Genomic DNA, 104629 nt, shown 5'->3' with positions numbered 1-104629 from the left:
AACAGTTGCCATGTTCCTCCGATACCCTCTTACCTGTAGTTCTTCTAACAGTTGCCATGTTCCTCCGATACCCTCTTCATATATGGGAATATATAATAACCAATTAGGAATAAACAAGTTGTAGCCAATAGGAGGGCCTGGATTTACCCAGATGCCAATCAAGTTTGTTGTGTCACGAAGTGCCCATTATCTGACGATGTAGATGTTAAACATCATGTTATTTTGCACATGCCAATGAATCAACCTGTTCAAATGAGTGTTGTGAACTGGGTACTTTTGACAGATTGAAAAACGGCTCATTTTATGTCAAATGTCTTTGCAGGCCATCTGGTTAGGTAGGTAGCATGGTCATTTTTCTCTCCTTTTAGCTTCTGGCTGCCTCGTACCAGTGGTGTTTACACATGAATGTAAATCTAATAATATTGATTTAATAAAGAACTTTCATATCCCTGGAGGCTTGATGTCATAATTTATTTATATAAGATTACCCTTTTCCTAATTAAAGAATTTTACACATGCACACACATGTATATATGTATTGTTTTGCTTGGAACTGTTGCATTAAGGAAATAAGTTGACTTTAATAATTAACCTATTAATGAATTAGACAACAGTCTTATATATATGCATAGCCTAAAACTAAGTCACGTTTGAATGGGTTAAAGCATGTGGTGGCACATAAAGCTGCTTGTCCTCTTTATCCTAGTCTTGACCCTATAAACACACACACACACACACACACACACACACACACACACACACACACACACACACACACACATTCACTTCAAGGATAAGGCAAAACTGATTTGCACGTCGTGCTCTATGAAGACTATTAAAATAAATTAAGTTTAAAATCCCAGGAGGCTTTAGTTCAGGTAATGTAGTCCTGATATATAGCAATCCTTATACCTCTCTTTTTGTTCTATACTAGCCCTGCATTTAACAGAAAAGTGCTAGAGCAAAAAAGGATGTTAACTTACTTTCTGACTTATCTCAGAGTACCTAGAGCATAGCCCTTTATACTGTATCTCATAGAGCCTTATTTTACATTTAAAAAGAGGAATGTGTGAAAACGGACTGTGCGTGTGTATGTTTTATTTTTTATTTTTTAATAACAGCTTTCCCACAGTGTTTGATAATCACCACAAATCATTCAGACAGCAGTTTAGAAAGACACGTCTTCCCGGAGGATTACGGTTACACAGAGGGACAGCACATTTACATATTCTGACAAACAGGTATAAAAACATTCAAACAGAAAAAAAAATACAAACAAGGTGCTGAGTCATTGGTTTAATTATGCTAACGGACCGATGGAGGAGGAATTACTATTCATGTTAGAGAGCATGTGGGAAAGACCACAGTCTGGAGAAATTAGTTAGAAAGCAAAGTAGGCCATAAAGCAGAGATCACAGAAAATATAAGCTCTGATCTTTTCAAGTCAACATGACATGAAAATGAACTAGCCTATTATTTATTTCCTAATACACAACTTACCGTGCCGCTATACATTTCACTTGTTGAATGTTCTGTTTCACTCAGAAACACACCACACTATCGAAACTGAGTCGGTTGCGAATGCAACTTAATGCTGATTTTAAGCAACTGTATGTAGTTTAAGTGCAGTTAAGTGAAATGTATTGTCGTAAATATAACACTTGCTGCCGTAAAGCAATCCGCCCTTTTTACGGATTTTCGTAACCGCTCACAAAACTTCTTCTTCTTCTTCTTCTTCTTCTTCTTGGTTTTTAATGGCAGCTGGCACCAACGCAAATAGGTGCATTACCACCACCTTCTGCTCCGGAGTGTGGAACAGATTTCTAAATTCTATATAACAACCCCGTCTATCTTATAAAATCACAGAATACTTTACTATTTATTTCACTTGCCCATTTTATTGAAACCTTAAAATGAAGATCCTGAATTCCATTCCAATTCTTATTTCTACTATAATTTTTCCTCTTTCTCATTCATGCTTACTACATTCAAGTAATACATGAGGTATTGTTTCTTCAACATGACATTGTTCACATAACCCATTTGGATGTTTCCCTATTATTTTAAGAGTGCTATTTAAATTTGAGTGCCCTAGCAATATTCTGTTAAAGATAACCACTTCTTTCCTTCGCTCACCAAACTTGGAACTCTCAGAACGTTTTGGCAGGAGCTAATGAAAGAAAGTGAAGCCATTCACTTTATTAAAAGTAAGTCTACCATCAGAATGATTTTGAAACTTATATTTCAAGGGGGGAACTTAAATTCAGTTGTTTAAAGGCCTGAAATGATAAATACTCCTAAAGATCAACTTTTAGAATGTCTACACTTACCTTTTATGATTCTAGAAACATTCTTGGTCTTTTCTATCAGTATAATGGTACAACATGATTTTTCAGGTTATTGTTGTGATTATCGGAGTAGCCTACATTTTACAAACAAACAAAATTTCTTACATGTTGTCATTTCTTTGTAATTATGTGTGAAATCTTCTGGCAGTTTCTGAGTGAAAATTGTCCATACACCAATTTTTGTCAGTGTTGTTTGTTTTTATCTGTTTCTATTGACAGACTCTGCTTCACAACACAGCTGCTGCTTACATTATGAGTTTCATCAGTATTGCATTGATATATTGATATATATATCTCAAGGATCATAATAGAGTAGACTTAAGTTCTTCATTGATTACTGGGGATAAATGTGCATGAGGCAAACAAGGAAATATGAAGCAATCAAAAGCAATCACAACTGCTTCCTCCAGTGTAGAGTTTTATTACAAAATCATTTCCTCTCATCACCCAGTAATACGGATGGGTATTTGTTTTTTGAATGAGTGTGCAGCACGCAGGCAGACGGCTGTGAACTTCTGGGTGATGTCAAATGAATACTTTATTTAGTTTGCCCACAGCACTTCTGATTTAATATGCACTGATGCCTTTACGTGTGTGTGAGTGTGTTGGACTCATAGTCATGCATCACAGCACCAAGTACACACTGAGCGGAGGGGAGTGTACCAGGTGCCGGATGTGGGGTCTATGCATCCACTCCCACACACTTTCTTAATCGCTGTGCCCACCCAGACTTTGCCAGCCCCTCCCAACAGGACAGGGAGACCCCTTTCTGCCTGTGTGTGGATAAAATCCAAAGAAATCAGGCTCTCTGCAAGACACGTCTCAGTCTAGCACAGACAACAGTGTTTGCTGCTAGCATTGGCTTAGAGTCTTTTCCTCGCGGACTGAACTACTTGGGGTGAACATCTTATGGAGGTAAAAGAGTATATGGATATTTGACAAAGTGGATAAAAATGCAAGATAGGAGGTTTGTTTCAGAGGGTCCAGTGATGAAGGCTCTACCCGAAACGGGGTTCTTCTCCACGCCTCTCACCCGGCAGGGTAACAGCATCTTCGGCGCCGTTCAGCAGCAGGACTACTCTGCTATGATCTGGCTTAGAAGAAGAGATAGAATGGAACGGGTAAGGCTGACCGCTGATATTGACAGTAACTGCTGACTGCTGCCCTTTTCCCCTCAGCACAGAAACCCTCCACCTGTAAACACGTAGGCACAAACAGCACACAGGGTAAAGTGGGAAGGTCTATGTGGAGAATATATTGTTTTTTGACACTGTGCAACTGCAATTCATTCACTAACATTTTCAGTTTTAATGTTATCTGAAGTATTTGAGGCTATATGTTGGTCTATCTATCTATCTATCTATCTATCTATCTATCTATCTAGAACATTATGTATACACAACCTTTTACTGTAACCCAGGATTTGCTAAGGGTTTGTGTATGATGGAATAATAGGAGGTTCAAACTATTAGCATAGAAATGTTACTTACACAAAAAAATGCAAAACATACGCCACTATAATTTACTATTTAAATACAACAAATTTAGAAATGACTTGTACAGGATGATGTAAATATATACAATGTAAACATACATCTAATATCATAATTGATTGATTTATTTAAAGGTTGCATTGTATAATTTAGCATTTTATTTATTTTGACAATTTTATCATGTACCTGTCAAAATAAAATAGATCTGAAAGATATGAATATCAATATAGGCAAATATGTTAATTAAAATGATGTCTTAATGTTATTGTAACAAACAATCAATTTAGATCGAATGATTCCACTCAGTTATGGAAAATAATGAAAATGTCTGTAATGTAATTTGGAATTATTCAATAAAATTAAATAACACTTACTGTACACCAGCAAACATGCAAAACCACATACCACTGAGGACATGTCTTCCCTAATCCAGAGCGGATCATTAAACCTCAAAGGTCTGACCATTTTACTTTAATGTACAAACAATATTTTTTATGCTACAATTATAAATATGTAACTGTGCCCACAAATCTTCATTGACAACTATCTCTCTGTGACAACATACATACTATCTTTTAATGTTCAACATGAAATATATGCAATGTCAAAATATTATTTTATTATATAGATTCTGATTCTTGACTATTTTTTATTAGTTTTAATTGTTTATATTATAATTATTTTATTATTATCATTATAAATAGGCTGCAATTTTAAAATAGACCATTTAACATCAAAACTGGTTTGTTGAAACAAATCTCACACATGTTGATGTTTAGATGAAACAGCTGTTCAGTAAATGTGCTTAAATGAGATTTTGCGTCAAAAGAGAAAGAAGGAGGATCTTGTGCTTGGTTCCATTCACTTGTAACATGACTTCAAGTCAATATCTATAATTATCCACCAAAGAGCAAAAAACTTTTACTATGTGTGTCAAGATACTAGCATTCTTCTTTATTCTTATAAAGTGCAAAAAAGTGCTCAGTGCATGTTAAAATCAACAGAAGATTCGGTCACGCGGGACCTTCCTAAGTGTTCACATTCTATTGAAAAAAAATCATTTTTATATTAAATTCCTCTCATATCAACACTAACCCTAACGAGTATCAGTTCAATTAATGAATCGGTGACAGAACAGTTACTTCATTGGCAATGTCCAAATATTTCCAGAGGAGATACAGAAGAAGATGTAAAAGAAAATGTAATTCAACATCTCCATACAGTCAGTCACAATAATCGCCAACATGGAATACATATGGGGAAAAAAAGGAACTGAATATAAAATTGAACCTTTTCAACAGAATGTGAACACTGAGGAAGGTCCCACGTGACCGAATCTTCTGTTGATTTTAACATGCACTGAGCACTTTTTTGTACTTTGTAAGAACAAAGAAGATTGCTAGTATCTCGGCATGTAATCTTTTTCATCTATGGTCAATATGAGAAAGAATTGGTAGATCTTACCTATTGTTCCCCATTTTACAACATGTAAAATTTCAAAATACAGTCAAAATATTATACTTGTATACAAAATAAGTAATTAAATGCATTATTCATTATATTTAAGGAATGTTTAAAACATTACTTCAAAACATATGGTAAATCATTTAGGTGACAGGGCTTAAGCAGTCAAAAATGTTATACTTGCAAAAAAAGGGTAAAATATGCAATACAGTACATATATAAACATGAGTGTGATACTGTATGGATCTAGAAAGAATCAATAACAATGATGAGAATTACTATCAAAAAAAGAGAAGCAAAACTTTCATTACTGAGAATTTGATAATATAAAAAATCAGAATGGTCTTAAAATAGGCTTCATTTTCTTTTTCTTTTTTTTATTTCTTTTGAATTTGGGGTGATATGTGGCCTGAGCAAGTTTTGGGAGGTTGAGATACTGTATATCTGGATGATGCTAGCACGCTGCAGTAAACCAGAGCATTTCTTCATGTTCTCTGTTAACTGTGTTCTGTAGCAGGCACTCTCACTTGGCTTGCCGGGTCGGTCTCTATATGTCTTTCTCTCTCTTAGTGGAATGAGCCACTCGGGAGTTGTGTGGAGGGAAGTGTGCTGTGCCTTCCCCGATAAGAAGAGATTACCTTCTCTGCTTTTTTGTCCCTGTATTTCTTTGATATAAATATAAATCATGCTCAGTTCCTAATATTTGACTTCTCCTTCAACCTAAAACCCAATTACATAACCAGGCCACTATACCTGTGAATGTAGCACCTTTGGCTGTTGTAAAAGTGTAGTGCTTGATCAAAGCAGAGGTTTCATTCCTGGCTCTATAGATCTTGCTGTTTAAATGAGCTCTGTTTAGCCTTTGGGTTCAGACTGAAATCTTTGAGATAAAGCTTCGGATGCTTTAAGTATTCTGTTCAGGAGGGACATCTTGTCCTTAGACAGCCCAATAGTATTTATAGATTGTTCTCTAATTTTAATCTCCATATATAACAGTAACAGTTCATTAACATAAACTTGCAATTGGATTATTTGCAATTTACAATGGCTTCATATGAGATTATTCAATCAGATTTTACAATCTAAATATTATAATAAGGGTTTAAAAGCAGCAACCGATGAGACATTATAATTAATGCATGCTGATTATCCTCCTTTCTGTGGTTCTTAAAAGCAAAAACATGATACATTATAAGAAAGAAAAAGAAAAGCATTTTCCAGAATAAGATGCAATAAGCATACTTTATTGCCATCTCCAGCTGTTTTTTTAGATAAAAATAATGAGACCTTGTTCAGCGGGGCCTGCTTTTTCAATACAGGCACAGCGATTTTATGAGTCTCTCATGTGGACACCCCCATTTATATCAATTTTTGCTCATTCAAGATCTTCCTGAGCAACTTACCGGGTGAATTCTGCCCTTTCATCAAAGTCAGCCTGACCGTTTGCTGTTTCCCGGGGTTTAAAAAGCCACATCCTGCAGACAGGAGCACAGCATACACACTATACACTGATGTGACCCTCAGTATGTGTGACGCCCACACACATTCGCTGACCTTAAAACACACACACACACACACAGCAGGGGCAAATGAGTCAGGCATTACAACGGCAATATTTCTGACATCCCAGAAAAGGCTCTCATGAAAACAGCCAATGTTCATATTGGTTAATAATGCATGGAAGCTTGTGTTGTTACACTCTGATTGGGTTTCGGAACACTATGTATCATGCAGTGGGATCTCTCAACCTACAGTGGACAGGGAGGTCAGGTAAAGCGGTCCTAATGAGTCTTGTGGGAGAAAGACTGTCTCAGTTCTGTCCCCTAATGGTGCTCTTCTGCCAAAGTGTTGCTGAGCATCAGATGCTTCAGCTCCCAGCTTTTGTCATGGATAAATTCTGTAAGGATGCTGAGGATGTGACCTGCCTGGATTTTGACAGCTGTTGGGAAAGATGGAGTCTTGAAACTGGTCTCTGGTCAGTAAACTAGACGACTGTGTGATGTATTGGGTTAAAGCTCAGAGCTGCTAATTGGTTTATTTCAGGTGGACTGTTCCTATAATCAGGCCCAGCAGACTCTATATATTATTTCAACTTTTCAGTCAGCAGCATTTGTGGAAATTGTGCACTTAATTGTACTTAATGTACACTTGTACTTCAAATTGTATAACTGTATATATAGATATATATATAGAAAAATTAAATACGCTTTTAAAAAGTGCACTTTGTAACAATTTAAAATTAAAAGTTTTACTTTAAAGTACAAGTAAAATCTGTGTTTTAATAATATTTTGTAGTGAAAGTACAGTTATTTTGATCTGTTGACTAGCATTCTAAAGTGCAAGTACTTGATTATAATTTGAACTGTAGTGTGTTATTCAATATTACAACTGAATAGACTAACTTTTAACATCATGATTACAAATGTGAAATTACAAATATATAAAAAAACATGTAATACAAGATTCAATAGAAATGACATTAAACTATAATTTAGTTTACCATACAGTATATTTAACATTAACCTTACTATAAACCTATTTAACCAAGACCTGAAATATATTCTAAAATTATATATAGAAATGTACTACTTTAGCATTAAGCCCACCAAACTAATTTGTTACCTTACTTTTGTGGTTACTGAGAATGCTCTAGAACCATGTATTTTATATTTTAAATATGTTTCAGTGACTTTTTATGCAGGTTACATTGTTTCACCAGTAGGTGGCGACAAACAACCGTCTTTATGCATGAGATTGAATGATCTATTCAACCAATTCGTTCAAAAACACTGATCTGTTCAGCATTGAAAGTGACTGCATTTGAGTGAGACTGGATCACTCAGGAATTGAATACCACCTACTGTGTAACTTTAAAATGCGTGACGGTTCTGCTATTACTTGGTAAGTACCTATTTGTGTTTCAACAGCATTTTCAAAGCACAAAGAAGTACCACCTTCATCTTCTTGCTAGCATCACATTCATGTTTTAAATGCAGAGCAGACACATCTGCTACTACAGGCAGCACATCGTATTAATACACACTTACATTATTTATTGCACTTTGTAGGACAGAAACAACTAAACATGGTGCTAGGCAGTCGTTTACATGTGTAAAACAGTGAATTTAAAGAAACAGTGCACCCAAAAACAATTTACTCACTCTCTGGCATTTCAAGATGTAGATGAGTTTGTTTCTTCATCAGAATAGATATATAGAAATGTAGCATTACATCACTTTGAACTTTTTTTTGTACTGTTTTCTCTTGTAAACAGTACTTGATCTGTGCATATTTCTCTCCTGATTCAGACAAGGTGACTTTTGCACTGGAGCAAGCAATATTATGAATAGAGGACTCCTATTTTAGCTGGAAGCAACAGTTTTAAGTTAAAAAACATCATAATGATGGAGCTGTGGATGAACTATTCCTTTAATGCTTTATTCACTCACTTTATTTTGTGGCTTTTCTTAGTAAATATTGATATATTTGATTCATTGCATTTAATTCAATTAATTTGATTATAATTTTGGACAGAGCTAGCTAAAATATTTATTAAACTGAAGCGAGTGACTGGCGTTTCAGTTCTGCTGACATGTGTGGATCTTTCTGCTAGGTTCTAAACCATAAGAGTAATAGATGATTGTTTTTGTGTACCATTTCAGCATGTACAGTGCCAAGGCCTAAAATAAGTTTTCCTCGTGGCTATATAGGGTCCTCTGTCAGAGAAGGACACAGTCAAGTTTGCTTTCCTCATTTGTATTTTATATATTGCACCCTGTCTGCTTCACCTCTCCCTGGAGAAATGACTCACCTGGCATTGTCTGGGCCATCAGCCTCTTTTTCTCTCTCTCTTTTTCACCCTCTCAGTTTTTAATTCAGTACATTTTATTGCTTTAACACTTTTTTGCAAGTATTTAATCAACACAGAACTCATAGGAACAGCCATAAAATATATTTTTACATTTTCTGTAGACATCATGAGTGCTGCTGGCTTGTGCAAAACTCTTTGCCATGATACTAAAGTGTTGTTGGTGGTTCCATGCCTGTGCTGTGCAGCTGCTAAGGTGTTTGCACTTTTTTTAATCATCATCCATATAATCATCCATCCGTAACATATAATAAATAAACACTTTACTCCTGCGCTCTACTGTATGTACAAAGTGCATCTGTTCAGTGATGGAGTGCTTGGCGTTTTAAGGTGAGAGGCTCAGCTGTAACTAATGGATGTCACACTGACAGTGACCTCTATTCTGACTTGTGGTTATATGGACAGGGTCATTCCCGCTTCGTTTTGCTCTCGTTTCCTTCGATGAAAAGTTACGCAACGAATGTCCCAAAACACAGGTGCATATATCTCCTGTCTAACGTCCTGCCAGCTCTCCTCAATGCATCATAAGTGCAATCAAGTCTTGCGGTCTGTCAATGTCTAGTTTTATCAGACAGCTTTTGCTAACTCTAAAGTGGTCAAGAATGGGAATTAGTTGCTTTAAATACGCTTACTCCACAAACTTGTAATCACAGAACTGAGAAGAGTATATGCACTGATTTAAGAAGGTGATATCTCGTTAAGCAAAGATACAAATCCCAGTGAAGGAGGTTGTCTGTATCTCGTGAGTATAGGCAGTAATTAACAGTCTGTAAGTGAGGTGAGATTCAGCAGGAGTCTCCTGGTGTAGGCAGCATATGCTCCATTCCATTACGACAGTGTGCCAGGAACATCTGCGGAATGATTCCAGTGAAAACTTCAATCTCTTGTCCTTTTTTTTGCATCTATCATGCTTCACAGCAGCTAACTGTTTTTGAGACATAACAACACTCTTTTCCTTTTCTCTAATGCAGAGGTTCTCAACCTTTTTGACTCAACGGTCCCCCACTGTCCAACACAATATAATATCCACTGAACAATATAGATATTAGTGTCGATATAGGTTACTGGTATTGATATACAATAAATTAATTAATCACAATTCATGTTATGTTGTGGCTAACTGTGGGGTAATTAAATATTTTCATATATGTTACAGTTTTTTTTATTTAGTTTTTTAGCATTGTAATTATTATTAATTATTGTAATCATTATTTTATTGTATTAATTATATATATATATATATATATATATATATATATATATATATATATATATATATATATATATATATATATATATATATATATATAGTTTATTATTATATATTATTGATATTATTTTATGTCACTTAGACTAAAGTAGAAACTGAAATAAAGTTGATGGAGCAAAATGACTAAAACTTAAATAAAAATAAATTAAAGCAAATTAGAAACATAAAAACTAATAAAAATAACAAAAGCACAATTACTAAAACTTCAAAAAATCAAAAAAAAAAATCAAAATATAAAAAAAATTAAATCAAAATGTTAATAAATATTCACCTTCACCAATAATCTAATGGGGAGCACACCGACATACTCATCCCGACTCGAGGACCTTTCAGGATGAGTGCAAAAATGAGACATTACAGCATGAGTGCAGAGCTATTAAATTGAACTAGAATGCTTAGTCTGGATAATTGGTCTTTGATGAAAAGTATGTGAGCTCTCTGACCTTTGCAGACTTTTGTGTTTTCCCAGTAAGCTCAGTTTGAGACATCTATTCTGGAACACTTTTTCTCTTGAGAACAATCTGATAATCAGGAGACTTCAACAAAAGTCTCAGTTTGCTTTCCATTGAATGTAATTTGTTGTCTGAGAGAAGACAGGTATTAATAAGATTTCCTCTGGGGTTTTTCCTTCCTATGGGAAGGTACTTCAGACTCTGAGATTGCCTGAGTTGCATACCGGAGACTCTAATAAACAACTTATGGTCTGGCCTGCCAGTTCTAACGATGCTGAATTATTTATAGGGTGAACGCGTCAAGCTCATTTATGCTTGCGCTGAACTTCCCTCTGCCATGCTGGAACGAAAAGAGACAATAGATGCTTGGAGTCAGAAGGTTGCATTTTATAACATGTTTTTTCCCCCTTGTCTTTCTTCTGCTGAAGCCAAATCCATTTGCACTCTTCCGGGAGAGTTTTGCTTCACAGGGCAGGTGAGAAAGATGCAGAAGGGAGGGGGATTGTTCTGTGTTAGCCCAGCATTGGATGTTTCGAGAGAGGGAGTGGACCGTGTCTTTCTCTCTCTCCTCCTCTCTCTTTCTCTGTCTCCATCACTATGGAGTTAAGGCGAGGAAACCACACAGCCAGAGGAAGCATGCATGAGCTCAGGGTGCTAAAACAAAAGGCACACTATCTATCACCCACTATATCATTCCGTGGACTTGCACATCCATTACAGTGATGAGCGTAAGAGAGAGGCTGAGCGGGACATGTTACCAAGGAGACGACAATGATGAAATGCACTAGCGTCTCGTTTTCCCTGTTTCCTGAAGTCTGAAGGAACTTAAAAGCTGTTATGCCAGGCTCTGCCACTCAGGAGAACATCATGAAGGTGAGGCTTAACTTTCTTTTCAGCCCCATCAGAATATTTCTGCAGAAAGTCTGCATTTCAATTGAAATGAATTGATTTTTTGCTCGGCTGCACCGAATGGGATTTGGATATTGGGTGACTCATAAAATTCCCAAGAAATGATTGGGTCGAATTTAAAAAAAAAACCCCAAAAAAAAAAAAAAAAAAAAAAAAAAGTAAATTACAATTTGCAGAAATAAACTTATTTTAGCACTTATTTTATGTATATATGCAAGTTGGTGTGTGTGTGTGTGTATAATGTACATATATGTATGTATATATAATATTTTTTTTAAAAAAATAACAATAAAAAGATTTTTATTCAAAAAAAAGATAAAAAAAATGTCTCTATATTAAAACAAAAATCCATTTTTTTTCTCACAAATCCAGAAAAAATCCCAATATTTTTAAATGCATTTTGTTTTTATAATATATAATATAATATAATATAATAAATATAATATAATATAATAATGAGAAATATGGCCTGAAAATATATAAGTGAGAATTTAAGTGAGGTTTTTTTGTTTGTTTGTTTGTTTTTATTATTTTCAGTGGTGTCTGCAGTTGTGTATGTTGTATATGCAATTTATTTTATTTAATACAAGCACACATATGAAAATGCTATGTGTGTAATTAAATTTTGTCAGTTTCTCTGGTTTATTTTGTTTTGTTAAATAAGATTAAGCCTGAGAGGAGAATGTGGTTTAAATTAATTTTTCTCTCACACGTTTATTCACAAGTACAGCATGGTGGTTTACAGTCTGACTAAGCTGCATGTCAGGCCTTTTTTGATTGTATGTTAGAACGCTTAACTCGGCAAGACTGAACTCTGAAAAGTAACATATAAGGTTGTAAGGAGCAGCACATCGTCTTGTCAGTCAAATCCGTCAGCACAGACAGCTCGATGCAAACACAGCATTTATTTGACATATTTCCCTTCAGGCGGAGAAAGTCTCTGTTTACAGACAACTTTAATCCGTCCTTTGCCCCTGGCAAGACACAGATTAAATTTTTATTTCAGTGGAAGAAATCTGACATATCGTGCAGTGTATGCTTTTAGCTTCTAGAACAAAAAAATACTGAAACACTAATGGATTCAAAATATCACATTCTCTTAAAGGTCGGAAACACCCCAATAACTTGTAATGGCTGAAATAAACATAGATGCTTTAGTGCAATTGTATTCAATGATATTCCCCAGTGCTACTAAACTGATTTTAAACCAAACCAAGCTTCAAAAATCCTTTCTAAATAAAAAGGAAACACCTTCAATAATATCTTGAATGTCAAACTTAACATAATGTAAAAATCCAAACATAAAGTAAAGTAATTTATGACTGTACTGTACATGAGTGTGTAAGGGTAATAGAGGGGCACTAATTGACCAAATCCATTTGAACTATAAGAAGGTTAATGCCGTGCATTAATCTGCTTGCGTCGTGTACTCCCTGCTCTTTAATTAAACTTCACTTTGCATGTCTCCTTCAGAGGAAAATGATATAGGATGTATATGTCACTCGGCAGACAGCTGTAAAGCTGGGACTCTGATTGAGGCCAGCAGATGTGATGGCAGACGATCTCTCTCAGGGGAGATATGTTCAGGGAAGTGCAGCGCTAAGCAAAAATCAAGTCACTAGTGTTTTTTTTTGGAGGGAAAATCAAAAGTTCTGAGTTGATTACAGTGCTTGTTCTCAAGTAGTATTGCCTCAGGACCCATATTGGTCATCAAATGATGACAAAACACCATACGTTTTCATTTTACAAATGTAAACAAAATCTCCTTAATAGACACTATAGATATGTATTTATTTCCATAAATTGAATATGCCTGTTTTATAGGTTCTGTATTTGTGTAGTAGAGGTCTTTTTTCTTTTACATTGTGTAGACTTGTTTGTTTGTTTTTGAGGACAAGGCCTCTGATGCCAACAAAAATATGATATGTATTTTTTTGTGATATATATTTTAAATTCTTTAAAAAATAGAAAGTAAAAGAACAGCAAATGTCTTTACTGACACATTTAATTAACTTAATGCACCCATCCCGAACATTTCTAATCATAAACTTTTGAACAGTAGTGCATAATTATTTGATATATTATTCACATTTAGCATTGTTTTTTCCCAGCTGTCTATGACCCTATTAGCGACCCACCATGTGAGAACTACTGCCCTGCAGCACACACCACATTTTATCCATTGACCACATTAATATTTATAGACACATTCTTCAGTTCCGTGCTGATGCTTGTTTACAGCAGTGGATTGGAAAGAATGCTGCATAGTGAGAACACTCACCAACAACAGATTTATCTACCTTAAAACCTTGGAAAAAAACACCAAGCATATAAGGAAAGCTCTTTTTAAAAAAAAAAATCCATCCCTCTGTATAATAGAATTCAGGCAGAAGTTTGACAGAGATGCTCTATCATTCTCTCAGTCGTAAAATGAAATTATAGCTCCAGAGCAGAGAAGTACAATTTTGAATACAATGAATCTTGACCCTGCATATTTAAACTGTCACCAAAGTCAGAACCCCTATATTAATAATTTAAACAAATAAGTCAAGACAAAGTTATCTAAAACCTGGCATATGTAACTGGCAGAGCTCTCTTTGTACTGTATGTCTTATGCAGTCCCAGCAGAAATGTATTGCTGTGTTTGCACTGGTTTGCTGCTTTGCTGTCCTGGTGGCTCTGATTTTCTCTGCTGTGGATGTCTGGGGAGAGGATGAGGATGGTGTCACTGAGGAGAACTGCAGCAAAAATTGTCGGTAAGAAGCAGTTTTCATAGATCATACCCTGGTAATGATATTTTCTACAGCACATATTGTATACAGTATAACGAACCAAAAAGTACACCAGGGAGCACTGCATAATTATTCAGCTCTGTGTTTTCTACCTTTAGCCAACATGAGCTTGCTAATTGTATCTTGGCAGTTTATCATCTTGATTAGGAATAGTTTTAGACTTCATGGCTGACTTAAAAGGATAGTTGACTGAAAAATGAGAGTTGTGTTATTATCTCATCCAAGCTAAATGACTTTTTTATTTTTATTGTTTTGTAGAACAATAAGAAAATTCTGAATAACAGGTCAACTCGACTCAACTTAATTTTTTTATTTTTTTATTTTTTTATCAAATTACAATAAATAGGGGACTGGAGCTTTCATACTTAAAATTACACAGTGTTTCAAAAATTATCATTGCTGTGTTCCTAAAGCCATACAATACCGTAGCTTTTTGTGAAGAACATACTGAAATTTAATCAAAAATAAGTTCCCTAGTGAGCTGTTAACTGCTCATTCATTCTGTCAGAGAGCTGAACTCTTTAACAAATCATTCAGAACTGAAGTGACTGACTGAAAGAAAAGATCTGACTTAAAGCAATAATTCCCTCATGAACATCCCAAGGTGAAATGATTAATTCAGTCATTTAATCAATTAAAATTCATTCTGTTCCTCACACAGGACTTGAAATAAATTGCATTGTTTCAGGATATTCATTTTGGAACATTCATTTGATTTTCTGTACTGTAAAATAAAAAGAGTGGCCAGATTCACCTTTCTTGTTCTATAAAGAAAATAATCCATATGGCAACATATCTACTAGATGAATAATTGTAGCATAATGTAAACAAGTAAAAAATACCATTTTCTTTAAGACTTAACTGCTTGCCCAACGGTTTTTAAGAATAATATGCAACAGTGAATCATCTTACATCAATGTGCTCTTAGCATTGTCCTTGTGGAGAAAATCCCAATATAATGTTGACTTCAATATAACTGTCGTACATAAAACTATGAACATAAACCACAAACTAAAACAACCAAACTTACATCAATGTGCTCTTAGCATTGTCCTTGTGGAGAACGTCCCAGGAGAGCTGTCTTTCAACCCTAATAGTTCAGCCCATCTCCCACTTGCCATGGGTCTCAACCACCTTTTGGACCAAGCAAAACTGTCAGTTGAGATAGTGTCGCCATTCTGGGCTCTGACCTCCACCGATCAGGGGTCACGGCTTTATTCTTCCTATCAGGTTAGTTGGCATATTGTTACCCGTCAAATATGCACTGTCAACACTTAAAGTGATTTTTTATTATTATTATTGATATGCTGCATTAAACAACATTCTGTCATGATTCAACACTAGATGGCAAAAGTCGATAGGTTCTAACTCAGTCTGATATAATCACATCATTACTGGCATGGTGCAACTGATTGGTTTCTTTTTGCATCATCAGCCAATAAGCTTGCTGCTCAACATTCAGCTAATTGGCTAGTGCAACCCTTCACCTCCCCCAGCTCCACCTGTATAAATCTTCTACAGGGCAATGTCATTTATGCAGACCTGCCAACCTGTACACATTTTGCGTAGCGGCTGCACATTTTGACCGCAGAGTACGCTGGTACGATTTGTCACTCTAACTACGCAAAAGTCTAGTGACACCTCTGTCCACGCGCAGTATTCAAAACAAGCAACAGAAAAAGATGAAGAGTCCAACCAATCAGAGCATTGTTTGTTTGTTTTGCATTTTAATAATGTCTGCATTTTATTTCTCTCTTAGTAGCCTATACTTTATAGTTTCAGTCCAAAGTGGCTCACACTCGCCCCGTAAGATGCTCTGACAGAAAGGCTGCATGTGAGGCTGACAGAAATGCACTGTTTAATGTGTTTGAGATGTGCTATTTTCCTTGATGCATAACTTACATTTCACAGGTAAATTCTCCATCTGTAAATGTAAAAAAAAAGCCATTGAAATATTTCAATTTTTCTGTCAGAAGTGCATGAGCTTTTGCTTTGCGATTCTCCGCTAAACTCCACAGACTTCATTTAGAACGAGCACTGCTGTCCAAACAGACAGAGCTCAATGAAATAGGAGCACAATAACTAAACTATACATTTTGCTGAAATATTTGTAGTTGGACAATAAATGTGACATATGTAGGATTTTTAAACCTACAAGTAAGTGTATTTGTATGATAGCACTAACTGTAAAGTAATGTTGGAATGCAATGTTAGAATGTTACAATGTAATGTGATTTTAACCCTTTTTTGCACATAATATATGCCTACATGCTTACATTCACTTTATTTGTTTAATCCAAATACAAAATATAGAGATATATAGGCTACCGTATACTGCAAATCAGCCAAAAAATACAGAGATGTGAATTTTTGCTCATATGGCCCGGCCCTATAGAGACGTGTACTGGAGTTTTCATTAAAGTGAAAAAAATAAATAAATAAATAAATAGCAAAAATTAACTAAACAGTTATGGTAAAAAAAAAAAACAAAAAAAAAAACAAACCGTAAAACAGTAGGCAATCAACTGGTGTACGTATATATTGTTCATACCTACTTCCTACTTATGATTTTGTACTAATACATCTAAAATTGATTTATTGCCACTGGCATATATTGCATATGGAATTAATATTCTACAATCATTTTCTATTTTCTAGGGTCAGTATTTGTTTCAGAGATTGTTAAGCCTGAAGTCTCGAGGTGTCAAATTAAAGATCGTCAGTGACCAACCCAACTCCACTGAGCTGAAGAGCATGTCTGACCGCTGTAAGTGAACTCTAATCTCTCTCGTTAATGTTAAGAGATGCATTGATTTGTGTCTGCTGAGGTGCTGAATACAGTACTAAAGCAGTTCTCTCGAGGCAAACAGTGTAATATCACACACACAGGCATCCGTCTGTCATAAACTGGCATAACTCTTTGGGCTTTTCGCTGCTCCAATCCCTCAGGGCTACACACAAGGTCAAAACATCACGAATGTGCAATATTATTTATGCCAGAGTTGAATGACAGACAGATCTCTCGTCAAGGTTGAGTGCTTAACAGTTCCCCAACCATTGCCCACATGGGTTGGTCTCTCCCAGATGCAGAAGTGCACTACGTCAACATGACAGCCCTCACCAAAGGAAGACTGCTTTCCTCATTTTGGGTGGTGGACAGGAAGCACGTTTACATTGGCAGTGCTGGCATGAACTGGAAAGCGCTTTCCAAGGTAAAGAATTTTGACCATTTACTGTGGCCTAGAAATGTACTTGGATGATATATGAGAGTTATTGTAAAAGTTATCAAAATGAATGAAACCTGGGAGCATTTACGGGCCGGTCACAGTAAATTCTTTGTTCAAGTGACTTCCATTCATAGAAGTCATCCATGACCAAAGTAGATAACGTATTTTTCAAGTAAAACTTTTCACAGTTCATATTGAGAAATTGTGATTCTTGTTCCTGTTTTTTTCCAGCTGAAGGAGCTCGGAGTAATAGTGTATGACTGTAGTTGTTTGGCTCTGGACCTGCACAGGATCTTTTCTTTCTACTGGCAGCTTCAGTACAGGGACTACATCCCTTCAATCTGGTCCAAGAGAGTCACGGCCGTGTTCAGCAGAGACAAGCCGCTTCAACTCAGACTCAACAATACAGATGCTTCTGCCTATGTGTCGGTGAGATCAATACATATATCTCTCTAGTCTTTGCCTGACTCTGGTGATCTGCCAGTGCACATCTATTTTTAAAATAAAAAGAGAAGACAGGGGATAGTTGCCACACATTTTCCTCTGTTATCTTCCGTATCCTGCTACCCACTTCTCAGGGCAGATTAATTTTTAATGCTGACTATACAGTAAATCTTTTAGTTACTGAGACACAGTCCTTGTGACAACTTCCCTGTGTGACAACTAGCCCCTAAATGGCATTATGCCTGCAAAATGAAATATAGATTTCAAGGCTATACAATTGAACATTTTAAGGTTAATATTTATTTAAAAAGAAATTAGTACTTCTATGACCGTCAAGACATCTATGGTGCAGAAATGTTTCTTAAGCAGCAAATCAGCAAATTAGAATGATTTCTGAAGGATCATGTGACACTGAAGACTGTAGTAATGATGCTTTGCATCACAGGAGTTAATTACATTTTAAAATGTATTAAAATAGAAAACAGTCATTTTCAAAGGTTTCTGTAAATTTTTATGTTTTTCCTGTATTTTTGAGCAAATAAATGCAGCCTGTGCGAGCTTAAGAGACTTTTTAAAAATACATTACAAATTCCTACAGACCCCAAACCTTTGATGGTGTGTGTGTGTACTTGTTTATGCTACTTTGTGGGGTGCCACAAAAATTGTAAAACCTGAAATTTTTGACATTGTGGGAAGATAAAATTCTATATATTATAAGTAAAAACAGTAAATGATGTTTATCTGAAAGTTTAACAATGCAAACAGATTTTCTAAATGGGGTAGGTTTAGGTTAGGGGATGAAAAATATTGTTTGGTCAGTATAAAATTAATAGAAGTCTATGGAAAGTCCCCACAATTCACAGAAACAAACGTGTGTGTGTGTGTGTGTGTGTAAAAGTATTTCATTACAGTACTTAATAATACATTTGACATTTTATTGCATAAACATGTCATGATCGATTATCCAGTTCCATGCACATTGAAATGTGTTTACATCTATGTCTGTTCCTATTACAAAGATTTTTTTATGTTATTTGCTTTTTCATTGGTTCCCATGGGATATAATTTGATTAAGGTAAATTCACTCACTCGGCAGGTAATTTATCCCAGTGACTCTGTTCCACGTCAAGCTGCATCACATGTGAAGACACTGGCCATCGGATTCTAATTTGAGTGTAATGAATCTTGATTCCCTTCCAGCAACAGGATGTTTACTCGACACATCTGAGACATCCATTATCCCATTCAAATGAATTGTGCTGTAATGTTATAAGCTGCTGGGAGACATTTCTAGCTCAGTGATAAAATTCTTCTCCTGACAATGATGTATGTACACAGACGGCCATCTCATTACCTCGCTCTGGTGTACTGGCAATGTGAATTGAAGCTGAAAAAAAAAACGTTAAAAAGGAAACTGCTGATTTAAATTTTGTTCCCCAACATTTCTTCATAGACATCACCAGAGCTGTTTTGCCCCAAGGGTAGAAGTAGAGATTTAGATGCCATACGACATGTGATCCGAGAAGCCAAGAGATTCATCTACATTTCTGTAACTGATTACCTGCCCTTAGTCAACCGCAGCTTCAGAGGATCACCAATCGTACGGTAATACTGGTTTTCACAGGCACAGGGTCATTTGTATGTTTCAGCATTGAAAAATGGCTGTTAATATAGGAATTAATCAATTTAGCGAAAAAAGGGGAAAAAACATAAACAGATTTACACATTTCAAAATAAAATACATTGAAATTATTTGAAAAATCACCAAAACTTGAAAGCTCTGTAACACATTTTGTGTAGTGTTAAGATTTTTTTTTTTTGCTATATTTTATGCTTTTATTGTTCTATTTTTGTGTATTATTTAATATTAACTAACTTGATTTTTTGGTTATATTTTCAAAATAATTTTAATTTGCTTTTAAAAAATAATTGAATCTCAAAATGTTCTATTATGTAAAATGTATGTATAATGTGTTTTAGCCATCTTAAGACAATTGGGTGATTTATTTATTTCAGTTTGATATACAATAAAACATTTTAATCAAGTTTACCCATTTTTACAAGTTTCCTCAATCGAGTCTTGCTCTTGTTATCAAGATGTTCACTGAATTATTTGTGAAACATATATATGTTCCTTATGCATCTAAATATTCAACTTAAAAAGGTCTTATTTTTGCTTCTCAAGTTAATTTGTCTTAAAAGACAGATATTTTCACTGGAAAACAAGACAAAGAGATTAAAAATAGTTTTTTTGATATTTATAAATGGACAAATTTTCCTTTTTTGAAGATTTATGACTTCTCTGTATGCTACTTCCTTACATCAACACTCATTTGGCTTGTTATATTTTTTGGTTCAGGTACTGGTCGCCAATAGACGAGATGCTCCGAGAGGCTGCAGTACTCCGAGAGGTCAAAGTTCGTCTCTTAATCAGTCTGTGGACACGCACACATCCACTGATCTTTAACTTTATGACATCAATGCAGGCCCTATGCACAGGACTGCCATTCTGCTCTATAGAAGCGGTGCGGAAAGAATCTATTTGATTGATCTGTTTATATACACACACATTTATATATTTTACAATAAAGGTTATATTTTAAATATGTGTTTCTGTTTTGAATCAGAGATTTTACAGAGGAAAGGATCAGATGGAAGGATTTCAGCACAGAATAAATGAGAATAAATTTATGGTGACAGACAACGCAGCATACATCGGTAAGACTCTCTCTCTTGCACACACACACTTAAATGTAGTGTGGTTCGTTGCCCTGACAAAAACTGTATATTTGTATTGCCGAAGCAGTACAAAATAAGTTTTAAAAAGCTAATAATAGTAGTGCAAATGTGTAAAAGGAAAAGTATTAACAAATCAAATGAACTCAATATTTAATTGCATTTTTTTTTAATTAAAAGGGATAGCAGTAAACAAAACATAAATATAAAATAAACCTAAATATGCAATAATTCTAAAATGAAATATACACAATGAGGCTAATTTGTCTTTCTTTGTCATTTGTATTATATTAATTTGCGTACAATTTATCATATCGCACATTACTATTCTAATTTTCTGTCACTTAGGGAATCTGGACTGGGTTGGCAGTGAGCTGGCTTTCAATGCAGGAGCAGGGCTGGTGATTCAAGAATCGGAGAACCAGCGGGAAGGGCAAGACTCGATTGTAGAGCAGCTGACTGCTGCTTTTGAAAGAGACTGGTTTTCACCCTACACAATAAGCCTGCTCTCTGGCAGCACGACCCTACAGGAGAGCCAACATGGGAGGCAGAAACTGCAAGCTCTAAAGACAAAAGCAGAGAGCAGAGAGCATGAGTGAGCGGCTTGAATTTCTCTCTGAAGCGGGACCAATAAGCCAAGGACTTTGTGCCTCAGAACATCTGCGCCATGACTCTTACCATTTGAATTTTCAAATGCTGTCAATGGAACTGAATAATAATCTCTGAAGGACTTCTGTGAAGGAAACGATTTTTGTGTATGCTTTCTTTTTAAAAATGACAGTACAGCACTTTCGAAGAAATACTCATAACCATTATATAATGCATGCTTGTTTGGATAAGAAACACTCAGTACCATTAACTGAGAACTGTGGAAATCATTTACTCCAATATTTAGACTTTTTTCATTTTCAACCAAATTATTCAGAGACTCTGCTCATGGAAAAATTTCGAGAAAGGACATTGCCAAAAATTTTATAATCATTGTGTAAATTACTTTTCTCAAGATGTTCATTAGTCATCCTTTTTTAAAATCAAGCACATTTTTACTGAAAGACATTTTGGGAAATTTGCATAAACACACCAACAAACTTGCTTATTACATATGCGGCCTCATATTGTAGCTATCATTACTTTCTGAATGACTAGATATTATGGCACATCTGACACTGTGTATATATATAAAATGTTTACATGATGCAGCATGCACAGCCTTGAAGTAATGTACAATCGTACACACAAGAACAGACTGTTTTTCTTATCGAACACTCACTTAAGCTTACACCCTTTAAATGTAGCTTTAAAGAGTAGCTTATATATATATAAAACTGACCGTTTTAATGGAACAATCATTGCTGATTGCTGATCTTATAATACAGGCCACATACAGTATGTTGCATTTATCAGTAGTTTGTGGCCTGATGCTTAAGCATGTTTTGCCTTACATATGCTGCCATTAACTGTAGCTGCTGTTGCTTTCTGGATGACTACCTCCTATGATACAATGCATCTATGATATGCTGTATACATATAATCATATATAATAAAACTGCTTGCTGCTGCATGGGTCATATATTGAACTGAGTTATAGCCCCATGTACATAAATACTGATTTTCTTACATGGAATGCACAATTTATGATGTGATTAAATGTATAGCACCTTAACCTACTGTTATAATTAAATATTAAAGAGTTCATTAAAAACTGACTACCAGTCGTAAATAGGCAACATATGTCCCATTGATTTCTCACTGCTGTTGTTCAGTAATTTGTGTCAGACTGTCAGTAAACATCTCTCAAAACCCAATCAGTTTAAAGCCTCTCTTGGGGGAGCAATTTATTTGGCACATGCAAAGCAATAGCTAACAAATTGCCTGATTTCCTTCATTCTTCTCATCCATCTCAGTGAACACATCAAAATCCATTAGACAAGCGGACTAAACATCTACAAAAATACACAAATCTGTATATATATTACTTAACCAGTATATATATATAACCAGTATACTTTTGGGGCGCCTGTCAATCATTTTGCGCGTTCACAACAGGCAGTCCATATATGGTAAACCGGAAGCTAAGCGCACGATAGATTAATTATTTAAATTTGTTTTAGTGATTTTAGTGAGGAGGGTGCCAATGTGAAATGTTCACGATTTCTTATCAGTCAGTTAGTTAAGATGTCCTAAAAAGAATAGGACAGATGAGAATAAAGAGACTAAAAAAAAAAAAAAGCAAAAAGAAAAAGAAAAAGAAAACTTAAAGAAGCTAAGCAAATTAGACAAAAAAACGAACTAAAGGGACGCGGAACTGAAGTCTTGTGTTCCGTGACAAGAAGAGAAGAAGAAGAAGAAGAAGAAGAAGAGAAAGAAAAGAAGAGAAGAAGAAGAAGAAAGAAGAAGAAAGAAGAACAAGAAGAAGAAGAAGAAGAAGAAGAAGAAGAAGAAGAAGAAGAAGAAGAAGAAGAAGAAGAACAAGAAGAAGAACAAGAACAAGAAGAAGAACAAGAACAAGAAGAAGAAAAACAAAAAACCATATTACCGCTGGGGGGAGTTGAGAGAAAAGCGCTCGAAAACAAATTATTTCTAATTCTTAACTCTTCCGCAAGGTGGCGCCAAAGCCTTACATTACATGTTAAGGGAGCGTGTCAAATAATATATATACATACATATACATATACATATATATATATATATATATACATATATATACATATATATACATATACATACATATATAATACATATACATACATATATATACATATACATACATATATATATATATATATATATAATATATATATATATATATATATATGTATGTATGTATGTATGTAGAGATATTAACAACACAATTTATCTATATAATGAGATATTAACATCACTGACTAACTAACCCCCCCACCCCCTTACACGAATAGCTCTGCCAGTACAGTTTAATGTTGGCCACCCCTCAGCAGAAGGATAATAGATATGGTCATTATTCTACTCATCCCTCATTGGTGACGATGTAAAGCCCAGACCGGGGCAGATTACACTCAATAAGCCTGCTATGATATTTTAACTGCTGATTTAGGGGGTTGACGGCTGTTGTTATGGTAACAGATTAAGGTCAGAGATGTACTAAACCACAGTTGCCATGGAATTACTGCTGTCCAGATCGGGCGGATGCTGTGGGACGGAAAATACATAAATACCTACTAAAACTTTTTCAATTAGGCCTTACATCTTTTTGGGATATTTAGCCTTGCTTTGATGAAGGAAGCACGAAAGTGCGCTAAATGTTTCGAGTTTACATTTAGTTATTAAAATCCCGTGTTATTTGGGTTCTAATGGCTGGTGGTTTTACTTTAAAACTTCACATGCACTAGTAAGTGAGGATGGCTCTCCAGTAGTGAACACCCTGCACGCGCACTGCAGTTTCGGCGTGATGTGTGAGCGGCACCGGAGGATGCTGCAGTACTGATGGAACATTTAAAAGGCAACATTCTGCGTTTATTTTCAATCTAATAACAGATAACAGTTTGTTGACGAGAAACGAGCTACGTGAATGTGAAATCCTGCATCGCCGTGAACTGCAGATTTTTCCCTTGTGCAATGATGCAGCTAGATGTCCTCTGCTCAGCTGCTTATGGAGAAGGGTAAACCTCCAGTGCTGGATTTATATGGATTTTATGTGTTTCTTCCAAGCGTGTTTCTTTCTATCGCTCTGATCGTGGAATATTAATATGGAGGGTGAGATTCCAGTCATATTAGAGCAGTTCATCAGCAGCCCTCTTGTCACCTGGGTAAGTTGCAGTTTTTAACATTGTGTTTTAAGCAAACATCAGATTCTGTTTGTATGTATAAGTCAAAGAACAAAAGCTATCATGACAATAATCTCTGTGGAAGATCAAGCTGTGTTTGTCATGACAACTGACAAACTCTAATGGATGCGAACAAATATTGTGTGTTTGTGTAGGTCAAATATGAAAAGGGGTTGTCAAACATTAAAATAATAATAATAATAATTTTTTTCATAAATATGTCTGTTATGCCAGATGACGATGAAACATTATTTTACCTATATTTTGACATTTTATTTTCACAAAAGTTATTTGGAACATCAAAGTAGACACTTTACTTTCATTTTATAAGCTTTCCATGAATATAAAATCACTTTTTTTAGTAAATTTAATTTGATGTGGGATGTCCCATATATATAACAATATAATGAAGATAATATATAACTCAAGTGATATCTCAATATTTATCTAAAAAGCTTATAATAATCTGTTCAGTGGAAGGTTCCATTCTGACAGCTTACTCCATTTACTGTAACAGCTTTCCCCATGATTGGGGCATGTTGTCACAAGAAAGTATAAACTATATAATGGTGAGCATATTTATGTAGCCAAGACTTTAAAGTATGTCTCTACCACTGATCTCTTTATTAGAAGTCATAAACCTGCCACAAGAAATATTCACACAAATGAAGTGTGGCGACCAGCCCAGACTTCACTGATAATTATATTTGTGCACTGTCCTTAAATCACCCTACATTGTGACTAATGAGTGCTTAAAAGTATGAACATTCCATGTAGTTTCTCAATATGATATATCTCAGTCTCACAAATGCCACAAAACTGCTTGTTTAATTGGGAAATTGTTGTTTAAAGAGCATGTCACACTGCTGTCACTTCATGACATGCCATTTTATTGTATCTGTGTTCCAAAGGTGAAGACATTCGGTCAGCTAGGTGACAAAGAGGGGAACATGCTCTCTGAATACACTGAATTAGTGGATGGCATATTCTTGAACAAGGTCATGAATCAAATGTAAGTATCCATTTGCACAGTTATATTATCCAAACACTCAGAATAGTAAGCATTTGATTAGCTGTTGAGCCTAAATTATTCATCCAAAGCAATTTAACACTAGTTGAGTGCTTTGCGTAAGGGCATATTGTTGAAAGGGTTCTCTCAGTGACTGTTCAGTTCACAGGTTGTCTCTACATGCGATCAAATTTGTGTGCCCCCATTCCAGACCCCATACTGTGAAGTTACCACCACCCTTCGGTGTCGTTTGCATGCAATATCGTGCAGTGTTGTAGACAGCATGTGTTTCAGCTTTTAAATGACTCATTCCATGCAGGAGACCCAAAACACTGTATGCTTTTTTCATGGTCATGAAGGAACACTTTGTAGTCGGTCCGTCAAACTGTTCGGCTGGACAGAATTTGGATGGGTGCATATGGATGGGTTGTTTCTGCCCCAAATTCTGTTTCCATCTCAGACAAAAATCCATAGCTGTATTTAAATGTTAAAACCTAAACATGCATTTCGTTGCCATTTAAAGGATAGTTAATGTCCAGAACATGTATTTTCAAAAACAAAATAATCTGTAGAGATGCAGAGGGAGTAAACCGTATAGTATCAAGCTGGCCACAGTAATCCCACAGATTCAGGGAGGCTGATGGATTAGAGCTTGATTGTAGACTATTTTTTGATGGTGGCATGGACAACATCCAAGACTGGAGTTTATTAAGGGAGAGCAGCGTTTAAGGTCACTGTGTCAAGACTCGGACCTTGAGCTGCTGAACTAGAAGAGTTAAAGTCTCAAGACTTGACCTGAACTGAATTCTGCTGCTTTTGCCTCTCTCTGTGTCTGCCTTAGTGTTGGCTCTCTGAGGAATGAAGTCATGTGGAAAAAAAAAGGGAATGAATGAACGGATTGTGTTTTGTTGCTATTATTACTCGTGCCCCTTAGTCCAGGTTAATGTACTAAACAGGTCTTCAGAAACAAGACGTCTCAGTTGCTTCTTGCTGAGTTGATTTTATATTGCAGGAATAAGTTCATGTCTTTTTTTCACAGAAATCCCAAAGGGACTGTTCAAGGTTTAAACAAAGTGAACAATGACGTCAGCCAGAGAGCGCAAAACCTCTCTGTTCTCATTTACCACATCAAATCATACTACCAGGTAAGGCACAGAGAAAATTAATAGTTCAATAAATAATAATAAAGTAAATAAATATAAAAACATTAAAAACGTTTATTAATAAATAAAATAAAATATAATTAATATAATAAAATAATAAGAACTAAAATATATATTTTTAAAAATAAAAAATAATTCCGGTTTAAGAACTGCTCTACCCATAATTCCTGAAAAGAAATCAGATAGTTAACATTATAGTAGAAAAAAATGTTAGGTCTGTAATTGTTTGAATATTTTGCAATAAACATCAAACATAATGTCTACTTGTAATTAATACTTACAGCTAATAGAGATAAAGAGATAAATACAGTATTTTTATTTTTTGTACATTGTTTCCCCATTTGTGATTCATCTCTGAGATTTGTTTAAAGGATATATACTGAAGAATCTTTGGAAATGAATGAAAGAGAGAAACACTACCAAAACCAAGACCACTTAAAATGGACTGTATTGCTCTCTGTACCCTATATACATTAAAAAAGTTGTATCTTTCAAATACGTTTTTTGCTACATGCAAGTTCAATGTCAAGTTCCCTTTTTACTATACTGGCTTCTGCATATTCCCAAATGGAGGCCATCCGGGTGGAAGGGCAGGATTTGAAGTCATACCCTAAAGTTCCTGCTACCAACCCTGCATCCTGCACATCTGTCCTTGTGGAAATAGCCTCGCCACCAGACCTACAAGCTCCCCTCAGAGAGGCTGGCCTAGATATCAGTGCGCCAAGCCAACATCTGTGTAATCAGTAGCTAGGAAACAGCAATGGCCCGGAGCAAAGCTGGAAAATGACCCATTTTACATCCCATGAGACCTGTCTCTCATGGTGCCGGCTAAAGCGGTCAAAGTTATGAAAGTACCCTAAAAAACAGACAAGCCAAATAATGGCCAAATAATTTTTTTTTTTTACTAGTTTAATTGGTGGAAATTATGGCATTGTAATTTGTCACATTTTCAAAATGCAAATCTAAATTCAAAGCAAAGGTGGGAAAATAAATACAAATACTTTTAAGATAATGTAAAATAGTGTGACAGAGTTGTTTGTGCTCAGCATCTTGAATCTTCAGAATTGACTTTATCTTCCCTTGAGTTTTGTTAGCCTGAGGAAATTCAGAGCATTCAATCACTGATCTAGCTTATTCAGCAAAACTGAAAACGATTTTGCCCAAGAAGAATCAGCATTAACCAATTCCCATATGGAAAAGGAACAGGCAAAGTAAGCCCACCCATACCCTTGTTGATTTGTCTTAGCATAACTTACACATTGAAAAGCCCTGGACATTCTGGGACATCTGCCTTCCACAAGGGGACGTTATTAAATAATGCTGTTTAATAATTACAGTAATAGTACTGTACACATTGTCATACTGATTTAGTCTGAAATGCTCTGTAATGAATTCTCTCAAACACTGTGGTTGTCTGGTTATGTGGCTTTTTAAGAAGGACTAATAAATCTTTTAGTGAGTGCAGTGTAATCTAACTTCTTGAATTACCTCTGCATTGGTCCTTTAATGTGTGTGTTTTTTTTAGAAATTAATAAGATTGCAGATGACGGTGACCACAACATTTGAGTTCATCTGAAGTACCACTTCAAAGTTTAAGAATTATCTTGATTTAAACCATCCCCCAAGTTTCCTGAAGTCTTTAAGACGTCTCTGAACAATTACCCCAGTCCCTGGCCCTGCCTGTAATTTACAGCTTAAAACGGTTGAATGCAAAGAAACTGATGGCAGCTGTGGTTGTTTTTGTTCTTGAATGAAACTCAGAGATGTGGATTTTTGGACAAGATTCTGCATATTTCCTCTCTCTTATCTCCTATTTACTGTAGGACACCCTGCATCAGCTGATTATGACGCCTCCTCCCAGTGTTCTGCTGCTGGGCAGGAACCCGCTCTGTGGTACGTCAGCTCTTTAAAAAAACAAATTCAGTGAAGAATAGTTCAAGACGCTTGAATCTAATGACCTGCACATAAGCAATCCATCAGGAGCTCTTACAGAAATCATAAAGCTGCTGTGTACATTTTTATTTTACCTTCGACTTTTAAAATACTTCCCTATCCCTCCCAATACCCAAGAGGTTTGCGCTTATAGATTCAGTTGTAATTGATATCTGTGATATCTTTCTTCAGCATAAAAAGTGTGCATATTGATAAACATTTATTTTGAATGACAGTATTTCCCTCATCTAAGTATGCTACCATGCAAAAGTCTGGAGTCACAAAATATTTTTTTTGTCTTTGCGAAAACCTTTATTTAGCAAAATTGATCAAAAGCGACAGTAAAGACATTTATTACAACAGATTTCTATTTTAAATAAATGCTTTTTGTTCATTAAAGAATCCATAAAAATATAAAAATATATCCACAAATATATATATGTATATATATATATATATATATATATATATATATATATATATATATATATATATCTTTTTTTTTTTTAAGTTTTCCAAATTAATAATAAGAAAAAATGTTTCATGAATAGAAATCTGCATATTAGAATGATTTCTGAAGGATCATGTGATACTGAATGCTGGAGTAATGGTGTTAAAATTCAGCTTTGCATCTCAGAAATAAATTACATTTCAAAATATATTCAAATACAAAACAGTTATTTTAAATTATAATAATATTTCACAATATTGCTGTTTTTACTGTATTTTTGATCAAATAAATGCAGACTTAGTAAGCATAAGAAAAACATCTTGGAGTGAACCAGATAATTGTGATCAAGCAGATTCAGGATAATTTCTATTCCATTGTAAAGCACTTGTTTTGACGAATGAAACTTTTTTTTTCTAGAGGAAGGTCTAGAAGAGATCAGGAAGTTGCTGCTACTGTTGCTTGGCTGTTCAGTGCAGGTAATATGTCACTGTGTGCACATCAATTCTATTAAAACGAGCACTTGACAATACATTTAACTTTTCTTTTCTTTTTTTTTCATTGTGCATTTTCAACAAAATGAAGAAGTGCCACTTTTAATATGCAGACCTAAAACTCTCTGTTGCTGTTTTCAGTGTGAAAGAAAAGAGGAGTATATTGAGAAGATACAAAGTCTTGATTTTGACACAAAAGCAGCAATCGCATCTCATATCCAAGAGGTACTGGAATAGACTACAAGAGACATAATTGCTTGGCAAATATGACACATATGGGCTGGCTGATTATCTGTATAGTCAGTTAGTAATTATATTTGATTGGACTTCTCAGGGAGAACTGATTAAAATCATGTCTGCCTGAAAGAAGCCACCTACAGGCATAATGAGTGTCTTAATACCTTAACAAGATAATACATCAGAAGCCCTTTTGTTTGCAGATTGTCATGTAACTTCTATGATCTTTTATGTACTTTCTTGCCAGGAGGTGTTTTGAATTGAGCAGTAGGTAGATGACACAAAATGCTGCACTTTTATAAACCTATACAAAATGATGGTTGAGACATGTTTTTGCACTCCAGGTGACTCATTGTCAGGAGAACGTGTTTGATCTGCATTGGTTGGAGATGGAGGGTCTGTGTCCAGAGGATTGGGAAAATCTCTGCAGAAGCATGAGCATTAACCTCAAAATGGTAGTGGACCAGCGAGACCGCCAATTTGAGGTATCTTCAAAAGTCATTTAGAAATTCTATTCCCCACTTTTCTAGGAGATGGTCATTCAGTTTCAAATTTTTTTATTGTGCTTGGCTGCAGTATGAAGGAAAAGAAGTATTAGCTGGTGTATGAAATGATAAACAGCCAGTGCATTCAACTTTAAATGGCTATTAGGTGAAGCCAAAACCGTTTAGTTGGCTAACTAATTGATTCTCTTGTCTGACCCCTCTCTCGCTCTCTCTGCTGGTAGGCCATCGTGGAGCTGATGCAGGGGAAAGAGACAATAAAGTCTGTAGTGTTTGGTGATGACTCCTCCCTCACAGAGTCCACCAGCAGCCGGCTCCCTTTATCCCAGCAGCATCTGGCACTAGAGCTGACGGATGCTAAAGCCAAGATCAAACGCCTCAGACAGGAGCTGTGAGCAAATGCGCACACACTAAAATGACCTACACATGCACAGATATGATGTATGATCAAACTGTTTATATGGGTAGTATATGATTGCAATCATTTTAGCAAGCAGAAAATCATGGTTCATGACAGTGTCTTCCTGTTTCAATAGAAAATATGTCAACACGGGAAAGAAAACTGCACTTTTATCAAGACATTTCCTGGGGTCTATAACAGTTAGTGATAGACAATATATTGGCAGCCATATCTGCATTCGTCAACATTCATGACTGAGCATTTTTATTATATTTTATTTTAAATTTTTAAATTAATATTGAAAGCTTATAATATTGGTGTCCAAAACAATATATATACAATATATAACTTCAACATTCTTCATGCAATTAATAATCATTCGCACTACACCAGAGTTCAAATAAATGTCATCTTGTACATTATCTTATTTTGCATTGATTTGCTTCACTGATTAATCTGTAATAGCTGGTTCTCTGGTTACGATAAAATGTTTGTAGGAAGCTTGCCCCAGATTAAATAGACCCTGGCACAGTACAGTCCACACCCATACTCCTCACACACTACTATCATCTTAGTGTAATAATACAAAAAACAAACAACCCCCCTCGTTTCCACCCATCCAGCCTTCTATCCATCTATTTTTTTCCATCCATCCACAAACCCACTGTACAGTACTGCTCACACTGCTGCATTCTTCAGCTTCTATTTCAAATGTATTCTCGAGCAGCAATTGAGTGTTAATGTCTGAACAAAAACAGCACAGCTTTCTCAATGTTTCAAAGTGAATATGTGATGTTTCGATCATCATTTATAAAAATAAGAATTCAGTTTAGTCAAAAGTCAGTTTCATTTGGGGATAAAGCATCTTTTGCAGTGAAAATTCTAGGCATACTGAGCTATGAAATAACTGAGTTTGGAAAATCAACGATCCGATAATTTTTTTTTTAGGTGATCATACTAACTTTCTGGTTTAAGTTTACAATAACATAAAATCTTAATTTATTAAAACATTATTTAATATTTTAATAAATGTGATATACTGATGTTATGTGTAAAATGCAATTGACTTTTGTTGTAATCTAACAAAAACACAGAGCACTATGCAGAAAACAGATCACAATGATTTTAAAATAACTTTCTGATTTTTGTGTAGCTAGTAAAAGCACATATGCACTGTAAAATGTATAGCGTGTGACATTATTATATGGATTAGACAAGAGCATGTGCACCTACTGTTTGACAATGGGAAATGCTCTTTATTAATGAACCAGCATTTATGAGGGCTATAATTTCTAGTGAGAATGCAAATGCATTTGCATTGTGCAGTTTTTTCATGTCAAAGTTGCAGGTTCGGTTCATCAATATTTTTTTTATCTTTGGGTATCAATAGGTGCCTCTTGTTTGGCTTGTGTGTGCTTGTAGTAGTTGTGCATTTGTGTACACACTTGCATTGGTTATATTTACATGTACGTACTTATGCTTATGTGCACACATATTTAGGTGTGCAGTTTTGTACTTGCCTGTTCTTCTCTGATTGAGTGACTGCATGTTAATCACTCTTCTGAACCTGTGTGATTATTGAATCTTTAAATCTTCCAAACATCTGTTTCCTGTCTTGCAACAGAGAGGAGAAAAGTGAACAGCTCTTAGACTGCAGGCAGGACCTGGACAATGTGGAGGCGGAGCTTAAAAGACTTCAGCAAGAGGTACTAAAAATAAAATATTTTAATATGTCTGATCTAAAGCTCCAACAATGAACTTTCACTTTTGTTGGAATTTATATTTTGCTACATGCACAACTTCAGAGCATTAACTTTCAAAAGATAAAGTCATATTTCTTAATAAATAGCTAATTTTTTTTAAAGTTTGTTTTTTTCTTTCTTGCTCTTTCTATCCCGTCTACTTTTGTCCGTGGTCAGAACATGCAGCTGTTGACAGATGCACGAGCAGCCAGGATGTACCGTGATGAGCTGGATTCAATGAAAGAAAGAGCCATAAGAGCAGACAAACTGGAGAGTGAAGTGGCTCGTTTCCGAGATAAACTTCACAACATGAACTTTTATAAAGTCAAACTGGAGGTGTGTATAGAACGATCTTTATGTGTGCATACAGTACCATTTAGAAGGTCGGGGTTGGTAAGATTTTTTTTAATGTTTTTGAAAGAAGTCACTTTGGTTCACCAAGGCTGCAGTTATCTGATCAAAAACTGTGAAAACACTAATACTGTGAAATATTACAATTTAAAATAAAATCATAATTTGTGATAGCAAAGTTGAAATTTTTACTCCAGTTATCAGCATCACATGATCCTTCAGAATTTGGTGCTTAAAAAATATAATTATTTGAAAAATATGAATTCTTTGATGAATGTAAAGTTCTAAAAAAGAGCATTTATTTAAAGTTTTGCTGATAAAAAGCTGTCCCCAAGCTTCTAGTGTATGTGCATATGCGTATGTTTTCTTCTTTTTGCTGTTGACAGGAGCTGAAGGAGGATAATCAGGTGTTGATGGAAAGTAAGGCCATGCTGGAGGAAGAGCTTCAGAGCGTCAAAGCACGATCTGACAAACTGCATCATCTGGAGAAACAAAACCTCCTACTAGACTCAAAACTTCATGACATGGAAGAGGTGAGGAAGAAGAAATGATTTCCATGAAAAGGGTCTGCCACAGTATTACTATGTATCATTTTCTGTTCTTGCCATTCCAAATTATTATTTTTTTCTGCTTGACTTGGTTGTCTAATGTGTTTTAGGAAAGAACTGTGGACAGAAGACGAATAGAGGAGCTGCTGGAAAGGAACGTCATCCTGGAGCTCTCTCAGAAAAGGAGTATGGAAGAATCACAACGTTTGGGCTGGGAGCTAGAACTTGCCAAGAACCCTCAACAGAATTCAGGTATATATAAACATTAGCTCTGGCAATTTGACAAGGCATCTTAAAAATGTGATGCTCGTGGACCATTGTGCCATTAAATAAGACCATATGCTACTCCATGAAACCAAGATCTTGCTATTACATAGAAGCACACAGTAGCTTGCAAAAAACTGTAAACTTGAATAAACCAAAAATGTGTCTATGGTTGTAGAGCTGAAGTCTTTGGGCCAAGAGGTAACTGAAAAGACGTGTAGCAGGTTGCTAAAACTGGAGAAAGAAAACCAGAAGTTGTTGAAGACCCTGGAAGAACTTCAAGGAACCAGTCATCCATTGGATGAGTTCATCTCTGAATCTAAACATATTGAGGAAAAATGTACTCCAGCATTTGCCAACATGCACAACAACCGAGTTATCATTAATACCAGCAATCAGTCCTTTGACACAGAACACCTGCATGCATCTTTGGAAAGTACAAATGGCAATCTTCATGGCCTTGAAGTAGAGCTCCATGAATTGGAGACTGAGAACCAGAGGCCTCAAGTCAATTTCAACCAAAACCAAGGACAAGGAAACATAGAAAACCAAGTTCATGAGAACGGACAACTGGAGCAAGATAAGAGTTGTCTGGTGAAGGAAAATCGGAGATTGCGGCAGCAAGTGAAGATCCAGGAGGCCTCATTGGATAGTAGCAACCTGAAGTTGGTGGTTCTTGAGAAGGAGAACCGTACCCTGGCTAAAAAGACTAACTATCTTAGTGAATCCTGTGCTAAGAACAAAGAGCTTGAGAAGGAAAACCAGGAGCTGATTCATCAGGCTGGAGCGGACAAGAGGATGTTGATGACATTAAGAGAGGTTACCACTACAGCGAATGCTTTGTAGATTATTACACTTTCTCAATATTCTCTTATTTTTTTCTCAAATTTACTGTTTTTCGCTCCAGGAGCTGCTGGACCAGAGGTTGAAATTGCAACAGAAAGAATCTGATCTTGAGAAATTGACTTATGAACTAGAGAGGATGAGGTTAAACCAGGAGACACGAATGGGAGATCACGAGGCTGGAGACCAGAGGTATGCAGACATTCACTTATACATTCAGAGAAGCCCAAGGTGATGCTTTTAAATGTCAGATTCCTTAGAAATGTCGAATGAGCACCTTTGTCTCTGTCTCCGTCACTCTCTCTCCCAGTCTCAGTCACTGTAAGCAGTTGGAGTCAGAGCTGGAGTCTTCTCTAATGAAATCCCTGAAGGTTAAGAAAGAGAGAATGGCTGCCCTCGAGGCTCGTCTGCAAGAATCGGCCAAGATAAACCAGCAATTGCGACATGATCTTAAAACTGTGAGTAGAAGCCAAGTCCAAAGCAAGATAGTTTACTTGGTAGTCATACTTGAATAGGGAAAGACCAAAACAGTCTAAATGTAGACTGTTATGTGATTTTTTGCAGGTCAAACAAAACTATGAGGCATTGCTTCAGAGGGATGAGGAGGAAAGGGCAGAGGCAGGACAGTGCTCTCCACCAGAGAGGACATTGCACCGAGAGAGTCAGGAGGCCACGTGGGCATTGCTTAAGCTCAAGGATCGTCTCATTGAGGTGGAGAGAAATGTGAGTCTCATGAAGGAGCCAGTGACAACAATCTGTTTAAATACTTAAGGAGGGATTTTAGCATGAAATAATGTTTTATTCCTGCTAAGCACCTTCATAATTTAAGCTGTGTTAAAGGGATAGTTCACCCAAAAATGAAAATTTGATGTTTATCTGCTTACCCCCAGGGCATCCAAGATGAAGGTGACTTTGTTTTTTCAGTAGAACACAAATTATGATTTTTAGCTTCAGGCGTTGCAGTCTCTCAGTCGTATAATGCATGGAAAATGGTAACAAAATCTATGCGAGTAAAAAAAAAAACATGCACAGACAAATCCAAATTAAACCCTGCAGCTCGTGACGATACACTGATGTCTAAAAAGACACAAAACTATCGGTGTGTGAAAGAAACTGAACAGTATTTATATTGTTTTTTTACCTCTGATTCACGTAATGTCCAAACTGTTAGAACTCTTGTGAACGCGCTTCACAGCAGCAAGCTGTAAATATGGCAGATCTCAGACTTATAAGTGCATTACTGCCACCTATCTCTCAAGTGGACCACTGACACTCTATCTACAATCTCAGTTAGGAGTGTCAGTGGTCCACTTGAGAGATAGGTGGCTGCCGGTAATGTACTTATAAGTCTGCGATCTGTCATAAAGCAAGAAGAAGAAGATGATGCCTCAGGCACCTGCTGCTGTGAGTTCTAGCAGTTTGGACATTGTGTGAATCAGAGGTAAAAAAACGATGTAAATACTGTTCAGTTTCTTGCACAGACCAATCGTTTTGTGTCTTTACACATCAATGTATTGTCACGAGCCGCAGGGTTTAATTTGGATTTGTCTGTGCATGTTTTTTTTACTCGCATAGATTTCGTTACCATTTGCAATGCATTATACGACTGAGAGACTGCAACGCTTGAAGCTAAAAATCATAATTTGTGTTCTACTGAAGAAACAAAGTCACCTACATCTTGGATGCCCTGGGGGTAAGCAGATAAACATCAAATTTTCATTTGTGGGTGAACTATCCCTTTAAAGATCTACATTTTTTGTCAGTAAATGAACGTTTGGGAGTCAAACTCACAACATTAGTGTTGTAAGCATCATGCTGTACTAGTTGAGCTACAGAAATCAGACATAGATGCCTTTGGTTTTTCTTATGCAGAATGCAACTTTGCAGGCCGAGAAACAGTCACTGCAAACACAACTGCAGACACTGCAGGTGCAGTCAGATGGGTTGCAGGCACAAATAATTGCATTACAGCAGCAGACGGCTTCGTTGCAGGAAAGCAATACAGCACTGCAGACACACAATGCACAACTGCAGGTAAGTCACATTAAACTTAAAGCTATCACCTTAATTGCACTGCTAATATTGCACATATTGGTATTATAAAATATGATAAAAGTTGCATATACACTACCGTTCAAAAGTTTTGGTGTGGATTGAGAAAGTTTCTTAGGTTTACTAATGCTGCATTTATTTGACCAAAAATACAGTAGAAGACAAATTGTGAAATATTATTAAATAACTGTTTCCTATTTAAATATATTATAAAATGTAAGTTATTCCTACACATATTCAAATAAAAATAAATACAATTAAAAACAATAATAAACACAATTTCTAAAAAATACTTTCTCTTAAACAATTCTAAATTAAACCATTAAAAATTCTATAATAAACATATGCGTTAAATAAAAGTATTAATTTCTTTTTTTCTCTTAGGTAGAGAAATCCACTGTAACTTCCCAGAATTCCTCTCTGATGGCTCATAATGCACAGCTACAGCGGGAACGGCAGAGTTCGGAGGCTGAAAGGGAGGCCGCGATACGGGAGAGAGAAGATCTGCGCACGGTTAATGAGCTTCTTCTCCGGGACCATGAGAGACTGAGCGTCCTGCATGAGAGACAGGCAGCAGAGTTGGAGGTGCTCTCTCACAGGTACTCCACGATGGAGAACAGTCACCGAACCCTGGAGATAGAGCACAGATCACTGGAGGACAGGTTAGTACATACACCATAAGATTAGTTTTTACAAGATGATGATTCCAAGTTCTGTGTAGAGATATAATACCACATATGTGTTTTATATATGTGCTGCTTTAGACAAGCACTATTAAACCACGACACTGTTCATGTCTGCCTGATTCCAGGTATAACACGCTACTTCAGCAGCGCGCTCAGCTGGAGGGGTTACAGAGAGCTCTCAGAGAAGAACAGCAGAAGATGCAGAATGAGATATGCACAAGCAGGAGCACAACAGCAGAGTGCCAAAGACTCCGAGATGAGAAAGACTGGTCAGTGTTGTGTGTCTTCAAATATGTTTGTTTGATTCCTTGGTGTAGAGTACAGACAACAGTACAGAAAACAGCTGTCACACTGAGGGTAAAGGGGATTGATTATGTTTTAACCCCTTATGGTCATGGCCTGCAGAGGAATTTCTTTTTCACTAAAATGCTAGTTAATGTTATCGCATTGGACTAAAACTTACTGACTTTGCTTATACAGGTTAAAACAATTTCCTTCCTAAAACTGGATAATTTTTATAATTTTGTATTTTTGTGATTTTTTCCCCCCAACTTGTTACACTTTTACTGGTGTTACCAGACTAGTCTACAAAATATTGCTTATAAATCTTTTATCATGCTATATTATTTTCAAATATTGAATTTAGTCTTTTTATCAACTTGTTTTCTTTCAATTTGCACAGTTTTACTATTTCTTTTTGGAACTGATTGATTGTAGGCCTCATTAATCTTAGCTTATGCACATCCATTTTCGAGTGAACATTATCCACAAATAATGTTTTTTAATTTTTTTACTAAAATAAATAAATAAAAGAGGTGCATAGCTCTTCAGTCAGTTCCAAAAAGAATCACAAAACCTGTACTGACTGAAAGAAAACAAGTTGACAAAAAGATAGAATCCAAGAATTGGTGATAATATAGCATAATGAGAAATTTACAAGCAGTTGTTAAAAAGGCAGTCATTTTTTAAAAGGGAACACCAACGTACATAGAGGATTTTCAGTGTAAAAATTGCAAACATTCTATTTTAGAGCTAGTGTTAATCTACAGTAATATAATCGCCTTAATATATAAATATAAATATTAGGTTGTATAATATATGAATAGAAAAAAGGGTTCCACATCTTTGAAGCACTGTGCTTTATCCTCATCCCAGGCTGAATCAAACCTACCAGAAGCTGCTGGCAGAGAATGGGGAACTTCAAGTTGAGCACAAGAGCATAAAGAGCCAGTTGAACTCCTGCAAACTGGAGCAGACACAGCTGGAGTCAGAGCTGTCCAAACTCAAGGAGCAGAACCAGCAGCTGGAAATCACCAGCATTAAACTGGTCAACCAGTGTGAGGTGCGTAGCAGTTCACTCAACCAGAGCAGAATGTCCTTGGAAGACTTTACTTCCATCTTTTACACACCTGCAGATCATGTCATCATCCATGCTGGTTTATGCTGGTTGATACTGATAGGAACAGGACAAAGTCTTGCCATCTGAACTTTGTTGCATTTCAAACAAAACTACTGATTAAATAAGTTCATGATGAATCGTCTTCTTTTGTGCATCCGTTCAGTTGCTGACCCAGCTGAAGGCAAACTTGGAGGAAGAGAACCGTCACTTGCTGGACCAGATCCAGAGCCTGATGCTGCAGAACCGAACCCTGCTAGATCAGACCATAGAGAGCAAGGACCTGTTCCATGTGGAGCAGAGACAATATATGTGAGAGACATTTGTTTTGTCTGTGCAGCATAGAAAGCAGTTAAAGACAGCTTATTAATATTCTGAAAAATCTGCATAGCAGTGGTTCTCACATTATGATTTATCACCCAAGTTATTTATGCATAGTTAGGATAACACAACAAATAAATTATTAAAGGGAAGACAAAACAATTCCCATATCTTTAGTTGTTGACATCAATGCCTGTGCAGAAATTTAGCACAAATTTATCTGCTGCTTGGTTGAAGCCAATCAAATTACGTAGATGCCAACATGGGCAGGTTCTTCGACATTCCTTTAATCCTCGAAAACCATAAACAAAACTATGCAAGGTCAAAAAACATAACCCAGACGACAATAAATATGGGTTGACTTGCAGATAAACATGGTGTGTGCTGACCACCATTTGTTTTGTGCAGCGAATTAATAAGAGCATGAACTTTTTAGGAGCATGACATTTTTGTATATTTTTCTATAATAAGTAACATAACTGAATGCAAAATCTGAGAAAGAAAGAAAAAGCGGTCTCTTAACTAGTGAACTGGGGCTTCAAGATGACTTAAAATGAGACAAAACAAGCATTAAAATTAAGCTAAAACAACTTAAAATCAATAGAGTTCCCCTTCAACAAACTTTTTTGTCTTTGAAAAATCAGTATTTTTAACTAAAACTAAAACCATAAAAAAAATCTGTTACATGAAATAAAATAAACTTTCAATGAAATTTAATATTAAACAAGTAAACTTATTTTCAGCTAGTTGCCAAACCAGAATAACTAAAATTAAAATGTAAATAAAAAATGTATAAAAACTATATAGATATACAAATCTATAGATAATATAGATTAAATAATAATAATAATTATAAAAAAACGAAAACATAAATTTTAATTGAAATGAATTAAAACTGAAAAAATAAAAATGTAAAAAACTAAATATATATAAAAAAACAGCTTAACAATATTTTATTGGGTAGAAAATGCAAGTAAAAATATCTGTAAAAAGTAAATCGTTATCAGCTGGAAAATTTAAATTCAATCAAAAAGACTGAAAACTTTTGATGGCACATTATGGCATGTAAGCTCTAGATTAACTGTAATGTTTTTTTTTTGACAGAGACAAACTGAATGAACTCAGAAGGCAGAAGGAAAAGCTGGAAGAGAAAATCATGGATCAGTACAAGTTCTATGACCCATCACCACCACGCAGGTACCATCTCATGAAGATAAGTAAACAGAAGAATACTACAAAAAAAAAACACAAACAATATTTCCATCTTTAAACACTTAATCAATGTAGACGGGGCAACTGGATAACGCTGAAGATGAGGAAGCTGATGAAGACGAGGACTCGAGATCAGGAGCATGTTCGTTCCTCAACTCCGCAGCTCCGCTCCGAGTCATGCGAGGGTCTGGATGACCTGCGCTGCAACGACAACGGCTCCTCTGTGGGTTCCCAGGGCTCTGAGGAATCTGCTTCCAACTCCCTTAATGGTGACACCGTGTCCCCTAAGAGGAGCAGCAGTGAGTATAACCTCAGTTACATGAAACTGTCAGAGTCCAGCCATTCCAGCCAGGAACATCCAGATACAAGCCACTCGGTCAGCAGCAAACCCTTCATCCCAACATCCCAAGGTCAGGAGAAGGAGAAAGGAACAATTTGTGGCAGACGACTGTCATGGGGTGGCCAAGCAAAGGATAGATACCATAGTAATTCACCTCTGCTGATTCAAAAACTCCTCAAATTCTGCCCTAAGCAAACCTCCCACAGAAAACTAAAAGAAGAGTTCAGTTCTTCAAAATAAACACTTATTTTACCTGATTTTCCTGATTTATGTGAAGTCTGTGTGTCTATTATCTGCTTTGGTCCTCCATTCTTTTCCACACAATATTTCGGTAACACTTTATTTTAAGGTGTCCTTGTTACACGTTACATGTACTTACAATTATAATTGCAATAAATTATGCATAATTACATGCAAGTAACCCTAACATGTACTACATGGTCCTACATGTACTTAATTAATATTACTCAGTACTTAAATGTACAATTACACTCTGATGTACAAGGACACCTTAAAAAGTGTAACCAATATTTATTGTTTTTAAAGGGGTCATATCATGAGGAATCAAATGTTGCTTGAGATAAAAGAGCTTTATGAAAACATACTGTACTTTAATTTTTCAGAACTCTGAACTCTGATGTCAGAAATTCAGTCAAGCAATGCAAGTCAATAGGGTTTAAAGCACAAAAACAAACAAATCATATTAAATATATATATATATATATATATATATATATATATATATATATATATATATATATATATATATATATATATATATATATTTTTAATGAAGTGGCCTCTTTAAAACAAGAAATACATGTGTAATAAAATCATAGAATTTAGCAAAATGTCTTAAAATTCCAAGTAGGTATCAAAAAAGATGAATGATGTATGTGTCTGTGGTTGTTTTGTGATTTTTTCATGTTTTTTTCCTTCAAAAGTATTTCCTTCTTTTACAAACTTTCTTATTGTCATGTTTTTCCTCCTTCATTTCCTGTCTTCGTATTTTCCATTGTGGTGATAGTCAGCACCCTGAAAATGTTTCATGTTAAGCGTAACAAACCAAAGGATAAAGACAAAGTCAAGTCTCTCTTCCGCCGATCTCTGTGTAAGACCTCACATCCTGTCTTTCCTGTAACAGCTGTGCCTTCACTCTCAGTGCTTTTTATTTGAATACATGATAAGATTAATAATCATCAGCCATTAGAGCTTAAATATTAGCAAAACTGTTTTTATCATTTTAGAAGTAAATCAACGCCTTTTATTCTTCAGTGAAGAGAAAATGCCTCAAGACAAATGAGCCCCTTAAAACTCATCTCATGTCATCTTCATGTCTTGTCATGTTCCATCTCAGCCATGAATGACCTGCTGCAGTCGGAGGGATGTTTGGATGAGGACTCTGGGAAGCAGGGAGATCAGCCAGAAGAGCAAATAATGCTGCACGCCATTGCCATTTCAAAAAAACACTCCACATCATCATCATTATTTCATCACTACTCTTCCATAGACAATCATTCAATAATCTGTAATCAAGGTACAAGGTCAAAATGCACATTATTCATTTATCTGTCCTATTTTTGGATCCTGCCATCCACAGCACCTTAGAAACATGCCAAAAACCATACTAAACACCTTAATTGCAATGAAACATTTTGACAACCCAGAAAACTATAGCAACTATAAATCAATATACTGTAGGACAAAAACCACTCAGAACACTGCATAGCAACACCTTGGCAATCCAGAACACAATAACAACAGGCTAAGAAACACTAAAGTTGTGTCCCAAATGACACACTATATACTATGTACTTACGCACTCAACCTTGTAGGGCATAGAATAGTGCACAATTATGTGAATTGAGATGCACCTTTTAGCAACTCCATAGAAATGCCCTGGCAACCACTAAAAGTACCCTAGCAACATCCTAAAAGCCACTCACCTTAACAACAGCAAAGAAACATTCTGCCAACCAATAACGTTGTATTGCAGCCACAACTTTCGCATGGGCAAGCACCATTTCATCGCTTTGGTGCTTCGCTGCTTATTAGTAATTATCCACCTTTGATACGTCTGTCTTAAAGAATAACTGGAATACAGTTTATATCAAGATTATCTAACTACCTGTCTACACATCTTTTCTTTTAGGTAAAGATTTTCAAGGAGACACAATTCCACCAAGGAACGCAAATGGCACTGAAGGCCAAGATAATGGTAAGAATTTGTTGGTAGACTACACTTTCCGAGTTATGCATGATCCCGTTGAACTTAAAGGATAAGTTCACTTCCAGAATGGAAATTTCCTGATAATTTACTCACCCCCATGTCATCCAAGATGCACTCTGATCCAAGTCATTTTTCTTCAGTCGCAAAGAAAATAGTTTTTTTTTTTTTTTTTTTTTTTTTTTTTAACATTCCAGGAATTTTCTCCATATAGTGGACTTCAATGGTGGCCAACAACTTGAAGGTCTAAACTGCAGTTTCAATGCAGCTTCAAAGCTTCATTGCGTAATCACGCTGCAAAGTTCATGCATGGTTAGTTCTACTTCTGTGTACCTTGGTTCAAAAAGGTAGGGTAGGGTGAAAAATCTCATTTTCTACTCCAACTACTAAACTGTCCTTCATTGTCATTTTACTTTTTTTTTTGTAAAGGCCGTTTGACTTTCTTTGCACGTTCCCTATGTAAACACTAGTTGGTACTTCTGCCTATGCGTCACGCGTGCATGATTTTCATGATTCATGAGGTCAAGCTAGTGCAATACAAGCATTTGTGGTTAAAAAGTATATAAAGTATTTTTCTTAGAAAGTGACCAATCGTTTTGCTAGATAAGACCATTATTCCTCGGCTGGGATCGTGTGGAGCCCTTTGAAGCTGCACTGAAACTGCAATTTGGACCTTCAACCCATTGACCGCCATTGAAGTCCACTACATAGAGAAAAATATTTTCCTCAAAAAAGTTTATTTTCGACTGAAGAAAGAAAGACTTGGATCTTGGATGACATGGGGGTGAGTAAATTACCAGGAAATTGTCATTCTGGAAATGAATTTCTCCTTTAAACTTCCTCTAATTTACATTTTCACCAGGCCTGAATGGCAAATCGAGTCGTGCCCCAAGCGTGAGCAGTGGCGAGTTCAACATTAGCCTGGAGAACGAGGCCTGGTCCAGTGATAGCAGCCCCCTTCCGGATCCACTCTCGTCCAGACGGCAACGATTCAGTGACTCCCCTTCCCCAGCCCGACCCAACCATGAGGATCTCAGGCAGAGCTACAGCTCCTCAGCGAGTGGAGTACGCAGAACCAGCAGTGGGAGATCCGCTGGAGAACGTTCAGCCCAAAAGATGGACAAAGCAAGCATTGGACTGTATAAAACTCAAAGTGTGCAAAGTACAGAGTCTAAACCTGCTCTTGAGATGCAGGGGAAGTCCTCCTCCGTATCGGGCTGTTTGAACTGCTTTGCCACACCGATGCGAAGCCCTAAAACAGGCCAGGCTCTGTCCACTCTCCCCCGCGCCAGTTGTGTCATCTCAACATCAGAGGGCAACAGTCGACGTGCCAGTGTCCATAGCACTATGTCAGTGAAGTCAGTGGGATCGGTGTCAAGTAAGACCGGTGCTGAACCTCAACCTGACCCCAGTGATGAGGTATTAAAAGAAAGCCCTGACTTGGAGGAGGAAGAACCCAAACCAGAACAGCTTTTTGATTCCCCATTCACCATTGATTCGGTCTTCACAAACACAATTTTCAGTGAGTGAAGATGAAATGATTCCAGTTAGAAAGGCTTCTATGTAAACCTCTTTACTGAAATCATACCAGAATCATATAAATACAAACATCTTATTCTGACCATGTGAAAGGCAACTATGCACTATGATTATGCCATCTGTCAGGAAGCCAGGAAACAATCCTCGTCCTTGAACAATCCTCAACTACGGTCCTTTTTTTTCTTGGTTAGGACACATGTATATTTTTTCCCCTATCACTCCATATTTTGTCTCCTAATCTTTTTTGTTTGCATTTTAACTATGTGTTAACTGATCCTATGTTTTTATTATTATTATTATTATTATTATTATTATTATTACATGCATGAAGGTTAAATCTGAAAAATGAAAATTAAATACAAGTGTCCCTCTGAGCATGTAGCATCAAAACTACTGTGGTTAATTTGTTCCGAATACTGTATATTACAGTCATTTTCCTTTTCGCAGTATAGAAGAGCAGTATTTTTAGCTGAAATGCACCTTGTGTTTGTTAAAAACCAGTAAATTTCTCAAGAGTACCTGTGTATCTTGCTTCATCATGTTTTCCTTCTAACGTAATAAAACCTTCTAGTTGTGCTGGTTTGTGCTCATGTTTCCTATTTGTAAGCAGGTTTGAAATATAAATAAAAAGACCACGATTTTGATTAATAATAAAGGCTCACTATAGACAATGTGGTTTTTGGTGACTTTGGTTGCTCAGTAAGTTGAAATTTTCATTCAGTGAAATACCAGGACGTTTTCTGACATATAGGAGACATTTGAACACTAAAAGGTAATCGTTTAAAGGTATAAATGTAACATTTTAATTGGATCTTAAGTACAAATAGAAATCCACCCCAGCAACCAATGTTTTTCCTCCACTAAGCGCAAACAACTGTGATTGGTTCATCCTGACAAGAGCTGAGAAAAGTAACAGGTACCATGCGTCTTCATATTTACAGCCATTTTTAAACAATTTAAAAAATAATGTTTCATAAAATAACAAAAACACATAAAACGCAAGCAAAAACTACACAATAAAGCATGCTTGCACAAACAAGAGCTTCGTCTTTGTGAAGCTTCCAGTACACAGAAGAAATACTAGACATTACGCATATGCACAATAGACAAGATATGCATGCACATATAGTTAATTAAAAATACAATTATAAATAATCTATTAGGCACTGCATTTTTTACCCAAATATTTCTAAATGTTAATTTTACTCGTTCAATTTCACAATATTTTAGAGCTCTATGGACTTTGTGATTATGTCGCCACCGCGTGTTTGTGTTTTGAACTGCATTCTGCGCAATACATCGTGGGATACACTGTCATGGCGGCGCCCTTACAACAGAAATGACATCTAACTTCAGATATTATTTGCTTAAGTTGATTTTGTCTTCACACCTTATCTTTCAAAGTTTGTATACTGAATGAATTCAGCGGTGTTGAGTACACTTCCTCTTATTTAGTAAGTAGAAACGTCACATGAAGGGAAATAATCATGCTGTAATCTGCCTTGAGCTGCTGTAATGTAATATAACGCACTGTAACATAACGTCAGCTTTATAGATGTATGTAAAGACACAAGTGCCTTGGTATTAGCGTGTGTTTTATGATTATTTATTACATTTATCATGGTAATACCACTGTATATAAACATCTACTGTGGTAATACAAAGTCTTTTGGCATGTACCATGGTAATACCAGGGTGTTCTTTGAACTGGCTGGAGTACCATGTGAATACAATGGCACATACAGTAATCATTCAGTGCCATTGCATTTATTAAATTATCATGGTGTTAGCATTTGATACCATCCATGTACAGGTACATAGGGACCAAATATCTTTAGTAATAGGTTAATTTGTGCCAAATCAAAACATTTGCATAAAATAAGCCATTTAAATATTGATATTCATGATACCTGTAACTGTCATTTTAAAGTAATTTGTCTTCTAAGTTGAGCTGTATGTGTATTGATTGTCCTGGATTAATGCACATTATCTGTATGTAAACTGTAGCTTAATTATTCTTTTTAAATTAGAAAATCTGCAATGAAGCGGATTGCAGCTTTGATTGGCAGGACTGCAGTGTCCTGTTGGCATCATGGGAGCCCACATCTTCCCCCTCTACCGGCCTGGACCCCTGGACCTCCTTACACCTGTCCGCAGATCCGACACCTGGCTGCAAAACAGGTCAGTCTCAAAATGCCAAACCCTTCGCTAATGCTTATCAGAAGAGTTTGAATGCCTTGTGTGCGTGTGCTGAGCACAGAATGTGCTTTGTTTGTCCTGCTGTAGAATAAGGGCCAGTTCAAAGGTCAGAAGATCAAATCCAAACCAGTGAAACTAGAGAAGCAACAGAAGCAGGAGGTGGAGATCAAACAGAGGATGACTGTGTCAGAACTCGCCAAGGCCATGAATAAAGACATTGGTGAGTGTTACGAGGATATGGCCAAATGCTCACCAAGGCTGCATTTATTTCAATAAAACAGGATTAAAAACAGTAATATTGTGAAATGTTATTAAAATTCAAAATAGCTTTTAGTTTTCAATTTCAATATATTTTAAAATGTAATTTTTTTCTGTGATCAAAGCTGAATTTTCAGCATCATTACCCCAGTTTTCAGAGTCACATGATCCTTCAGAAATCATTCTAATATGCTAATTTGCTGCACAAGAAAAATTTCACATCAATGTTGAAAAGAGTTGTGCTGCTTCATATTTTTATGGAAACTGCAATGCTTTTTTCAGGAGTCTTTGATGACAAAATAACAGCATTTATTTAAAAATAGCAATCTTTTGTAGCACTGTTATTCACTTTTAATCAATTTCATCCACACATGCTGAATAAAACTGATTTCTGCAGAATAAAATATCTTACAGGCCACAAATGGTAATAACAGTAGTGTATATCTGTGTTATCCCATCTTTAGATCACGTCTATGAGGCCCTGCTCAACACAGATGTCATTCTGGACGAGATGGAGCCCGACACAATGCTGGAGGAGAAATGGATAAAGGAAGCAGTAAAGAGATCGGGAATGAAACACAAATGGGCCAAACTTGTAGAAACCAAAGTCCGAGAAAACAAAGACATCCAGAGACAGTGAGAACAATTTTAATAATGAGTTTATGTATGTATCATTCGACCCTTTCTGTAATTTCTGTTTGAATTGTTGTCAGACCTCCCCCAGATCCGGCTCAGTTAGTTCCTCGAGCTCCTGTGGTGACCATCATGGGTCACGTAGATCATGGGAAGACCACCCTGCTGGACAGTCTGAGGAAGAGTCAGATCGCTGCTCAGGAGGCCGGGGGAATCACTCAACACATCGGAGCGTTTCGGGGTACTGAACATCTCAACATACCTCAACATACATTTACAGATTTTCTTTATCCTCAGAGACCCGGTGTAGCAGAATTGTAGAATATAATTGGTTTGAAGCTAACATAATTTTCACTAAACATTAGGAAAAAACTCACATTGCAGTAGCGGACACTGAATTTTATCAAGCAAAAGTTTTGGTTGTAAAAAATGTGTATGTCATTGCCACTGCTTGCTGAAGTGACACAAAATGGTGATGGCACATGGCACGGACCCAATTTTCAATGCTTTTGGAACAAATTGATCTATTTATAAAGTAGGTACAAGTGTAGCAAAAATGCAACGCTGGAGATCAGTACTCAAATCTGTTACTGCTGTCACACAATGGAGCTTATTCAATTAATGATACAAGTTTCGGCATTATTGTCTCATTAATATATATTTTTAAATGAAGTAGTATTCAATGATTATTTTGTTATATGCTTTGATATAAATTTGTATTATAGTATTTAAACGGCCATAAAATGTAATCACTGTATCCTTACTGGCTGAAATGTATTATTTTTCAAATGCATTTGTGTGTTAAATTGTGTTGTGAATTCACATTTTACCAAATTATACCCCTATGCAAATTTAGATTTTTATAATTCATAAAGGGATCATCGGATGCCCATATTCCAAGTTCATATAATTCAATAGGGTCTTAATGAAAAGTCTGTAATTTAATCTGTTGGTTACAATTTCTCAATGGTAGTGTAAAAAAAACACCTTTTTTACACTGTCGAAAACAGCTCTTTTCAGAGCAGGCAGTTTTGTAGCATTTTCCTTTAAATGTTAATGAGCTCTGCTGACCCCGCCCCTCTCTTCCGAGCTGCTCTCTGAGGGACTGTTTACTTCAGCCGCATTCATCGTGAAACTGGCTAACTAGCACATTATCAGGAAAGGCGATTTGCAGAGATTTACTAAAAAACCTTATATTCACTTCTTCTGTTGATGAAGCTGGACCACAAATGATTTGCGCGAAGATAGACGCATTTAGGCAAATCTAACTCTCACACCCAACAAAAAAAAAACTAATCCACTGCGTCTTCAGCGGCTCAGATGTCGGGAGTAAATGACGACTGCTATGTTCATTATTACATCCAACAACAAAACACCTCAGTTGCTTAGGAGTCATTCATGTCTACATCTGCTCCGGCGTGGAAGCAATGGCAGACTGATGACAGCTCACTCGGGGCAGGACTGTCAATCAAACTATCGCAGGAGGGGCCTGTCTGTGTGACGTCACAAAGACAGGCATCTGACATCGGCTTGATTTGAGAAAGGGGTAAAGATTTTAGTAGATTAAAAAAAAAAAAAAAAAACACTGGGTGGATTTTTCTCATTATAGGGCGGTTGTGTACACACACTGCCAACACACATTTCAGTACAAACAACTCATAAAAGTGCATGTAGCATCCAATGACCCCTTTAAAAATATTTTGAAATATGAGTGAAAAGAAAAGAGTACATCATGAATATCAAAGCTTTGCTCTCTGAGGGTTAAACTTAAGACAAATAGTAGATTTCCTGAAAGCAAGAAATAATTTCCCAGTAATATCTGCTGTTCTTTTTGGCATCCTCTGTGCTAAGTAAGTAAATTTTGTGATCAAACAAGCCTGTTTCCTGTTCAGTTGAGCTGCCCTCAGGTGAGAAGATCACTTTTCTGGACACACCTGGTCATGCAGCGTTTTCTGCCATGCGTGCGCGTGGAGCCATGGTCACTGATATAGTCATCCTGGTGGTTGCAGCTGATGACGGTGTGATGAATCAAACTACCGAGTCCATACAGCATGCCAAAAAAGCCAAAGGTAATATGCAGTTTATAAATTATGATTAAAATTACAATTGTAATGAATGCAATCCTATTTTATAAAAATGTTTTTATATTGATTTTATTGTTTTTACATATATATATATGACATGACAAATTGTTATCATTACATTATTGTATCAGTTTTGTGTATTTATCATAATTCTGTGTTTGATCTACAGTGCCGATTATCGTTGCTGTGAATAAATGTGATAAACCTCAAGCCGACCCCCAACGCGTGAAAGAGGAGCTTGTAGGCCATGATGTCATCTGTGAGGAGTTCGGTGGGGAAATACAGGCCATCCATGTGTCTGCATTAAAGGTACCACGGTCCCGCTCAATATTTAGACTCTTATGCCACCCTTAAACAGTAATCAATAATCACATAATAACGAAAAAACAGGGTGACAGGGATTTGTCAGTGTTAATATTTGTTAGTAATAGTGTATGTAGTTTTTTTGACCGTGGTACCGCACCACATGACATTGGAATTATTATATATGAATATGGCAGCTATTAGCGAGTAATTTCTCTGCAGGGGGACAATTTATTAGAGCTGGCTGAAGCCACGGTGACGCTGGCAGAGGTCCTGGAGCTGAAGGGTGACCCCACAGGCCTGGTGGAGGGGACGGTCATCGAGAGCCGCTCAGACAAAGGCAAAGGGTGAGTGTAAACAAGACCATAAGAACTACATGTTATATTATATCAGAAGTGTTTTCCCATCAGCTGTTGTGTTTCCACAGGCCGGTTACCACAGCCATCATTCAGCGTGGCACTCTGAGGAAGGGCTGTACGCTGGTGGCAGGAAAGTGCTGGGCTAAAGTGCGCTTCATGTTTGATGAGTATAATCAGACCGTGAGCGAGGCCGGACCCAGCATCCCTGTGGAGATCGTGGGCTGGAAGGATCTTCCCTCTGCTGGAGAGGAGATCCTGGAGGTGGAATCAGAGGTATATAAAAACTTTTTCAGAGAGCCATATTCTACATTTTTGTAGCATTTTGTGTGATACTATTGGTCAAAAGTTTGAAATCAGTAAGATTTTTAAATGTTTTTGAAAATTCTCTTATGCTCACAACCAAGGCTGCATTTATTTGATCCAAAATACAGTAATATTGTGAAATATGATTACTATTTAAAACAACTATTTTCTGTTTCATTCTAAAATATCTTAAATGTCATTTATTCCTGATGCAAAGCTGAATTTTTAGCATCATTACTCCAGTCTTTAGTGTCACATTATCCTTCAGAAATTTAAGTCAATTCAGAAGTTTAATTCTGCTTAATTCTTTTAAACCATTATACTTTTTTCAGAATTCTTTTATGAATAGAACTTGAAATAGGAATCTTTTTTAGAATTATAAATCTTTTTAGTGTTACATTTGATCAATTAAATTTTTTAAATCTTACACCAAACTTTTGAACAGCAGTTTGACAGTTTCTACAAAAATATTAAGCAGCAAAAATTATTTTTGCTATTAATAAAAAATGTTTCTTGAGCAGTAAATCAGCATATTAGTGTCACTAAACAATAATCGTGTGACACTGAAGACTGGAGTAATGATGCTGAAAATTCAGCTTTGCATCACAATAATAAATTACATTTTAAAATATATTCACATAGAAAACAGTTATTTTAAATTGTAATAATATTTCACAATATTACTGTTTTTACTGTATTTTTATTTTTTTATTTTTTTTGTGAGCATATGAGACTACTTTCAGAAGCATTAAGAAATCTTACTGATTCTAATCTTTTGACCAGTAGTGTGATATGTTATGACAGATTTTCACATAGATTTTTTTTTTCTCAGCAAAGGGCCCGTGAGGTGGTGGAGTGGCGCAGCTACATGGAAGAGCAGGACAAGATGAAAGAAGACCTGCAGGCCATCGAAGCCAAGCAGAAGCAGCATCAGGAGAGCTATAAGAAGGACAGGGAGAGCATGGCCCATCTCTCCTGGAGACAGAGGAGGGCGGCCCTGTACCGGGCCAACAAACACAAACTCTCCCACAGACTCAGTGAGAAAACCGAGACAGAGGAACTCACACTGCCCATCATCGTCAAAGGTCAGATGTGATTCATCTCAGCAAAACATTCAAGCCAAAATGAAATGCACGATTAATTATTTACAATGATATCAATAACATGCATTTAATATATAGATAAAGATGATTTTACCTTTTCATGGTTGACCACTTATATATCATGATGGGCAAAATGAAGCTCCACACTATATTATTTTAATCAGAATGAGTGCTAAGTGTGTATTGTGTGACTGGCTGCACTTTTTTTAGGTGATGTTGACGGCTCAGTAGAGGCTATTTTGAACATCCTGGAAAGTTACGATGCTGATGACCAGTGTGAGTTGGATGTGGTACATTTCGGTGTGGGCGACATCTCAGAAAGAGACATTAACTTGGCAGAGACGTTCTCAGGTAGGAATCCACAACAGCCAATGGAAAAGAAATCACTGCTTTAAGTCATTCAGATCAGTGCTTCTCAACCAGAGACCCCCCTGGGGGACTTCCACACACTTCCAAGAGCCGTAAAATGGCATAAAATAATTTGAAATAAGCTAAGACAGCTAAGATAAAAGCGTCATCATATTTATTATTTAATTCAACAACTGCATTTTATTTAGGCACCAGGGTTCAAACTTAAGAAAAGCTGGATATATGATGAAATGTTTAATGTATTATTTCTGGAATATTAATGCAATTTTAAAGAGTAATGGAAATTTGCATAATGAATATAAATTGTTCTAGTTGCAAGCTCCTTGCAAAAAAATAAACAAAAAAAGCAATTACAAATGACTAGAAAAGTTATAAATCTTACTATAAAAAGACTTTTATAGTTATAGAAATGTGAAAATATATTAGTAATAAAATGCATGAAACAAGAGCAGTTACTTCTAGAGTTATGGAATTTTTTATATATATGCTGCCACTTATAGTTTCTGCAAGTATGAAAGTTTGAAAATGAGCAGCTTTGTAATTACAGCAAAATTACCAGAAATATCTTCAAATATCATCCTTGATTACCACTGATGTAGAGCCCTTAGTGAACTATTGTTTTAATTTTCAGTTTGCTTTATCAAAGTGTCAGACTTTCTGCCATTTTCTTGAATTCTGTCTTGATCCCCCTCATTGTTCAGGAACCATATATGGGTTCAATGTCGCTGCAAATAAATCGGTTCAGCAGATGGCTGCTAAGAAGGGCATTCCCTTAAGATTACACCGAGTCATCTACAAACTCATAGACGAACTCAAAGACGAGCTGAGCAGCAAACTGACCCCGAGCACAGAGGAAAATATAATTGGTGAGTTTAACTTTAATATCACATATTGTTGATTTTAAACTCTATTTGTTCTATTAAAAGTTGATTCTTTAGCCTCACCAGTCGTGCTTCCCTTACAACCAGGCCTAGATATAATATATACAGACTCTCCTGCACTGATTTTGATCTGCAGATTGAAACATAAACATAGTAGAATGTGTTAAGTGGAGCTGAGAGTGCTACAGACAACATTGGTAACTGAAAACATGACCAATTAGTCAAAATACTTCTGTGAAATGAAGTGGAGATTCCAGTCACTGACTCTAACTTTAGTGCTGTGTAAATGTAAGAATAAGGTTGGCTGTCGTTCTTGCCCTTTAACGTTGTTTTCTCCCTAACGCTTCAGGTGAGGCCTCGGTTCTGGCCACGTTTGATGTGACGGTTGGGAAAAAGAAGATCCCAGTGGCTGGCTGTAGAGTTCAGAAGGGCCAACTGGACAAAAAGATGAAATTCAGACTTATTCGAGGGAGAAACATTCTCTGGGAAGGTAAACCTATGCCAGTTAGCCATGTTAAATACATGCTAATATATTGTAATTTCTTTTTTTTTTCATGCATTTGTTTCCTCCTTCAGGATCCGTGACCACACTGAAACATCTGAAGGATGATGTTCTGACAGTGAAGACAGGCATCGAATGTGGCCTTTCTCTAGATAACGAAGAACTTGAATACAAACCTGGGGATGAAATTATTTGTTACAGTGAATCTGAGATAAAACAGAAAATTTCTTGGGATCCAGGATTTTAAGGGACTGCATTTGGCGCATCAGTATACTATGCTATACAAGATTAGCTGTAGCAAACATACACAGTCACCAACAGATAATTAAAAAAAAAAAAAATTATAAAATTTGATTGTCTTCATTTTGACTCTAGATATCAGGATTGAAATAAGTGTACATATAATGTATCTTGTAATGTAAATAAAAATGAGGAAGAGTCATTTTCAAAAATTGTTCTTTTGAAAAGTATCATGATTTTCATCCTACTTCATACATTGTATATACTTAAACTTATCGCACAATATAGCTTTTGTAATACATTGACAAATACATTATATTTTTCTAGTCAAGTCTAGACAGAAGTTATAAAAACGTATAGAATCTTAATTCATGTGCATTTTATAATAAATATAATTTATTTTTCTAGTTATGTCAAGCTCGAAAATGTTTTATTGGGTAGAAATAGCTACTCTGAGGTGGAAAAAAATGACAAGACTAGAAAATTTGACTTACAGCAGTCTACATTCATTGGTAATTAAAGGTGTACACCTTGAAAAACAAACACTTCAGCTATAAAAATAGGAACATTTAAAAAAAAATGCATAAATTATATTTAAGGTTAAAAAAAAAAAAACTATTCCAGTGCAAAATTAAAAAGAAAACCCATCTAAAATAGACTTTGTATTCTGCATGTCCTGTTACCAAGAATCATGAGTGTTTGTTTTTTAACATGATCATTTACCATCAATTTTAATCAACTTCTCACTTTAGCATTTGAGTTTGAATGCCTAATACAGTTAAAACCCCAAAAAGTGATAATCAAGACTCAAGAGATTGATTTTCAATGTGGCAGGCCAATTTTATTTACAAAGTACAAATTCAGAACAGACAATCTCCTGTATTACACAGAGCATGTTGTCAGGACTGTACTTCACTTGTCCTCTGGTTTGTTGAAGCAGTAAGTCAGGCAGCACTTCCCGCAGTAGTGACGGTCAAAGTGGCTGGCCATGAACACCCCGGCTCCGCACTCATCTGCAGGACACTCGCGGCGCAGGCGGTGGATCTTGCCGTTCTCATCAACCTGCGGATCAAGACAGATGAATGAAATCATACTAGCAACTCCCAAAGCAGAATCCAGAACACACGCAGCTTTTCACTGTTAAAACCGACCTTGTAATATTTCAGCACAGCGAGCTTGACCTTCTTTCTCTTGTGCTTGTTCTTCTTGGGGGTGGTGTAGGACTTCTTCTTCCTCTTCTTAGCACCACCACGCAGTCTCAGCACAAGATGCAGTGTGGACTCCTGAATGCATGATCACAATGAAGTTAGCTGAAGTATATTACATGATAAGAAAAGCAATAAACCAGAAATTCTATTTGACTGTGCCATTATTCACTAACCTTCTGAATGTTGTAGTCAGACAGGGTGCGTCCATCCTCCAGCTGTTTGCCAGCAAAGATCAACCTCTGCTGATCAGGAGGGATTCCTGCATTCAATACATGCAGCAGTCAGCCTTTTGTAATAATGTGTGCAATGCTGTTAAGTGTGTGTGTGTATATATATATATATATATATAATATATATATATATATATATATATATATATACACATACATATACATATATATATATATATATACACACACCCACTAGTCAACATTTGAAGTGAATCAAAACCTTTCATCAAAGTTGTCCCAAAGCCAAAATGTGTTCTTGTCTTAGGGCAATTCTGATTAAATATTTATAAATAAATGTTCATATATATATATATATATATATATATATATATATATATATATATATATATATATATATATATATATATATTATATGATATATATATATATATAGAGAGAGAGAGAGAGAGAGAGAGAGATAGATAGATAGATAGATAGATAGATAGAAGGAAGGGAACTTACCTTCCTTGTCTTGAATCTTAGCCTTGACATTTTCAATAGTATCAGAGGGCTCAACCTATAAAACATGTAGAAGAGATAAATATTTGTCTTAAATAACAGTAAACTGCATCTAAACCAATAGCTATTTATCAGGAGACCAGGGGAAAGCTAACTTTAATTTTCCAAATCACAAACCTAATCCTGATATATTTGGTGGTTTTCTTTTGTTGAACATTTTGAATTTAAAATATCGTTGACGCGTCTTTGAAAATATGAATCTGATATCTTTTTTTTTTTTTTTTTTTTACATGTAACTTAGATGAACAATTCTTACACTGTAACTGACACCTATTAATAATAATGAGTCTGGGAACTTAACGAAATTCAGTTAAAACTGCACAATCAAAAAAAAATGTATATTAAGCATTCAATTGTTGTATGAACATGTTACATACACTTCACGTTTATTTCCAATCTCTTCTCTGCACGCACGTAACGTTAGCGGAGCCACATGACTTCTCGCTAGCATTATTTAGGGCTTCCGTATAACTATAAAAATACAGCATTTACTTACGTTATAACTCTACCTATCATTTACAGTTATACTTATAGATTAACATAATGCAATATAATTAGCCCCGCATTGCAATAAAATAGAAGATTAAAGTGTCGAAGTGTCTCGTGCGGCTCGTCTGCGCCTCACCTCGAGGGTGATGGTTTTCCCCGTTAGGGTTTTCACGAAGATCTGCATGTTTATGTTCAATCCACCTGTGTATAAGACAGAAGTAAGTGTTTCTAGGTCATTTGAAAGCATTTATATTTGCAAATATCATATTTATTTCGCCATTATTCGGTCGTTACCGTCACTCACCACCAGCTCTTAGATGGCGGAAATCGAAAAGGGTCCTTCAAACGGTACAGCGTGCTCTTCAGCGCTGTAAGGCTGCCCGACGAACTGCCTGAAGAGAAAAAAAAATCCACAAAAAGTGAGTTATTGTAAGTATTTAACAGCGTTAAAATACATAATTTCAGTTTTTAACTGGTAGTATATACGCCGTTATTTTAACCATTAACATATATATGTTAACTATAGCATTTTGTATTTACATTGTATTAATGTGTTAAAATCGATTATTTTAATGATACTGAAAACATTAGAGTGTCTGCAGATTCAAACATTATGTCGACTGATAAATGTGTATCTCTACAGCTAAAACTTCACATTAAGTCTATTTCCTCAAAAACACATTTGCCTCATAGAATAAATAAAATATCATATTATATGATAAATATAATATACAATAAAAAATATACTATATTATATATATAATTTTTTGTTGTTGTTGTTTTAAATAGTATTTTAAAACGGTGCGGCCCAAGTGTTGTACTGCTTCGATTATATTTTGGAATTCATATCTTGTGATTATGATGAACGGCAGAAATGTACATCCGGCACCAGGGGCGCTATAACAGGTGGCACTCCGTTTTTATACAGTCTATGGTGACACTACATAAATGTTGAAGAAAAAAGAGGATTTGAGAGTTTCGCACCAGAAATGAAAAATGGATTCAGTTGACTCACTGTGGTCACTTCTTTCATATTGCTCTTTCATATGCATGCAGTGTCCTACAAAGTCTTCCTGTCTTTCTTCCTCTTTAATGTAGGCCTATTACATGATACATCATTTGCAGTCCTTGATGAACCATATGGTCTTTGGCCAATATACCCAGTTAACTGCACACACCTCTTATGTGAATATTGTGTAATCTTGGTTTTGTAACCAGAGGCAACATCCTGTGCATAACATAGCTCCTGTTTCATCTCTCATTGCTAAAAATCGAATATTTCGCTCTGCAGAAGCAGAATGAGGAAATTGAGCGCTTTGTAGTTGTGCAAACAGAGCTGAATGACATGAGTTTCTGAACAGCATGTTCCCATATAGACGTCAGCCCACCATTTAAAAGAATGTAGCACTTTAATACTCTATTTACACATGAATATGCATGGCCTTTAAATACAAAACAAGTGACCCAGCAGGCATGAGTGCTACATGGTGTTATAGAGTTGCTCCATGAAGAAAGCAGCCAGTGCAAGCCTGCAAACTGTGTGTGCCATGACACGTAGTGTTCCAAAAACAGGACGGTCTCCGCCTGCCCTGTGATAAATGCTCAGGGGGAAGGAGCAAGCAAAACAGAACACAGTTGAGAAACAAGGGTGGAGTTCAGATCTAAACAGCAGTGTAGTTGTAGATGTGACATGAGAGAGCAGAGGGCATGCACTATTTCCTCATCTATAAATACTCACAGACAAAGGATAGTTTGCAAAGGATAATATATATGGAGTGACATGAAGAGTCAGAAACTGAGACAGACTAAGATGTTAAGAAACCTGCAAAGCTACAGTACTGTGAAAAGTTTTTGCCCTCTGTATAAAACAGATTTTGTCTTTGGTGCACTTGTGCATAGTTTTTCAGGAAGCTTTGCAGGTCTCTTCATGTCATTCCAGACAGACTGATGATGATGAGATCAGATCTTTGTGTGGAGCACTGGCTGTTGTCAATCTCACTGGATTATTACAATTGATGGCAAAAATAATATCTGACACACTAGGGATTTTTATTTCAGTTTTTGTCGTTTTCAGTGCTTTAACGTAGTTTTAACAATAACAAAATGAATGAGGGTGAGTAAATAATAACATAATTTTCAATATTCTTTCACTTATAACACACTGTTTACTTTTCATTGGGAGCTTCATGCATCATATCCTAAATCTTCAATTTAGGATATGATGCATGAACATTCAGTGTAGTAACATCTCAGCAATTATAATGAGTCTGATTTCTATCAACAAGCAAGTTCCTGGTGAAATCCCCTAAGCCATTACTAATGTTAGGATTGGGTTGTTTGAATCTTATATAGAATTAAATAACTGAAGATAAGCTTGTGCAGTGTGATAATAGGGGATTGTTTGCTTATGTGAATGCTGTGCATTGCCAAGTGAAGCCACACCCCTGCTGTAAGTCAGTTTTGATGAGTTTTAAGTGAAGATCACAGTTCATTGCCCTGCAAATTCCACTGTTAAATACCAGCCAGATTCTTCTTCCAAATTTGGAACAACAAACCCACAAAACACCCGAACAGAAGAAGACTAATGTTACTCTCAAAGATACCTCCTGAAATATCTTGAGCACAAAAAAAGTTATTTTGAAGAATGTTGCTAACTGAACAGTTGACGGTAGCCATTGACTTCTAAAGTATGGGAGGGGGGGGGTACTACAGAAGTCAATGGCTACCGTCAACTGTTTGGTTAGCAACATTCTTCAAAATATCTTTTTTTTGTGTGTTCAGCAGAAGAAGAAAAAACTGCTGAGTTAATGATGACAGAATTTAGGTGAACTATCCCTTTAATAGGCCTATTTTTATTTTCCATTCTAATCACCGATGTAAACAGCGATCGGCTGCTTAAAGCCATGCTACAGTATGTTGGGAATCTAAGCACTAAATCAAGGATATGTTGGCTTCATTGCTTAATTAGAACATAACACATAACAATTACAATGAACCTTAGATCATCAAAGATCATGATGATTGTGAATGTTTAAGAAGGGAAGGTCTGGGAGACTCCCTTTCCCCCCACTTAGTATGACTAAGATGATAGCACTCTGTTTTCTGGGAAATAAGTACTGCACTACATTGACTCAATGCCATGAATTTCAAGATTACTGCTACATGAATCAGCAACTTGAATAAGGTGATTAAAACTATCTTTTCACTGTAAAATGGTTTTATTCTGAGATTTAAAATTATATTCCTGCATCCTTTCTTTTGCAGAAGAGGGACTATGAATTGACTTTTGCACAAGCCAAAAAAAAGATAAGATCAGAAATAACTAACTAGCAGGCCAGATTAGAAGATGTGCATCAAACATCTCTACTATTAATCAATCAGTAGAAGCAAAGGGCGGGTTATCAGTCAGCCTGTCTGGCATGACTCCAGTGCAGCACAAAGACCCTGCAGAACCGGTTTGGTACTTTGCTTCCCCATTGGCGTCTGGATGACAATGGAGACTGCAGTATCTGGAGAGGAAAACTATCCCTCAAATCTGCCTTTGTCTCCTTTTCACAGCACAGAGGACAGACAATGACATCTGCCCAGCAGACATGCACTGACTCACCACAATCTGCAATAAAACAAGATAACAAGAAGACTTCAAAGATTAACTTAATGTATTAAAACAGCTAATGGTAGCTCATAAGATGTGCTATTTTTGACCATAATTATAGTAATGGATGTTAAGACTTGCATCTTAAGTGCACTACACATTTTTCAAGTGATCAGACTTACAGTTAAAGGAGAGACCCAAGACATATCTACATATAATGATGAGGGTATAAAGGAATTTGACTAGATGTCTCATCACAATCTGGATCCACCTGGATTCCTTTGTTGATTGGTCTTTGAGCTGCATGTGTGACAAGGAAAACATTTACATTACATACAGTATGTGCTCCAAGTACACAATGTTCAGAATTTCCTGGAGCATAGCAGAACAGCCGTAACCTACAAAGCCTGAGAAGAAATATGAAATAATAGTCAATAAATAAATAATAATAAAAATAATATAATTTATTGAATCTTTAGATGAAATCTAAAAAACATGTTTTTGATTTGTTTTGTATTTTGCATTTCATAGCCTTGTGCGATAAAAGCCCATATGATATTGTGAGAATATGGAGCTCATGCTTGAGGAGGGGGGGGGGGGGAGGAATCTCCATTTTATTAAGAAATATTTAATTTGCCACAGTTTCTGTTATTTATATGGCCAGAAGTAATGTAAATGTATTTCTGATAATGTGATCCTTATAACAATATAACAGTTTCCACTCTGTATCTCTTCATCTACTGTAGTAAGATTATATTTAAATACTTAATTTTATAATCAAATCCCTGTAGTTTTTTTATTTTGGGAGGGCGAAACATATAATGCAATGCAGTGATGATGGAGAAAAAACAGATGAAAGTTCCACAACTGCCTGTTGTGTCATATTAGATATTGACATTTTAAGACTTTGACATTTTATTTACTTATTTTGAATGTTGAATCAATTAACCTAAGTTGCTTCAGTCTACCAAATGTTTATTAGGGCCATATTTGGGCCTCCTAAGAATGTTAAAAATTATTCTTATGTTTATTTAGATAAAAATCATCAGAGATTTCACAGTAAAAAGACCTGTGTACCGTGTTCTGAATGGGGACATTTCATTAAAATTATAAAAGGGCTTTTACTTGCTAAAAAAGTATGAAATACCAATAACAGGGCAGAAAGCACAGAAAATTCTGTGAAATAAGTTTTTCAGCAAAGTATATCATATAAAACCGATATGGTACAAAACACTTATTGTGACTCAGATTGATTTGATCACACGAGTCTGTTTAGTTTATGTTGTAATACACCGACAAACAATGAATCATCTGAATAAATGTATTCGCAACAATATTCAATGATTTCACAATGAACGCACAAGATGTTATGCTACATTATGAATATGGTCAAGGTTAGAGAGTGTTGCTTGCATGGCATCAAATGTCTAGTTGATTTCATTAAACAATGGCTACATCTTGCAAATATTAAGAACATATAACTATTATTTATATATAAAAACAAAGCCAATCTACCAGAGCATTTTCAAACCACTGTGAATTTTAAAACATCACTCAGCCATTTTCCACATTTCTGCTCAGGAAGAGAAAGCATTTGGGAGCGGCTGCCCCGCCCCCTTTCTCCACTCACCCAATGAAATACCCACAAACTTCCATACTCCAACCAAAATCAAAACCTTAAACACAAACACAACCATGTGCTTCACCGCCACCCTCCACTCTTCACCCAACAAAAAATAAAAGAAAATTTGCATATACTTTTGCATATACTTCCCCTAACAAAGCGCTTAGTCAAACAGTTGCGTGGTTTTCTGTGTTTTTAGGCCGTGTTTAACCTGACTCACAGTCGCTGGAGTGCTGGTGAAGTTTTGCAAATATATTTTCTCAGACATTCAAATCGAAAAGACTGTTTTTTTGAAAAAGTTAGATTATATAACGGTGTGAAATTATTCCTAACAATGGATGATCAGATGGATATAAGCTCCACGACACCCTCGTATGGTTTTCAGCATGAAGAAGAAGAATTATACCGAGCAGACAAACACAAGAACTCGTTGATGGATGAAGGAACTGATTTCTTGGAAAGAGAGGCAGATGCTAATATTCTGGACGACGATGATATCTTAGATCTGGTCGGAGGAGCGAAAGATGCGCTGGAGAGGCACAGCTCCACACTGCCACGTACCGAAGAGCCTCTGCTGAACTTACCAGAACCAGAACCAGAACCCTCATCCACCTCTAAACCAGAGCCAGAAGCCGTCAAACCAGCACCGAGCAGTGCGTTTGGAGACGCAACAACAAAAACGACGAAATCAGAAGAAAAAGACGAGAAAACAAGAGTCACATCCAAATCCAACTCTTGTTGTTCATGTAAGTACATTATGCATTTCTAATTTTATCATTTTAGATTTGAATCGAGGATCTGTAAGTATTATCACTAAGTATAATAAGTATAATCAACTTTTTTCTTTTTAATCCACCCACCACCATGTTACACCAGGAACAATCAGATCCATTTGAATTCTTAACGTTGCATGTATTCATCAAGTCTGACTTACTTTTTACCTAACGTTACCTTTTCAATCGCAGTAATACAGTTTGAGGTTTCTGATTTATATTGAAGTCTCCGATTCATATTTATTGGGCTTATCTCAACAAGTGTTTTAACTGATGCTAATGTAGCGTGAGTTAAAAGAAAAGGTTTATGCACTGGTTACAGTGTAGAAATGAACGGATGATACTTACTCATCTAATGTGATTACAAATAATGTTTGTTATTGCATACTTTGAACAGCATGTTGAATTTAAACTATGATCATTTGGGAATTTTCAAAAATGTCAAAGTCTTCTTGATGGCTTCCCTTTACTGCCATCTTGTGGAGAATTTGTTACTGACACGAAAAATACTCAAACACGAAATTGTGCTAGTTGTCAAACTGTTTATTAGATTTTTTTTTTAACATGTTTTTTTTTTTTTTTTATATTTATGTCCATTTGTATAAATCTCTTTTTAATTCAGCTCCACATACTTAATGGTCACGTCCTTATTGTAAATAAAGTCTGGACAAAGGTCAGTTGAGTTGAGTGACCGAGTTTACTCAGAAGTGTCGTTGACCGTGAGGAAAACAATGACCCATATTCACAATGGATGACTTCATAAATGATTCATAAGACATTTATACTTCAGTGAAAGCCTGTCATAATCATTACAGATTGTGTCTGAACACTAACCTGTTACCTAAAGCAGAAAAATGCCCATTTTTCTTAATGTCATACTAAACCAAGACTTTGCACACACCAGCTTCATAAGTGAACTGTAGGTAGGTCATGATGAAAGGTGCATTTTCCATTTTGATAAGGTATTTTCTTTTACATTTTATTTATTTAACATTTAATTTTTTTCCCCCAGATAAGTAATGTTAAAGTATTAATAAATAGCATTGTGTCATTTTGATTTTTAAAATGTTCACTTTTCATAATTTGCACCAACAAAGTTAATGGTAACTGTGTTATTAACATTTAAAATGACCTTTTAGTTTTTTTTTTTTTTTTTTACTTTTAAGACAAATTAACTACACAATTAAGACAAATTCAGTTTGAGTTAATCATAATAAGAATCTTGGTGCTTATTGCTTCTGTAAAGAAAACCTAAAAAAATTCTCACTTTTATTTCCATTTACTCAGAATGTGCGCAATTGCTCCTAAGAACACTGAGGATAGGCCAAAGGGCATCCACATCAAGTTATTTTTGATAATGCATTTAGAAGAATTAACTGTAACGGCATCCGGATTGTAGAGCGACCCAGCTGACGTTGTGCTAAAACCTCATGTTACTAGTACACGGCGTTCAGCACCTTTGAATGTGGTCAGCTGACCTCAGCAGTGCTGGCCTTTGCAGAACGTGATCAGGCAGCTCTGCTAGGAGAGCCCTAGCGTCTCTCTCTAGCCTTCAGTCCTGTCCTGCCCCAGCCAGAGACTCGTGCCTCCTTCCTCACCCCCGACCACCTCTTCTGCAGACCTTTGACTGGAATGTATGACGATGCACGCCAATTCAGATAACACACCTTCAACCTCAGGGATGGAAATAAAGCACTGGAAAGAACAGGGTACATGCTTGTTTTGCCCTAAAAAGCCTGACGTTTTTCTGCTTGCTTTGTCCATAAATGTTATTGGGTAAAGTGAGTAAGTTTTGCTCAGTTTTGAGGTCTTGCTAGCGAAGGTGCTTGTGGGAGAGAATGTTCTAGTTGTGCTGAGTAAATGTTCTGGGGTGTCTTGATTACAAAGCATATTGCCACGGCAAGCATTTATCCCTCTGCCAGAGAATTCTCTTGGCCAGCTGCCTGTTTGCGGCACAGAATGTTGTACTGACTGCTTATTCTGCATTCAGCGCATTCTTGAAAGACGTTAAAGGATATATATGATGCAGTGTGTCATGTATAGCGTGGAGGTTTAGACGCTCCGGACTTAAAGGGTGTGGAAGTGAATGTGTCTTTATCATAGCTGAAGGGAACAACAGTATGATTGCAGATGAACAAACAAGCGAACATGACACACGAGCATATTCAAGCAGAAGATGGCATATATTAGTTCTGTGAAACACAGCAAAATCAATGTTATTCCCCTATCGAGAAGAAACGAAGCAACCTCGGCGTCCGATCGCAGGCCTTCCCGCTCCTTGAGTTCTCTCCAGTGCTGGAAAGCTGATCCGATATTTACACGCGTCCAACTTCTTGCCTTATCGTAAGCCTTCTTTTGTTCCGCAGATGTTTTCCTCTCTTTCCTATCTTTCTGTCATCGCTCAGCTAATGTCCGTCCTGTGCTCTGAGTGCTCTCTCGTCCCCATCATGAGTAGACACTCCCGTTACTGCTAATTGGCTAATAGTTTGTTTAGGTACTCGGCCCGACTCAGTTTTCTGAACCGTTTTTCAAAAAATACATACCCCGCCTTTAAACTTGTTCAAATTTGACAAAGACAAAGTGTTACTTTTTACTTCAAATAAATGTTCTTTTGACTGATGTTCTTCATCACTGAATCTTGGGGGGAAAACAATCAAAATTTCTACAAAAATATTAAGCAGCACAACTTTTTTTTTTTTTATATATATATTTTTTTTGGCAATAAGAAATATTTCTTGAGCACCAAATCAGCTTATCATAATGATTTCAAAAATACCATGTGACAGACTGCAAGTAATAATGCTGAAAATTTAGCAATGCCATCACAGGAATAAATTAAATTTTAAAATGTTAAAATAGAAGACGGGTATTTTAAATTCTAATAATACTTCACAATATTAGTTATTTTTAAACAAATAAATGCAGAGACTTTTTTTCAAAAGCGTAAAAAAAAATCTGGCCAACTGATGGCTGTCTAGCAATCCGCATTGGACATAAAATAAATACAAATAAATAAATACATTTTTAGTTTAAAAAAAAAAAAAGGTCAGCTGGCCAAACGGTTTTTCTGATAGATGCACGGTCACCGATATTTTGTGGACTTTTATTTTGTATCTGATCTGCTCAGTGCGCTTGATCTGAAATGTGCTGGATAACGCAGGGACTTTTGTTTTGAAATGAACAAATTTGACCGGAACTGGTATTTGTCATTTCTGCTGCATGCTTCTCGTGTGTTCTTGGTCCTGTCTGTCTGATCGCAGATGAGCGAGATGGATTCCAAACAAGGTTAGTTGGTGAATTAGACCGTTAAACGCTCCGCAATTGCGTCCCTCCTCCAAGCATCACACTTGATTTATGCGCATTTACACTTTAATTCGTGTGTACACGCACTGTCGATGATTTAGAATGAAATCATGATGATTAAATGCAGTTTTTATAGCCGGGGTCTTGATGAGGCCGCAGGACTTAACGTGTTTTCAGGCGTGCATTATAACAGTACACATTAACATGAATATTTATGAGCATGTATGTATGCATCATGCCTTGGTTTTCGAAAATGTGATGCGTTAATACTTTGTGAACTGTTCAGTTTCGATAAGCTTATGCAACGGTCTGTTGGCAAGAGTACAAGATGAAGGGCAGCATGTTCTTCTGAACGAACCCAAGTGTTTCTTAATTATTGATTTAATACATCGTGTTTTTGGATGGATGATGTTTGTCTTTAGAAATGCAGTGAGAGAAGATACCGCATGCTTGTTTGCCATGAACTCTGATCAGACATATTGGCACATTTTGTAGATAAGGTTTAATTATTGAAGGGTCCTTGACTGACTGTGAGGTTTCTGTCCTATTTTTATCCTTCCTCAGCACGAACAGACTAGATTTGCTGGAAAGTCAGCATTCAGCATGATGGTGTCCTTGTTTAGTGTGTGCATGAGTTATTTTCTGTTTTTGGAAGGAGTTTTGATGTTCACTGTGGTCACAAATAATTTGTTTATTGAAATGATCTGTTCCATATGCTCATCTGGGAAGCCACCAGCACATCTATAGCAGATTTCCACACGTTTCTCCTGTTTCCAGCTCTGCAGCTACTTAAAAACGGAGCGTGTTTTTACATGCACATCACTTTCTGATGAAAATCTGTATTCTGTCTAAGCCTCTGTTAAGAAAAATAGTGTTTTAATGCTCGGCAGCTGTTAAGGTATTCCTGCGCAAACAACATATTTAGAAATAAAAAAGGCCATGTATTCATAAAGCATTATTTTGGCCAATCTGATTCAACGGTTAATATAGGCAATTTTGAGATGATCCGACTTGGTTAATAACTGCCTGATTGGACAATTAACTGAAGTACCTAAAAAAAAAAAAACTATATTTCTGCTTACAATGAATATTACAATGAAGTTATTTTATGAATTAAATACTTTATAAGAATTAAAAAATACTGTTTAAATTCAGCAATGTTGTATATATTAAGTGATGTTTTTAGAGAATTTGTGTGTGTGTGTGTGTGTGTATATATATATATATATATATATATATATATATATATATATATATATATATATATATATATATATATATATATATATATGAAATACAATTCAATGACAAGTGTTTAAATAAATAAAAAAAAATATATATATTACAAAATTTCTGAATTTAAGCAATATTTAAACATTGGTTTGTGTGTATAAAATATATTTTATAGAACTGTTGAATTTAAACACTAAGCAAAATTTACAAAATATTTTTTACGTGTGTTTTTGTGTAAAATATTTTTTTTTTCACAAAATTGCTGAATTAAAACACTTCAAGCAATATGTAAAAAAAAAAAAAAAAAAAAAGCTATATTATAGTTCTGTTGTAGTAATTTTACACCGTAATGTAACTCAATTCTCGTTCACACACAATTTGAAAAATAAGTCATGAGACCATTTACTGTTAACATGATTTTAAGAATGTTTATGTGCATGCAAAAAGTGTTCATTCTTTTTTGCATTAAAGCAGAAAGTTGCATCATCTGACTGTTTGGGGCTGACGTAACTCTTTTCTGTCACAGTGGTGGACCTGCTGTATTGGCGAGATCTGCAGAGGACGGGGGTGGTGTTTGGAGCCAGTCTGTTCCTGCTGCTGTCCCTCAGCGTGTGCAGTATTATCAGTGTGATCTCCTACGTGGCCCTTGCCCTGCTGTCTGTCACCATCTCCTTCAGGATATTCAAAGGCATTTTACAGGCTGTTCAGAAGTCAGAGGATGGACACCCCTTCAAGTGAGGACCCACACATGTCGCATGCATGTTGTAGTGGCATCAGTCTCGCGTATTTCCACACCATGTTTAGTTCACTTTGCATTGCCTTGAGTGTAAAACGGTTAGGATAATCCTGCTTTGATCAGTTTGTGTTCCAGTTTCTGTAAGGAAGCAGATCTGTGGAGCTTAGCTTCTGGGCTTACATGAGGTGCTTGGTTTTGATTCCCTGCCAAAATTTTAAGCCTCGCTTGTTGAATGGAAAAAAATCCAGCCACTTAAAGAATCTTAAAGTTGTTTTGAAAGTAAAGTGGTTGCAGTATCTTTTGTATCTCTCAGAAAGCCTGTTTTAGGCTCTGTTCCAAACCTGCTGAGCTGATTTGCTGTCTACTGCATAGTCAGCTACCTTCAAAGGCAACATCTTAATTGAAATGAAACCTCTTAAGTAGTACACTGGAAATGCTCTACATTGGCAGCAACTTTCTTGCTCTACACAAAAGAAGCTTCTTAAGTAAAGCGCACAGGAGTCCTGACTCACAGTTTGATGTTAGCTTGTTTATTTGAAAAAGCATGTGACTAATTGTTTTGATATGGCCAAAACATAGACTGTGTTTGTTTAATGTGTAATAGTAAAAATCTAATTGTAACTAATTCATGTTTTCTACAGCTTTTCTCTAAATGACAAAAAGAGAGAATTATAAACATTCACATTCACTTCAACTAAATGATAGTAGCGGTTATAAAAAGCCATTTTACAGCAATTTGTATTTAAATGTTTTAAATGGGTATAAATAATCACTAGGCAAAGAATCGTAAAACTAGGTAAATGGTGTGGTCTTAAAAAAAACTTTATGGCTTAAAAAAAAGTGCAAAACTTGGAATTGAATCAGTTGCTTAACAAAATGATTGGCTGATTCGACGTGGTCAGAATGGTGTCAGTACTCAGGCCAAACATACATCATAACTCCTTTGACAAACCAATTAAAAACGTTTTATTGAAAGTGTAATCTATTAAATGCCATTAACAAATAATTTAATAGTCAGTTTAACGTGTTAACTTAATTAATTATGAAAAAATAAGGCAATTAAAATATTTTAATGCAGTTAATGCACTGGCCCCACCCCCAGACCTGTACAGTTGACTGTTGACAGATATGATGCAGGGCAACAACTCCCTAATGCCATAGAATTCGAGACATTGGGGCAAAAATTGCCCAGTGTGAGTTTTTTAAAATTTATTTATATCATACACGAGTGGTGTTTTTGTCACAGAGAACACACAGAGTGCAAATATGATTTTATACATTTCACTAAATAAGAAGTTTATTATCGTGCTATATTTTAAACACAATATTCTGTTTTTGTTCAGTTTTGCCAAGGAAAATATGACCTAAAAAGCCACAGCAGAACTGTTGTGCTTCTCCGAGCAACACAGCGGTGTTTCGTTTCTGAATGAATCCGTGTTTTGAATGAATCATGTGAATCAGTGATTCCGTAGCCCTTAGAGAGAGCCGTTTACTGAATTCCTGAATGAATCAGTCTTTTGAACGAATAGACTCGAACGAAAAGACATTTGCCGCCATCTGCTGGTAGTTTTAGTTTCTTTCGTCAAATTATCATTTTGTTTATTAAAAATAAATAAATGAATAAACAAAAACATTAACTGTATAGTTCACCAAAAATAAATACATTGTCATTTACAGAATTCAACCCTCATGTTGTTTCAAACCTGAATGACTCACTTTCTTTTGCACAACATAAAAGAAGGTATTTTGAATAGCCTACTGTTGGTAACTAATCTGTTTTGGTCACTAGTGACTTTCATTGCATGAACAAAAAATACTGCAATGTTTCTCAAATTATCTTCTTTTATGTTCCATACTTTGTAAGGCCATTGTAACCTAAACATTTAACATGATAATAGCTTTAAATGAGCTTTCGGGGGTATTTTCACAGCCACATTAATTTGTGATTAATTAAAACGCAGCACACTGTAATTTAATTAGATTTAAAAGTTTTAATTGACTGACAGCCCTACTCCAAACATAGTGTCTGTATAATTGTAGGGGCTTGTTTTGTTTTGTTGGATAAATAAGCCAATAAGAGAAAAAAAACTAATACAAATATTACAATTAAAAAAATTATTATTTTTATTATTATTATTATTATTACTGTTATACAAATGTGTCATTTAAAGAATGTCAGATACAAAACCATATAGACACTAGTTCACGTGTCCAGTGATCGCTCTCTAGCAGTGAATCATTGAAATTTTGCAATAAAAAGGTTGTTTACTGAAGCCTTGTAATAAACGTAATGAAGCCATGTTTACTAAATCATGCAATTTTGGCAGTTTGGCACATGCTTGATCGCTGGTTTAGAACAAATGTTTCACAAAGTTTTATAAAGCAGTGAATTCAAAAGCACCCATCACCCAGTTGCTAAATCGCTAGGTTCTAGAACAGGGCTCTGGTCTCATGCTAAACCCTCTTTCTCTCTCTACAGGATGTATCTGGATAAAGATATCGGGATCTCTTCGGAGTTGGTTCATAAGTACAGTGACACGACTCTGGCACACATCAACTGTGTGATTAAGGAGCTGCGACGACTCTTCCTGGTGGAGGACCTGGTGGACTCGCTCAAGGTTTGTTCTTCCAGGAGACCAGAGGAAATGAAAACCTGGACCTGCTGTTTTCAGCTTAGCCTCTTTTATTTGATTTGGGGCTCCATAACTGCTCTCAGGGTGAAGATTGGAAAATAAATCTTGTTGTTTTGATGTTTTTCCTGAGGCTGGTGAACGGTAATGCCTCTGTAAGCTGTACAGTTCATGCTAAATTTGATAAAAAGAGTTTTCTGAAGAAGTGGGCTAGGAATTGGCCTCTAGTGTCCAAAACAAAGAACTCAATACACATGTATATGTAAACAGTTCTGCTCATGACATGTTGGATTGACAGATATGCATTTATATTACAGTCCGGCCAATATTGTGATATTTTAAAATGAATGAGCTAGCTTTAATTTAATGGACTGTTCAAAATCTGACATCCACTTAATTCCTTAATGCACACTTCTAGTTTCAGAGTAATTGAGTTACAATTAAGTTTTTAGAGAGAAATGTATTCTTTTATGCTACAAGGATGCATAAATGTGATAGTTAAAGGGTTACTCCACCCCAAAATGGAAATTTTGTCATTAATCACTTACCACATTGTCATTTCAGACCCGTAAAAGCCTCGTTCGTCTTCGGAACACAATTTAAGATATTTTGGATGAAAAACGGGAGGCTTGTCACTGTCCCATTAACTTCCAAGTAAATTACACTGTCAAGGTCCAGGAAAGTATGAAAAGCATCGTCAGAATAGTCCATCTACCATCAGTGATTCAACTGTAATGTTATGAAGCGACAAGAATACTTTTTGTACATGAAGAAAACAAAATTAATGACTTTATTAAACAATTTGTCTCCTCTGTGTCTCTCCGCATCACTGTAGTGCCATCCTGGAGAATATGAGCTGAACACAGGCAGAGTACGCTCTTCTGTGTCAGCCGCGCCACAAAGTGATACGGTGATGCACAGACACAGAGGAGACAAATTGTTTAATGAAGTCGTTATTTTGGTTTTCTTCGCGTACAAAAAGTATTCTTGTCACTTCATAATGTTACGGTTGAATCACTGATGGCAGATGGAGTATTCTGACGATGTCTTTCATACTTTTCTGGACCTTGACACTGTTATTTACTTGCCAGTTTATGGGACAGTCACAAGCCTTACGGTTTTTCATCCAGAATATCTTAAATTGTGTTCCGAAGATGAACGAAGCTTTTACGGGTTTGAAATGACAATGTGGTAAGTGATTAATGACAAAATTTTCATTTTGGGGCGAAGTAACCCTTTTAAGACATTTATGTTACAAAAGATTCCTATTTTAAATAACCGCTGTTCTTTTTTTACTTTCTATTAATCAAAGAATCCTGAAAAAATGTATCTCAGTTTCTGCAAAATATTAAGCAGAACAGCTGTTTTCAACGTTGCTAAAAGTAAGAAACGTTTCTTCAGAAAGAATGATTTCTGAAGGATCATGTGACACTGAAGACTGGAGTAATGATGCCGAAGATTCAGCTTTGCCATGACCGGAATAAATTATATTTTAAAATATATTACTATAGAAAATAGTCATTTTAAATGTAAATAGTATTTTCAGTATTACTGCTTTCAATTGCATTTTTGATCAAATAAATGCAACCTTGATAAGCATAGGAGACTTTTAACGACCTCACTGTCTCCAAACATTAGCAAACGTTACTTCATATTATCAACTGTGTCTTCTCCCATTGTGCATACTGAGTTTTGTCCTTAATACACTGAATAAGAAACGGGGCTTCCCATTTGTTTTTAGTAGGCAGGGTTGGTGGTCAGGTTTGGGGTGTTTGGTCACGTGTTGCAGAAGCGGGTCATGAACGCCTCCACAAAGAAGCCTTTGTTGATCAGGCCGAGAGGATTTGGACTGAGCTCTGATGGGATAGAAATGGTGCCATAGAGCCCCCCACCCCTCGCCACAGCCAGCAACTCTTTTTATTGGAGGTGGCGGGGTTAAAGTATCAGCTGTGATATAGCATTGAGGAATGCCAGTCATGTGATGCTCTCTGTTTTTAATGCCGTCACATGACAAGGTTAGCTGCAAGGCTGAATGATGGTGAATGAATAGCTGGACTACACTTTCCAAATGCCCATGTTGCTATGCTGAGGGCATTCCTAGTTCTGATGAGTTGGACAAAAACAAGACATTTAAATATAAAAAAAAAAAAAAAAAAATGAAAATGAATAAATATACATTTAAAAAAAAAAACATTAAAAATACTACTTCTGAAAATTCACTCTGGGCCTGTAAGCCTGAAATTGTTGACAGTAGCAGAACTAGAGGTCACAAGTCATCTGGTTTACTAAAATAAATGTTTGGATCCAGGGATAAGTGCTTCTTAATCATGCGTCAAAGCGGCTGACATTTTAAGGAGTCGCCGTGTTCTAAGCACAGTTTGTGGCGTAATGGAAAAGCGCCACTAACATTAATGTTAAATCAGCACCTCATGGCTTTTCTTGGCGCTGCATTGACCCACGTCTCAAACACTCGGGGGCCCGGTGGATGCAGGCATCCGTGTAAGGAGATTTACTGCCCTGTGAGGGGGGCGGTGGTTATGGGCTGTGGATAGAGTTATAGCCAGGCCCCGCTGCCCTTTCAGAGCTCTGGAGGTCTTCCGCAGCTGGACGGATAGATTCCAGCATTCAGTCTCTCTGTGGTCAGGCGGCTATATTGAGTGACGTGTCCAGTTACGAGTGACAGTTTATGTGCCGGTGGGTTTTTAACAGTCTTCGCCATTTGTTGGGTCGGCTTGCAAAAAAGGGGTCAGCTTTCTATTTCGAGTTCAAGTGAAACATTTTTGAGCATACAATGACAATTTATGAAAATGATCAGTCATTAGGCATTTAAAAATACTCTTTCAAAACGCTAATGATAAATTTTTATCAATTATAATTGAGCTTTCATTACAATTTTGACCATCTTTCTGACTCTTGAGAGTTAAGGAAATTGTTCAACCAAACAGAAAAATTGTAGTTTAATAGTCTTTTTCCCTAAGGCTGTATTTAAATATAAAAACAAACAAGCAAATAATTAAAAATATATTAATAAAAAAAAACAATTTACAAAAAAACTTGTTCAGCATTTAATATTTATGATCATACAGAAATCATTCTGAGCAAAAGCTGATTTGGTCATAACATTTCTTTTCACAGATTATAAAAATAATAATAAAAGAAGCTTCTTTATTTACTTGATTGATTGAAACTGATACTATTTTTTTTTTTTCAGATTTTTTTATTAGTAAGAGCAGAACATTTATTTATTTTTTATTTTTTGTAACAGTCACTTTTTATCAATTTAATGCATCCTTGATGAATAGCTTATTTTTTAATACTGATAAACCTTGCATAAGTTTTGAAATGTTTCTCACAGTGTTTCCTCTGGCCTGTTGTACTGTGGTTGTATGTTGACATGGTTTCCTCTCTTCTTCCAGTTTGCAGTTCTCATGTGGATCCTGACCTATGTTGGTGCCTTGTTCAATGGTCTGACCCTTCTTATTTTGGGTAAGTCCATTTGGGACTGCATTTCTATTAATTTAAATCGATACATCATTTTTAGTAGTTAATTGGCACTTGTCAGAATTATAAGAATATGCTGTAATTTTCAAAATGTTCTTTTTCTTTAGGTCTCATCGGTACTTTCAGTTGGCCAGTGATCTATGAGAAGCATCAGGTATGTTTGGCATGTGTATGCATTAATAACTTCTGGCTCAGGCAGCTGTCGTGGTTGATTTAAGTATTTATCAGAGTCTTCAGTTTCAATAAACACTGTAATAAACCTATAATGTATACCTGAATGCCGTAATTATTCATTTTCACTCCTAATGCAGGCACAAATCGACCATTACTATGGACTGGTGAACAAGCAAATCAAAGATGTTTTGGGAAAGTAAGTCTGTTTACATTGCGAAATATATGACTGGTGTTTTCTTCAATAAACCAGATGCAAAAATTGTGTTTTAGTAATCTTGGGTGGTTGTCACATTTATTTATTTATTTATTTATTTATTTATTTATTTATTTATTTATTGTTTATCTGTATGAAGTAGTTTTTAAATTTGAAGTTGAAGAATTTTTTTTTTTTTTTATCAATATATGGTTTCTATTAATATTTAACAAAGTTAAATTAAATAAAAATAAGAAAATGGCACATATATATATATATATTATAAATACATAAACCGTACAGTGTATATATGCTGTAGCCTATATGCAAACACATGCACAAGGTATGTTGTTTTATGTTTTTGACCGTAGTATAAATTTACTACATAAATTGCTAAACTAAACTAATGCTAAGTAAATTAGTTGCATAAATGGATGTTTTTCCTGTTCCTTATGGACTGTAATCATATTCTTTTGTTTATGTGTCATTACAGGATCCAGGCCAAGATTCCCGGAGCAAAGCCAAAGACCGAGTGAAGAAAGTCAGCTAGTGTGTTATTTCCGTGCACGAGAAGTGATGGTGGAACAAGCGAAGATGGACAGAATTGTGTTTGGTTTGGAAAAAGGCCTTAGACGATGCAATGTAAACTTTACCCACCCCCCCACCCCCCAGCAAGTGTTTGAATTGTTAGCGTAACTGCGAATTAAATCTTTTTAAACCTCTTATCAGTTTCTCTCGCAAGCAGAGTCATCCCTCTCTCACAGTAGATGTAGTTCTCCATGTTTGAAGTAAACGCAGCTACGTAACACCACTACAGAATGTAGTCTGAGGAACTGATGTCGGCAGAAGCAGGAATCGATGAGGTTTTTTTCGTTTACTATTCGGTCATTTTGATTAATTTCAGTATGATAAAGGGAGTGAATTGTTTTGGGTACGAAGTCTTTTGTTTTTAGCCGTTTTTTCCCTTTTTGTTTGTACTTGGCGTGCTAGAACACAGTGGTGTTGTGGTGTAACTGTGTTAAAGTTGATGCAATTCAGTTGTGTTAGAGGTGAAGAGGCTTCTAGTCTTCTGTAGCAGAGTTTAAGAACAGTTTTATTTCGTACTTGTCTTCAAAGGGATCTGTTACAGCATATTGCACCCAACTATTCATTGTTTTTAGCTGTTTGGTTAAACACTTAAAAAAGAAAAAAAAAAAACTAGAATGTATGCTGTGTTGGCCTATTACCTTCCTGTCATGTCAAAATAAACATGTTTGCAGAATTTGCCGTCTCCATCGTGGATCGAATACCTGAAACGGCACACGCTCTAAAAACTCGCAAACTTCAAGCACTGTTTCTTCATGCAGGTCATTTGTGAATGATAATTCAGTTTTGATGAAAATATGCTGAAGACTGTCTGTGAAATGCATTGTGAATATAAGCCAATAAAGTACCAATAAAGCTTGTAGACAAACTGTTTGTGGTTTGTGCCTAATTTGAAGCTTTGTTTTGAGACTTACAATGCAGTTTGTCACATGCACTTTGGCGCCATCCAGTGGTGCTGTGTGGAAATGTAGAATTTGATCTGATTTTGTCATTTTGCATCGGTCTTATTCCTAACAAGAATTTTGATGTTTCAGATCTCAGATGTACTGTAAATGACATTCACCTTGTAAAGTCTCTATGGTGTGAGATATTTACATGAGAGAAAGTAAGCTGGTTATTCTGGGAACAAAAATCAGCATTGTTCTACCCTTATAATAGAGTGTAACAGTCAGGCTCTTTAACTGAAAATCACAATAATTTGCTCATACTTATTTCTTCTCAACAAACTATCTTTGGATAAAGGTGCTTTCAGAAGCTGCAGAAAAGTAAGAAAATTGATGGTATATTTAAATTATGTGTGTGTATGCGCGCATATATATATATATATATATATATATATATATATATATACACACACACACACACACACACACACACACACACACACACACACACATATAATGCCATGTCTAATTGCTTTGGAAAAAAAAAGTCATTTAAAAGTTATGTAATATATTTGTATATAATATGTAAATATAAAAGCCATAACAGCATTGTATGGTTTAGTTGAATTAAAACAATTATTTTCTGTCTTTCTCCACTCAGAAATATATATATATAAATAAACATATGCATACTTAAGTGTATATGTGTGTATATATATATATATATATATATATATATATATATACACACTTATGTATGTGATACAGTATATATATATATGTATACGTGTGTGTGTGTGTGTGTATTTATATATACAGTATATATATATATATATATATATATATACTTATGTATGTGTGTATGAATGTTTGTTTTTGAAAGAAACGTGTCCGACATAAGCTAAGCATTTGTGTTTAATGACCTTTTTGTTATGATTCATAGTATGACGTTATGTTCCTAAAAAAATTGATTTTATGTAATACTTAGAATGAATTTCACCAATTTTTACTAGATAACTAGATAATAAAAGAAATAACCCCTGCAACAACCAGTTTAAGCACTGATAAACAGCATAGGCCTATTTTTATTAGTTCCCATTTTCTACCTCAAAAAAGTCCTGTTGTTAAACTGCCGTTAACTCGCTGAACTCAGATAAGTCTTCCACTGGCCTTCATGCCTCCAATCACTCTGTGTGTGCAAGAGAGAGAGTGATAAAGTATTGTCCGTGTTGTGCAGCCATTCATTTGAATGAAGATTAGGTCATCCTGTTGTGCTAGAAAGATCATTAGGGACAGGTGCGTGTGCAGCCAAACAGATTACCAGACCGCCTTTCTGGAATGAACTTTCTATTGATTGCTGGCCTTTTTTAGGGAGCAGGAGAGGAGAGGTAAGCCTTGTTTTTCTCTCGTCTTGGCTGAGCACAGATGCTTCCGTGCTGGGAAGATAATTTGCTGCACGGAGGGCCGCTTTCCTCTCATTGGCACTCGTCTCATGCCTGCTCTTCATTCCATTCACATTATGACTGCTATTTACTCAGGGATAAATTAGAAAGTTACATCAAATGAAAAATACCAGGGGGCTAAAGGAGTACATTCATATGGCACTAATAAGAACGGGACGCAATCTTGTATTCTGGCTTTTCTAGTGTTTTTCCTGAAATGTTTTCATGACCTGAGGCAAGAAATCAGAGAGAGAAAAAGAAAAAAAGGAAATAAACCAAAAGAAAGACAAAAATAGGACGCAAGCAATGTGCTGTCAAAGTTGATTTTGATAGAGAATTGTCAAAATGATGGTGAATAATTTTTCCATAGTGTTTTTCCAAATACGTGACCTTATGGACCCCTTGTATGTGCCCCTGTCAGAGCTGGTTAGCGTCTCTCCAAATATGATAAAACGAATACAGACAGCAGCCGACCGACTTTGCACCCCCCCCCCCCCCCCCAAAAAAAAAAAAAAATTCAAACACACTCTCGCAGTGTATGCCTGCAAAACTATGACGTTACTGAAGATTTCTGAAGAGTCACGCCACTAACCCATAATTCTTGTAATAACAGTGTCTACATATGTGTCCAAAACTAGTAACTTGAAGCCATAAATTAAATGAATTTGTGTCACAGGCTTCAGAAACCATGCAAATTTTAACACTAGTTTTGGTCTTGGCTCACACTTTCAAAAAGGCTTCCTTCATGTAATAAGCGTGAGAAGAGAAGTCTATAACATCACATTACTGCTCTGTGGATGTGTGGGCTTCAGACAGGCGCGGAGAGAGGAGTAGATTAAGGCTGTGCATTTGGAGCGGAAATTGGGTTCTTTTAATTTCCCTCTGACAATGCTGACAGATAATTGAAAATGATGCTAAAGTAATAGGCTCACACACACATACACACTTTGTGTCATGTCGAACCTCTGCTTTCAGGATAAAGGTGTCTTACTTGAGTGTTTTGTGTGTGTGTGTGTGTGTGTGTGTGTGTGTATTTCGAAAAAGCATACTAGCATACTATTTCTGCAGTAGGCTGAGATAAGTACACTATGCATTTTTTTGAAATTTTAGTTACATTTTCTGCCATTAGATGGTGACAAGAGTTTTTATGAGTGAGTCAGCAGTAAAGATTTTTATGTTGAAAGAGACTAAAACGGGGTTGTAAACAAGGAAGTTAGTTTTACTTTCAACAACACCTTGTAAGTAGCAGCCAACAAATGCACTGAGCAGCGCTGTCATCAGAAATCACCAATAACAGATGAGAAGATAGTACAACAAAGATATTGCTGATATACAGCCATATCAAAAGCCACCAGTTTATTTTTTAATGACTGTGTATAGTGCCTCTATCAGCATGCTGAGGCTATGATTAGTACAATTAAAGAAGCATTAAAATAATATTTAATTTGAGATTTTTGGGATAAAAATGCATCTGTCCAGCAGGTGGCAATATAGACTGTCTGAGAGGCAGTTGGCATGACCCTCTCAGGATTGGACCTCAGGTGAAAACACCTCACTGGCTAAAGAGAGCGTGTCTGCTTCATCGCTCTGGTCCACCCTGTCATTTCAGATCTGTGCAGTGGTGAGAGGACAGACAAAAGGAAAAGAGAAATACATTCTGGTACTCTGATGGATGAGTGTATTATCTGTAGTGATTGTACTTATATTTGAACTGAAAATAGAAATGGTGGAAATAGAAAGGATTAAAAAAATGTCCATGGTAAACATTTGTCCACTGCTGCTAATACATTTATTGCTACAGTTAAACAATTTGCATCTCCTTCTCATCACCTCAATGAAACGAGCCTGTGCTTTTGTTAACATATACTCACCTTTATATTGTGATTACACAGTGCTGACATTTTACTTCTTAAACTTTTATTTTATGACATATTTCACCAGCCTGTGTGATGTTTGTTTGTCTCGCTAAATAGCCAATCCCCACAGTGTCCAAGTCATTTTCTCATTTATTAAAAATAGACATCATGTTTTTTCCCATTTCTGTTTTTTTTTTTTTTTTTTTAGCCTCTCCTTCCATGGGAAATTAAAATGTGGATTAATGGTTGACTCTGTAATCCAGGGGAGACTTGTAGGAAGTGTCACTTGGCAGGAGTTAATTAGGAGACCACCTCTGGGGTACAGTTACTAATACCACCCTGCAATGTAATAACAGGCAGGAAATTCATTTGTACTCTCTTCCTGTCACAGATTCCCAACAAGAGAGAGAGAGCTGTCTCTGACTATCTCTGTGGTGTCATGGGGGTTGAATTTATTCTTAAATAGAATTTCAAAAGTTGCCTGTAAGTATCCAGAAATGACCAAGGTTTGTTTGATTTGCTAAAGAGGATATTGAGATGGCAGATGGTATTTTATTCAAGTTCTTTTTGGGAGAGGGACAGAGCAAACAGGCTTAAAAGAATGAATGGAGATTGACTTGAACAATCTGGAGTTTAAACTCAATTATCCTGTTGGAAAACAATGGAAGAGGTCATTGATTATGTCTCACCCAGGAGCTGGGTAACACTAAAAAACTACCGCCCCCCAACCCCCCCCCCAAAAAAAAATAACCCTGGATTTTTTAGAGTGTACCTAAGAAACATGTCAAAGTAAAACAGAAAAATGGTCTTGCCAGCATGAAATGAGTCAAAACTGTTATTAAGAACTGCAACACAAGAACTCTTTATTATGTCTGGAACATAATGAAATGTTGCTCTATCCATAGGGAAATGTCTTATTCTTATTAATTTAGCTTTTTCGGTTCTAAGACACACTGCAAAATTAAATAAATATTCCGGATCAGTACAAGTTAAGCTCAAAATTTTACCTTAAAATTTACTGATAACCACCATAATAATATAGGTGGCACAGTAGAGTTCATCATAAGAGGCCCTGTCCATAAAACATGTCCAATGTACATATACTGTATAAACAGTGCATAGTCCATACACACAGACAAAAGAGCATCTGGGTAACACACATAAAATAATGCAATAAAAATCGACTAAATAACATCAAATGTAAAACAAAACCCTTTAATGTATGTTACTGATGACAAAAAAGTATATCAAATAGGTGCATTGACTTCTGAGAATGTCCTTTTACAGTTTTTCACCAAAAATGATAGAATAATTCATAGTTTTTACCAGCAAATCCATGAATTTGATAGCACTTTAAATGAAAAAATTACATATAATGTGATGTTAAACCATTTAAAAATGTGCAATGCGGTAAGGTAACTTACAGTTAACCAGCATTTTTTAGCAAAAGTATTTAACAATTCCACAGCAGTTTTTCATTTCCATGATGATGCAACATTGTATAAAATGACTGTTAACCTTACATCTCAAATAATACAGTCTTGTCACACAAATTAATATGCTAAATATAAAATGAATATGCTTTTATAAAATTATAAGCTTCAAATTTTGGCATAGTCCAAAATTGCCCATCCCCTTCTCTCTCTCTCTCTCTCTCTCTCTCTCTCTCTCTCTCTCTCTCTCCCTTTTTTTTAAGAAAAAGGAGTCAAAGCAATTTTGTTTTCTCTTCTCATGTGCTCTCATCTCTCCTCTCTTAGATCTACAGCAAGACTGTTCTCTGCATTTAACCTTATGTGCAAGGTTGTTTATAGGTCACACACACAGTCCTTTCAGGGCTGTCCATTAATGTTAGAACTGGCAGCCTGCCTGTGAGCATGAATGTGCGTGTATGAGTTTTCGTTGATCCCTTATGTGTGTGTTTATGTGGTCTGAATGCATTCCCATCACAGCCTCTGAGTGGGTCTGGTGTATGACACATTTCTCATCTGCTCCTGCTTGTCTGCCCGCCTCTGCTGCAGTCCAGGGAGTGACCGGCTCTCTGGTAAATAAGCAACTCTCGTCTGCGTGACCTTTCTAAGTCCATCCAGTGTGGAGCAAGGAGAACAGAGCGGATAAATGGAGAGAGACAGAGTCAAGCCAGCACTACGGTGACACCACTAAGAGGACAGGACAGAGGGGACACTGGCACAACAATGGAGAGAAAGAGAGAGAGAGAGAGACAGAGCACGCTCAGAACAAGAAAGAGGGAAAGGGAGGGTCTCTCTTATAATATCTCCCTCCTCCCTCGCTGTGTCTAGTCCATCTGAAATACGATACTAATTACATTTATTGCCTCCACAAACTCCATCTGAAATTACAGAGCAGGGAAAGGGGAGGGAGGGTGACGGAGGAAGATCACGGAAGAAGAGAGCGAAGGAGGAAGAAAGGTCAACAGGACGGGGTCTAAAATAGAAGGCGAGGCTTCCATTAAAAAGGCATAAAAACAAAATCCATACTTCTAAAGCCCTGAAATTAAAACGCAGTGACTCCTGTCAAAACAAGGTCAACACACGTCTTTTGAGAAATAGACTAACGCATTCAAGGTCGTGCCTTTCTTTCATTTTTTTTTCCTCTCCCAAATGCTTTTGAACATTTGTTCCTCTCTTCTGGTTCAGTAAAAAGATGATTCATATGCTTTTCCCACAAGGAGGAGAAAAGGAGAAAATAAATCAAATGCCTGAGATAAGTAAGAAGACAAAAAGTCCAAAAGTTGAAGCTTTTGTTTGGTCGAGCTTTTGTTAGCAGATTATGTCTTTTCTCTTCCTCCTTAGTCTTCTAGCCTTGTCCCATCCCTTTGTTTCATTTTGGATACTTTCTTTCAGTTCTTTCTTTTCCTCCTCTCATATTCTCCTCTTTCTCATTTTCTTGTTCTTGTCTTAATTTTTATTTTATATCATCCCTTCCATCATCTCTTATTCTGCATCTTCTCATCTTTTTTCATCCTTGTCTCATTACATCTCTCTTACCATCGCTTCATTTCTTTTCTTTTCATATTTTCCTCTGTCTTCTCTTGTGGTCCCATCCCTGTCTCATTTTGTCTAGTTTATTTCAATCTATCTTTTCCTTGTCTCCCCTGATCTTCCATTCCATATTATCCCTTCCATCATCTTTCTCTGCATCTTGTCTTATCCATTTACCTCATTACATCTTTCTTCACTTCCTTTTTTCTCTTCTTTTCTAGTTGTCTCTTCTCTTTGACATTTGTCTCATCTTTTCTCTTAGATTCTCTTCGTCTTCCTGTCTTTCCATCTTATCTTGTCTAGTCTCATTCCTTCACCTCTTCTTTTCAACATTTTCCTCATCCCATCTCATCTCACTCCCTTCTTCTGTCTTGTCTCATCCCATTCCTACACCTTTTGTCTCATCTTTACCCTTTTTCTTCTCAAGTTTTGTTGATGCTCATCTGGTCCTCATCTCTTCTTTTTCTTGTTTTTGTCTTCTTATCTTACCTTTGTATCATCTCCTCCTCTGCTCTTCCTGTCTTTCTTTTAATCTCATTTTGTCTCTTCCTTGTTCTTCATCTTGTCTCTTCTCTTTGCTTCTCCTCCTTTGTCTTCACTTCTTGTCCCATTTTTCTTGCATTTTATGTAGTGTCTTTTCAGTCTTTCTCTCCCTCATCTTCCCTTTCCAGTATCTTATTTATTCTGTCTTCTGCTGCATCTTCTCATTGTAGTCTCATCTTCCTCTCTCCTCTTCCTCATTTCACTGTTCCTTCCACCTCTTGTCTTGTCTCTTCCTTGTCTTTGTGAAACTCTTTTCTGTTTTTTAAATATATAACTCTCCAGGAAATTAGGCTTTCATTTTATGGTCTTTGAAATATGGCTTCACAGAAGATTAACCGAGCTTGATTTACACAGATACAGCGAGCACGATTATTCATATGACTTTATTTAGTGTGAGGCCTAACCTTTTGGGATCGCCTGTTGAAGGTCGCTTTTGATCAAATTACCGTGGACCCTCACTGAGAGTGTGTTTGTGAGTGTGTGGGCGCTCGTGTTAAATAAAAAAGCACTGTCCCTCATGTGGCCGGCATACCAAGCAGCGTGTGTGTCACGTTAAGATGCATCCTGCATCTCTTCAACCTCCCCTAATGACCTAGCTTCTCTCTCCTCCACTCCTGTTGCACCAGAAGGATGATTAACTGAGTGTGTGTGCACCCCCTCTTAGAGCAAAGTCATGAGAAGCCTAGTTTGATTGAAGGATTTTTGTATAAAATGTGCAAGATGAGGCCTTGAGCCGTGGTACCTTGCCCTAAATGTCCCATATGAGCAAAAAACCCGTTGCAGAACTTCAAAAACGAAGCAAGCTTGTAACTTTGTTTAGGTTACTTCAGTGAAACATGCCTGAGGCCTTTCTTGTTGGGTTCCTGCTTGCTTTTATCTCAAGTGATACATTTATTTAGCCTTGTGGTATTTCAGCGCCTACCTATTCTGTCAAGAGGGAAAGGACCCATTAACATAACATATCTGTCTCAGACTTTGAGTTTTTAAGAGCCTCTTATGCTCTGAAATTCTTACAGGCTTTGTTCAGAATGGAATATAGCGTAAAGTGTATAGAGTGCGTACTGTTGTATGTACTGTTGTTTACAAATAGTATGTGCAACAGAATGTAGTACACTACTATAAATGTTTTAAATCATTTCTATGCAGTTTTGCAAGCAAAAGCAAGATCATTTGAATATATTTTGTCCTCCTATCTCATATTTTTCCCTTAGGGGCTCCGCACTTGACATGGAATATTTGTGAGCATTAATGACATTTCAAAGCTACTGCAGAGAGGAACATTAGTGAATAACAACTTCTATTTTGGCCTGTTCCTCACAGAACATCATATGACCTCAAAGGACTTGGAATATCGCATGTTAGTTGTGCAGACTACTTCTAAGATGCCTTTATGTTCCTTTATTGTTCTTTTTAGAGCTTGACTGTCCTGGTCCCCATTCATTTTTACTGAGTAGTCAAAACATTGTACAACACTTTTCTTTTTTGGTATGGGTTTGGTATTGCAGAAGGATGAATAGATTATGATAAAATATTAAATTTCGAGTGAACCACCACTTTAATACCAGTGCTATTTGCAGCAGTAAAATATTATTTGCATTTACATTATTGTTCAAAAAGATTTTTAATTTTTTTTTTATTGGGTACCATTTTTACCTTCTTACTTTTTTTTTTAAATTATAGTTTTAACTGTTTCCAGCATTTATAATAAGAATAAATATTTTCTTGAGCCCTAAATCAGCATATTGGAATGATTTCTGAAGGAAATTTGTAATAATATTTCCAATATTATTGTTTTTACTGTATTTTTGATCACAAGACACAAAACAAGCAAAAAAAAAATAAAATAAATAATAATAATAATAATCATAAAAAAATAATAAAAAAAATAATATATGACTCCAAACTTTTAAATGGTGATATATAATCCAATTTTGTGTAAAGATGTCTTAAGGTTTGGCAAAAAATAACGTAAGTCATCAAAATCGTGGTTAAAATTCCTTAATTTGTTACAATGGAAATTGAAGATGGAGTGCATTGTGGTATAATGTATTCTGTGCAGTGCTCATATTTTGTGTAGGCACACTGTTCACAGTATACATACTGCATACTACTATCTTACTAAAATAGTAGGTAAGTAGATCATATGCATTGGGAGTGTTCTCATTTTGTTGCATCTCAGTGTGTTTTGCATAAGCATCTGCCTGTTTGGCCACTCCAGAAACAGTTTGTCTTTGTTTGAGGGCTCCCCTATTGCTCGTGACAGGTGTGTGTGTGTGTGTGTGTGTGTGTGTGTGTGTGAGTGTGACCCTAACTCATTCTTTCACAGGTACTGCTCATTACTGTCTGCGTGTGCAGAGCTTGATGTATCAGCTGAAGAAGCGTGCGAAGAGTTATGAGCTCTAACTCCATCTCCTCTCCTCCTCTTGGCTGTCTTTATCACCCATCACTACCGTAGCACCCGCAAAGAGTGTGTGTGTCTGTGGGCATATGTGTGTGTGTGTGTATGTGCATTTTAAGCCACACCTGACAAGTGGGCCATCCAGTCCCATGGGTGTGCGGCACACCTGTCATTGAGCCTGTATGCTTTTTCTTTATCGTCTGTGACCTTCAGAAGGTCACAGCTGCCGGGCAGACGGCGTCTCACGCCAAACCCTCCCTCATGCCCTTTGCGTTCACCTGACCTGTGGTGATCTGTTCTGTTCAGTCTTTAGATAATCAATACAAATGAACTGAACACAAGGCATTCATAAACATAAACCTGAGCTACAAAACCAGACCTCATCTATAATGATTTTGTGTGTGTGTGTGACAGTGACCTCTGGGTTCTTGTCCTTTGGGGTCTGATTGAAAGCGAAGCAATCAACAGACCCCTCCGGCCTTATCTAATATTTTGTTATGTTGTCAGTAGGGGACAGTGTTAAAAAGTCAAGCCTGTTAGCATTTTGTACAATAGACAACTGATCATTAAAAACTGGATATTTGTAAAAAAAATATCAGCATTCCATTTAAAAGACACCTGTAGTGCCATGACCTTTAGCACAAGGTTTGTAATTTCAATTTAAACTATAACATTTGCAAACCTGTTACTTTTTAAGGCATAGCTATGTATAGATGAAGATCACACAAATGCAATTTATGAACACTTATAGACATTCTTTGTCTAAAGGCTGTGTGATTTGGGGAAGAAAAATCATATCACAGTTTTTTTTTTCTGATAACATTTTTGCATTTTTTTTTTACTAAATGTATGTTATTATTGCATATATAAAAAAATACATATTAGAAATATTAATCATATGTAAATTAATATTTCACTGTAAAATAACAAATGAGTATTTAAGAAAAAAAATAGAATAATAATAATTATTATTATATTTTACAGTAGTCAGTAACTGTAAAATGACAATACTAATATTAATGGCAGTCTTTTTTCATTTTAAAATGTTAAGCCATTAAACTTTTATTTTGGTAGAAAACTGCAGAAGACACAGTACCATGCTTCACTCTGAAACATAGCATGTATATTTATTTTATTAAATTTCAGCCTTTGCAATTTGTTATCACAGGTTTTGTTTAATATTGATTAATTATGCAGTCCTGCTTTGTCTGATAAAATATTTTTATTAAACTCATATAGGACTAGACATTTATTTTTAAAAACTTTGCATTTATTTATTAATTTCAAAATGCAAAATGTATGTTTCATGGAATAACTTTTCGTTTAATTATAGTAGGCCCTACAGCTAAATTTAGAATTAAGGAATCAGTTGGGGAACCAATAAAAGCAAACTTTAAAATTTAAGGGGAATAAATAATAATAAAATACATAAATAAATAAATACAAGCAAACATGGAATAGTAAATATTGTACAATATTTGTGAGAACATTTTTTTTCCCCCATAGACAACTCCCCCCCCCACTTTTCATCCATCACTACTAATTCTGACTCACAACTTATTTTAAGTTACTATTTTAACCACTGTTTTTAGTTTTTTTGTTGTCTGATTACATAGCAGTAATTGCTTTATGTTAGTTACTATTATTGTTTTGGTGTACAGTAATAACCCTGACTCCATCAACTGTATTACATTCCTTTCTCTGCTTCTGTTGTTTTGCATTCTGCTGTTTAATGTGACAGTACGCGTGCATGTTTTGCGATTGTCTGCTCCATTGCTTCTCAGCGTATTTCTGGCCTCTGTTAATTTACTCAGTCTCCTCTTTTTTCTTTCTGTCTATATGTGGTTTCTTTCAATCATCCTTTCTTCTTTCTCTCCAGCTGCTGAAACCACCTGTCTCATTATAACTGTGACACCCCGTCTTTTATTTTTCGCTTATATTAATTTACATCCAGTCCCTTGGGTACCACAAGCACCCAGTTTCTCCAGTCTCTCTGTTTCTCTCTCTCTCTCTCTCTCTACATGATTGCATGTTGAATGTACAGTCGTAATTCTGGTCTGGGATGTAATAGGCTGTGTTAAACACTCATAATCGGTCTCACTTACGAGGCACTGAAGCAGCTCTGAAAAGGGTCGTGCTCGGATCTCTACCTCTCATGACCACACCACACACACACACACACACACACACACAAACACACTCACACAGAGGCCGTGCCACACACACATTTTGTTGGAATTCACTCAAGTGTACGTTATACACTGTAGGCTGCAGTGGGCCTTGGGTATTGCTTTAGCAACCTGTCAGTGCTGATTTATAGAGACGGGAACGCACAGCTGGAAGTCACGATCGCTTGGGTGCAAAACAGAAATTAGATCAGGAGTCCGTACGAACCTCTATAAGACAGCTGTCGGATACATCATGTGCGTGTGTTCTGTAGGCTACATGTACATGTTCACCTGTTTTGAGCATGATAAAGTCATAAAATATGAAAAGGGCATGCAGAGGCTGACATGGTATGTATGTTGTGTTTATCCTTGAACAGTCTATTCATTCATTGCAATATATTACAATATAATTCAGATCAATATATTTCTTACCAAATTATCTGAGCTGTTTGTCTGCCCAATGACAAATGGACTAGTGTTTGGGAAACATATTTGAAAAGGTTTGTATTTTGCAATTGTAAATTATGGTGATTAAAGTCAGCATTGTGTATTCTGCTCTTTAACTCTGGGAGGAGCTCTTAACCATGTCTCAAACAGTGCTCAGATTTACCAAGATACCAAAGTTTCTGCAATCAGAAGACATTTCTCCAAAATCTAATATTCTGAGTTTTACTATCCATATTAATTTAACAGATGTAGGCAAACAGTGTCGGTTTCGGTACATTTTGAGGAAAAGGTTGAGCATTAAAAACTAAGCATGCCTTGCCAACTTCTATCAGCAGTACCCTTCATGACCACAAGGTGGCACTGTTGCTCTTTAAGTCCCACTTCCCGAGCTCGCACCACTGGACCATGAAGTCTCCCTGTATTATCACTAGTTGTCTCTTATCTAGTCTGGATCCCTCCTATTGTACTACTTTAAGATAAAGGCAGCGTGTGTCGGACAGCTATCATTCTCTAGCATCTCTCAGATACGCTCAGGATTTGACAGCGTGAAGGCTGTTAGCACAAAGAGAGAGAGAGAAAGAAAAACAGAGGAAGAGGAGGAAAGATTAACAGATGGCTCCATAACCGAGCTGTAATTGACCGGTGGCAACAAACCACCACGGCTCTCCTTCTTTTCTCGGCAGGTAGCCTCTCGTTCACACTTCAGCAACCTCTGTTACTCTTTGCACTGATACACTGATGTGGTGTAATGCGTCAGTCTGTGATGACCTCTTCTTAGCGCTTAGTCATGACAGAGGTAAAGATTGAAACATGCTGTGATTATATCTGTGCCCACCTTGTCAGTTACAAAGATATATTTGCCTTTAGGTGTCTTTTTTGTGTCTCTTTTGTGTATTACGTTAGTAGGCGAGTGGGTGTCATAAAGACTTTCCAAGGATTTGGATTCATCATTGTTTTTAAAGCAAGAGAGACACAATTTCCATGTTTGTGAGAGATATTTATCTCAAAATACCTTTTACATAAACCATGGCCTAACATAACATAACATAAGTAAACCAAAACAGCATTTAAACAACACAACACTCAACTAAAAAAAAAAAACAAAACATTTAAACAAACAAAACAGGGGCCTAAAAATGAAAACATTTGAAAACTGGTTTCATAGAGCAAGTTTTTGAAAACAACACGGTTATTGTTTCCATGTAAAATACAAAATCGTGAATTTGTCAAATGGCGGCGTTATGCTTATACATATTAACGTGTTCAGTCTATCCAACTTTTTCCAAAGTATGAGAGTAATTTCCATTTACACTGTAAACAATCAGCAAAAGGTTTGCTGTATGAACGGAATAATAAGCATTTTCAAAAACTTGGTACAATGAGGTGACATTATTTTACTCACTCTTCAAGAATCATTAAAAGGACATTTAAAAGTGTAATTAAGAAATTTCTTTCAACATACCATGAATGACTTCTAAAGATCCTCCTTCTATCTACAGCAATATTACAGACGTGTTAAATATCACTATAACATATGTCCATATTTCGTAACAATTATATTTTACAACACCTGCATGAAAACAAACCTGGAAAGATACATACGGATTTCAGTTGAAAAATGAAAGATTCTTAGTGCATTCCAGGGAGTTATTCATGATTTATATCGTTGACCACATTTGCACAGTATATGTTGTCTTTTTCAAGAGGGCAAAACAGACACACTCACTCAAACACACGCACACTCACTTACACACAAACATACACAATTATACACACTCAAATGAATTGGTATGGCTATAACCATATAGCCAAAACGAGTCAGAAAACTGAAAAAAGAGGTTGAAATCAGATCAAACCCAGAAGGATTAAGCTCTGATAAAACATTTCTGTTATTTTTTGTTACATTTTTATAGAATTTTAATGTTTTGTGTAACAAAATGCTTTCTCTGTGTTCAGGTTTGACTGTTATAATAGTTATAATAATTCAAAAACTGATGCTTCAAATCAACATTTAAAAAAAAGAAAAAAGAAAAAAAAATCTAAACTTTTACAAAAAGTCATCTTTGAGAATGTCTAAACCCACAACTTAATACAAATAAGTATTTACATCTAAAAACAGTTAGAGAATTTATAGGCCTTTTATATAGAGCTATATAGGAATCTATGGGCTAAACCGTGGAATTGCAGATGTTTTTCTTATTTTTCTCCCACCAGATAGCACTAATGTAACTTCAAAAATGGGATTTTAAAGGCATTGACTCTATTTTAACATGAAATACTGTATTCATTGAAAAGTAATATAAAAATATATTTGAATAAAACAATTGTATTATATTCAATGGGCAGAAATTCATCATAATTATTGCATAAATATTAATTAGTGGCATGAAATTATATCAAAACAGAAAATAAAAAAGAAAAAAATATTATTGAAAAAAATATATTACATTGATTTTACTGGGGTGACAAAAAGTTACATTTCAGGTGTCCAGTCACTTTTGTCCGTGAAGATCACAATTGTGACTCCCAAATGAGGAGCAGAGTTTATGAAGGTACTGGAACACTTTTTGTGCACAAAGAAAACAAAAATAATGACTTTATTCCAAACTTTCTTCTCTTCCGTGTCAGTCTTCATATGAGCGTTAGAAAAACTTTCCATGGGCATTCAGCTCATATAAGTTGTGAATGCTCTGCATACCCAAGCCATTTGAGAATGAAATGAACTAATTAATATTAGTATTACTATAAATTCCTTTGCCATTTGAGAAGTAACTTAATAACATGTTGGGAATACATATGTAACTGTATATAAATTATTTATTTGCCAAGCATTTTCTGAAAAAAAAAAAAAAAACGGAACTGAGCAGGCAGATCCACCCCATTTGGCGCCTGCGCTCTATTGCTATGAATCATCCTTATTATCATCTTGTGCTCTCATTGGTTTGTTGGCCTGTGGGTGATTTCATGCACAAGGAAAGCTGACAGCGAATTACTTGATGAAGCTCGCTGAGAAATGTAATGTTGCTGCCAGATCTTGATTACTGAAAATCACATTGTATTTGATGCAAAATTAACTTTATTAAATAAAAAAGTCATAACTGTATATTTTTGTGTATTTTTTTTTTCCAAGCAAAGCACATTTTTAAAAAGTCCACATAAAAAACACATCTTCATATATTTTTGGCATAGACAAAGTGTTGATTTGGCAACATGCTTCAGCAGACTAATCAAGTGATAACTAATACAATATCATTTTGACATCCTGTTGAAATAATGTTCAGTTGATTAACAGTATTTTTAGTACTTAATTGTCACATTGTTATTGCATTTTCTACAGCATTGTGATATGAATATGTTAATGCTTTTCTTGTACATTTTTCCACAGTTTTGGTATTCTGTATTCATCAGGCTTACCATTCAATCCGATTACAATTATATCAAATTTATTGTAAGAAAGAACATGATCAAATTAATGTTTTATTTAAACTGAATGTCAGCCATTAACTACAAATTATTACAATAATAATAATAAAAAATGTTTCAAACTATATTTAGACATGATCCAATGCTTGGTAACAGGGTAAGCTTTATGCAAAATAATTTTTGCACATCAACATTTTCTGAAGATTAGACACCTCATCCAACTTGCCGTGTGTTGAAAAGAATGTTTTTTTTTTTTTTTTTTTTTTTTTAGATTCAGGTCCTAGTTTGTACCCTATTCATGGAAAGAGTCCATAATTCATAAAGGCAAAGCAGGGCCCTTTTGTGACACACACGCACACGCTCTGTGCCAGCCAAGGCAAAATCCATCAACACTAGACTTTGCCCTTCGCTTAACATTGCTGCTGGCCAAGAAAAAAGGGCAGGTAAAATATTTGTTTGTAGATTAGGACTTAAATCAATAACCTTTAGGACTCAGAGCTTGACTGCTGTAATGGAAACTGACAGCATGGGAATTAGAATTTGATAATGACAACCTGATATTTCCTCCGTCGGTGGAGGAGCCCCCATGTCGGATGTGTGTGTGTGTGTGTGTGGCTTTTCCCCTCAGCTTCCCCCAGGCGTTTCTTGCTTCCTGTAAATCTCATCACATACTCAAAAAAGATTCTCCCAAAGCCTCCGGGCCGTGAGAGGAGTAAAGCTCAAACCACAACAGCAAATAAAGTAAAAATTCATCTGCTCATAAAGCCCTTTACATCGCCTTCTATGAAGTGCTAAAGACTCGGACTGAGCATATGCGATGCATAGATCAATGGTTTGACTTGCACCATTCAGGTACCACATTCAACATTATAAAGCATGTTCATTCGTTATTCTATTTTCAGTAATGTTGATTTTGTTTAATAAGGATAATTCTGCCATTTACCCACCTTTTTATAGTTTGAAACACCTATGAGATTCTTTTTGTGTGGCGTGTAAAAGATGCTAGGCAGAACATTCATGCTGCTCTTTTCCATGCCATATAAGTGAAGGATCAGGTGGCTGCAAAGGGGCTCGAGGGTCCAAGAAAACTATAAATGTATCATAAAAATAGTCCCTATGATTTTTATTCTTCTGAAATAACACAGTGTCTATGTGTGAACAACAGAACAATTTTTTTTTTAGGTCAGACAGTAACATTAACGTAAATATAGTAATATAGGTATACACATATCTACATATAAATTAATTCAGATTAAGAATAAAGAAAACACCAGGCATACATAGTTATACATTCAAAGAAAGAAATAAAAGAAAGAAAGACAAAGAAAGACAGAAAGAAAGAAAAATGAACAGAGCAAAATTTAATTTACTTATATAGATGTGAAGTTTCAATTGTGCCTGTGTACCTTCAAATTTGCAGATTTGTTAAAAACAATTGTTGAGAAACAACCAAACTTAAGTGAAAATGTGACAACTAAAGTTGTTTGATTTCAAGCCTAACATGGTATTAAGACAAGATTCAGCTTATTTAAAATACATGTCTTATATTGTTATAATTTATTTAATACATATACTTTTTTTTTACATTATAAAAAATATATATCTTATCTTAAATTTCTTAAATTATGTTAAATATGTCATATCTCCCTGACTTTGCATTGGCAACCCTTTGTAAATCTGTAATGTGATGCATTTCCAATTGAAAAAGGATATTCAACAAGAAAAGGCAAGTTGTTTCAAAGTAATGCAAGTGTGAATGATTGCAAAGATGTTTTTTTTTCTTCTGAAAAATGTGCACCACTAAATTGTATAAAATAAGTGTTTCATATCATAAACCTGCACTCTCAAAAATAAAGGTTCCAGAAGGGGGGTTCACAGTGATACCATATAAGAACCAGTATGGGCTCCTCTTTTTCTTTGTTTGAAGAACATTCTAATAATCTAAATAACTTTTTTCACTGTAAATATCTTTTTTTTTGCAATAGAAAATGTTATATGGATGTTGAAGAGTGTTCATTTAATCATTGATGCCAATGAAGAATCTTTATTTTAGTAGTGAATAGTGTATTTGCAATGTCCTTGAATCTGTTTTGGTAAAAAACAATTCTGAGAAATGTAAAGGTTTTTCGAGAAAATTTGAGGAGATGAACAAGTTTCGTGAGGGCTTTGATATAATAAATGGACCATCATTCTCTGGTTTGAATATTAAGAAAAGATCTAGATCTCTAGATTTTGAGATTTATGATAGCATTCTTCTTAGTCCTGTCTCGAGTTGAGATGTAATCCCATCATGCCTCTGTCATCACCATGGAATCATTGCATTCTCAAGTCTCCATGGTTACCATGTGCTAACTGGATGGCCATCATCAAATCGCCAAACTGAGATGTCCATCCACACATTTCCACCTCAATGGAGCACACCATGCTCAGTATCTCTCTTTCTCTCTGCTTTATTCCCTCTCCGTCTTTCCCCCACAGGCTTCACATGAGGCACATTCTGAAAAATTAAACTACTCCCACACCTTTCTCCATCCTTCCACTGTTGATGGTCCTCTGCTTGCTTTTATACATTTATTTTCTCATTCCATCCTTTCTCTCTGAGGTGCATCTTGATCCCCCCTCGGGCCACATGCACCACCAAAGGTCAACGCTGGTGAAAGCAATAAAGTATCTGAAGATACTTCTCTAGTGACTGTTAGAATGGGCTCTTCAGACAGGGGAAGGATTTATGGGCCTTCAGGCCTGTGAGAGAGGAGAAGCCTGGGACTCAGGTAATTACCCACCCCCAACCGTGGCTGCCTGCCAGGGGCACAGAGATTGAGAGCTATAACTGGAGTGCAGTGGTCAGTAGAAACATATCTGTAGGAGGACAACAGAGTTTGGCAGGTGTGTGTGCGCATACTATATGCATTAATTTATGCATCCATTGTGAATGAAATGCACAAGATACAGAAGAGATCATATATGTCATATTGTCACAAGTCACGTCTACATATAGTTTTGCGCCAAAAACAGTCATTATTTAGTATACAGTTTTCCATTCTGTCTCTGATCACACATCTAACAAGAAGCACAATGCTGTTACATCACAGGTAGAATAAAGCACATATAAAGCTAGAACATATAGCTTTAATCAAGCTGTCAAAAAGACATAACGACACTTTATAAAGATATTGATCAAAGTGATAAATCCCTTGATAACATATTTGGTTCATATTTAATCTTAAGGTCTATAAACTCCCTCTCAAGTTATCACAGTATTTTTTTTCCCAGTTTAAATATGTAAAACTCCAAACAATGAAAACTTAGCAATAACACAAAAAACAACTCCTCTGTAAACACCATCTTCTGTGTGACCAAGTTCAGAATGAGCCATTTTACAGCTTAGATTCAGTGCTCTTTTCTCATTGGGGAGGAAGTTTTGTGTTATGAAGCTTACAGTATGTTTTCCTAGTTTTCCTAGTTAACTGTTGATTCTCAAAAGATCAAGAATGAATTGCATCCCTATCCTTTACTCAAGTCTTTCTTTCCATGCCACAACACACAGTCTTTTCTTTTTTGGGGGGCGTTTCCAGCAGCGCCTACCCCCCTCTGTGTGTTTTGTGAGTTTGTGTCATTTCCGTGTTGTGTTTACTCCCCACCTGCCACATCGAAACCCTCCCCCCTGCAGAGAGATGACACCTCGGCCCAAAATACCAGTCGCTTCTCACTGCTCATCAAAACTCTGCCCCACCTCCTCACCACGCTGACCTGCCTCTGAACTGTACACATCCCTGCATGTCTCCTCTCTTCACACCACACTCTCTCTCTCTCCGTTCTCCAGCGAGTCTCTTTATCCCCGTCTGGTCCTCCCACGCAGCACTAAACTCGCCTTGGTCATCCATTCTCTTTGTTTGGTTCATTACCTAAAGAATAACCGCCCTCACATCATGATGATCATCTAAAGCATGCATTAACAGACTCTAATGGCATGCAAGAAGTTTTCTTAGCCCATAAATACAGGAACACTGCTATCAAAGCTTTAAAGAGCAGAGGTATGCCTCTTTTCACTGTCTGCTGCTGACTGTATCATTATGGAGACTATTAAATTAGCATTGTTGATGTGGAGATGTAAGATGTACGGAACATTTAGCTGTCCTTGCAAATCTTACAAATTACATACACAACTTTTATTCTTTACTGTTTGTACTCTAAAATAATGAATTTAGAAAAAAAATCAAAATAATTTTGAACAAACTTGATGTTAAATTTCATTAGTCAGTGATCTTCTAAATTGTGAAGCTTTTCAAAGATAGGAGTGCGTATAAACAATCCATTCAAAAGATTTTTAATGTTTCTGAAAGAAGTCTCTTTTTATCATCTCTTAATAACTTTTCTTTTTGGATATATTTTAAAATGCTATTTATTTTGGTGATGCAAAACTGAGTTTTCAGCATCATTACTCCAGTCTTCAGTGTCACATGATCCTTCAGAAATCATTCTAATATGCTGATTTGCTGCTCAAGAAACATTTCTCATTATTATCAATGAACAGTTGTGCTGCTTAATATCTTTGTGGAAACTGTGATACATTTTTTTCAGGGTTATTTGATGAATAGAAGAAAAGCATTTATTTGAAATAGTTAAAAACTTTACAAAAAAATATACTATCAAATCAAATCAACCTAACTCAACAAAACTAAAAAAAAGTATTAAAAAATTAAAAATAAATAAAAAAAAAAATAAATATAATCGTATTTTTGAATGGAAAGTGACTGTACATTCAGTGTTGGTCTGGCAGATGCCAAAATGTGGGTTTAATTGGATTAAATGTTAACTCTATGTATCACAATATCAAAGTAACTACTCAGAGCACCTTAGCAACCATGTAGCACCCACCCTAGCTACCATCCCTAGCTTCACAGCATTGAGTTTCCACACATGACATTATTTTCCCACACTAGCTCAGTTATTTTGACCCCCTCCTCTAGAGGGCACTATTGATGGAGGTTCTTTATTGATGGATTGTTTGTCTTTCGTTCTGCCCACTCGGGATCTCACTCCAACCCACTCTCTGTCTCCAACACCAAGCAGATGTCTCAAGAGACTGCATGGTTCCAGCCATGCATAAACTATGCAGTTGCTCAGTGTTTGAAAGAGACTGAAAAAATCTTCCTCAACTTCAGCTGTAACTATTATGGACAGAACTTCAATAATGAGCTGTTCACACAATAGTTTTACAGATCGTCTGATGTATATTGCACTAAATGAGAAGCGCTTTTTCAAAACAGCAAGCTACAATGTTACTGAATAGCAAGTGAATAATATTTGTGAATACAACTGTCTATTCCTATTTTATTTAACGGTTTCATTGGGAATATTATTTAAATGTTATAATTAGGTATTTTTTTAAGCCAGATGTTTAAACTATTATTGCTATTATTATCTGATATTCAGTCAATTAATCAATCAATCAAACAACCAACCAACCAATCATCTTTCTCTCTCTCTATATGGGTAAAACAGTAAAATTGCTAAATATTATTACAATTTAAAATAACTGTTTTCTATGTGAATATGTTTTAAAATGTAATTAATCCCTGTGATGCAAAGCTGAATTTTCAGCATCATTACTCCAGTCTTCAGTGTCACATGATCTTTCAGAAATCTTTCTTATATGCTGATTTGCTGCTGAAATGTTGAAAACAGAAACCATTTTTCCTCAGGATTCTATGATAAATAGAAAGTAAGAAATCTTACATATGGTGACATCCTTGCCATGAAGCATTGATACTGCTCTGAAGTGTTTATGTATCTTACAGTATTCGTGTCCGAAGCAAACCTGTGGAGCAGTCAGAAGAAAAGAAAGATAAAAACGTTTCTGCGAACACATTTCACCAGAAATTGACACATCAGTCCCTGGAGCCTGACTGTATCACCTCTCAGTGTTCATGCTGCCCTAACTCTCAATGCAAACTCAAGGTCAGAGCTTTAGGACTGGCTGATAACGAAATGTTCATACTCGCCATGATCACGCACGAGATAAAGTAGTGCTTTTTTTCTGTGACGCTTTCATCAGGAGCATCGTCTTGGCTGGCTGCGTCTCTTTTGTCTGATATGGGTATTTGTCCTCCAGAGGTGCGGGGCCACAGTCAGCAGTCGCTGGGTGAAGGCAGATATTTACTGTGATAAAAAGGGGGGTGAATCTCTAGTAACTGCCATAATACTGAGCAGGAGAGTGTAGAGGATAATTCAGTCACACGGCCCTTGAAATGACAGGCTGATGAGTGAGTGGAAGAGGGGAATTGCAGTTTGATGGCACCCTCTTAAGCATAGGAGGAGATTAGAGCAGAAATGCGAAAATCAGGACTGCCTTCCTTTAGCTGAAGAGGAGAAAGAGAATTTACAATGTAAATTATGCTGCTGAAAAATTCACTAATCCAAATATATATTAAAAACAAGTGCGTTTCAATCTTCACACCCATGTCTGCATTAAGAAAATGGAATAAAATTGTTATTAAAGGATCAGATCAACCAAAAAATGAAAAATACATTTTCCACCTTCATGTCACCTTCACCTTCTTAGAAGCTTCGGGTTTCCATTTAGGAAATGTGAATGTTGTTTCGTACTACGAAGTTCAGGATTTTGATTTAAGACCTAACTGTCTTCCTGATGTACACTGTGAATCTGAATGAAGTTTATCTGGGTGTCCAGGTTCCTGGCTGTCTTGGATGTTGTAAAAACTCACATTACCATGCCATGCCAGGAGTTGGTGATATTGTGGCATTAAATTTTGTGTATGGGCATACTCTCTGAAATTGCATACTGTACTCTCTTGAGAAGGGACTTATTTTGAATAAGTAATTTGACAGCTGAAAAAGTAGGTTCTATATATTAGGAATGTAATCCGAGCGTACAACATTGGCCACGTTGTGATTGTCATGTGACCTACCAGCATCCGTTGCGTCGCTTCACTGCCATTCACAAATTTTCTCCCATGTCCTCATGGAAAAGTATAGTCTATTGTATGCACAATTCATAATCTTGCCAGAAATAGCAGGTCATCTGGGAACTTTTGCCTACTGTTTTATGAATACTATGACTTACTATGATTTAAATCACAGTTTAAATCACATTATATTTGTCCCAAGTTATTGTTAATGTTCATAATGACTTCATGCTGGAAGATTGTGTGTTGTGCATATTTCAGCACAGTGTTTGTCTTTCTGTCCGTATGCTTTATATTGAGAGCTAATAATAGAAATATGTTGCACTTTCTCTTTCTGCTTGCTCTTTTTTGTCACCGTATTTCAAACTCATCGGCACAACTTTGTTTATTCCTGAAGTGAACTTCTATATAAACTATTTTGGACTGCTGTTTTGAACTGTCCAATACCTGTGTGTTGTTCTAGACTCTGCCGCGTGTGATGACTTTACATTCTTACGCCGCCCATGTATTAAACGTGTGTCCTTGAAAGCGCGCATTTTTCTAATGTATTTACTTTAACTTCTTAGGTAATATCAATGATATGACATATTTCAGATGCATCCAAAATTACAAAAAACATGTACATATATTTAATTGTTTGATCAAAACTATTGCTAGGGACAATTTGGTAGTTGCTGGATATTAGTAGGGACATGTCCCTAGCGTCCCCCCCTAATTCTACCCTCCTGCTCCAATGTAGTCCACCAAATGAGTGAATGAAAATGAGTGAGCGAATTTAGTCACGAGTGCACTGAAATTGAATTATTGCAACATTAACAGTAAATGGGTATTCTCTAGCAACTAGTCGTTGAGTGTACATCAGTTGTATACTCATTATAATGGGACTAAATGAGCACACTTGATAATTTCCACTATAGATTGAACATGTTGAACAAATAGTACTCTATATAAGAGTGTAAAGTTCAATGTCGGACTCAATATGTCATTATTATTATTTTTAATTTGTACATTTTTATGTATTCACCTTGAGCAGTAAGCACTATTTGTATAGAAAGTGATGTCACCTCCTCAAAGTGACTGTTGTCTGGTATAAACAGCCTTGAAGGACTTTCATGAAGGGAAATTCACTTTAGTTTGGAACAATGCCATGAATAGCTTCACCTTTCCACAGAGGCTTTCAAGGGTACAAAAATACCATTTGGAAGTCACCCGCCATAATTGAAACGGTATACTAGCATACTACTCTTACTACATATCCTATATCTTTACATGTAGACACAGTAAAAGTAGTCTGCTATATTGAATTCATCCTTAAACACACAAACAGGAAATGATAAAAGTAGATTATTTTAATTATTGGGCTACCACTCATTTCTCTTATTTAGGAGACGGGGACCTCTGGAGGTGTGGAGGTAGGCTTAATGTTACACAAGCTGCATGAAATGGAAGTGAAATGGCTTCTTAAATGAGGGGAAAAAACGGAATTGACTGGATTGTTGGGTTGTTTGGGCTTCCCTGTTGGCCACGAGAGATTGGAGGAATCGTTGTGTTCTGCACATTTTTATTTATTCATTTATTAGTTAGCTAATCAGGACTTAAAATAAATCATGTCAGTTTCCAGACTGATCTTAAATGCAAAATTTGCTGGGTGACCCAAAAATGTTAAACCTGGCCCTGCATGCATTTCGGCACCCTTTTAAAAACTCCAAAAAGCCATTCTGTTCTTTTTACCTCAGTGTTTCATTCGTCAAAAGTGTTTTCAATTAAAAAAGAAAGCAAACCACCAACAACAACAAAAACGTAGAATGAGTCTGTCCATCTGGCTGTAATTAGCATTTAGTTCAAAATGCCATTTTAATGAATATTAATGTCGCTAAATGGTTATAAGCTAATTAAATTTTTCAGAGCCTCTCAGAAATGGAGATACAGAGTATCTGGTGGGCACTGAAGAGCTCTGGAGAATGCCAAAACAGAGTACCTCTCAAACGCTCCAACCACCGCACCAGAGCTCACAAAGGGAAGCGCAGAAGCTGTTCAGTTTCTCATCTTACCTTCAGGTGTCTCTCATTTCCGCTCGGTTTAATCAGCATTCAGTACTTCAGGATCTGAGTTTGAGTTCTTGTCTGTCACAGAGGTGGAGATTATTCAAATCTGGTCATTATTTCATATCCTAGAATCACAGACAGCATTATTATTACAGTTAGAGCAACTCTTGCATTTGAGAAGAATTAATTACTGGCTTGCTGCAATTATTTATGAGTCATTAAAATCTGTGTGGAGGTTGATTTGTGTTGCCTACACTATAAAAATGTTTTGTCAGTGAAACTGAATGCGGATGCATCTAAATTAACTGGCTTTATTCAAGTCAAATGTGTTATTTAAATTAAGTGATTTTTTTCTCTAGACTTTTTAAGCATCAGATGAGAAAGAAATAGCTCCTTAATGTAACAATTTACAAACAATGAAACAATTTTTATTTAGTGTAATTTGAGTTTTGCATTTGTTCAGTCTGCTGTTGATGTAACCAGTTAGAGCGAATCATTATTTCATGTGGCTTGAACTAATTTTGCATTCCGATGAAATGCCTGGTAAAGTCAAAGTGTTAAAATATACTGATTATACCCCAAAGTTTGACCAGAACACATTCCCCATTAATATTTGTCACCATGTCACCTGTCACCAAACAAGTCTAAATAATACAAAAACACAGGCAGCATGTCCTCACTCCAGCTTAACGGCCTGTGGTCAGAAGACATCTGGTTACTTAGCAAGGGACGACAGGGACGGTCTGATGAACAGATTAGCAGTAAATCAGCAAGAAAGACAAAGATGAGACGGATAAGAAGAGTGAGGCCGTATACAGAGAGAACGTGAGTTAAATGGTGATAGCACAGAAATGCTTTCTGTTTGATGGAGAGAGTCCACAACAACTGCAGCAAAGGAGAAAAAAGAAAAGAGGATGATTAAGAAGTGACAGAGGGTGTCTTTCTGAGGAGGACAAAGCTCGAAAACGGTTCAAACATTAATCAAGAGCCGTTTTCACACAACACAGAATGAACCTGTCAAAATGCCACTGACTCTGACAGAAGTCCCTGCAGTGCAACGGATAAGATATGTGCTGCCAGGTTTATTTTTTATATTTTTTATATAAAGTTCTGGGAAAATGCAGGCAAACCCAGATTAAACTAGTTAAAATGCTTCATCTGATGCACTTTAAAACGGCTGCTGCTGTGTCACTCCGTATTTGTCTTCATAACTCTCAGTGGGAAATACAATTTTATGTATCAACATAGTATTCTATTTCCCTCTGCTATCTTTGTTCTCTGATTTTGTGAAATAAAGGCAATCATTTATCAGGGGTTTTTGGAGGGAATGACTCACTGCTCACGACGACGCTGTTAAATCTTTAATAAGCTTACTGTAACGGCTGAGTGAATGGGCCAGCCTCTTCCCAACTCTTTAAATGTCACCCCCACCCTGAGCTTGTAATTAATAGCTTACATTAGCCTTGGTGACTTAAACCTTGGATATGCCATTTGACAAGTGCATAGACGTCAGATTGTATGCTTATGAATGTATGCTGGTGTCTGCATGTGTCCTTGCCAACCTTGATGATGCTTCACATGGTTCAATTCAATCTGCTGTTCTTATAGTCATGATTGGACTTCTGAAGGCTTGTTCTGTCCCTAGAAATTAGAAAATTACAGTTCATCAAACTCAAAACAAGATATTGATATTAAATGTAATTATAAAAAATAAACTTGTACTAGATAAAAATATATCACAGCTAAATATAATCACAAGTAGCATATATCATCTTAAAGTCAATATGAAACAACATTTCACAAATCATTTGACAACCATAAGGTTACAGATATTTAACAAGGTTTTTTTTTTTTTTTTTTTACTACTGTTTAAAGTTTGGGGTTGGCACGATTTTTTAATTTTTGTGAAAGAAAACATTTTATGTTCACAGAGTCTGAATTTATTTGAAAAAAAAAAAAAAAAAAAAAAAAACTGTAAAAATATAGTTATATGCTGAATAACGGTTTTCTATTTTAATATATTGTAAAATGAAGAAATTCATCTTTGCCATCAGAGGACTAGATTACAGTGTCACATGATCCTTCAGAAATTATTCTAATATGCTGATTTGCTGCTCAAGAAATTATTTTTTATTAATATTATTTATTACTATTTTGTTGAAAAAAAAGAAAAAGTGCTTAAGACATTGCTTAATAATCTTCTAGAAACTGTGAAGCTTTATCCATGATTCTTTGATGAATAGAAAGTTATATAAATTTGCAGTGCAGTATAAATCTTTTGCAACTTTTTAAATGTTTTTACTATGTCTTTTGATCTATTTAATGCATCCTTGCTGAATAAAAGCATTCATTTCTGTCCAAATCTTGCTGAACAGTAGTCTATAAACAACTGCCTTACAAACAGATACCTTACAAAACTCACCGTTATGTTTTAATTGCCTTAGAATAAGCCATTTCTATCTACATACACCGCAGGTCACCCTCCATGGTGAAGTTGCCATTTTGTGCCGCCATGTTTCTACAGTAGCCCTTAACGGACAAACTACTCCACAGAGCGCGTTTCGTCACTGTTGTTCTTCTTGATTTCTTCCTCATGTTCTTAGAGCCAGCTTGCATCGTCACTACGTTGAATACACACAAAGAAGTAGTAGTAGTCGTGGTGTGGTTTATTAGAAGCAGAGGTCGTTCGTATTAGTAAGAAGAGTAAGAGATGCTACTCTCTGCTGTCTCAGATGACAACATCTTTGTCCTGTGTCAGCAACCATAGCTTCTCAAGGGGAGGGGAGGGGGGAGGGGCTTATCAGTTTATTGCAATTCGCAACATCATTGCTACATGCCGCTAAAATCTACACACTGCACCTTTAAAAATGACTCATTATTCCAACAGCGAGAATCACACTACAGTACATCTTAAAAATATTAAATAGTGCATGAAAAAGGGCATTTGCAAACTGTGACATATATGTGACATTTCCAGGTGAAACAGAATATTCAGTATTAAAAAACATATAGGACATTGGCCCAACCAATATCATGAATCTGAGGCTGTTTTTCTGACCTATGACAAACAAGGGCAGGCATTATTTTGCAGTTCAATCTGAATCTGGTGGCACAGAAATTCCACAGTTCACCTTTAACACATAAAAAAAAACATTCTTCATGGTCTTGTAAAAAAAAAAAAAATACTCAGCCTTGCTTTTTATACAATTCACTAGCACCCTTTTGCACATCTGAGCTCATGAATCAATCTAGATTGAAAGACAAAATACCTTGAAGAGCCTTGGCTGTAAAGCCTTTTCATTCTCTGGCTCTCTGAATGCTTGTTCAGGGTAATCTTTAGAAGTTCACCACTGTGCTGGCATTTACCAATACAACAGTACAAAAGCCGGACATTTCTGTTTTTTTTTTTTTTTTTTTTTGAGAGCTTTTAGAGTAGAGAGTAGTGGATTTGTAAAAGTGCAGATGAAGAACTAGATTTGAATTGTAAAAGGCTCAACCAGTCCCTCTTGACTCGAGTTGATTTCAACCACCCTGGTGTACGTGTGTGTGTGTGTGTGTGTCCACTCTCAAAAAAAACACAGATCTGTGTGCGCAAATCATTTTCCCGAATCTCTCCATTACTCTGTCCTGGGCCAGTAAATTTTCCTCCCAAATTAGCGTGCTGGAAATGTAGAGATACCGAGTGTGATCTGCTTTATTCACTTGCATTCAGAACAGAGAGAATTGACTGATGAAAAATTCATGTGTTTTGGTGGAGTGATGAGGCCTGGAAACACACAAACAAACCTCCACAGAGTTCCCTACAGCCCCCCGTGTGTCTCTCTCTTCTGCTCTTTTCCTCTCTTAACCCTGATGATATTTGATTGCATGTGAGCTAGCGAGTTAATAGTCACTTTGGTAGAATTTTGGTGCAAATTTGTTTAGTTGATGTGAAATACATATCCCGAACTTGAGTGCACAATAAGGAATACTTCTCAAGAAAATCAAGGAGAAAATCTACACCATCATCGAAAAAAAAGTGCAAAAATGCTTGTCAAAGGGGTAGAACCATTAAAATGACTCATTTGTACCTTATTTACCCCCAAAATGTTCATATTATTATCTTAGAATTGTAATTTCAACATGTTCTCACTCCAAAAATGTCAAGAACCGAAGCTTAGTCAAAAGCCTTAAATGCACAGTATGTAAGTTTCGCCGCTAAAAAGACTAGCCGTATTGATATTTTAACAGGTGAAGCAATTACTTGAACCATTTCACCGGATTTAAACTTTATTGGAAACATTTGGGATACTATAAGTACAAACCTCAACAAAATATATAACATATTTCTAGAGATTTTTGGATGTTTGAATGGAAAAATCTTACATATTGTGCCTTTAAGGCACTAAAGGTACCCCTAGGCATCACAATGACAACAAACTAGAAACTCCATTGCTTTCAATGAGAAAATACACAAATGTGAAAGTATTGAGTATGTTTGAGTATGATTTTCAGTTTAAACAGTCTCAATAATTTTATTTAATTTTATTTAGATTCCCCTTTAAAAAGTCAGGCAAGCAACCAAAAGCAATGGAGTTCCATCGATATAGTGTCACCTTTAGCATCTTATAGTGCAATGCTTGAGTTTGTGCCTTGGGAGTGAGAATGGTTTGGTCATTTCTACCTTAAAGGTACTACTATATGACCCTTTTAGGGGCAAAAACGGTAAAGATATCTCTTTGACAAGTTGTTGTACCCGAAAGGTACAGTTTTTCCAATTTTTCTGACAGTGTAGCATTTAAGAGAGGGCCAAATTTACTCACTCAAAATCACTCAGTACGTGCACTTTAAAGGTTCAGTTTAATTTATAATTTGTCTTTTTAAAATGCCACATAAAAGCTTCCGTCTGACTGAAATCATCCAGTTTTTGGAAATTTGGACTAACAGACCTAGATAGATCGTAGCTCGCTTTGTCC

At 36.1% G+C, this 104629-nt stretch overlaps 5 protein-coding genes across 14 annotated transcripts; 4 read left to right on the top strand and 1 right to left on the bottom strand.

Annotated features, from left to right (window-relative positions):
* Nucleotides 1-2868: 2868 nt before the first annotated feature.
* Nucleotides 2869-22784, top strand: pld5 (phospholipase D family, member 5). 2 transcript variants are annotated; one of them, XM_042725401.1, is made up of 10 exons: nucleotides 2869-3469; nucleotides 14424-14560; nucleotides 15643-15826; nucleotides 17255-17363; nucleotides 17681-17808; nucleotides 18055-18252; nucleotides 19721-19872; nucleotides 20627-20792; nucleotides 20895-20985; nucleotides 21352-22784. In XM_042725401.1, exons 1-10 carry the CDS (start codon nucleotides 3302-3304, stop codon nucleotides 21600-21602), a joined length of 1584 nt encoding a protein of 527 aa, XP_042581335.1. In that variant the 5' UTR covers nucleotides 2869-3301; the 3' UTR covers nucleotides 21603-22784. The 2 variants fall into 2 exon arrangements, with proteins under 2 accessions (XP_042581335.1, XP_042581336.1); XM_042725402.1 differs by lacking the exon at nucleotides 2869-3469 and adding an exon at nucleotides 10601-11768 and having other exon boundaries at nucleotides 21352-22778.
* Nucleotides 22785-24116: 1332 nt separating this feature from the next.
* Nucleotides 24117-45140, top strand: ccdc88aa (coiled-coil domain containing 88Aa). 6 transcript variants are annotated; one of them, XM_042725396.1, is made up of 27 exons: nucleotides 24117-24788; nucleotides 25718-25818; nucleotides 26855-26960; nucleotides 28802-28871; nucleotides 29779-29837; nucleotides 29994-30077; nucleotides 30434-30574; nucleotides 30817-30983; nucleotides 32617-32698; nucleotides 32912-33070; nucleotides 33472-33618; nucleotides 33744-33885; nucleotides 34076-34716; nucleotides 34805-34932; nucleotides 35051-35198; nucleotides 35305-35463; nucleotides 36613-36774; nucleotides 37177-37454; nucleotides 37604-37747; nucleotides 38634-38820; nucleotides 39041-39186; nucleotides 40300-40392; nucleotides 40483-40706; nucleotides 41775-41858; nucleotides 42105-42284; nucleotides 42900-42965; nucleotides 43837-45140. In XM_042725396.1, exons 1-27 carry the CDS (start codon nucleotides 24729-24731, stop codon nucleotides 44502-44504), a joined length of 4626 nt encoding a protein of 1541 aa, XP_042581330.1. In that variant the 5' UTR covers nucleotides 24117-24728; the 3' UTR covers nucleotides 44505-45140. The 6 variants fall into 6 exon arrangements, with proteins under 6 accessions (XP_042581330.1, XP_042581329.1, XP_042581332.1 ...); XM_042725395.1 differs by having other exon boundaries at nucleotides 40483-40817; XM_042725398.1 differs by lacking the exon at nucleotides 41775-41858 and having other exon boundaries at nucleotides 24118-24788.
* Nucleotides 45141-45791: 651 nt separating this feature from the next.
* mtif2 (mitochondrial translational initiation factor 2) lies at nucleotides 45792-53959 on the top strand. The gene is made up of 14 exons (XM_042725393.1): nucleotides 45792-45967; nucleotides 46544-46694; nucleotides 46800-46932; nucleotides 47435-47606; nucleotides 47684-47844; nucleotides 49496-49672; nucleotides 49857-49996; nucleotides 50213-50337; nucleotides 50418-50622; nucleotides 51485-51737; nucleotides 51966-52106; nucleotides 52826-52990; nucleotides 53355-53495; nucleotides 53582-53959. The coding sequence occupies exons 2-14, from the start codon at nucleotides 46554-46556 to the stop codon at nucleotides 53752-53754; spliced, it is 2127 nt and encodes a 708-aa protein (XP_042581327.1). The 5' UTR covers nucleotides 45792-45967; nucleotides 46544-46553; the 3' UTR covers nucleotides 53755-53959.
* Nucleotides 53960-54566: 607 nt separating this feature from the next.
* On the bottom strand, nucleotides 54567-56584 carry rps27a (ribosomal protein S27a). 2 transcript variants are annotated; one of them, XM_019120657.2, is made up of 6 exons: nucleotides 56498-56584; nucleotides 56330-56394; nucleotides 55648-55702; nucleotides 55129-55214; nucleotides 54899-55030; nucleotides 54567-54809 (listed from the first exon to the last, which is right to left on the bottom strand). In XM_019120657.2, exons 2-6 carry the CDS (start codon nucleotides 56375-56377, stop codon nucleotides 54660-54662), a joined length of 471 nt encoding a protein of 156 aa, XP_018976202.2. In that variant the 5' UTR covers nucleotides 56378-56394; nucleotides 56498-56584; the 3' UTR covers nucleotides 54567-54659. The 2 variants fall into 2 exon arrangements, with proteins under 2 accessions (XP_018976202.2, XP_018976201.2); XM_019120656.2 differs by having other exon boundaries at nucleotides 56488-56578.
* A 4989-nt stretch (nucleotides 56585-61573) lies between these two features.
* Nucleotides 61574-75409, top strand: rtn4a (reticulon 4a). Of its 3 annotated transcripts, none has more exons than XM_042725390.1 (7): nucleotides 61574-62158; nucleotides 67248-67455; nucleotides 69937-70075; nucleotides 73504-73573; nucleotides 73696-73742; nucleotides 73900-73958; nucleotides 74449-75409. In XM_042725390.1, the coding sequence occupies exons 1-7, from the start codon at nucleotides 61747-61749 to the stop codon at nucleotides 74489-74491; spliced, it is 978 nt and encodes a 325-aa protein (XP_042581324.1). In that variant the 5' UTR covers nucleotides 61574-61746; the 3' UTR covers nucleotides 74492-75409. The 3 variants fall into 3 exon arrangements, with proteins under 3 accessions (XP_042581324.1, XP_042581325.1, XP_042581326.1); XM_042725391.1 differs by lacking the exon at nucleotides 61574-62158 and adding an exon at nucleotides 63727-63894; XM_042725392.1 differs by lacking the exon at nucleotides 61574-62158 and adding an exon at nucleotides 65317-65470.
* Nucleotides 75410-104629: the final 29220 nt, after the last annotated feature.

Source organism: Cyprinus carpio, chromosome B6, assembly GCF_018340385.1.
Source record: "Cyprinus carpio isolate SPL01 chromosome B6, ASM1834038v1, whole genome shotgun sequence".
Classification (NCBI taxonomy): Eukaryota; Metazoa; Chordata; class Actinopteri; order Cypriniformes; family Cyprinidae; genus Cyprinus; species Cyprinus carpio.
Note: the sequence above shows the minus strand (reverse complement) of the source record. Positions and strands in the feature narration are given on the sequence as shown.

What these genes read in the sequence shown, in the direction of transcription:
- pld5 (XM_042725401.1), top strand. Translation starts at nt 3,302, where the DNA reads ATGCAAGATAGGAGGTTTGTTTCAGAGGGTCCAGTGATGAAGGCTCTA. An exon ending in GGCTTTATTCTTCCTATCAG is followed by an intron (nt 15,827 to 17,254) that starts GTTAGTTGGCAT and finishes TCTATTTTCTAG; the next exon opens with GGTCAGTATTTGTTTCAGAG. An exon ending in ACTGGAAAGCGCTTTCCAAG is followed by an intron (nt 17,809 to 18,054) that starts GTAAAGAATTTT and finishes GTTTTTTTCCAG; the next exon opens with CTGAAGGAGCTCGGAGTAAT.
- ccdc88aa (XM_042725395.1), top strand. Translation starts at nt 24,729, where the DNA reads ATGGAGGGTGAGATTCCAGTCATATTAGAGCAGTTCATCAGCAGCCCT. An exon ending in AAACGCCTCAGACAGGAGCT is followed by an intron (nt 30,984 to 32,616) that starts GTGAGCAAATGC and finishes GTCTTGCAACAG; the next exon opens with AGAGGAGAAAAGTGAACAGC. An exon ending in TTAAAAGACTTCAGCAAGAG is followed by an intron (nt 32,699 to 32,911) that starts GTACTAAAAATA and finishes GTCCGTGGTCAG; the next exon opens with AACATGCAGCTGTTGACAGA.
- mtif2 (XM_042725393.1), top strand. Translation starts at nt 46,554, where the DNA reads ATGAAGCGGATTGCAGCTTTGATTGGCAGGACTGCAGTGTCCTGTTGG. An exon ending in AACAAAGACATCCAGAGACA is followed by an intron (nt 47,607 to 47,683) that starts GTGAGAACAATT and finishes AATTGTTGTCAG; the next exon opens with ACCTCCCCCAGATCCGGCTC. An exon ending in GCATGCCAAAAAAGCCAAAG is followed by an intron (nt 49,673 to 49,856) that starts GTAATATGCAGT and finishes TTTGATCTACAG; the next exon opens with TGCCGATTATCGTTGCTGTG.
- rps27a (XM_019120657.2), bottom strand. Translation starts at nt 56,377, where the DNA reads ATGCAGATCTTCGTGAAAACCCTAACGGGGAAAACCATCACCCTCGAG. An exon ending in GGAAAACCATCACCCTCGAG is followed by an intron (nt 55,703 to 56,329) that starts GTGAGGCGCAGA and finishes CATGTTTTATAG; the next exon opens with GTTGAGCCCTCTGATACTAT. An exon ending in TAAGATTCAAGACAAGGAAG is followed by an intron (nt 55,215 to 55,647) that starts GTAAGTTCCCTT and finishes TATTGAATGCAG; the next exon opens with GAATCCCTCCTGATCAGCAG.
- rtn4a (XM_042725390.1), top strand. Translation starts at nt 61,747, where the DNA reads ATGGATGATCAGATGGATATAAGCTCCACGACACCCTCGTATGGTTTT. An exon ending in ACCTGGTGGACTCGCTCAAG is followed by an intron (nt 70,076 to 73,503) that starts GTTTGTTCTTCC and finishes CTCTTCTTCCAG; the next exon opens with TTTGCAGTTCTCATGTGGAT. An exon ending in TCTGACCCTTCTTATTTTGG is followed by an intron (nt 73,574 to 73,695) that starts GTAAGTCCATTT and finishes CTTTTTCTTTAG; the next exon opens with GTCTCATCGGTACTTTCAGT.